At 39.6% G+C, this 144,179-nt stretch overlaps 1 protein-coding gene across 8 annotated transcripts; it reads right to left on the bottom strand.

Annotated features, from left to right (window-relative positions):
- Positions 1 to 25,795: 25,795 nt before the first annotated feature.
- Positions 25,796 to 132,345, bottom strand: USP9X (ubiquitin specific peptidase 9 X-linked). 8 transcript variants are annotated; one of them, XM_075539495.1, is made up of 47 exons: positions 131,559 to 132,344; positions 126,046 to 126,167; positions 121,462 to 121,572; positions 102,082 to 102,335; positions 98,406 to 98,551; positions 95,554 to 95,633; positions 92,853 to 92,965; positions 91,191 to 91,409; positions 88,458 to 88,573; positions 88,032 to 88,283; positions 87,816 to 87,954; positions 86,063 to 86,215; positions 85,084 to 85,188; positions 82,528 to 82,734; positions 80,335 to 80,471; positions 78,546 to 78,694; positions 73,474 to 73,561; positions 71,728 to 72,070; positions 70,503 to 70,598; positions 69,410 to 69,621; positions 68,334 to 68,574; positions 67,897 to 68,046; positions 67,128 to 67,248; positions 64,222 to 64,352; positions 63,747 to 64,025; positions 60,841 to 60,966; positions 59,859 to 59,984; positions 58,771 to 58,937; positions 54,661 to 54,769; positions 54,287 to 54,433; positions 53,656 to 53,802; positions 50,964 to 51,186; positions 48,849 to 49,069; positions 47,892 to 48,082; positions 45,201 to 45,374; positions 42,798 to 42,939; positions 40,341 to 41,094; positions 39,747 to 39,870; positions 38,549 to 38,774; positions 38,118 to 38,247; positions 36,116 to 36,301; positions 35,277 to 35,497; positions 35,108 to 35,196; positions 32,795 to 32,951; positions 31,961 to 32,221; positions 31,478 to 31,573; positions 25,796 to 29,866 (listed from the first exon to the last, which is right to left on the bottom strand). In XM_075539495.1, exons 4-47 carry the CDS (start codon positions 102,175 to 102,177, stop codon positions 29,729 to 29,731), a joined length of 7,728 nt encoding a protein of 2,575 aa, XP_075395610.1. In that variant the 5' UTR covers positions 102,178 to 102,335; positions 121,462 to 121,572; positions 126,046 to 126,167; positions 131,559 to 132,344; the 3' UTR covers positions 25,796 to 29,728. The 8 variants fall into 8 exon arrangements, with proteins under 8 accessions (XP_075395610.1, XP_075395608.1, XP_075395614.1 ...); XM_075539493.1 differs by lacking the exon at positions 126,046 to 126,167; XM_075539499.1 differs by lacking the exon at positions 126,046 to 126,167 and having other exon boundaries at positions 32,009 to 32,221.
- Positions 132,346 to 144,179: the final 11,834 nt, after the last annotated feature.

Below are 144,179 nucleotides of genomic sequence, written 5' to 3'. Positions count from 1 at the left end.
CCGGCCGGGCCGCTGGCCTTCGGTCTCCTTTGGGTCTTTTTCAATGTCACCGTTGGCCCTGACCTCGCGCCCGCCCATCGCACAGCCCGACGTTTGGCACCAGGCGATCGCCGGCCCGCGGCCCTCGCCACCAGCCGCTTCCCTCCTCTCGGCGGCACGCGTTTCTGTCCGTCGGCCGCGGGCAGCCGGGGGCAGCGCAACGCCGCGAAGTCAGGCGCGGCCCCGGCGTCGGTCCCACGCGGCCCGGACGGCGGGCCCCGGGGGAGAGGCCGGCACGCAGGCTGGCGGCGACGGGCCCGGGCCACTCGCTCCCCATCTCCCCCACCCCTGCCCGGCGGCTGGTCGGGCGTCCCGGGGAGGTCGTGCACGGCGGGAGAATTGGTCGCCCGCAGCTCGAACGTCTTAAGGAAACCGGACCGGGGCTGGATCCACGGGGGGGGGGGGTTGTCGAAGCTAGAGTTTTAGGCGGTCAGAGTCGGGGGGCGCGGGGAGAGCCCCGGGCGCCCCGCGGGGGCTCGCTTGGCCCAGGAGACGCCCCCTTTCCGCCAGACGGGGTGGGAGGGCGCTAAAGATCCCGCGCAGCGGCGGGCGGAGTCCCCTCGGGGGCGACCGGAAAGCCGCCGGTCCCGCCGAGGACCCCGCCCCGCCCTGGAGGGCCGGGGTCGCTTCTTCACCCACCGCCCCCCTCGGGGACCCCACCCCCCCTCCTGCCGGCGCGTCGGTGTCCCCACATTCGTTTGCACCGCTCCCCACGGGAACCCCCTTCCGCAGCAGGGCGGGCGGCCTAGGCCGGCCCGCTGGGGGTGCTAGGGCCCCCCTTCCCTCGCTGCTCCCCTGGCGCTGGGGCCTTGGGGCTCGCGGGTCCGAGCAGCCGGGGGTGGGGGGTCGGGGGGGGGAGTCAGACTGCCAGCCAGTTCACCTCCTGGCACATGCACAAAATGGCTCATCTTTTTGCCGCACTGGGGGTGGGGGAAGGAGAGAGGGCGGGGTGTCTGTTGCTGGGCGCGACGGAATCGATGTTTGACTCCCAGCGACCCCAAGTGCCCGGACGCTCTCCCTACAGGTTTCCTGGATTTCATCATCTTTCCGAAAGTCTGCTCTTTCTCCTGGGGAGCGGCTGCTGGTGAAACCGCCCCCATTTCGCTGAATCATTGCCGCAGACAATCGAAAGGGAGCCTGGTGGCGACGGAGAAAAGTGTTTTGTTTTCTGCGTATTACATAACCCAGGGAAAGAAGAATGCTTTACGCGAACGGTTACATGTTAAATATCAAAGACGTACATAATCTTCCCAACGAAATCTTTCCGTGCCCCTCCTTTTTCTTTCCCGATTCCCGATTTTTCGTATGGAAAATGTCAAACATACACACAAGTAGAGCCGAAGTATAATGAATCGCCAGCATCAACATAAGGGCCAGTTTGGAATCAGCTCTGCCCGCACCCACTTCCCCTTCCTATTGTATCTTTTACGTTCTTTAATGATGAATTGCGCTTGTGTTGTAGTAGTTAGCCTTTGCTACGGAGCAAAACCCTCCCAAAATTTAGTGACTTAAAACGGCAGGAGTTCTGCTAGTTTTCCTGCTGGTTGGCTGGCCAGTCCCTCTGGTAGCTTGGACCCAACGCACTCCTGAAGGAGGGCCAGCTGGACTGGAACTTGCAAAAAGGTCTCCTTCTGTGTCTGGCTATCAGCTTGGATCCTTTCGTACCCTCCTCCGTGGCCTCTCAGCCTCTGGTCGAGCAAATGGCGGTCCTTATATGGCAACCCGAACTTTCCGAGAGAATGAAGGCAGAAGCCTCAGCTTCCGACTTCACTGCGCAGCTCACAAGTCGCTTCTCCCCACTTTACTGGCCAAAGCAGCCCAGACTGAAGCCACATCCGGACGGGAGGGAGGGAGGGAGGGAGTCACATTGCAAGCCGTGTGCTTACTGGGAAGGGAAGAATGTGTGGTCCTTTAAGCAATCGACCACTTTGCTTCCGTGAACATAACTTTTTACACGAGGCTTATGCATGTGATGGCCGCCCCAGAGTTCTCGAGCTAGGCTTTGTAATGAAAGCTTTGGATTCTTGATTGCCACCGCCAATGGAAAACTGGCGGCCCAGGTAAGCGATTACCATTTGGTAACCAGTCATTATAAAAGTTGCAAGAAAGGGTGGTCAAGAAATCAGATGGCGCCCAGCTATGAGAAAGAAAAGCATCTCAGATCTAAAAAGCATATCTTAAAACAAGCAGACTTCCAGGTGAGGTGTCAGCTAAATCCATACAGAAGAAGAACACTAGCCTGTGTGATCCAAGGATCGTTAATAATAAAATCCAAGATTGGATAAAGAAACATTAAAGCTTAAATTCTGGGCACCCAATTTGCAGAAGGCTGTCAGTGATAGGGAAAGCTCAGAATCCGCTTGCAGGGTCCCTACATGGATTAAGTGTCCAGTGAGATGCCTCTGACATTGACCAGGGATGTGAATGACCTTGCTAGCAGAGAGCAGAGAGTGCACTGCTAAGTTAATGCAGAGATCGTTAGGAGGAAATTTCACTACTTATCAGTTGTCCTCCCTTTTGACCCATTCAAAATTTGTTCTGGTTTTTATTATTTTCTGCTTCCTTTTCAATTGAGGATTTTCTGTTTTATTTTGTTATTGTCATTGGTTTTTCTTGCTTTTGTTTTTTAATTTTTGTGCATTTTCTTTATCTGAAATACAGGAGAAGGAAACCTACAGACACAGTAACTGGATTAAAAGCTTCTTAGAGTTAGGGCAGGAGAAGGTGAGGGGAAATGGAGAGCTATTAATAATCAGTACAAGAAGGAAGGTGTCCTAGAATGTATTATGGTCATGTTTGCACAATTCTTTTTAATATATTTAAACCATTGTATTTTATGATGTGTGGATTATACATCAATAAAAGAAAACATCTAAACGGTGTCGACAGCCGAAAAGCAAGCTAGCATGATGACATGAATGGATGTAGTGATGACCAGCCCATTTGAACAATTTTTTTTCTCCCAATAAAGAAGCTAGTCCAACAAGGCCTCAAGACGCTATAACAATGTATCATTTGTAAAGCACAGTGAAAGGAATTCAGTACAGCCCACCCATCTTGATTTTTATTACCGGTATTTGCCGTAGAGATAGATAGCTCACTAAAAATTGGTTTTGAACAAAGCAGACCAGAATGACCTTGCAGAATTTAATATTGTAGTGATCAGGAAGGATCAGTCATGTGCAGTAGCGAGTCCAAGAAAAAGAGGAAAACCCTCAACGACATGGTTGACACAGTGACTACAATGGGCTCACCACGGTCAAAGATTGTGAGGATAGTGCATGACTGGACCAGGTTTTATTCTCTTGCACACAGGGTAATTATGTGTTCGAACTGACGATAGTTATAACACGATAGTTTGTCTCTCTAGAGAACCCTGTCCAACACAGCATCTAACAAGTTTCAAGGTTCATTCATGTATCAGGACTTCATTCATCTTCATGGTTGGATAATATCCCATTTGTGTGTGTGTGTGTGTGTGTGTGTGTTAGTCTGGGTTGACTAGAGAAATTCATAAACACTCATATGTATATAAGAAAGAACTTTATATAAAAAAGCTACTGTATATTGAGAAAACATCTCAGCCCAGTTCATAAGTCTTATATTCGCCCATATGTCTGATATTGGTCCATAAATTCCTGTTTAGACTCATGCAGCACATGCAATGATGCCAAATGCAGAAAGACCATTGGGTGGAAAGTCTTGTGGATTCAGTGGCGGGTGGAAGCATCTCAGTGCTGGCTCCATGTGTCTCCTCCAACTCCAGGACTCTGGCTCTATCAGCATAGCTCCATGTGGCTTGTCATCAGGAAGACTAAACAGAGAGAGTGTGTCCTGCCGCCAGGAAGGAAGACAGGAGTTCCCAGAATCCTTAGGAGAAGGCCATGCCCACCCAGAGGCCTCATTGTCTATGACCTGATTGACAGGCTAGACTCCACTCCTTCGCTCAAGTTGACAGGAGATTATGTAACTGCCACAGTGTGGATGCGCCACATTTGTTTATCCACTTATCTGTGATGGACATTTAGGTTGGTGGCTATTGTGAGTGACTAGGGCTGCAATGAACATTGGTGAGTGAGTTTCTCTTTGTGTTCCTGCTTTCAATTGTTGGGAGTATATACCAAGAAGAGGCGTTGCTGAGTAATATGGTACATCTATGTTTACATTTTTAAAGCACACTTATCAATTCTTATACCCTAGAATCCAACATGAAGACGAGGCTGTGCATCTGAGTGTACCAGACTGAAGGACATGCAGGCTGATGGTGGTAGGGGCCTGTGGGAAGGAAGAGGCACAGCAAGCCAGTCCGGTCTTCCCAAACCCAGATCCATGCAATCCCAAGAGCCTGGTGGATTCTGCCTGCAACAACGCCCCATGCCGGCTGCTGGACCACTACCTTGCTCTCCACCTTGTGGGAGTTGCCAGGAGCCAACGTTCATGCTAAATGTGGAAATTCTTACCAGCGCTGGGTTTCACACCTTCTGGCATTCAATATTAGCCTAGTTTTTAAGAAAACAACATGATTTTGGTACAGCAAAGTCTACTTTTCACCATCTGGCAGACCCTTCTTCTGCTTATGTTTCCACTTCTAGCCTGACGGGGAAAAAAATTCACGGTGGGACTAGATCCTCCCTAGCAATGAGGGTATTATTGTACAGTAAATCACGCAAGGTGTAGCTCTCTGGGTTTCATCAGCTTTAACTTAATTTAATTCAAGTGTCTGCAGAACAAAACAAAAGATGTTTAGCTGAGGAAGCCTTGAGATTAAAAAAAAAAGGATTGGAAAAGAAAAAATGTTTTTCTTAACAGATAATGCAAATCTTAAAATACCCAAGTAAAAGGAAGAAACCACCCCTTCTGTTGGAGGGAATGCTGAAATAAGATCCCCCAGCTCTCTTCTCTATTTTCTTTGGCGGCGACACTCAAAGAATGTGAGACATTGGGGAGAACCACCAGGAACTTCGCTTAACGGGTAAAATTAACTTAGCAAAATCAGCTTCATTAGTAAGAAAAATTCTCGTTGAATCAAAGTTTTAATAAATCTGTAGCAATTTTGCGATTCTCTGAATTTTCTAGGGTAGACCTCCGAAGGTGGACGTATGTTGCCCAGGACCCTTTGAACTGAGAAAGAGCTGCTCTGGAGCCTCATTTCACTCATTGAGCTGCCATTCTTCTTGGTGCTTGTCCGAGTGCGTGCAGGTGTCTGATAAGTGACTGCGTGTGTGTGTGTGCGCGCGCACGGGGGCACGCACCCACGCACATGAGGGTACTTGCAGGAGTGTTCCGTGCAGGGAATTAATTAAAGATTACCCTTCTAGTCATAGTCTTCGTAACTTGCACCAAATGACTGGATAGGTCTATGCAAATGAGGTGCTTATGACCCACCAAGGGGATTGGGCACCTTGCTAATAATGTAAATAAGGTGCATGGCACCCTTGTGGGATCTGCACTATCCTAGAGTTGATTCTGATTCATAGTGACCCTCTATGCCAGTGGTTCTCAACCTTCCTAACGCCGTGACCCTTTCATACAGTTCCTCATGTGGTGGTGACACCCCCCCTAACCATAAAATGATTTCCGTTGCTACTTCATAACTGTCATTTTGTTAGTGTTAGGAATTGGACAACTCAAGTGAAAGGGTCGTTCAACCCCCAGGGTGAGACCTGCTGCTGTAGAGGGTTTGTGAGGCTGTAAGTCTTTATGGGAGCAGCTTGCCTCATCTTTCTCCCTCAGAGAAGCTGGTGGGTTTGAACTGCTGATCTTACGGTTAGGTTACCAGTTCAACGTTGCCTGCCCTGTGACTCCAGGGCTCCTTCTTGTGAGGCTGGGACCATGTAAGCAAAGATGTATTCAACTGTAATTGGGGGCTAGTTAGTTTTGCCCTCTTGCTTGGTTTAAAATGAACCATCCCAGAGGTGAGAGGGGGGACTTCACCACCACCAAGAAGAAGAGACAGGAGTAGAGCATGTCTTTTGGACCTGGAATTCCCGCACTGAGCACCGCCTCCAGCCAGGAAGCAGAGAGCGACTGCACAATGGGCTTCCCAGCCTGGAGATTGAGAAAACTTGGCTTGCTGGCCAAGTGGAATGCCTTCAGGCACTTAATAGAACTAGGTGTGCTGATTCATGGAGCGAGCCTTGGCGGCACACCTGGCGGTACACCTGTGGGCACCACTAGGAAGAGGCTGTCCTGGCTGAAGAACCGTATTGTGTTTTGTAACTGCATCTTCCCTGGGAAACCGTATCATGGTGTGTGTAGGAGCTGTGGGTTCTGTGGGACCACTGCAAAGACTTATCAAACCCAGCTGAGTACAGAGTGCCAGGGGTGGGACAGCTGGTTTCGTGATTGGTAGAACGCTTGTGGAGAGGTGGTACGTCTAACCTCTTCCTCACAGGACTCAGCCTTGGGTGGTTGATGCTGATAGTGATCCTCCTTGTGAAGTTTGAGAAGTTCAGACACCTCTTCCTCCACGCCATTTCCACAGAGTGCTTCCGGGTTTTGTGGCACCACAAGATGACACCGTGTGAGGGGGTAGAGCCTGTGTTTTCAAAAGGAACACCAAACTATGAATGAGAAATTAGGCAGGAAAGGAATGTTTCCTTAGACTCAGAAAGAAAACACAATCTGTAACATTGAAAACTCTGAGAATTACCACACATATTCCATAACCCAGAAAAGCTCCGGAAGGTTTTGGGAACTCACTGACATACCTCTGCACTTCTTTTTCCCCCGCTACCCTTTCTGACTACATACTCCTTGATGGACGATGGGCTCAAACACAATTGTGAGATTGCTGCCGGACCAGCCACGCGTTTCCTTCTGCTGTAATTAGGGTAACAATGATCAGGACCAACTTGATGGCAACCTAATAACACTCTTCTATTTTCACATGACAGTGATTTTGTAGTACCATTCTCTTTATTGCTATATATATATATATATCTAGCTTATGTGTCACAAAAGAATTTAAGTCGGTTTCAAGGCACTTTCCTCCTTTATAACCACTCAGACCAGTGTTTAGGTCTGATGGGTAAGGGGCCTGGAGCGTTTTTAAGCCTGTCTCACTCTTTTTTTTTTCTATTTCAATTTTATTATTCTTTTTAAAAAATCATTATATTGGGAGCTCATACAACTCTTATCACCATACACACATCAATTGTGTAAAGCACATTTGTACATTCGTTGCCCTCATCATTCTCAAAACATTTGCTCTCCACTAAAGCCCCTGGCATCAGCTCCTCATTTTTCCCCTCCCTCCCCGCTCCCCCTCCCTCATGAACCCTTGATAACTTATAAGTTATTATTTTGTCATATCTTCCCCTGTCCGACGTCTCCCTTCCCCCACTTTTCTGTTGTCCGTCCCTCAGGGAGGAGGTTATATGTAGATCCTCGTAATCGGTTCCCCCTTTCCACCCCATCCTCCCTTTACCCTCCCAGTATCGCCACTCTCACCACTGGCCCTGAAGGGATCATCCACCTTGGATTCCCTGTGTTTCCAGTTCCTATCTGTACCAGTGTACATCCTCTGGTCTAGCCAGATTTGTGGGATCATGATAGTGGGGGGGGGGGAGGAAGCATTTAGGAACTAGAGGAAAGTTGTATGCTTCATCGCTGCTGCACTGCACCTTGACTGGCTCATCTCCTCCCTTCTGTAAGGGGATGTCCAGTTGCCTACAGATGGGCTTTGGATCCCTACTCTGCACTCCTCCTCATTCACAATGATTTGATTTTTTGTTCTTTGATGCCTGATACCCGATCCCTTCGACACCTCAAGATCACACAGGCTGGTGTGCTTCTTCCATGTGGGCTTTGTTGCTTCTGAGCTGGATGGCTGCTTGTCGACCTTCTTCTTCGTTATTAATATTCTTTTTTCGTTTTATTTGTGGGAATAGCACATGCCAAGAAAAACGTGCTATATATAATGCACAGCCCATCACATCAAAACAGAGACAGAGTCCCAAGAAGCCCCAGCTCATGGAATTCCTTCTCCTCCTCCGTTTTTTCTCACCCACCCTCTTTCCTTACCTCCCCTCCTCCATTCCGGGTTTATCCTAGTCTTCAAAATCTGTTCCTTTGGTGTGAAAACCATTTTTCCCTTTGTAGTAATGCTGGCATGCAACGTTGACTTTCTGAGAGTGGCTAACTTTGCCGAGTTTCCAGTTTCGTCCACGTGGTGAGGTGCTCCACGGACTCGCTTGCTAAAGAGGCGCACCATTCCATTGTGTGTATGTGCCCATCTCTGCACAGTCTCTCCAGCGTTTATTAGCTTCTTTGTTTTGTGCGTTTAAACTTGCTGAGAGGATTGGCGTGAGGTGGTATTTCATCATCGTTCTGATTGGTATTTCTCTCACAGCTAATGGACACGAGTGTTTCTTCATATGACTGTTGGCCACCTGTATGTCATCTTTAGTAAATTGTCTATTAGTGTCTTTTGCCCGTTTTCAAATTGGATTATTTGTGTTTTTCTTATTAAGGTACTGTAGTTTTCTATAGATTTTTGAAATTAGCCCATTATCTGGTATATCATTGCCAAGTACTTTTCCCCAATCTCTGGGTTCTATATTTACACTTTTGATGAAGTCTTTTGATGTACATAAACGTCATGCTTTTAGAAGGTCTCAGTCTTCTATTTTATCTTCTGTAATATCATTTCTTGAGAGCACACAAATAATTTCGGATTGTCATTAGCATGGCTCATGGGACTTTGTTATCATTACAGAAATTGGCAATGTCATGTCTGTTTTTAGAATTGCTGTCAAATTTGGAGAAACCTATCAGATTTCTTTTGTATAACAACTGCATTTTCAGGGGATATCAAATTTCACATGCGGGGACAAATTTCTTTGAATTGCCGATGCAACTTATTTATCAGCTACTGTATGTACTCGTGTATAAGCCGAGTTTTTCAGCACATTTTTAATATAGTTTTTGTGGTAAAATTAGGTGCCTCCGTTGATATTCAGGTTGGCTTATACTCGAGTATATACGGTATCTTGGCATTCGATATCTCACATTTACAACGATACTGGGGGGGGAATATATTTTGTCCATTAAAGACAAATATCTGTCAGTAATGAATGCAAGTGTAATACTGGCTATGGTGGTTAAGGTTGTGTGTCAACTTGGCTGCATTATGCTTCTCACTGGTTTGGCAGTTACATAATGATATCATTTAGTCATCCTCATTTATCATCCATTGTGGTCATCCTCCACGTTCACATAATGAGCTGGTCTTTGGAACCTAACATGTTAATAAGGGAGCTAGTTCAACTCTTCTTTTAACCGGTTTGACCTCACTGCCCTTGTGATAGAGGTCTATTGTGGGATGCATGTTATCTTTGTCAGTGCCAGTGTTTTGGTCAAATCAGCAAGACATTTAAATGTTGCCCCAGTCTGTTTATATACTTCATTTGTTTCCATTAACTGGGTTATTCAAGGATCCAAGAACCCAGATAGGACCTATTTTCAAAATGTACCGCTTCCTCTTTTATGTAATTTAAAAGAATTGTGTTACAATTTACCTCTCAATGTCAGAATAGTTTCCATTGGTCTCACATTGAAATATTTGAAAAGGAATTCCACTGTCGTGTGAGTGGGCAGTTCTAGGAAGGGAACTTCAAACGTATTGCTGCCAGGGTCCCAGCTCCTAATTCCTAACAAAGTGTGCGGCGAGCTGTCTCCGCCATCAGGGAATGGCAGCCGACAAGTTCTTTCAGGAATACACTTGTCTTAGTCTTGTTAGGGTTCCCCCCTCCCCCCAAAAAGGTCCATTCAAAAGAATGGCTTCTCTGCTATAATAGAGAGAGCATTGCAAAATGGATATGTAGGTGTAGTTAGGTTTAAAAACGTAATACCCTGCCATTTGATCTCCCTTTTGACCCATTTTAAAGTTGTTTCCGTTTTAAATATTTCTGCTTTCTCTTTTTGACACGGTTCTATGTTTTGTCGAGTCATTTTTGGGTGTGTTTATTGTTCGGAGCGCTTGGATCCGTGACTCTGATCGAGCCTCAAAACGACTCCTGAACAAAGCCTTGAGCTCGCCGCAATCCACTTCGGTTCGGATCTCGTAATCGGCCATACAACCTCAAGACCGCTAGAGGGCACCACAGCCCCACCCAATGCGCCGGCAGAGTGGAATGGCGGCGAGGGCGGCAGCTGTTCTTGGTTGCCAGAGCGCTTGCAATCTTGTTGCTGGACTCGCGCCCGGGAGTGGGGGTGGGGTGGGGGTTGTGTTTTTACGCAATCGTGCTCTACGGGAAAAGTTTACGCAAGCAGAAAATATGTAGCCCAGACAGGGCCTCCTTTGTTCTGAACAGATGGGGCCGGAGTCTCGGAGAGGCAGCCCCAGCTTTCCGGGTGAGCCGTTTGCAGGGCGGGCTCAGGCGCACACCCTCCCCCAAAGGCCCTCCTGGCTGTGCGTCTGGGTTCCCGAGGGCAGTATAAAATGCCGCTAAGGTCTCAGCCGTGGGCCAGGTGATGTGACCACGGGGTCTTTGACTCCACACAGAATAAACCTTGGGGCCTGAGACCCAGAGAGTCTTGACCTCTCTGGCATCTTTAATGAGGCCCCGCTGAGGTCTCAGGGATCTCCCCTTCTCCCAGGTCTCTCCTGGAAGACTCTGCCACCTTTCAGAGCCCTGAAGAGCACACACCACTGATGAAAATTACTGTTGCAGATCATTTGTTGGAGGCTGGGCGTGTCCTAATTGAAAGTTCAATTTAAATAGCTACTGATCAGCTGTGTTGCAAGGAAAGGTTGGCAAAACAGGTTTTAGAATGTGTGTAGGAACAATGTGGACGGGTGTGTGTGTGTGTGTGTGTGTGTACCAGGTGTGTGTACCAGGATGTATGTGGGTACGGACAGGAGGTGGGGGAGTATATTTTGTGTTTTTTGGAAAACTGCAGTAACATAGAGTCAAACCCATCATTTCAAAAGCAGGCAGCTCAATGACCTTTCGTACATTCATGTACTGTGCAACCATCACCACCGCCTGGTTCCAGAACACTTCCTCTTCCCCGGAGGACCCCTGGGGGCCCTGGTGGAAGGGGTGAACTCATTGTTCTCACCTCCAGGTCACCAGTTGGGAACCACCTGTCACAGGAGAAAGATGAGACCTTTCTACTTCTGTAAAGATTTACAGTCCAAAAAAAAAAAAAAAAAAAGATTTCCGGTCTTGGAAACCCACATGGGACTGTTCCGCTCTGTCCTGTAGGGGTCACTGTGAAGTGGAATTGACTTGATGGCAGTGAGTCTAGTTTGTTTTTTAAAGGAAACCCACGCCTATTAGCAGCCATACTTCCTTCTTTCCTTTTGACAGTGCTTTTCTGTCTCTATGGATTTGTCTATTCTGAGCATTTCATAGATAATGGATCATACAATATATGGCCTTTTGTCAATGTCTTAGCATAAGGTTGTCAGGATTCATCCATGTCATAAGAGGTATCAGGATTCTTTATGGCAGGGATAATATTCGGCTGGTGATCTTCACCACATCGTTTCTCCATTCCTCCACCTTCCGGAGCCTGTGAACAGAGGCATTTGCCTTTTTACGTCCTTGGCTTGTTCTCCTCTGGTGCTCCTGTAGGGGCAGTCATTCTCGAATGCTGGTCTGGGCAGAGCTCTGGCACCTGCTGCCCCATCCCAGGAATTTTCACCAATCATTTTGTAAATAAGAAGCAGCAGAAAGATGGGTCCTATGGAGCGGTGGAGGTCAAGTTTGAGGGGCTTCAAAAAGTTCATGAGAATAACGAATGTACAAATGTACTTTATACAACTGACGTATGTATGGATTGTGATAAGAGTTGTATGAGCCCCCAATAAAATGATTTTTAAAAGAAAGAAAACGATGATGATGGCAACATATGAACAAATGTGATTGATCTAAATTGATGTATGGATTGTTATAAGAGCTTAGATCCCTCAATAAAAATGGTTTTTCGAAGGAAATGGTACTTTTCCTATTTTCTGCATGTCCAGTTTTATGAAAATTCTAGTAGGCTTTGTTTGAATGATGCAATTGAATAAATTGCCAGTCAGAAAGCAGCAGCAAAAATAATCCAGATTTGAAGACGAATTAGAATTCCTTCACCACTATCACCTCTGTGTGCAAACTGTCTTAATCCTCCCAGCTGGCTTTGTTTTCCCTAAGAGGCTGTGACCTGTTTGGGGCCAACACCTTTTCAAGATTCTCTCCTCGGCCGTTACCTTCTGGGGCTCAGAGTGATTGCGCAGAGTAGCCAAACAGCTGTGAAAGGCCAATGACCTCTTCCAAGAAGTCAAAACGCAATTTTTGGGGGTCTCTAGTGCCAAAGAAAAACCTATTGTCATTAGGGAAGCTTTCCATTATTAGACACCGACGAGCTGCCGCCTTGAAAAGGCAGGGCGCAAGATAAGAGCCATTGGTATTGTTCATAAGCGAACAGGACATTTGAAATGCCCGAGCCTCAAGCTCCGCTTTGTTTGACTGAGTCGCTAGCTCAACACAAGGAAACCAGGTGTATATTTTCCTCTCGCAACTTCTCTTTTCATATCAGTGGACAGATGTGGGCTCTTGATGAATTTAGATTGGAATTCAGACCTCCTTACTGCTGAGCCCACGCAGACCCGTAGTCACTTTTGCCTCGGAGCTGCAATTTCTTGATGTCTGAGGGTGTTTGCACCTACTTCACAGGGTTTTGAGGAGCAAAGGGTTGAGGGCTTAGTTGTGAACCAAAAGGTTGGTCGTTTGAAGCCACCCAGCAGTTTGCTGAAGGTGAACCAACAATGGTTACAAGCTCGGGCCTGATTCGGAAGAGGACATAGAACACGGGATATCAATTGCTAATGTCAGATGCATCTTCGCTCAAAGCAGAGACTATCAGAAAGATGTGCTTCATTGACTGTACCAGGCTATTCAACTGTGCAGACCATAACAGACTATGAGAAGGATGGGAAGTGCAGGCCGCTTCATTGTGCTCATGCAGAACCTGTGCAGGCAATCAAGGCCGTTGTGCAGATAGAACAAGGCTTAACATCAGGAAAGGTGTGTCAGGGCTGTGTCCTCTCACGATATCTATTTAATCTGTATTCTGAAGAAATCATCAGAGAAGCTGGATTATATGAAGAGTAATTCTGTATTGGGTTGAAGGAAGGCTTATTAACAACCTATGATATGCAGATGACCCAACCTTGCTTGCTGAAAGCGAGGAGGACTGGAAGCGCTTGCTGATGAAGATCAGGGAATGCAGCCTTCAATGTGAACTACAACTCAAGGGGAAGAAGATTCAACTCCTCACAACTGGACCAAGAGAGAACATCATGAAAAATGGAGAAAAGGTTGACGTTGGTAAAGGTTTTGTCTTGTTTGGATCCAAAATCAATGTTCATGGAAACAGGAATCAAGAGATCAAAAGACACATCGTATTAAGCAAAATGTTGAACAAGAGCCCTTTAGAGTAGTGAAAAGCAAGAATGTAACTTTGAGGACTAGGATGTGCCTGACCCAAGCCATACTATTTTCAAATTGCTTCGCGCACGCCTGTGAGAGTTGCACCTTCAGTAAGGAAGACTGAAGAAGAAGCCATGCATCTGAGTTGCCGGGCTGACTAAGAACATTGACAGTACCATGCACTGCAGGCCAGAGTGCTCCTTAGAGGCCAGGATGGCCAGACGGCGTCTGATGTACTGTGGACATGTTGACAGGAGAGACCAGTCCCTGGAGAAGGACATCTTGCTTGGGAAAGTGGAGGGGCCGCAAAAAAGAGGAAGGCCCTCAACAAGATGGACTGACACCGTGGCTGCAACAAAACGTGGGAACCCTGGTGAGGAGGGCCCAGGAGCAGGCACCTTTTCATTCTGTTGTGCACAGGGTCGCTAGGAGCGGGAACCAACCCCATAGCATCTGACAGCAGCAGCAGCTGCAGCAGCTGCAGCAGCAACGGTTCCTCAGAACAAAGACATGGAGACCTAGAAAGACACAGCTTAGAAAACCCAACGGAGCAGTTCTATTCTGTCACGCGGGCTGGCGGTGACTCGGAATCAATTCGTTAGCACCCAGCACAACACAGGGTCGCGAGGATTCAGTGGGCGATGGGACTGCTTGCTGGGTGGTGTGAATGGTTTGGACTCAACTACTACCCGGAAGCTGGTGGCTTGAACTCCCCCAGCAGTGACGCAGAGGAAGACGCGCGGATCTGCATTCTGCTACCCTAAAGATGGCAGCCAAGACAACTCTATGGGACAGTTCTACTCGGTGACACTCGGGTTTGCCCGGCGTTGGAACGGACTGAACAGTCACAGCTTGGCTTGTTTGTTGTTTGTGGGGTTGGTCTGCTTGTTGAAAATGAAGTAATTCAATATTTTTCTGTATTTCTAGGGCTCTGTTGGGGGTAGTGGTTATGTGTCGGGCTGCCAACCACATGGTGGGCAATTTAAACCCAGCAGCAGCTCCATGGGAGAAAGCGTGGGCTTTCTGTGCCTGTAAACAGTTACAGTCTCGGACACGCACAGGGGGGCGCTATGGGTCAGCACGGACTCCCTGGCAGCAAGCCTGGTTCTCATTCCAGAGGGCAGCCTGGTGTTGTAGGGAGCTGCTCATAAAGTTGTTAACCACAAAGCCGCACTGTTCAAAGTCACCCGCCATTCCTCAGGAGGAAGACGACGGGGCGTTCTACTCCCATGCACAGTTACGGGCTCAGAAACTCACAGGGGCAGTCCTGCCCTGTCCTATCGGAATCAACACGATGGCAGTGCGTGAGAGAGCTTTTACGGAAAACACAGAACAAATAGAAGACGATCTTTCTCTTTTTTTTAATTAATCATTTTATTGGGGGGGGCTCTTACAAAATCTTGTAATAATCCATCATTCAATTGTATTAAGCACTCTTGTACATATGTTGCCATCACCATTTCCAAAATAATTTCTTTCTACTTGAACCCTTGGTATCAGCTCCTCTCCCCCCACCCCCGCCCCGCTCCCTCCCCAACCCTCGTGAATCCTTGATCAATTATATATTATTACTGTTATTTCATGTCTTACACTGTCCACTGTCTCCCTCCACCCACCTATCTGTTATTCATCCCCCTGGGGGGTACTATATATATATATATATATATATATCCAACCTTGTGATGGGTTCCCCCTTTCTCCCTACCCAACCGCCACGACCATCCCCTTTACCCTCATGGTATCACTACTCCCACTACTGTTCCTGAGGGTTTATCTGTCCTGAATTCCATGTGTCAAGAGCTCTTAACTGTACCAATGTATGTACGCTGGTCTAGCCAGATTTGTGAGGTACAGCTGGGTCATGGTAGTGGTGGGGAGGAAGCATTCAGGAACTAGAGGAATGATGTGTGTTTCCTCAGCGCTATACTGCGTCCTGGTTGAATTATCCCATCCTTGTAATCCCTCTGTGGGAGGATGTCCAATCATCTACAGATGGGCTCTGGGTCTCCACTCCAACCCCCCTCTTTCACATCGATATAATTGTTTGCTTTTGGATCTTTTGGTACCTGATACTTGCTCCCGTTGACACCTCGTGATCACACAGGCTGGTGTGCTTCTTCCATGTGGGCTTTGTTGCTTCTGAGCTAGATGGCCACTTGTTTATCTTCAAGCCTTTAAGACCCCAGATGCTATATCTTTTGATAGCCAGGCACCATCAGCTTTCTTCACCACATTTGCTTATGCACCCATTTGTCTTCAGTGATCGTATCGGAGGAGGTGAGCACACAATTATATGATTTTTTTGTTCTTTGATGCCTGATAACTGATCCCTTCAGCACCTCGTAATCACACAGGCTGGTGTGCTTCTCCCATGTGGGCTGTGTTGCTTCTCAGCTAGATGGCCGCTTGTTTACCTTCAAGCCTTTAAGACCCCAGACGCTATATCTGTTGATAGCCGGGCTCCATCAGCTTTCTTCACCACATTTGCTTTGCCTTCAGCAATCGTGTCGGCAAGGTGAGCATCATGGAATGCCAGTTTAATAGAACAAAGTATTCTTGCATTGAGGGAGTACTTGAGTAGAGGCCCAATGTCTACCTGCTACCTTAATACTAAACCTGTAAATATATGCACATAGATCTATTTCCCCATCCTCATATATATATTTACATATGTACATGCCTGTACTTAGACCTCCATAAATGCCATTTGCCTCCTCGCTCTTTCCTCTATTTCTACTTTCCTCTTGTCCCACAATCATGTCCCACTATTATTTGGGTTACAGTAATTCCTCTCGGTTACATTACCCTTGATCATGCCCTACCAGGCCTCCTACACTCTCCTCACCACTAATTTGGGTCACTTGTTGTTTCCTTGTCCCTGGGTTTGTTCACACCACTTCCTTTCTCCCCAACTCCCCCTCTCCCATGTCCCCCCAGAACTGTCGGTCCTGTTGTTTTCTCCTTCAGATTGTTCATCCAGCCTATCTTAGTTACAGACCTGTGGAGATAATAACATGCACAAAAACAAAACAAAAAAACCAAGCAACAAAAGAAAACAAAACAACAAAAAGCCAATGACAAAAAACCCCCAAAAACTAAAGCTTGTAGTTAGTTCGAGGATTGTTTGTTGGCCTTCAGGAGTGTTATCCAGTCAAGTCTGATGGGGTGGCAAGCCCGAGCCCCAAAGTCCATTTTTGGCATTCCCTGGGGATTTTGTTGCTCTGCTCCCCTTGCTGTTCTGTTGCCTGCCCTTAGTGTTTTGCCTCACTGTGGTGGGATCAGATTGAGTGCAATTTCCACACTGTGTCTCCAGTGTTGTCCCCTGTAGGGCTATGGGTCAGTGAGGGATGCCGTGTCTCATAGTGGAGTCTTCTTTGTGGATTGGCTGCAAGAGCTTAAGTTTTTAAGCTTGTCATTGGGCAGGTGCAAATGGTTAAGCATCGCACTAGTGGTCATAAAGGTTGACAGTTTGAATCAACCCAGAGATGCCTCAGAAGGACAGGCCTGGTGTTCTGCTTCCGAAAGTTCACAGCCTTGCAAGCCCTCTGGAGCACTTCTGTTCTGTATACATGGGGTCGCCAGGAGTTAATATCTACTTGATGGCAACTGTTGTTTTACTGACTATAAATCTTGTCTCTGCAGATTGGGCAGGCAGTCATGTCATTTCCCACAACTGTGCACCCCATAATTTATCTTTTTCTTCCCCCATGGTTTCCGACGTTCTTCCCCCTGGAGGGCGGTGTGTGGTTGTGTGTGGATCATTATGATCGGTTTCCCCTTCTTCCCCTCCCTGCCCTTCTCCCTTGCCTTGGCATTCTTTTCTTTTATTATTAAATACTTTTATTGGGGCTCTTACATCTCTTATCACAATCCATACATTCATCCAGTGTGTCAAGAACATTTGCACATATGCTGCCATCATCATTTTCAAAGCATTCTCTTCCCATTTGAGCCCCTGGTATCAGCTCCCCATTTCTTCCCCCTCCCTCCCTCATGAACCCTTGATAAGTTATAGATTATTATTTTCATTTCTTCCATTGTCCTCCATCGCCCCTCACTCACATTTCCATTGTTAGTCCCCATGGGAGGGGGGTATAGGTTGATCTTTCTGATCAATTCCTCCTTTCTCCCCTTCCCTTCTCCTCATCCTCTTGGTGTCTCTACTCTCATTGTTGGCCCTGAGGGATTTATCTATCCTGGATTCCATGTTGCAGGCTCTTATCTGTAGCAGTGTGCATGTTCTGGTCTAATCCGATTTGTAAGGTAGAATTGAGGTCATGATAGTGGGGTAAAGGAAGCACCAAAGAACTAGAGGAAAGTTGTGTTTCATCGGTCCTATATAGCACCCTGACTGGCTCTCTTCCCTGTGACCCCCTCTGTGAGGGGATGGACATTGAGTCTCCACTCCATTTTCCCCCAGCCCCCACCCCATTCACATTGGATATGAGTTTGTTTTGGGTCTTAGATGTCTGATATCTGATCCCACTGACACCACAAGATCACACAGGCTGGTGTGCATCTTCCATGTGGGCTTTGTTGCTTCTCAGCTAGGTGGCTGCTTGTTTGTCTTCAAGCCTTTACGATCCCAGATGGTATATCTTTTGATAGCCGGGCACCATCAGCTTTCTTCACCACATTTGCTTATGCACCCATTTTGTCTTCAGCGATCATGTCAGGAAGGTGAGCATCACAGAATGCCGGATTGTTAGAACAAAGTGTTCTTGTGTTGAGGGAGTACTTGAGTCGAGGCCCGATGTCCATCTGTAACCTTAATTCTTAAGATATAGATATGAGTACATAATTCTATTATGTACATGCCTGTATTTAGACCTCTACAAATGTCCTTTGCCTCCTGGTTCTTTACTCTATTTCCTTTTACTTGCCTCTTGTCCCACCAGCATGTTCAGCCTTCATTCTGGTTCATTGATTCCTCACTGCTACACTGTCCTTGATTAAGCCCCACTAGGCAGCCTATGCCCTTCTCTCCATTGATTTTAGTTCACTTGTTCCCTTGTCCCTGGGTTGGCTTCCTCACTCCCTTCCTTTTTCCCACATACCCCCGGAACCATTGGTCCAGTTCTCTCCGAATTGTTTATCCTGCCTATCTTAGCTAGGTAGACATGCAGATACATTAATAAGCGCAAAAACCAGGCAAAACAAAACAAAACAACAAAGGAAGTCAAGACCAACAAAACAATAGCAACAACAAAAAGAAAGCCACTGTCAAAAATGGAAAAGCCTTTAAATAGTTTAAGGTCTATTTGTTGGCCTTTACGAGTGTTTTCCAGTCAAGTATGATTGGGTGCCACACTCTTGTCTCCAAAGTCTATTTTTGGTATTCCCCAGGGATTTCAACACTTTGCTCCCCTTGCTGCTGTTGCATGCCCTTAGTGTTTCACCCCAGTGTGATGGGGTCTGATTGTGCAGTTCCCGCAGTGTCTCCAGTGTTGTTCCCCACAACACTATGGTTTAGTGAGGGACGTCATGTCTCATGGTGGGGCCGGCCCTATGGTCCTCTCTGTGTGTTGTGTGCTCTAAGCAAGAATATCAATCGTCTGGGATTGGTGGGCCAGGATGTCCTCCCCTCCCTCTCCATCCCTTTTTGTTTCTCCCATTTGATCTTGTACCCCTCTCCCCAAGCTGTAGCTCCAGTGCTGTCCTTTGAAGTGCATTCTTCTGAGGGGGGTGCTGTGATTGGGGTCGGCTCCACCCCACCACTTCTAACCCAGGACCCCATTGTCACTTCTGGTGACTTCCCATCTTTGGACCTTGACACCTTTGCCTTTGTTTATGGTCCTTTGGCTCACACTTAGATTATTAGTGCCCGATGGGAGCACGTTCGATCAAGGACATGGTTGCTTCTGGTATTGGGGAAGGGAATGGAAAGGAGGATGGGGATAAAGAAGGACTTGATGTTAATAGCCAATTTATTTTCATAAAAATAATACTTGAAGTTACTCAGTCAATTCTTGGATGACCCTAAATCTCTAAACTAAGAAAACAACCTCATGAGGTGTTTGGTTGTACATTACAAGCATCAAAAAAGATGACAAATCTTAATGGAAGCTGACAGCCTCATCTTTCTTCCACAGAGCAGCTAGTGGGTTTGAAGTGCTGACCTTGAAGTTAGCAGCCCAACAGGTGAGTCCATCCACTCTGAAACCAAGGCTATAAATAAATCTACATATCACACAAAACATATATATACTCAATGTAGCAAACTGAGTGTCCAATTTATGGATATCAGTTGCATTGATTGTTTTGTGTAACTATCAACCGTAATCGATGCCCAAAATCCGCCATCACCACAAACTGAAACCCATTGCTTCCTTATTCCTATACAGTGTCCCTGCTTTTCATCTGGCTCCAGTCCTTCTTTAAGGTCTGAATCAGCTTCCTACACTCCTGCCATTGCTGGTTCCTTGGCTTTGTAACATTCAAAGAAGAAAAGCAAGTTCAGGAGTGTTCCGCTGTCAGCAACAGTAAGCAGTTCAATTGCTCTTTATGGAAATGCATTCAAACAAATACACACACAAATGACGAAACTTGGACAAATTAATATTTCTTCCAGGTGGATATGAGTATGTATGTTCTACATCGAGATGAGTCAAAGTAAATTCAAGCAAGTAACTGAAAACCCAGTAATACAAACCATCTTAGGCTGTCAACCAATCCAAGAAACATATTCAACAAATAATTTTATTGTCAGGAAATCCTAACTTCCCCATACTTTTCTGTTTTTCTTCTAAGTGAAGAGATTTTGTGGATACTGTTGGCTTTCTTTAGACATGGAAGTGAACTGTTCAGAAAGCCATCCTTTCTTTCAGGATGACACCAAGGATAACTGAAAAATTGCAACGAACCAGATACAAAATAACTTCAAACACAATTAATTGCAGTGCCCCTGGCGATACGTTTCCTCCAAGATCCTATTGAGACATCCTCCCATTCGTCAATAGAGCAAGTTAGTGCCACAGGTGCAACGTAAGGCATTCTAGGAAGAATTAAGGAGCCCTGGTGGCAGGATGGGTTACCCACTGAGCTACTAACTGCCAGGTCAGTAGTTTGAAACCACCAGCTGCTTCATGGAGAAAGATGAGGCTTTCTACTCCAGCAGTTAGTTTCAGAAACTCACAGGGGCAGTTCTACTGTCCCAGACCTAGAGTCATTATGAGTTGGAATTGACTCGATGGCAGTGAGTTTGGTTGAAGGAATAGTCCAAATTTGAGGCTGTGCAGGCTATATATGTAGCACCTGTTACCTGTGATTGGTAGGTTCATTGTGCCAACCTGGCCAATAGGCTCATGTGGGATTACTCAGGTTGCAGTTTCATTGGAGGGCAAAGAGATAAATGGCTCAGCAAGACCCACCCTTCTCATTTTGGTGATTGGACCAGCTTGCTGCTGCTTTAGCTAGTTCTCTGCCTCCACTTGTGAGCTATACCATCTGTGGGACAAGCCAACCAGTGGATCATATTGCTGGAGCTTGAGGTTCCTTCGAGACCTGCTTCACCACATTGTTGGTGTGTACATCACCTGACTTTGAGGCTGGTCCACCCTGTTGTCTTGCATTGCTGGAGTTCGGTATCTTATCCGGACCTGCTCCTGAGCTGCTGACTGTTGGTGACCCATCCTGCTGTTTGCTGCCTGTGGGCAGATTCTATCTGCATTACCTGAGGTAAGACTCAGCCATGAACTTCCTTGACCTTGGACCCAGCAGCCTTCGTAACTTGAAGGACTTCCAGTATATTAACTTACACGTGAGTTGAATTGAACCCCTGTACTGCTGTGTGGGGCTAATTAGCTGTCATATTCCTTTGTGCTATCTAAACCTATCTATCTATCGACACCACACAACCCTCACCTACCTTCCTATTTTCAAAATATTTTGTTTTTGGAGACATGTTTTCATCGCAAGTTAGGTTCTAATTTAGCAATTTCTGTACATAATATTCTATGACATTGGTTACACTAGTTACAATGCATCACCATTATTTCTATTTGCATTGGTCTCTTTCCGTTAACCTAGCTCCCTTGGCTCCACACTTGACCTTCTCACCTTTGGGCTGGGGTAAATACTGACCAGCAGGTATTTTTTCAATGATTGGAGCATGGTGTGCACAAGATGATGTTCTTTTCTGAGCCACTCTGTCTTGGCAGAGGGACTTGCAGCAGCGGTGTGAGTTCCAAGTTTAAAGGGTGTCCCAGGGTGGTGAGTCTTGGGGGTTCCACAGGTCTCTACCAGTTCAGAATTCTAGCCATTTTTTCTTTTTATGAGGAATTTGCGTTTTGTTCTCGTTTTTGCCCTATCTGGGACCATCCACTGTGTTCCTGGTTGCAACAGTTGGTAGTAGTGGCTGGGCACCACCTAGCTCTTCTGAGCTACATGATTCATGGATTCCTCCAGATTTGTTTCTTCTCAGTCTTTGGCTTCCTTCTTTCTCTTTTGTCAAGACACACAGAGATCAAGTTGGCTGTATCTTAAATGGCCACTTGCAAGCTTTAAAGGCCCCAGATGCTACTCACTAAACAGGGATCGATAATTTTCTTTCTGAACTTGTGTGCCAATTGACCAAGTTGCCCTCAAACAATGCAGTAATCCCCTCAAGTTGTCTGAAAAGTATCCATACCTGCACCACCTACTTGCTTTTATATATGCCTACATATGCAGTACCTAAAGAAACAGCTATATGTGCGTACCGATGACAAATGCACACACACACACACAAACCATCCATGTAACCACATATACATCTTCTGATGGCTAATACTGCTGCACATTTTTACATGTTGTGGCTTTTGCTCAAATCACCCTTATTCTTGTGTACTTCTTAGCCTCTTTTTCTACCTTGGTTGATAATGTGCACTTCACCCTTTATTTGGCACTGCCTAGCCCACCCACCCAAACTACTAGGTGTCTACTATCTAGAGTGATCACCCCCCACTCCCTTCCGTACTTGGTTACCACCCAAGAATGTTAACGTTGTGTATATGCCAGTTCATCTATGATGGTGAGATAATAGTGTTTGCCCTGTTGTGACTGATTTAATGGAGCATGGATGCCCTTTAAATTCAGCCATGCTCTATTTCAAAAACTCTTTTGCCCATATGGCTGCATATATTCCATTGTATGTTGCTAGTTTGCCCAGCTGCTGATGAAGCACCCTTGTTTCCATAACATTTGCAGTATTGAGTACTACTTCTGAGTGATTAACATCTGATTTAATTGTTGATGACAAGCAGCTTCATTTGAACTTATTCAAATCTGTATGCGGACTCTCAGTGACCTAACAGGGCTGTGGTGCCATGGAAGAAAGGCCTGGTGGTCCGTAAAATTAGCAATGCATGTAATTAAGAACTCTTTTGTGTGTTACTCTGGTTGGATCACAATTATGAAAGTTTTCCCCATTCAAAAGGAAAAGGCCTGTCTACGCCTATGAAACCCTACCATGGCCATCCTGGTTCAAGGGACACCACCCTTTACAGCCTTCTGAAGAGAGTTGATGCACTTTAAAATAGCACATGGACTGTCAGAGAAACCAACAAATCTGTGCTGGAAGCACAGGCAGAGTGTTCCCTAGAAGTGAGGGTAGGAGACGTTGTCTCATGTACTTGGAAAAGGGCATCATCATGCTCGGCAAACTTGAGGGTCAGCAAAAAAGAGCAGGACCCTCACTGAGATGGAACGACGACCCAGTGGATGCAACGATGGGCTCAAACGGAAGGATGGCGCCGTTTCATCGTGTTGAACGTAAGTAGAGCCGCTGTGAGTTGGAACTCATCGACAGCACCTAACAGCGAATAGCAGCGCGTTCTGGGTCTTAACACCTTCTGCAGGAAGCTATGTTAACATTGCTGTTTGGGAATCTGAATGAGGACCATTCTGCTAGATGCAGATACCAAATGCTTAAGGAAACATTCTGAAGGTAGATAGCTGAAAAACTTACACTAATATTTAATATCAGTATTTCCAATAAAGGAGGGTACTAATGCACCAACCGGATGCAGTCATGATGCAGCGTTCCAATTTTATTTTAATTTTTGTAAGGTTTTCAGTTTTAAACACAGAGCCCGAAAATGTCTCTCTCTCCACCCAACAGAACACACACGTTCACATCAGGAAAAATGTCAGGGTCATAGAACCAAAACGAACGAACAAAAATCCACCACGCTCATGGCCGTGGTCTCACTTTTGGCCCTCAATGACCTCCTAGGGCAGAGTGAAACTGTCCGAGTGGGTGTCTCAGGCTGTAAGTATTGGCCGGAGCAGACAGCTTCACCTTGGGCTTGAATTGCTGACCTTCCGGTTAGCAGCCCTACAAGCAAACCCATTATGCTACGAAACGAAAAGCAAACGCTACCATTGAGTCAGTTTTCACTCACAGCGACCCTATAGGAAAGAGAATTGTCCCTCTTGATTTTTGAGGTTTAAGTCTTCCAGGAGTGGGCAGCCTCACCTTTCTTCTGAGTGGTTGGTGGGTTTGAACTGCTAACATTGCAGTAAGCAGCCCAATATATAACCCACCACACAGCAACTCTTACATGTAGCGACATCGCGAAGAGGGGATTGTGAAGGATGTCCCCTTAAACAGCTGCTCGCTTTAAAGGTCGGCCTTGTTCCTCACTCTGCACAGTGCAGGAGCCCCTTCGCCTTTGCTCACAGGCACCGAGGAAGCAGCAAGGACGTGGATCAGAAGGGAAGGCAGACTCAAATAGAGAATGCACCCATCTCTCATGGTCCCGCCTCAGCATCGGATTAAGATGCAGACAGTATTTGCACTTCTGAATTCCAAAGGTGTACCCACTGTTCTAATGGATGGGGACGAATTCTGAGGGGACACAATAGGTGGGTGGAAAATGATTGAAAAGGCACAGGAACACCCCACGAATAGATTTCTATTCAAGTGAATCTTACCCCCCAGCGCTCTATCTGAAAACGTTCATGGCAAAAGCAGATTGAGTACTTTTCACAGGTCTGCCGGTGAAAACAGAAAATGACTATGACTTTCATCTTGTGGCCGTGGCCCCTACCAGGCAGCTCCAGGAGGGGGGTTAGATGGTGGAAGAGAAGGCAAGGAAGCCAGCTGCTCTGTGTACTGACACAGGGTCTGCTCTGATGAGCAGAGGGGAGTCCAGGGTGGATGGAGGAGCTGGGTAGAGGTAGAAAGGAGGCTGAGTGTTTGGACTACATACACTGTCTGCTGTGAACTGGAGGGCAGGGCGCACAGGGACCTCCAGAGAGCCACTTAGGCGGGCACTTCATGGCTAATTTGAGGACTCCTTGTCGGTTCAGTTCCCACAATCTTTCCCTTTAGTTTGTTTTGTAAACGGGCCAGCTTTGTGGGCGATCACACAATCATTTGCCGTGACACAGACGGATTCCCACCCACACAAGGAAACATGTACAACTGAACAAAATCTTACCACCCACTCAACGAAATGTTGGTGTAGCTCTTGACAGCGCCTGGAGTAAGCGAACCTTCGAGAAGTGTAGAGAGATTTCTATGGATATCCCCTTTTGGGGAAATGGCAAGTCCTTCTCAAATACTCCAATGGAAATCTGCTAGAAGATGTAGTGCAACTGTCAGCTCTCTCACTTCCTTCAAAAGTAATGCAGACTCTACCTCTGGAGGTCTGCCAATAGGATTAACTGTTGAGATGTGAACACCCGGGGCATGAAAACTAAGATTCAATTTGACCGAACACTTCCCTTTGAACATTCCCTCTGCCAGCCAGCGAGGTGGTGGTGGTGACAGGAATCTTACCATCGAGGAGGGGCGGCCTGTTTCCCTCAGCTTACCAGCATGAAGTAAGGAGAAGGGCTGAGACGACACATCTCGCCAACGGGAGAAACTAGAAATAACTCATTTAAAGGCTGGATGGAGAAAGCCAGCACGTTCATACAGCCACACTGACCGAACAGCCTTGGCTTTGGGGTCTGCAGCTAAAGGCACAGCAGGAAGTCTCGGTTGCTGGATGTACAATACCTGTGAGGAGGTGATAAGCCATAGAGGACCAGCCAATAGCAGGAGGCTCATCAGAAAGCCATTAACTGAATCGAAAGTTCAGTTCTACATCTACCAGGCCTTTTAGACTGGTGAAGGACCCTTGGGACTTTCCCAAAATAGGCCCTTCCATCAACATCTTTCTGCTCAGCCCTTTTCTGACTCTGCTCTGAACGCTGTCCCTCACCTGCAATCTTTCTTGTGAGCAGGACAAGAACCGAGGGATACAGATGGGCTGGCAACCTGAGCAGCCTCCAAACAAGTATACCTTTACTCTTGGGTTAGCAGTTTCTAAATCTTAGAAAAAAATCAAAGGGGAAACAAATTTAATTTATAAAGTTTTATTTGGGGATATATGCTAAATCTTAGGAACTGTGGACAATCTGCACGTCATTCTGTTGGCTTGTGAAACGCTGAAAAGCAGGATATGGGAGGGTGAAATTTCCTTCTGGAAGATTTCAAAATAAAAATTTCCCCACTCATTTCTGAGTTTAAAATGCCCTCCCCCACCCCCACCTTCCTTGAACCTACAAATTTGGAGTAAGAGTGCTACACCTATGCAAATGCAAAATAAGTGTATAAATACAATCGGCAGCGGTTTTGTTGTTTGTTTTTACACATTTAGCACTTCCGTAGTGATTTATCACACCCCCAAACCTGTAGGCTGATTGTGGTCAAGCCGACCTCAAAAACAGTACTGGCCCCCACCCCCTCCCCCAATAACACAAAACTGAAGGAAGAGGGACACCACTGTAGGTTCTGGGCAGTATCTCAAACTAGAGACCAAGATTGGGCACTTACAATGAAAAGGCAATTTTCTTACCCAGTTACAATTGTAAATAAGGCAGGGTATATCCACCAAATGAACCATAAAACTCAGCAAAGTAAACCAGCTTATGGGAGAACTCAAAATCTATTTTAAAATTTTTTTGTAGTAGTCATCTGAATGTTCATCAACGTTTGCTTGCATTTACAATTGTTATTTTACATAAAAAAGGCTCCAGCTCCCTCTCACTATTAAATCCCCCAACCTGGCACAATTTATGTGCAACAGGAGAATTGGGTCCCACACGGCTTTTCCCTGGCTAACGTGTTAGAAGTAGCACGCCAAATCTTTCTTCCAAGGTGCCTTGGGGCCGCCTCAAACCACCCACCTTTCAGTTAGTAGCACCACTCGGGGACTCCCCTTTAACCATGATAAGCTTAAATACTTGTCATCATTATTCACTAGTAAAAGTTAACCATGAAAAAAAAATTCGGGTAATTCTAAATATGTATACATGACAGCTGGGAAATGATCCCCGAGAGAAAAATTGACAAGACAGAAACTCCAAACATGATTAAAAGCTCCTGTGTTTGCCTCTCTAATGCTTAACAGGGAAATTCAGTTGGTGGCGGGCTTAGAAACAGCAGCAGGATGGTTTTTATCAACTTGTGCATGGGATACTTAGATCCAATAGAGCAAAACCTTAGCTCACATCGCTCTACAACTAAAACTCACGGTCAGTCTTTACACTCAACAGATTCTACTGTCTCCTACGCAAAGGAACGGGCCATTTGGGGTTCTGGGGCTATTTCTCTCCAAGGAAGATTCGACTAGAGACTCCTCAACGAACATTTCAAGTAGGAAATATATGGCTCAAGAAATCAGTTGAGGGACAATTAAGTGATCTTCAGGCACTTTGAAGACTTGCAATTTTAAGCGTGCCATTTATTTAAAAGAACCTCAAAATCATACTGTATGTTGTTCACAATAGAACACATGCATCTTTTAAAAAGTCCCGGTTGTACATTAATGCTTGTTTAGGAGTTAAAAACAGGAAATGATTTGCAATACATCAGTACCAACTTTCTCCACTAACTTATCCTTGCTACTGCTCATACCAACCATTCATCCTCAGAGGAACAAATGATTTGCAAGCCCTCACCTGGAACAAGGAGGCTTGGAAAGTAACTGGGGTGGGGGATCTCCCACACAGGAGAAAAATTCACAGCCTTTCAAAACGTCTAGGAAATCAGGGGAAATGTTCCAAATTAAGTACTTTTTCTGAGGAGCAAAAAATTTACAAAACTCACCCCTCAGATGGCGAGAGGGCATATTGAATCATAGTGACTTGTCCCAACAAAGGTAACTGATTTTGCTCCTTGAGGAAGCCTGTACTTGGGGTCGTAAATCAAAGCTATCCATTGGAATTGCAAACACTGCACAACTTTTGCTCAAATGGAAAATTTAGATGTGCTGAAAGTAAAAGCTGATTCTATCTTGGTGTCAAAATGCCCTAACATTAGAAAAACCCTAGAAGCATTAGATGGATTATAGAGTATTACTGCAAATAAGATACCCAAAGCTTTTTCTTAAATACCTGCCCCTTTTTAATCACAAAATAATGCAATTCTCAATTTTGTTTCTGCTTTGTTCAGTTCCAACTATAGCCTTTGACAAAACATTTCCCTAGTAACTGAATTGTAAAAAATACAACCAAGCTTGTGCTCATTAAATATACATGTATATAAAAACATACAAAAAGTACAAGATTGATTTATGTTAGGAAACTTTTACAGTGTCAACATCCTAAATCTGGGAGGGAGGGGAGGGTAATCTTTAGTCAACTTTCTGTGCACAAAAGCGTTAAGGTGACTGAACTCAGTGGCATGCCCCCCTGGCATGCTATGCACAGAATCGATTTTAATATGCAGTCCTTAAAAAGAAAAAGACAAAAAACAAAGCAACCAAAAACGAAAGGGGTGGGTGGAAAGGTGGGCCCAAAACATACCACAGGACAAAAAGTTCTTCGTAAATCAAATTCTATTTGTGAATCCAGCAAAATAATTTCTATAAAACAAAACAGCAAAATATTTAAATAGAACAGGGTGGGCTGTATCTGTTTGCAGGGGTATTTGGTATGTAGACAGGTTTGAAAAGAATTACACACATTCAAGTTACCAGTCCTCTTTTAAATACAATATTAACTGGAGCCCCTTAGAATCTTTAATCAACGGTTTACTCTGAAATCGCTGATACTTCAATTATATTGGCTATCCAGTAGTTGTCTTCTTCTTATCTTTGAAATTAACCCCTGCCTCGAACATCAAACATTTTGGAATCATAGAAGAGGAGCTAGGGCGATTCTTGCTTTCAAGTAAAACTGTGACTGAGCAGAAAACGAGCCTGACATCTTGGTGCAGTGGGTCTGATTCTGAGGCCTTCCACTTCACTAGGGTCCAGCAGAAGCCAAGTTTGAGAAGATTTGCCTAATAAGCTCTACCAAATAAAGAAAACAAGCACACCAAATACAATCTTCTATTATGCTCCGAGAATCCTGGCATAGCAAATTTTTGCATATTTGTTTTCAACCTTTTAAAATTCCCATCACGGAAACCGAAGTGTTCTTTCTCCACTCAAGAGGACAGACTGTCAAACATCAGATGTAAGGAACTATGTGCAACTGAAAACTGCCCGCCTCCCCAGTTTCTTCCCTCGTTTTAGGTTTTCTAGTCTAGATGTTTGTAAGGAAAAGCTCTGAGCAATACAGCTGCCACGTGGGGACAACTGCTGTCATAATAGTAATTTTTTTTCCTCATTGGCTACACTAACTCTGTGTGAAGCCATGCTAAATGTTACAGCAGAACTATAGCTTCAAAGTGATTAACCTAGTATCAGAATAAAAAGGCAATGAAAAAGATCTAGAAACAATGTAACATCACCAATTTTCAACATCAACCAAATAATTCAAAGATACCAGCCTTACATTGCTCATAGCAAAACTGACTTCAATGGCAAGAATTAACATGGAATTCTGGTGTGAGTGGCTGACACGGATGGGCTCTTTTGTTGCTGTTGGTTTCGTTTTGCTTTTGTAAAAGAGTTGAAAGAGATCCAACTGCCACGAGGCAGGCAACACTGGTTGCAGAATGCAGTGGGAATAACGAGAAAATTAACTTTTGTAGATCTGTGAGTCATCAAGAAAAAAGTTTCTTGCTTAAGAATTAACAGTCAAACATTAATATACTATATACACCTTTGCCATTTACACATTAGCATCAGGCCATTTATTACAAAACACTATACACTTTCCACTGCAGGCGGGTTATATATTGACAGCAAATTTCTGCAGATAAGACAGTGAATAAATTCTCCACTCCAGGTTGATTAGGAAGTTTTTTTTTTCTAGTTTTAAATATTAGCCAGACACAGAAAAAAGTTGGACTGTAAGGCCTGGGTGCACAGTCTTGATGGAACCAGTTAAGTATGTGCACGTCACTGATCCTTCGTCTGAGGTGGGGGCACTTCTTCACTGCCTTCATAATTCTCCTGTGGTCGTTGGCCAGAGCGCTGGGGGTTGTTCATGTGATGTGCGGCTGGGCCTGTATACGGTTGTCCATGCACATGGTTATTCTGGGGAGGGAGAGGACACCTGAGTGTGAAAACGCTTCACATACAAAGACTTCAAAACCAAAGCTGGAAGCGCACATCAATGCAAACTTTTCTTTGGTTCCTAAGGCGTGTGAAGGTAAAAAAAGCAATGACTTGAAAGAGACACACAGAAGACAAAGGTGTGGGGGGAGCAACCCCCGCCCTCCAAAACACCTCACTGCCACCAAGCCATTTCTGCCTCATAACAACACGGTAGCAAAGCAGAGAACCCCCACTTCGGGTTTCTGAGATTTGAAATCTTCACAGTAATGGACCGCCTCGTCTTTCTGCCAAGGAGTGATTGGTACTTCTGATTAGTAGCTGTCATAGCCCGCTACGCCACACTAGTCTAACACGAACTCCACAGTCCAAACCAAGTGGCATGATGTTGTAGGTGCCAAAAATGTAGGCTCAAGTCTGATCAAGCGGTAAGTCATGGGCCAAAAATCTTCAGAGAAAAGATTGGTGAGCTGAACAACTCATCAATAGACTCATGTAAACACGCTGAACCTTACAGATGACACATGCGATAGGCTGATCGTGATACAAAGTCTGCATAAGCAATAGCAGAGTGCACAGAGCAATGGCAAAGAGGATACCGGTTCATCAGGTGTGATTAATGGAAGAGCTTTCTCAGGTCCAAGGCAAGTCACTTTCATCCTTGTGGATCTGGTTCCTAATCCTTGCCGCCCCTGACCCTGGCACAGTGCTCTCATTTTTCTCTACCCATCCCCACCAGCCGAGATTTTAGGATTAATTCCCATCATTTCTATTATGTTGAATATGCATTTCCTAACTACTCAGCATGCTTCTATTCCAGCCCTGCAATGTAAGACAGTATTGCAAAAAAAAAAAAAGATAGTATCACTGAGCAGAATGCAGCCCAGAGCAGCAGCAGCAGCAGCAGCAGCAGCAGCAGCACTCAGACCCACAAGGCAGACAAATCTGGGGGAGGGGTCCAGTAGGCTGTGTGAATAACCTCCCCCGCCCCTGGGCATTCTGATGCCTGTTCAAGTGTGAGTAGCACCGCCTCAGCAGGGAAGTCACATCTGTGTTAGAAAACCAACAGTTCTCATTTAGGTTGTGTCTGCACATAAATTTCCCCCACTAGTATTATTTTTTTAAAACAGTTAATCACCTATTGAAATTTGTTAAATCCTTGATTTTTCCCCCCCCAATAATTCTTAAGGCCACTCGAACCAGAAACAAACTAATCAGGAACTTCTTACTCCTTGGATATACTGTGATGCTTTTAGAATCCACTTACACATTTACCTTAAAGGGAATAATCAACTTAATCTTCGCATAGAATGTGATTTTACATGGAAACAGGTGATCATACAAGTTTTATTAAGTAGCACCTAAGAGGGCATCTAGGGAACCAGGAAAAGCCTGCAGGAGCCAGTTCACACACTGCTGCAACGAGGACCAATGCCAGCATTCCATCTTCGGGGCACGCCCCTCAGCAGCCCTAAAGTTAGTCTGTGTTCTCCTCCACGTTCCTTTACAGCCACACAGAAAAAGGCAGTCAACCTTTCAATAAAGCAGGAAAAGCTGCCTCTAGGCTCCAACCAGAACAGACCCCTCCTTTACCTGTTGGTACTGAGATCCTGGGGAGTGGGGATACAATGGAGCATCTTCTGGTGGGGGTGACTCATGCTCATCTGGGGCATCTTGGTCATCTGGCTCCTAATTGTATGAGGCAGAAAAAAATTAGGCAAATTCAAATTTCTTTTGGCATTTTTGATTTTAGAAACCCCATTAAAAATTTTTTTTACCCCGTTAAAATTTTTAAATGTTTTCAGAAATCCACAAAGTGACTCATCCATCATCACACAAATTTCCTATTACATGCAAGTAAAGTAATAGGAACCGCCCCCCCCCTCCACCTCCCATTTTGGATTCTTTTAGTAGTACTATTATTCACACAATTTTACAGAAAGTTCCCCCGAAAGGAGGCTCGCTTTAAGTCCCAATTTTAGGACCATTTACAGTAATAAAGCGAACAAAACTGGAACTATATTTTTACACAATCATTACACTACAGAAACACTGGCCTATAAAATAAAGAATTACTTTGCTTTCTTCCATTTCTATCTGCGGCACACTGGTGGCTTTTTTTACCTCCTCTGGACAGAGTTCACAAGCTTTTGCAAGTGTCATCCTAGCACTATGTGATCTCTCCAAGAAATAACCATTTGATGTTTCATTGCTTTGTACTGGAGGAGACCAATTATTATAGGTGTACTGAGGATTGCCAGTGTACGGCCGCCTTTCAAGCTCATCTCCAAGCCATTCCACTGCCCAGGTCCACTTTCTTTTAAGATCGCCATTGCCCTTCAAAAGAAAAGAAAACCATATATGTAAGAGGATTCAGAGTATTAGTCAATGTGCACTGAAAATGACAACCTTCAATTCTCATTCCGTATTTCTTTTCAAACAATCTTGAATTCCAATTCCTACAAAATTATTAAAGGGTAAAACGAAAACATTCAGCGAAACTTAGATATTCAATATCACCATTGGTTTTTTTTTTGTTTTGTTTTGTTTTTTCCGCCGCCATTTTGTGTCCCGGCCCGGGACCGACCATTGTTATAAGGAAATATAAATAAGAAATGTGGTCTATATACCAATAGACATGACTTTGAAAATTATGACGAGGTCAAGGATGAGGGTAGGGACAGGAAAAGAGGAGGGTTGGGGTGGAGGTGAGAAACGGAGGGTGACACACACACACAGAGCTTCATGGAAGGGAGGGGTGGGGGAGAAGGGAACACGCTCCAGATTCCCGAGTTATCAGATTTAAATTCGGTCGGAGTGGCTAAAAAATGAGGAAAAGTAAAACTGAAGTGGATTTGGGAGTTTTAAAAAGAAAAGAAAAACACAAACCGCTACCAACAAACCTCTCACCTGTAGGATTTGGTAAGCAACAGGACAATTGCTAAAGAGAGCCACCATACATTTGATACACTGATAGGCCCTTTTTTGATAGTGATTCTTCGAGCGCTGGATTGTGTCAAATAGTCCGTCACGGTCATCTGGAATTCCTTTAAGTGCATTATGAATTCTGGAGATAGAAAGAAAATGAAAAAGAAGAGTAAAAAAACCTACCAAGTACCGAAAGGTCACTAACATTTACTGAGTGCCTACTAATACATAACATTCATGGAATGTTTTTACTGTCATTTAATCTAACCCTCCATAGTAGGTAGGAACCGCTACCAAGCACTGTAACAGAAGGGAGAAGGAATCTGAATTGGGTGTGCTGCAGGTCTGGTCACCTCCCTAGCAGTCCGACTCAGCAACCCCGAAATGCTATTGTTATGTCGGCAATCTGACTACACTACTGTATTCAGACAGACAGTTTGTAGACATTACTGTATGTAGGACAGTTTATAGTTTGCCAGTAGAGAATTCTGTGAATTCTCATCCTGAGAACGCACGGTAGTCATTTTTACTGATAATAGTACAATCTGGCTCAGTTGCCATATCTCATTTCAGCTTCTGAACTGTGGCAGGACCGTACACACAGTCACTATATTTCCCGTCGCCCACCACTCAATAATCAGGAAAACTAATTTTAGGGGCAAATATATGCCTGGTTTCTTTTGTGCTTAAAAAAAAAAAATCACTTTCCAGCAGTTCTCCTCTTAGGAAGAGAAAGGAAAACAGGTTCAAACAAAAACTTGCACATGAATTATTTGTAGCAGGATTATTGACAATACTAAAATATAGAAAAACAAATATGAATTGATAAATGGATAAAACCAAAATGTAGCAGACTATAAAATGTTGTAGTTACTCAGCCAAAAAAGGAATGAAGTATGGAAACATGCCAGAACATAGATGAAAACACACCAAGGGAAAGAAATCCATCCCCAAAGATCACAGAATACTATTTTACTAACCAGAACATTGCAATTCAACACCCACCCCACCCCACCATGTATCACATACACTGTATTGTTAAGATGCTTTGTTATAAACTGCTTCCTAATGTCATTTTAAAAATCAGTACTTTGCTAGCCTTTCTGGTTACATCTCAGAGGCCTAGCATGTCAATCAATGGCTTCACAAATACTTCAGCAGTATTTGTTGTATGAACTAACACTCCCTATGAGAAAAAGATTTTTAACCTTTGGCCTATGATTCATAACAATTCCATATTAATCTCATTTAATCCAGGACATTTGCCAACTACCATCATCTCTTACTCTAACGAAACGAGGCAGCTAAACGGTAACTAACTGGCTTGAAGCTATAAATGTCTTTATTTCGTTTACAAGAAAACAATGAAGATTCCATTAAAGCCAACCCATCAAACCTCAAATCTTATAAATTATATTGAAAAGGATATAGAGTACCTCTTGAAAGAAATATTTATAATGGTTATAAGTTGAAAAAAATGAAATTTTGCTTAATAACTAATTTGGGGCATAAAAATCTAGCATTTGAAATCTCAACTAAGACACAAGATTGTAATTTCTCTAAGTATGTTGTTGTCTAAGTTTTTGTTTTGATTACTGACAGTGGGGAGATAATCTATTATGCAGATTATTTTATTTTTTTATTATGCAGATTTTAAGCTATTTACAAAACCCAACCATTATGTGATCATCCAGGTTGGGAGGAAATTTATAAAACCTGGCAAGAGTTGGAAACGAATTCTATAATTTATCCTCAACTATGTAATTCTTAGGATTAAACGTAACTTATTAAGCCTCTAATGCAACAAAAACACGAAGCAGAGAGGTTCTGGGGAGTTTAAGGGTCCGTTTACTGATCAGCACCACCTCAGGTAAAAAAGTCAGCACTCATGCTGCATATTTTAATACACAACTAATATCTAGGAGATATTTTTAGAAAACTAAATGCCACAAGTGATTAATTCTAATGACGAATGGAAGCCTGAAAGTATTTGGGCCGTCGTTAAGGAAACTCCAGTTATTTATCAAAAGTGCACATTACTCTTCCTTTTAACTACGGGGAAAAATATGAGTGGAAATTAAAAAATATCCTAGTCTGAAACTTGAGTACTGAAAAGAAAGAAGTGTGAGGGAATAGGGAATTTTTACTCTGTCCCCCTCCCACCCCACCCTTTAAAAACGGCCTTAAAGGTAAAGTAGAACTGGCAAAGGTAAACTACACTCTGATGTAGTAACTGGTCATTTTAGTGATGGCTAGAACCGGGATGGGACTGTAATTACTTAAAAGGCTATTTACCTGTGAGTCTGCCAGGAATCCTCAATCAGCAAGATCTGCAAAAGCAGGTCCAAATAGGGCCGTAGTTCGTAGGTATATGAATATGCAACCTAAAAACGAGTGACATGGTGAATGACTTATCTTTAAAGGAATAGCAAATCAAACTACGAACACGGGAATGTCCTTTCACCTGCCATAGAAGTTCACCGAGGACAGTGGACGAGAACTGAGGATTTTCCCAGCAGCAGAAACGAAGCAACTTGACGGTTTCCTCCGAGTTACTGCAGTCTTCAATGATTTTCTTCACGTAACTTGTTCTCACAAATAGAATATCTGCCACATTCTGCTGAATTGGCATTATGGATTGGGATAAATTGGGATCGCCAAAAGGATTGGGAAGGGGAGGATTACCTAGAATATAAATTTGTCACCAATGAACAACATACAGATAGGCAGAAACGCTACAACCACACACAACTTTTATCAAAGAAAATAACTTAGAAATTTCTGTTCTGGGAAAATAAATTTAAATTGCTACCTAAGCACAGTGTAGAAAGTAGTATTAGACATTACAAAAATCAGCTATAACAAGACAACATTTAAATACAGATACTGGCATTTAATGAGCTAAAAGAATAAAAACTCTTAAAACTACTTCATGAACAAGGTGCGAACCTCAAAAGCAAGTAGATAAAGAGCCCTTTGAACGTGTAGAAAGCAAAAAGACCCAAAATATTACACAGTCCTTCAAACTGGGAACTGTTAAGACTCTTGTTCAGTATTGAAGCATTTCTAGAGTTACCATACAGACTTGTGTATAAGCCGAGTTTTCCAGCACATTTTTAATGCAGTTTTTGTGGTAAATTTAGGTGCCTCGGCTGATATTAAGGTCGGCTTATACTCGAGCACAACTGGTACTTTCAGTCAGATACGACAGGAGGAGGGTCCAAACAGTTCGTGGACAAATGGAATTGAAAGTTATGTTTAAAAGTATTTAAAAACTGTAGAGGTGAAACATGTTATATTTACCATTGATTGAAGACTGCATTCTTGAGGAGACATTGCAACAGCGGATCAGCTGTGACACTACCGAGTATAACTTGCCTAACTCAGCATACTGATATTTGATCGGAGGGCCTGGGCCTTCATCTAAAGATACCAGCATAAAGGTAGCAGGGACACTCAATTTCAGAAGCTGTGTCTTTTCGGCCACACCTACAATAGCGTGAGGAAAAAATTAAGTGGGCATGAAGCTTCACTAATAAAAGTTATCCAAAATATTTGTATATTATTGTCTTCCAAAGTGTTAACAGTTTTGCTTAGTACACAGAGCACTGCTTTACCAAACACGAAGTGGACTGACTTGGTATAATTAGATCTCAGTACTGTTATTCAGTGACTGTGAGCCCGTAATGCTGGATTCGTATGGAAGGATCTGTCCCGTGGTCTGTAGAGCTTAGGGGCTTAGTTAGCATAGCCTACAACAGAGGTTTTAGTAAGATAGGAAGACGAAATCAAGTGAGAAATCATTCATTAACTAGCCAACTTGCTTCAACAGCCAAAACTGGTGCTTAAACTTTTTTTTTTCTTTTTTTCATTTTCCTACTCCCTCAACTTTCTTGGGGCAAAGCTAAGGGCTGAACAGATTTCAAATCCAACCACTTCCTATACCTCCTTTTAAGTTTCTTTCTACCTTTTCTCTTTAGCCTGTCCCCCTAGTTTCAAAGTGAGGCTTCCCAAAGTTTTATGTCAGTCCCCCCCCGCGTCTTTAACCCTCGCAGAACGACTGGGCGGTACTGAGCGAATAGGGCATGTGCAGCACTAATAAGTGGGGATCGGTCAGTTTGCATCAAGACCACCTTGGCTCTGAGGATGAATCCTCTTTGAAGCAGGAGCAGAGAGAGAGCGCGAGCGAGCGAGCGCGAGCCCAGGAATATTAGAAGAGCACCTTGCAGAAGCCTACGTAAAATGGTGAGGCCCAGACCAGAGGCACCAGACTGTGGCATGAAGACTCAGAGGAACAGCACCAAGACTATGGGGTATACCTTCTCCTCAACTGGCTGAGACTATAGACCTGGAGACGAGAGCAACAGGTGGGCTGGTTTCCTGGCTCACAGAGGCAGAAGCCAAGGGATCATACTGTTGAGAAGCTGGGGACTGGAGAGAGAACCTTGGCTGCTGGCTGAGAAGAGGCACTGCTGTGGACAAGACTACCTAATACCTTTACTGTTTATGGTAACGCATTGGCTTCTCTAATAAATCTCCTAATTGTGAGGTGGGGAAGGAAGACCCTATATGCCAAGCTATCTTCTCACATGTTATGCAACCTTACATCAAAGTGAAAATGAAAACAATTAAAAATCTATTCATCCAAGGAAACATTTACCCAGCTTAAATGCTACCGTGAAAACTTCTGATCCTTGAGATCCAGTTGGGAAGCAACACAAAACTCTAAACACTATCCAAACAGAGGAAATCTGGGACAGGGTAACTTCATTTGTATGCTAACATTATAGAACCATCTAAAAGAAATGATCAGGTGATGTTAGAGAGAATAGCCTACTCTGAGGAATGTCGCTGTTAATTCACACACAGCAGATACCAATGAACAGTGTATTCCTTAAAGGAACATGTATATTATCACTAATTTTGATTTCATTTACCCCACCGCAATGGTACAGAGTTGGTATCACAAGCATCTGGGGCATCTTTTGAAAAGATGGGTTCCTCATGTTACCCACCCTTGGGCATTCGGATTCAGCTAGAATCAGTACTTTCAAAAATCAGCCAGAAAACCATGATTAAGACACAAGATTCTGAGTAGTGTAGACATGTATATAAATAACTACTGCTGAAGTACAAGACGAAACTGCCATTGAATAGGTTGAGATAAAACTTACAAGAGGTTTTATGGAATATCACTTCTACTTTAGCCAAATTACATTCAACGTTTAACCTAAATGACTTTACCAAACCACATACAGTAACATCAATATATAAAAAACAAAATTATGGAGAATTGCGTTCTTACCTAAATTGGCATACATCACAAACAGGTTGAAATACTGTTGTAAATGACGCCCATGCTCTGAAACTTCCCTTCTCAGGAGATTTAGTACTGCTCTTAATAAGTGATCACTCAAGCTTAAGTTATCGTAAGCCTATAAAAGACACAATGTTATTTTTCCCCCACCTCAGCAAAAGGTGTAACTTTTTTAATGCTACAAAAATCATACACATTTTTAATAAACTCAAAACCATAGATCTTTATTTGTATTAAAATGAATATGAACATGTAAGTTGAATACAGGTAGACATTTCTGGGAGGATTGTTTATGTAAGAACTAGTAAAAGAGTTGCTTCGTGGACGAGGAAATACTGTTAATTGCAAAGTTCATTGAAACAATTTTTTTTTACTCTACTAAATAAATTTACCCATTGGAAAGCAGGCTGTGTAATTACCTGACTAGAAGGTCCAGGAGACGCAAAAGGTGAAGGACAGGGTCCATCTTGCAAGGAAAAATGTGCAATAAAAACTATCAGTTTTGCAAATGCCCCCCTCACTTCCGCACTGGGGCACTCCAGAAGGTATTCGGAGAAACGATTGGAAACATTAAAAAGAACGTTATGAGCAAACCAAAACCGTACATTCTTGCTGTGACGAAGTAGGATGCACAGTGCGTCATACCTAAAAGAGAGAACAATAAACCAACAGCCATTAATGCTGTAACCTGCACTCTCCAAGTAATAAATGCGTCTCTGGAAACCAAACCCCTTGTTCTCTATTTTCACAGCACATAACGATCTCCTTTTTGTAACAGTTTAGTTCAGGATGGACAGAATCACTAAATCAAGGATGTTATAATGGTGTCTATACCTTTAACACCATTAGAAACTAAAGAAAACCGCTTTAATTTATGTATTTTATGTCTAATAGCAAAATTTAATCTATGAAAGCTAAAACAATTTCTTACCTCGCCCTCCAAAACAACAATTTCATAATTAAAAGGCTCGTATTTTTAAGTCTCATCTTGTGATTTTATGCCTAATTGATTTCAAAGATATGATCCAGGTAACAGAAGCCAGCTTCGAAATAATAAAAGGTCATACTTAAACTAACTAGTTTAATATGATTCCATCCCACTATTGCTCCTAAGAGTATCCTATTCTGTGTTTTAGATTCTCATGGTTTTTGCATGATCCCAATTATATGGTCTTCTGGAAAAGGTAAAACTATAAAGAATGGAAGATCAGTGGTTTCCAGGGACAAAAATGGAGCAGGAACGAATGAATAGGCGGAAGCACAGGGCGTTTTATAATTCTCTATGCTACTGTAGTGACAGAGACACCAACAGTAAACATTTGTCACAACCCACTCAACTGTGAAACCCTAATGTGAACCATGGGCGTTACCAATGGTACATCCATACTGCTCCACCAGTTGTGCCACAGGAAACAAGGTGTTACTAGGAGAAATTGTGCGCACCAGGGAGGGAGAGTATGTGAGACCATGGAATTTGTTGCAAGATTTTTCTTAAAACTAACATTGCTATTAAAAAAAAACTATTAAAAATACATTCACATGGTTTGGAAAAAATAAAGCCACTTCTAAGAGACCAAAGTGTTAGTACATTATGAATAAAAACCCAAAGCTATGTACCAATCACTGGCAGAACCACGGACTATTTTCTTTGTGTGAAATCCTGTGGTAAAGAGGAATCTAGCAGCAAGCTGAATACTAATCATTGTGATTTCTTCTGCTTCAGGCAACAGGTGATCTTGTCCTAGAAATAAAATTCAGATATTAAAAAAACAGAAACAAAACTACTCCAACTACTCCCCCTCCTCCCCCCGGCAAATGTCTATATTCAAGCCCCATTTTCAGACAAGTCTGGATTTGTCCCCAGTTTGTTAAAACTCCCTCTCAGGCTATTACTGTAAGAATTCTTTAAGCAGTTTACTGAACCATGTTGGAAGCAACTGTTAGAATAAAAAATTGTTCAATTACACAAAAAGCTCGTTTCCAGTGAGTGAATAGTGTCAGAAGTAACCCTCCTCCCCGTAAGTGTCACTTTTGTATTAATCCTAAGTAAAAGTTTAGATTCGTTTAAAATCAGAACAAAAATTTTATAAACTTCAGTGTGTGGGGGTGGGGGGGTGGGGGAGGCAGGGAAGTTGATGCCCGCTAAAAAAAAAAACATCTTACACATTAAGAATCACAAATTAAGTGCGAAGCAAAATTCTAGATTCTTACCTGGAGGAGGATTTAAGTAAACACCATTACATGTAAGTAGTTTTTTCATGAATTGGAAATACTCTAAACTATACTGCATTCGATTATGCATGAATTGCACATTCTGTTTCCGTACACTTCTCTCAATGGCCGATGGCATAACAATCTGATGGGGTCTTGTGGTGATAGCAAGCTCTGATATATATCTTATCAACTCATTGTCTTTGTCTATTGTGTCCATTCGTTCATAAAAAAGTATGTAAGCATTCCACCACCTTTTCTGACGTCTGTAAGACATACGCTTCATCATGTGATCAAACACTTCTCCCATGTACTCGCCACCAAAACACTGGTTTTTCATCTCTTCGTCATCATCCATTTTGCACTCGGTTACATCTCCATCATCAAATTTGTACCAGCGATTTCGCTCACCATCTCCACCATTCCTCTGAATGATGTAAGAATAATAATGTCCGCCGCTTGCCTGACCACTATGAACAAGCACACCCACGAGCCTGTATTTCGTGCTTCCTGCTGTCTCACTTTCAGACTGCTCATTCTGTTGTATCAACTGACTCTCTGGGTTTACATTATCTCCTTCCAGCTTTGCAACACCAGCAACAGTGTAAGGTTCCATGTCTAGCTCTCGAGGAAATTCAAAATAGTCATTGAACTTGATTGCACATTCTCTTTCCCAGTCATAGTCAAATCGTTTTAATTGGATAGCAAGAACAGGAGGTAATTTTTTAATTAATAAGCGCTTTACAGTATCAACCTATAACAAAGAGAAAAAGTTACTAGTCTTTTAAAATTACTATACACAATATATACACATTACTTTATATATATTTATCTAAAACAAAACGCCAAACCTTTACATTACATTTATGAGTTCTCTGAAATTATTTATGTGTAAACAAATACATGGCAGAATACAATCAAGGTTGGCTTCAGTAAATATTACAGACAAAACAACCCTATGGGAGAGCTCTCTTTTGACATATAGGGTTGCTTTGAGTTGCAAGTGACTCGATGGCATCCACTAATAAATCTAAAAACAAAGAAATGGTCTATGACATTTCGTACCTATTAAAAAATTAGTGATAGGTATTACTTGTGCCTGGTTTCCACATTGTAATTGCTACTTAACCATTTGTATTTGTTGTTTTCTGTTACTCTAACATACTTAATTCTCAAAATCCAAGAGGTAAGTACTATCTATCTCTATGGACATGCATCAAAATGACATGAATGGAACAGCATTTTCTTAAAACCACAACCAAACTTATTTTATTTAAAAACAATTATACACCAGGAACTGAAAAATCAAACTGTGATACTATATATTTTATAAAGTTTTTAATATTTAACATTATACAACATGTGAGATATTGGGTTTGGCGTACTATAAAGGGTTGTTTGGGTCGATCAGTACGACAATTTCCGATGCATCAATTATCTTTTACATCTGATCTTTATCTTCTAAGAACTTTTGGACTATGTTTATATTTATCACTGAAGTAATGCTTTCATGAATGAAACGGATTCGGGTCACAATGAGGTGTACCCATAAAAGTCGGCATAAATGGTAGGAAGGAAATGTAAACAGTCTCTGGAAATTTCATTGAGGAAATCAAAGTGCAATAAAGTGATGTGTCCCGTAAACCTTGTGTTAAGAATGAGGATTAGTAGTCACAGACATTAAGCATCATAGCTACGGGTGGCAAGACGTATGGCTGTAGTGTCTCTAGACTTTAACACCTCCCAAAGTGATGCCCACCCAGGTGATTGGGGAGTCCAGAAAGACAAGACTATTCGTGTGCACACATGAACATATACAGTGTATATATGGATGTGTGTGAACTGTCTCACCAAAGTTGTCAAGGTCCCACAGATAAAAACCTCCAATGCAACTGAGTTGATTTTGACTCAAATTGACCCAATGTAGGTTTTCCATGGCAATGAATCAATCTTTTGAAGATAAAAAAAAAATTAGGTTTGCTCTAACAACGTGATCCGAGTAGTTACAAACACAAGTGGTAGAAGAAATCTTACGTGGCCAAATAAAGTAATTAACAGTGTGAGAGAACTTCTTGAAGAGTAACCAGGAATGGGAGAGAACGGTTTTCCACTCTCAGCTCTGTAGTTTCAAGGAGGAGGGACTTAATAGCAGTTTGTTTCGGGGCTGGGATGGAAAGTGTGTATCCCTGAGACAAGAGTATGTGAGCTTCAAGTGCTACGGCTTCTAAAACTATTCACTCTTATTCACCCGTTTGCCCTGTCCCTCTGGTACTTTCTTTCTGTGACAAACCTGTCAGAGTCAGTTATCTGTTATGTTGACTATCTTTCTGCTAGCAGAAAAACAAAATAGGTGGCAGGGGATAGTAACAGAAGGTCAATTTTGAGAATGGATGAAAACAAACAGCTTATTCCAAACCCTTTAAATAATGATTTTCAGTAAAATTGGACAATCCATACCTTTTTATTGCATTTTTCACAATGATAGGCATTTGCACCTTCTAGTAAATCTCCTTTGACATACTGCTCCAAAGAATCAAGAAGGTTTTGGTGATTTCTAATGTCTACATTCAGAGTCGTAAAAGATTCCTCACACTCGTACCTAAAGGCATAAGAAATGACCAAAGGGACCGTAGGGTTAACATGCTGAGATTCCCGGACATTTTGTGTAGTTGTGAATGCAATCACAAGTCCACTTGCAATCCGAATTATAAAATACAAGACTCATAGACTTGTCACTTTATTAGTCACCTACAGGATATGTATCGGTCATTTGCTATATGCTGGATCTATTAGGTTGTTTACCCACTATATTGCGTTCTCTTTCCAAAAAACTTGCATGAGAAACACCACTAAATAAAATGGCATTTTAAATTTGTGGTGGTTGGCCTACCACCACCTTTTCGGAGGAAAAAAACATTCAGCGCTGCCTGGTAATGAAAATCTTCTAATCCAGGATTACGTGTATCTGCCTTTACAGACCACCAGGGGGCAGTATCACACTTTGTGAATCACTGCTACAATAACAGCTTAAACTATTTTTGTATTTTTCTATGCTACTTCCATTATCTCTTAGATAGTAAACTGAGCAAGATTCTATCAAATTCTTAAAGTGGATTATTTTAAATACATGAATTTTTAAATCTTCCTCCTTTGAACAGAAACTTAACTAAAGCACAAGTTCGAATACACAAATTAGAAGGGGCTAAGTAACCTAAGCAGAAGCCTGCACAACCCAGGCTAGAATACTTTTCCACCAGAGAGACTTATACAGAGATTTCAAGTACATTGAGAAGTCTTTCAATATGTAAAGAACTGTGGGATAGCCAGTATTTAAGGGGAAAAAGTACAAAGGCATTTATAAATGATAAAAATGGAAAAACAAGTAGTTACTAAGCAAATCGCTACTACAATCAGAAAGCAGTACATTAGGAGGGAGGGAAAAAACCAAACAGTACATTAAAAAAAGAAGTTACATCTTAGACCTCCAGTTCAAAACTAAGACACTGCAAAGGTAGGGGTCAGCAAACATTTCTGTTAAAGGCCAAACAGTGGCTACCCACCTCAGCCAGTAGTGAAAGTAGCTAGCTAGGATCTCAAAGACATAAAAGGAGGTGACATGGCTGTGCTGAAACCAGTGAAAATGTATTTAAAAAAAACCAAAAGATGTGCTAGATTTGGCCTGTGGGCCACGGTTGTTGTTGATACATGTTCTAGGAAAGAATACCCGCCAATACACAGAATTGGGATTCTTCATGTAACCTGACAGCAATATTTATCAAGACTAGTTTAGTTGTTGAGCAGGTTATTTGAATGAACGTCAAGAATCAGACCTTAGGATCAGACCCTACATTTTCACTTAAGAATGCCAGTAATTGCCAAATTATTTTGATACTTGGCTAAAATGAGAAAGATAAACAGAACAGAAAATACAAAGTTAAAATAACAATTGTATTGTCCACTGAAAGTTAAGCTTTTCAAAAGGACCCAAAGTTACCCAAGTGAGTAAGTTATGGCCTCATTCGGAATATAAGGTCAGATATACAACTGGATGGAAATTTCTCACTTAGAATAAAATTACCTCTCCCCTAATCACTTTTCTATGTTCGAAAAGAAACTACCCCACTAAACCATAAACCCTTACAACTCATTATGTCATAGTTTAGACAACTGTAGAAAATAAGATCTTATGTGGCATCTTAAAGTCATTTCTCTAGAAAGTATTAATCCAAACGTATAATTTCCTGAAATTGGAATGTGTTTAAAATATTAGTTCTAGATTAAAAGTCAAGATTTTAAGTAATAACTATAAACTATATTCACTACCATTGAGCCAATTCTGAGTCACAGAGCCCCTGTAGGACAGCGGAAAACTGTCCCTGTGAGTTCTGGAGACAGTAACTCTTTACAGGACTAAAAAGTCCTTTCTCCCAAAGAGCAGTTGGTGTTTTTAAACTACTGTCCTTGCAGTTAAGAGCCCAACACTAAGCCAGCAGGTCTCCTTAATAGCAATAGTTATATGCAAAATGCCATTTTATTTCCCCAGCAATGATGATACCAAAAGCCCATGCAACCCTCGTCTCCCTCTACAATTCAAAGGATGCACAGTACATAATTTATGCAGTCTCAGGTTATTTAGTAATCAGTGGCATAATTCTACTTCTATACTAAAGTACTGGTAACAATTTTATTTTTAAAATCATTTTATTGGGGGTTCATATAATCCTTATCACGACCCATCCATCCATCCATCGAGTCAAGCACATCTGTACATTTGTGGCCATCATCACTCTCAACAATTTTATTTTTGATGGTAAAAAAAAGTACAGTTTATACCTTGAATATATGTTCATTAGCACTTACCTATGTGGACAGCCTTGACAAATCTTCTGATCAGCAAAGGAACCTCCTAAGACTTTACTTAGCATAGCTGGATGTCCCAAGGCTTTTAAAGCTTCATCTAAACTATCCACCAATGAATTAAAAAATTCTAAAGCATCATGTTGTTCCCGTAGATTAACAGGTTCACCCCAAAGCCTAAAAGAGGAAAATTAAATATGTGACTTGTGGCATTCCCAGAAGAGTATATATATTTTCCAGGGAGTGGGGAGTAGCAACCACAAATAAATGACAGTTTTTAAATTGCGATTGTTCTAAATAGGTTTCACTCCAAGTGACAGCACCTGCCTCCTAACACCATGTAACAGGACGTATAGAGCATCCATTATGTAGTTTTCTCTGGCCAAAGAATGTTTCAAAGACTATTTCAGGATGAAATACACAAACTCAGAAATTATTAACATTTTTTAAGATAACTAGCATGAACTAAAAAAAAAAAAAGCAGGCTTCAAATATTCATAGGAAAATTTATTTATCTTTCACTCTACTATTCCATGAAATTTTGGAAGCATTTATGGGTGAAGTGTCACGATTTTGCAACTTACCATCAACTATAAAATGAAAATACCCAAAACCTAATCAACACACGGAAAGAGCAAAGGTGATAAGATGCTTACAATGGATAAATCTGAGTAAAGAGTATGAGAAAAACTATATAGGCGATCATAATACCCCTTTTTTCATATTTTCGGCAGAACTTCAAAGTTCTCTAACTAAAAAAATTAGGTGCATGTGTGGGGAGTGCCCAATGACAAACATTTATCAAGAGTGTATTATACATCTACAGTTTGGTTAATACTAAAATGCCTGTGTAGACAAATTGTGACATCCAAGAACATAAGCAATATCTACTTTGAGAAGTCAAAGATACAAATGCATTACTCAAACAGAATAATAATATTTTGAGATAGGCTAAATAGAAGCCTCATTGCACAAATTGCACGAGACAGGGGAACAAAAGTAGACTAGTCAGAGAGGGAGGCAAGGAGTGTGCCTGGTGATGGTGCAAAAAGAACGGCTGGTATATGCAAGCCATGCCTGTGAAATAAATAGGAGGCCTAGTTAAGGGAATAACAGAACTTCTGTGAGCCTTAAGGAGGTGTCCTAATAATATACAAGTACTGGTTTCAAAAGAAATCTAAATATCCCTACAGATAAGAGGGGAACTGCTCGGATCAAAGCATGGATGATGGGCTCAAATGTCAGGTGACCTTGTCTCCCTGTCAGCTGTCTGAGAATTACCTTGTTGAGAAATCATAAGGAGTCTTATTTTAAAAGCCACTGCCATTGAGGATTATATTCCTTTATACACAGCAGAGAATTATCCTAGTCTATTATGGGATTTTTTGCACAGTGCAATAGACATTGGTTTTTTTTATTAAAAAAAAAAAAAAAAATGGAATAAAAGTCAAAGAAAAAAAGATCAAGATGTAAAGTCCTAAGCCACTTGTAAGAATGTTAGGAAACAATGGATTATTTATAAAGTGAAAATAGGAAGAGGAATAAAAGCGTATGTACTTCCTTTCCTGTAAAACATTATTATTAGGGTGATGAAGTTTTTCTTATAAGGCCTGTTCTAGTTAGTAAGTTCAAGTAATGAAAATATCAGAATGCTGTCATCGTGTAACCTTGCCAAAAGACAGGAGATGGAGGTAATAATGTCCAAAGGTGATTAACACCCTAAGAAGAGCCCCTTAGGAACCTGCAGCACTCATGGCAGCAAACAGCAGCCAACTATGAAGCTGTCTTGCCTATCCATTCCAAACAGAAAAGCAATGCCCACATCTACTCAAGCCTTGAGATCTCAGAACCTATCAACAGGAAATAAGGGAAACTGGCTAAAGAAGTAAACCCTAAAATACCAGTGATGTAAACCACCAAAATGCAGGTGTGTGTATATGAACAGATGGGGAATGTATTTGGGGGTGGTGGTGGTGTGTGTGTAGTAAAGAATTGGGATGGTGATGAATTATAGAACAAAAAAAAAATATCCCCAAACCAAATCCATTGCCATGGAGCTATCCAGACCCTTAGCAACCCTACAGGATAGAAGGAGAACTGCCCCACAGGGTTTCTAAGACTGAAAATCTTCTTTGGTGGAGTGGCTAATGGCTCGAACTATCAACCCTTCAATTTGCTTTTGAGTGCTATACCAACAACTACATCACTAGGGCCTGGTTTTAACAGGGTTGGAGGGATGAAATTAAAGGCGACTCATTTGGATCATGATTTTTTTAAAAGCCGAGTAAAAGAACAATACTGAGACTGTTGGACATTGAGAGGTATACTGAATATCAAGACATTTTTAAGATAGGATAAAGAACATCGGGTAACATTTTATAACACACATGAGATACATAAACTCAAATATTTATGGATGAAATTATGTCTGGAATTTACTTCGAATCAATCTGGCAAGAAGGAGGCGGGAATAAAGACTAAACAAGATTGACCATGAGTGGACAGCTGTGGTACGTTGCGCTATACTCTACTTTTGTATGAGTATGTTTTCCATACTAAAACCTTAGACCAAGAGACCACTACCGCTGCCTCTCCTGACTGTGACAGCTTCCACCTCACCTCTTCCTGTGGGGGTAATGTGAAGGAAAACCCTAACTATTGTTGGAATATCACTATTACTTAAATATAAGTTACCTGAACTGTTTCCAAAATCCTCTGGGGACATAATATTGTAGTCGAGAAGCAGCTAAATGACCAAAGATGACTTGGAGGTGGCGGAGAACGCCAATATTGTACTCCTTCCGATCTTCTGTTTTACTTAATGCTGGTTTGTCTTCAAATTGTTGAGGATATCCAAAGACATCATCTCTGGGATCGACATTACTCTAGGAATAGACAACCAATAAACCCACAACCATCAGTAATGAACTACACTGTGACTTTCCAAATAGCTACCCAAACCAGACTGTTCCATTGCTATGTTGTGCACTGGACACTCTGGTTTGCAGTGCAAAATCTCCTACAAGACCACCTCACAACATTTAGAGTATAAAATTTGTTTCTTAAGCCAAAAATCGTTGAAGTCTTAGTTACTTTAGCAACCTAAAAGCACAGATAATGCAACTGACAAAGTGTATTGGCATAAATGAATAAAATGTGGGGTTGAAATACTAAGTATTAAAGTACTTAATACTTTATTACATGACATTTCAAATGGAGATTAACATTACACAAACCCCAAATTTTACTGAACCCCTTTTTACATAAAACATGATAAATACATTAACTATGTTTTAAAGACAGAAACTGTCAGAAAAATCAACTGCAGTTTAAAGTCTGATAGACAGTAAGCACTATACTATGCCAAGAAGTTAACAAACCCACTGGGAGATTCCAGCCCTACTTTCAAACAGATCACAAGAGGCTTGATAAAAAATATAATACTCTTAAGAATGCACAATATTTGGTATCAGGATGTTTGAAAGGACAGGAAACAGAAATAATTAAAACTTACCTCCGGAGAGCAAATGTTTTGAGAATGATGAGGGCAATGAAAATGTACAAATGCGCTTTACACAATAGATGTATGTATGGATTGAGATAAGACTTGTATGAGCCCCTAATAAACGATTAAAAAAGAAAACAACTTACCTCATTGTCTTGCTTCTCATCTCCAGACATATCATCATCCACATCACTACCTGTGCCTTCAATTGCAAGAATACCATTCCTGATTGAAGGAATCATGTACAGTTGCTGAATCACAGAGTTCATGTAGCAAGTAGCACCAGCATTTTTCAATCCCACAAAACCTTTTGGTGGGCGGGGTCCAACAGGTGGCAGGTATTCCCACTCAGTAAGTGCTTCACAAGCTAAAATGATAAAAGATTGGCGCATGAATGCAATTATTGTGTCCACTTGAAGCTCCACTAGACTGTTAACATTGGCAACAATTCCACCACCATTATAGTCACTTTGAAGTAGGCTCCAAGATTTCATTTCACCTTCAACTCAGGAACCTATGAATGCTCAAATGTGCATGTAGGATGCTTTTACTTAGAAGCTGTCATAAAGGGTAACTGCCAATTTCTATGTGGTAATTTTAGTTGTAGCTTTATTGTTCATACATTCTTTTTATTCTTTATAATTTCTAAAAGTGTTTTTAAAGTGCCTTCAAATTCAAATTAACTTCACATCAACACATCACAATTTACTCCTGGTTACATAACCTTCCTGTCGTGGTTCTCACATTTAAAACGCTAGCTTTCAAGTGAGTGTGTTTCTTTCCCATTATATGCAAAAGTACACGTGCTTTGCCTATACCAATGGTTCTCAACCTGTGGGTCAGGACCCCTTTGGGGGTGGGGGTGGGCTGTCAAACAACCCTTTCACAGGGGTAGCAAAATGGGACTTATAAAGTAGCCACAAAAATAATTTTATGGTTGGGGGGGGGGGTCACTACACCATGAGGAACTGTATTAAAGGGCCCAGGCATTGGAAAGGTTGAGAACCACTGGCCTACACCTACATTTGAGAGCTCTGTGAGAATCACTTTCTAGGCATATAGGTAGTCCCTGACTTATGGAGTCCTTCTGATGATTCCAGTTTGTTTGATGCTAGTTGAATTTGAATGCCCTAAAAATATATAGTCTCTCTTGATTACTGCCTTTTATCATCACTATCAATCTAGTCTTCGGTTGTCTTTGGGGATTGGGATATTACATATGAACATACAAATATATTTCAACATTCTGTGTAGCAGCTTATGATGTAAAAACAAAAACCAACAGTCAAAAAAGCAATTTGCTGTAATGTGATTATGCTGCAAGTCAGGGACTACCTGCATCTCCATGTAGATGTAGTATAGTAATAACAAAAGCTGAGGCTATAAGAGGAAAGGCATCTAAAATGAGCAGCAAAGTCCACTTTTTAGTTTATAAAACCTGTGTTAGCACTTTCAACATGCAAGTATACCACTTGAAAAAAACAAATCACAGGGGGAAAAAAAAACCCCAGTACGTTAAACCAACAGAAAATCACCAACAAAGCTCATTATATGTAGATTTAATAGAATACATAACTAACGATCTAATCTTTTAAGAAGTCAACTTAATTGACAACTCCTAAAATGTCACGGAAATCTTCCTCAAATTGATGTTATCAAAATATAATTTTCTAAATTAAAAAACTATCAATTATATCCTTAAGCTTTTTAGATAGTTATCACTAACAGCAGCCACGGTCGTGCTGATTTTTCTCCCCCTTTAATTATGGCCCCTCCGTCAGTCCCTTAGCTCTAAGATCGGGAAACAACAGCCCGCTTGCTTCATGGATCTGATATATGTGCACCACCTGAAGCATAAATAAACTGCACCAAAATGTCATGCCTGAAACCGAATTTCTTAAAGCCCACATGAAAAGAACATTAGAGAATTTCTCGTGAGGGCTGCAAAGATTTTGCGGTGCATGAAACGCTCTGCAATTTGCATTTCATGTTCGAATACTAGGTTGTTGTATTTTGAGTCCTTCTTATGCTCTCAACTTTGGACTTAATTTCAGCTGTGATGATACCTTGCCAAACATTTGAATAATGTCCCTTAGTTCTCTGTATACAATAGTCTTAATTATACAACCATTTGTTTCAAAATGTATTGCTGCTAAAATAAAAACCTAAGCTAAACATGTTAATAAAAGAAAAAGACTTTGAAACATGAAAATTATTTCCAATCTCTAAAAACACTCTAACTTGTAATTTAAAATACTTACTAGTTATGGCCGTGCCAATGTAATACATTTCCGTTAAAGAGTCTACAATCTGTTTGAGATTCCTCACACAGCCAACAGCTAATGCTACCAGTAACTCAAAACCTGCATTAATGGTAGCTGGCGAACTACACACTGGAATAGCCTGCTCAGCAGGCAATTCTCCATTTCTCATATACTGCAGGTAAACGTTGGATGCAGGAAAGATGAAATCATCAATTAACTCCTAAAGAATTGAAAGAAAGGATAGCATATTGGCAATAATTTTACAATTGTCAAGATCTCAGTATATCTCAGAAAATCTGGAATTCCTTTTTTAAAAAATAAAAACTTACGCCAAAGCAATATTTACAATTAAAAATGAGTCGACTGTACTTAAAAAAAAACTATTCTAAATACATTTACGTCTTCAAATGTATACCCAAATTAACTTATTTTGAATAAAAATAAAACTAAAATATTTTGTTTCCTTGAGTTACCACATATGTGCAGAAATTCATTAAGTAAACATAATATATACAGTCATATCACTACGGGCTTATTCACAATGGTGTGATGAAATAGCTTATTTCATCAACAGATGGGGGGGGAAAAAAATCACACTATGGTGCAAAATGTCTATTATGCATGATGTGGATGAACCTGCAGGAGACATTGTGCTGAATGAAATCAGTGAGACACAAAAGAAAAATACCACCCGGGAGGGTGCTATGGAAAGGGGGATCCCATTACAAGGATCGACATGTGACCACCTCCCTGGGGGACGGACAACAGAAAAGTGGGTGAAGGGAGACATCGGACAGGGTAAGATATTACAAAATAATAAATTATCAAGGGCTCCTAAGGGAGGGGGGAGCAGGGAGGGAGGGGAAAAATGAGGAGCTGATGCCAGGGGCTTAAGTGGAGAGCAAATGTTTTGAGAATGATGAGGGCAATGAATGTACAATTGATGTATGTATGGATTGTGATAAGAGTTATATGAGCCCCTAGTAAAATTTTAAAAGAAGAAAATGATGGTGGCATATGTGCTTGACACACTGGATGAATGTATGGATTGCGATAAGAGATGTAAGAGCCCCAATAAAAGTATTTAAAAAAAATAAAGATTTGTTGAAAAAAAGGGAGAAGGTATTTGAAAAAAAAAAAAGGATAAATACCACACAAGAACACGACTCTAAAAACACAAGAAAACGTTTACAAACAGAAAGAAACCTTTGAAAGTTACCAGGGGCGGAAAAAGGGTGACAGATAGGAAAGCTCTAAGGAGAGGTAGCTGTGCACTAAAATGAGACAGGCAAGTACAAACTAACTCAAGCTAAGATGGACACTGGAAGGACAACAAGTACAGGCAACAGAGATAAATACCATCACACACAGAATCCCGCAGTAACAGTGAGCGCAATGATCTACAACCGGATTCATATGTATAGGCAGCACATGTGGGGGCAAGGGGAAAGGAAATCAAGCAATCTGCGTTAACAGTCTTCAAAGACAAAGTTCTATTTTGATGTGACTGGGTTTTAAAGGTTTGTGAATGGACATTTATGTGTCCTGATCGAGAGAAGAGAAAAATTGATGAAAATTAGACACAAGGTAACAATCAGTTCCACATCCTCAAGCCCGACCAGACAAACCAGATGAAGCCTAATAATTATCAACGATGACTGCCAAGCAAGGGAGAAAACTATGCAACTCAAATCTAAAACTGTAAAATCTGACAGAGCTTGTGGACCCGTGAGACACGCTTCCGTTTCGGACTGGAGCTGAACATTGGCACCCCCCCCCTCCCGGTAGTACATTCTCAGACCAGCCAGCATGCTGGACAGGACATCAAAACGGCCTTCCCCAGGGGCAGAGCTCCCAAAGCAGGGAAAGAGAAGAAATCGGAAAGGAGAAGGTAAACAGAGGGTGCTCTCACACTGTGAGAATGGAACTCAATGCCAAACACAACTGTGTAATCATGGTTGAATAGAAAACAATTTGCCTTAACTTCCATCCAAAGCACACTAAGTTAAATGACAACAATATACACACAATCTTGCAAAAAATAAAGGTATGCTGACATCATTTAGAGTAGTCTGCGGTAGTAAAAAATTCTTATTTTCAAAATAAAAATTAATGCTTAACTTTACAAAATGATTTACACTACAATTTTCATTTACAAAATTTAGAAATTTCTCTTAAAGTCATAGCTATGCTTTAACCTTTATTAAGAGAAAAATTTAAAAACTAAGTAGGAAAAAGATCGAGGTAACATAGTAACCCACTGACAGTGAGTCAATTCAGACGCAATTATTCTATGGTATCCAAGGCTATTCACTTTTATAGGAACGAGATAGCCTCCCTTGTTGGTGTACTACTTATACCTTGGGCTATAGTCTGCATGGTCAGCAGTTCAAAACCACCAGTAGTTCCCTGACGCGTAGACTGGGCTTTTTATAGTTACAGCCCCAGAAAATCCATGGGGGGTACACTTTAAGTCAACACAGATTCCATGGGGCAGTTAGTGAGTTAGAAGACAATCTCATCTTTTCCCACCAAGTGCCTGCTGGGTTTGAACCACTGACATTGTGGTTAGCAGCTCAACACTTAACCGAGCACCACCAGGGAGCCTTAAAGACACTATGGATTACTCAGGCAAAATGAATACTCAGAAGCCAGTTACCTACTTAGGGACCAAGGACATAGAACTTACTTTGATGAGATTAGCACCTCCTTTTTCACAACCAATATGGTATTTTTTCTCAGGAGTTTGAAAGGCCAGTAATTCTTTTGTCACCCCAAGGTGGCCTTCTAAGATGGTTTCTTCAATACCTGTCTCACCTGTTCTTTTAACATCATCCTGCCAAAGGAAAACAAAACAATCAAATGCTAACTTATGAACCAGAGATGAGAAGAAAAAAAAAAAAAAGCTGAAGAGATGTAAAATCTCAAGAGATAATTCCCACAAACATTTTCATAGACGCAAGTTTACTTTTTCTCCAGAATTCTCTAGAAGTAGTATTTAACAACTCTAAGGAGTGCTCATTTGAAGGCTAAATGCTATAAAACTCTTCAAAAATAAATTTTCATACAACTCTAATAATCAAATAGAAGCAGAACATTAGCATTTGAAGTTTAAAGTAAATTAAGAATTACTACAAAGCTAACTACAGACTAATTCTATGAATCCTGAGCTACTTATACCCATCAATGAAAAGTATATTTTTTTGTTTTACCCAAACACCTAAACCTATAAACCCTATATTTATTACATATACTAGTTACACAAAAAACTCTACATTTATTACCAATATACGGAAAACACAGTATTAATAACAACTTACCCTAATTCTTTTAAGCCAATCAATTTCATTGTTGAGAAGAACTTCAGCATTGTGCACATTTATATTACTATTGTAAGCATAATTAAGAAGGTGCCTTAAAAGAGTGAAATAGTCGCCGGAATGTTTAGCTCTCTCTCTGGCTGTGCTCTAAAATCATAAAAGTAAATACATTAATTCATGAGTCTTGTTTAGAATCCATTTCATCAAAAAATTGTGTTTACAAGAACAAATGAAAAAAAGAGTATAGGAAATTACCAATGTTTTATTAAATAGATAGGTTCGGATCTAATTCTAATGCCAGTCCAAACTGTACACTCATGAATGTTGTTTAAAGAATAAATTACACTGTTAATTTATTACAGAATGCATCTCACCCCCAAAACGGTAAACAGCAAAGTAATGAAGAAAAGCAGAGGTCTGTGTCCCATGCAGCATCTAGTGCACGTCAGGAAGAATTGCTCCTGTGCCACCTGCCGGACAGTTCTGAAAGAAAACATCTCACATGTCATTTTCACCGAAGGAGATGGAGATTAAATTGTTAAAATCAATAAATAGGCTTAAATGTGCAGAGCCGCCAATAAATACTAAATGTAAGCTGTATGGTGAGCACCTTCAAATTGCCATGGAAGAGTTGATCCAACAATTTGACTATTTTAACAAGCAATGTGAACAGCACTGAGGCTTGACCTGGACCAGGCTAAACGTAGGAATGGGAAACAGAGCATAATAAGCCTGTAGCGTTTTTGGGGTGTGGGGGGGGGGGGTGGAGTACCCTCTAATATTTCTCTCTTGGAAATCTGGAAATGCTCACGTAGATTCTATTAAACCAACCCTTGCTTGCAATACTCATCATGCTCACACTTGGGTTTTCCTTTGTACAATTTGCCATAAAATCATTAGCAACTTTTATGTATTAATTTATGAAAAATAAATTTAACTAGGAAAATCCATTCTAAAGTTAAAAGCTTGAATGGAGGTAGGGTGTGACTGAGTTAAAGGATCACGTACATCTTTCAGAGACTGGAACATCTTTTTAGTCCTAACCTGAAGAGGTGTCTGCAGTCAGTCTTTTTTAATAGTTCTTAACAAGATTTTGAGATTAATTTGAATAAGTGGTAGGTTAAATAATGAACTCCAAACTTCAATTTATTAGACTCTCTCAGACTCAAGCCCAGAAAACTCTTCTAATGCTAAATGCTCTCTTCTAAAACTAAGCTTCTAACGCTTGATGTATACGACCCCTGGCTGGTTTCCACAAACTGTAACAATATCCACATATTGCCACAGATGTACCTAATATTCGGTGGAGGAGGTACTCAACTAGCAAGGTGTTGGTCATTCCTGCTGCCCTACGGTTGCAGTTATTAGTTGCTATGTAGTTACTCACAAGTCACAGGGAACCTATCTGACAGGGTAGAACCCAAAGGGTTTTCTAGGCCGTCATCTTCATGGTAACAGCGAGCTAGGCTTTGTCACCTACTTAAGCCCTCGTGGGTTCGAACTGCTGTCCATTTGGTTAACAGGCAAGCACATTTACTTAACCATTGAGTCACCAAAGTCCCAGTCCATTAACAGCTGATGGTGCTTTTCAATTCCTGAAAAAACTACCCGCTTGCCCCCATCTTCAACGCATACTCCCCAAATCCACCCACTGTCCACTGCTGCCACACTTACAGCTACAGTCATCTCTTACTTAGATTAGTGAAACCGACTTTCTGTTTCAAAATAGCAAACAGTAAGTTGAAAATGTTAAATCAGAGTACATCATTCCTCAGCTGACAACCCTTCAATGAATTGACATTTTCATCTAATGGAAAGCCAATGTCAATGTTCTTACAATGACCCATAAAATCCTATACCGACATAGTTCCCGTACGTTTCTTTAAAGTCAGTAGCGTCAGGCACATTACTGCCTCTGGCACAGCACCTGCACCTGCAACTGGGCTTCCTTAGCCTGAAAGTTCTCCTTTTCCACATAACCTATTCGGGATCAGTACTTCACTGTCGCAACCTTTGTTTAAAGGTCACTTTAGATAAGCTTAGGAATCTTGCTGGCTCTGAGGATTGAGCGCCGTGTAAAGGTCAGTGGTTTAAACCTATTAGCCACTCAGCTCCAAATGAGAACAATGAGGAAAGCTTATATTGGGAATGACTCAACGGCAGTGGGTTTTGGGTAGGTAAAGCCTTCCCAGATTATCCTGATCCTGCCTGTCTTCCATTTTCACCATCTATCTCATTCCACTTAAATGGTTAAGATTTGTAATTTTGTTGACTGCTATATCCCTCGTAGCCATAATAGTGCCTGGCACACAATAGGTTCTTGAAAAATATTAAACACACAAGACTGCCTATACCGTATTATATTCAGATACTACTTAGATCTTAACATTAAAGACCTTCTGTTATCTGTTAACCTCCTTTACAATATTATGCTTCTGTAAAGATTTATAGTCTCAGAAACCCCAAAGAGCAGTTCTACTCTGTCCTATAGGATTACTATAAATGGGAACTGACTCAATGGCGGCAGCAGGGGATAGGGGGTGTTGTTGGGGGGCTGGGTACAGCAATTACTCAAGTACATATACCCCACCTGAAGCCTCAAGCATACATGTACACAAATTTCTTATCTGAAACCCTTGGGACCAGAGACATTTAGGGATTCAGATTTTAGAAAGTTAATGCCTCGGTTTGAATAAAATTTTGCCAACAAATATGGATTTGCTTGAAAACTAAGGACAAAGGATTTTGAACCTGCAATGAGTGCTGTTGGCACCATAAAAACCAAAACCTAAAGCTCAGTACCCCCTTGCTGGTTGCAGATAAATGACTAGCACCATAATTCGAAGAAGTGCGTGTTGCAGTACTTGAACCCGTTATGTGCAAGGAGATTTCATTTAGGGTAAAGGCAAGAAAACTGATAAAAATCAAGTTCATTGAAAATCTTCTAAGGCAAAGAAATGAACCGAGTTCCCAATTTAGTTCTTCCCAATTTAGTTCAAGACTTAAAACCATCAACAGAAATAATGAACTGTGCTGCCTCCAAGTCTGACACCCTGCTAAATAGAGCTGAATGGGCCAGACCAAATTCAAGAAAATTACCCTAAAGAAAGCCTTAAAATAGTAGCCACTCCTATTCGAGCCCTACACAATGACTGAAGACTCTAAGAGGGCGCAAGGTGATCTATTTCATTCATTACACCATGCCCTCATACATTGCAACTTTAGCTTTAAAGCTTCAATTCAGCAAATTTGTGTTATCGCCTTCATATTAACCTATCAACTCCATCAATAAGCTTTGTCATTGTTGGATAATAGCATGTGATGGAATGGTAAACAAACTAAGTTCAGTGATTTTCACAAAATGTGTATGGCATAAATGGAATGTAACATTTTCGAGAAATCTGACAGATTGGCAGAAGATGTGAAGCCTAGCAGAATTACTATCACTGACTTAGGAACTGTGTCCCCAAATATGTTATAAATCTTCATGCTTGTCATCTGTTTTGGGAATGGAGGGTCATTGTTATGTGAAGGAAGGATTGGTGTAGGTTACCTTGATCCAATCTCTTTTAAGATATAAGCAAACTAGCAGAGAGAGAAAGAGATGAGGGGAGAAAGATGGCACAATTATCTAGGAGAAAAGCTTAGAGAGCCTAATTGATGAGAACTTCAGAGTTCTTCTAGTGTAGCGGTTCTGAACCTGTGGGTCGCAACCCCTTTGGGCATTGCAAGACCCTTCCACAGGGGTCACCTAAAACATCCTGCATACCAAATAGTTATACTACAATTCATAACAGTAACAAAATTAGTTATGAAGTAGCAATGAAAGTCATTTTATGGTTGGGGGTCACAACATGAGGAGCTGGTATTAAAGGGTCACGGCATGAGGGAGGTTGAGAACCACTGCACTAGAGCCTGCTATCTGAATTCTGACTTCTAATCTCCTAAATTGTGAGAAAACAAATTTGCTGAAGCCACCACTTATGTATTTTCTGTTATAGCAGCACAAGATGACTGAACACTCTTGTAATGAAAAGTTTTATAATTAGTCTTTATTCCCAGTGTTAAACTACAAGTTACCAAAAAACTACCCTATAAATTACAGGGATGTAATGAACAGTTTTACATTAAAAACACAAACAAAAAAAAAAACCCCTGGATATCTAGTAAGCCAAGAGAACACTAGAGCTCTATGTAATTGAAACAATTTAAACCACAAACATCAGATGAAGACATATCCCCTTCTTTCAGAAATTGAAAGAAGAAAAAAGATCAGTGTATTGCGAGTTAATGTGGACACTCTGTAGAGACCATAACCAAAGTTACTTAAGTGTGATCAAACACAGTTAGGTAAAAATTTCCGGAAGACCAAGGTGCTATAATGATAAAATTATTTGACTTCTGTTCCACATTTCATCAACATGGATTCGTTTGGAATTCCAGAAATAAAGCAGAAAGTGTGTAGACCGGAAAACGATACTTACTTGCTGTGACAGTGCAACAGTAAGTCAATAATGAACGTTTGCCAAGCCTTTTCTTTACTAAGTGCATCTAAGGCTGTCGGAATCAAGGCGAAGCATAACGTCATCACTTCCATTGCTTCGCAGCAAACTTGTTCATCTTCCAAGTCCAGCTCATTGCCAACGTTGGTCTGTAAAATCACAATCAGGAGCACATCACAATCACTTGCAATCCTTAAGCAGCTTTTAAAACTCTGAAAACAAATTTGGATAGGCAGTGCAGTGGAATTCCTGATTTCTGCTGTCTCCAGAAAGACCGAAGGAAAACACTGAGTTGAAGGAAAACGCTAAGTGCATCACCAGTTTCTTCATCCACCTGGCTTCCTAGAGTCCTTCTGATTTGTGCCCTATGTACCTACAATTCACTCCCTTCCCAAGAAAAGTTAGGTACCATGAACTAGATCTGTTATGTAGCTTAGATCTGTTATGTAGCTTATTTCCAATTATTTTTTATTAAAAACAACAACTATCTTAATTATTTGGGAAGGTTTAAAAAGACAAACTGAAATATGATTTGAATGGGTAGCTGATAAATTCTGACTGTATTCATCAAAAGTAGTAATTACATCACTTGAGAATTAATACTAGCATAAGGGGAAAAGATTGTAACATGGGTAAAGCGGGACACCATTGATAAAACTCATATCCTGGCGAAACAGCCACATGGCAGCCGAAAACCATATACCCTTGCTTGTCGTGCATTCTTTCCACAAATCAGGACATTTTAAAAATGCTGCGGGATGCAGGAAAAATTGTTAAAAAGCGGGACGTCTGGTCACCTTATCCGAGCACTCAAGTTGGGGAAAATGCAGGCTTATGTTGGCCATATGATGACAGAAAAAGGCAATTTCATTAAAAAGGCAGGCTCATGGAAGAATTCTGAAGTACTTAAGCTTCCAAGTAAAATTTCACTAAACATTCATCCTAACTAGAGCTACTGGTTAATTTAAAAAATACAAATGAGTAGCCCTTTCAGTGTAGCAGACATAATAAAAAATGTAGTCAACATGCATAATTAAGCAATGCTTATTCAAAAGAAATATAATTCTTACCTTTTCATAGATTTTTGTAATTTCTTCATTGGGGCTAAATACCAGCTGTAATGCCCCACATCCTGATGCCCAAATAATTTTCTGTATAGCTCTAATCACACAAATATCAGGCATGTACCTTGAAGCCTGCAAAGTAATAAGTAATGTTGTTGACAGGACATTAGAGTGAATTCATCATTAGATTTAAGAAAAATGGTTCTGATAGTCAAACCAAGCACCACTTTGGTTCCCGAGCTGCCTTTGTGCTGTTTTTTGGCATCAACACTTCAGCTGTTCTCCCCAGTGTTATCTGGCCCTGTGCTATTTCCACCCAAATCTTTCAAATGACAACCAAAATGATGTAACCATTCCAACTAGTTTATTTTATCCACGAGAGATGAAAACCTATGTCCACACAAATAGGTGTACAGAACGTTCATGGCAACTTTACATACAGTCAAAAAATATGGCAAGAGGAAGAATCCAAATGTCCACTAAATACGTGGATTAAAGAGGAATATTCATAATGGAATACTACTCTGCAATAAAAAGGAATGTATTGCTGATAAACACAAAAAATAATCTCAAAAGTGGTGCTCTCAGTTGAAGAGGCTGCGTCCGTATCACATTCTAGGAAACAGAAACTCCTCTATTGTGTCAGAAAGATCAGTGGTTGCTTGCAGCCAAGGATGGACCTCAAAGAAGCAGTGGTTTTACAAGTAAACACGTTTGTCAAAAACCCACTGCACACTTTACAAGGATGCTACTTATCGTATATCACATCTTACCTCAATAAAGGAGATTAAAAACAGAATACGAATATTATTTTATACCAATAATACCAGTATTAGCAAGTAAATATTATGTTAATGAAACTTAAGCCAAATGGAGATAGTGATTAAATTGAGCAGGGTCTAGGAAAATTAGGTCTCAAATTGTGAAAAATCCAGAGGGCCAAAGCTGAAAGGAATAATCTCAAGAGCTTTAAAAGTTTAATACTAACCTCATCAGATATCTGCTGAGCAAGACGAATGGACACATTTCTAAGCATGCACTCAGATGATGGATTAGGAATACTCTGAAGGGCACTTTGAAGCACCACTGCTTGATCATGAGTAACTTGGTTGACCTGAAAACAGTTAACCATTTTACTTGGGGTAAATAATTTGTACATAACCAAAACCCAACCATTTGCTCCCCATCCATCACCACTCTCTCAGGATAACCTCCTTGCAACATATAGTATAATTTAAGAATCCCTGGTCACCCATATAAAAAGCCCACTAATGTAGGCTTCCTCTTCTTCCTGTGCATATTGCTCCACACTCCCCCATTCTAGATGAAGTCAATATGTGGGTGTTTCTACACCTGGGCTCAGATTGACTTGCAGGGGATAAATGACACAACACACTGGTTCCACCTTCATCTAGAGAACACTTTCACATGCATGTTCCTGAGCAGACCCTGTTCAAGTCCTACTATTAAGAAATTCTTCTTGGCTGATGGTACCCGGCCACTGAGAGATGTAGTGTCTGGGGACTTGAAAGCAAACAAGCAGCCATCTAGCCCAGAAGCAACAAAGCCCACACGGAAGCAGCACACCAACATAGGTGATCGTGAAGGGCAGAGGAGACCAGGTCTCAAACAACAAAAGTGGTCACCGTGAACGAGGGGGAGTGCGTGATGGGGACCCAGTGCCCATCTGTAGACAGCTGGACATCCCTTCCAGATGGGTAGTGGGGAGGAGATGAGTCACTCAGGGTTCAGTGTACCAACAATGAAACTCAAAACCTTCCTCTAGTTCCTGAACGCCTCCTCCCTCCCAATTATCATGACCCCAATTCTACCTTGCGGACCTGGTTATACCAGAAGATATACAGCGGTGCAGTAGGGGGATCTGGAAACACAGGGAATCTAGGACAGACGAACCCCTCAACACCCGCGGTAGGAGTGGCGACACCAGGATGGAAGGGGGTGTAGAAAGGGAGAACCGATCTTGAAGATCTATGTGTAACCTCCTCTCTGGGAGATGGGCAATAGGGAGGTGGGTGAGGGGAGATGCCGGGGAGTGTAAGATAAGATATAATAATTATTTATAAACTATCAAGGGACCAGGGGGGTAGCAGGGAGGGAGGGGGACGGGGCAAAAAAAAAAAAAAAAAAAAAGGGAAACCGAGCTGATTCCAGGAACCCAAGTGGAAGGTGAATTATGAGAATGACGAGTGCAACGAATGTATAAGGTTACTTTGCTCAATTGATGTATGTATGGATTGTGATAAGAGCTGTATGAGCCCTAATAAAAAGATTTAATTTAAAAAATATTCTTTGTAAATAAAAAAATTGAGGAATAAAAAGTAATAAAAACACTGAAAAATTGCACTATAAATTAAAAATCTAAAAACAGACTAATTTTTATTAATTAGTTACTAGCCAGAAAATTATTTCAAGTTGTTATATTCTTCCTATATACTGTATTTATGAATATTTTAAGTATTTAAGACGTCGATTTTACGGATTGTGCATTTTATTCCTGACAGACTTAATAAAGACACATTTTCTCAATAAATATTAGTGAAAAAGTAAAAAGGGAAACAATTGTTTTGTTCACTTCATTAAGCACTCACATTAGGAATCACAAGTGCCTGGTGGAACAAATGAATTATGCTAAGCTACTGACCCTTAGGTTGATGGTTCAAATCCACCTAGCAGTATCCCAAAAAGGCCTGGTGATTTACGTCCATTGCAATCATTGAAAATCGTATGGAGTATAGTTTTATTCTGATACACATGGGGTTTACCATGAATCAGAATCAACTCAATGGCAATTAAGTTTGACTTTTGTTATGGGATAAGGCATCCTGACAAAAGTTAGTTTTTATCCTAGCAAGCAGCTCTCTTTTTACAACCTAATGAGAACCACTAAACCCTAAGAAACACAGAACAGTACAGGACACTCTAACAAAGCTTACTTGGGGAGCAGAGGTAGAGATTTACAAGGTCTGTTCTGTGTGCGCGTGAAAAAACCACTGGCATGTAAGATTATGCCACTTGTATTGATGACAACCCTTCTGTCCTAATCCTACATATCACATAACTAATTCTGTAACTATTTCAGCAATTATTTATAAAAGACAGGTACTCTTGCCTTTTAAATATAACCATAGTATCAGTCCCACACCTAAAAACAGAAAATTACTCCACATGACATACACAACGAATATTCCAATCTCCCTGATTCAAACCTAAGCCATTTCTAACGAAGAAAAACCATTGCTTATGAACTGAAAGCATAGTTTGTACTCTTATAACAGGCACTGAATAATACTGTCTTGAAAACAATGGGTGATGTGAATCAAGAAAGTGAAACCAACTCGGAAATAAAGACTAAGTCAGTGATCCAGTGGTTATAGGTCGGCAACAGGCAAAAGTGAGCCACCTCCTATGACCACCTGCATCTTTACAGAAGGCGCCCTGGTGCACAGTGGGGTTAAGCATTCAGCTGTGAATCAAAACGTTGGTGGATCAAGCCGATCAGCAGCTCTACAGGAGAGAGGTATAACGGAGAGTCTGCTTCTGTTTTAGACTTCAAAACCCTACTGGGTAAGTTCTATTCTGTCATGCAGGTTTACTATAAGTTGGGATGCAACATGTCAGCAAAATGTTTGGCTTGTTTTGGTGTCTTTATATACCTGTCCAGAAGGAGGTAGGAGGAAATTCATAAGGTTTTTAATTAGAGTTAAGATTAATTCAAAATCAAACAGGACTTAAAAGGTCAGGAAGTAACTACTCTCAAATTAACAAACAGTAAAAGAAAATTCTAAAATCAGGTACTACTGGAAAGGCATTTTAAACATTATGAATTGACCCTGAATATAATAAAGTGTTGCTGAAAAGTTTACTGGTTATTACCGATGTCATGGGATTCACGCCTTCTACACCAGGATGACAAGCTTCTGCCACAGCTCGCACATGGCCATAGCCAATGGCAGTGAGCAACAGTTTGGCAATCTTAAGAGCATTGAGGTAGGCACCCCTTCGAGTTTCCATGTCTGCATTTGGTAGGAAGTTGTTTCTTGTCAGCATACTCAGGACAAGGGGAAGACCACCACTTTTCAAGAAATGAAATTGAAAGTCGGAGGAGTCATCAGCCAGAGGTGCACCAGCAGGCATTAACAAGGCATAGACAACCTGGGGGGAAAAAGAAGAAGGATGTATTTAAAGGAGTTTCAAAGTAAGTCATTAACTTCTACTTCTCATACCATCACTGCTAAAAAAAAACGTGACTCATTCAAAACAGTACATTATAATGGTATCAATGTTCTTCGATTTCCATATGAAGTCATATTTACAAAAATCCTGTACATGCAAAAGGAAAAACACCAACCTCTGTTAAGTATAGCACTTGTGAGGCTGAGGGCCCAAAGAATAGGGAGTCAAGAGATGGGCTAAGGCTGCTCTCTCCAAGTTTTGCATGGTCCAAACAAATAGCTCTTAGTTTTTCTATTGTTGTGCTATCTGTAAGATAAACAAGACAGTTCAAAAAACCCCATAATTCATGGTTTCATTATGCTTCACTTCTATGACATATTGAAGGCTATTCAGTTAAATCATATGCTCAGTCACAAGACAACAACCCTAAACAATTATTATAAAGACAGAAAATAATGAATAGTAACACGTACTCGAACAGTGCAAACCTTGGAGCCCAACTGCCTGCATTTGTATTCTAGAACTGTCAATCAAACTATTTGAGCCTGGTCAAGTAACTTTCTCTTTCTGTTTTTCCATCTTGAAAATAGAAATTCCCTCATAGGGGTATTATTTGGTTGAAATGAGTTAATAAGGTCAAGGGACTTAAAAGAGATTGAATTACCCACAGAGAAGACGGCAATAAGTTCTAAGTTTAACAACAATTCCCAACAGAGGCACTTTTCAGGTAAGAATTGAGAATAATTTAAAATAGGATCACCCAGTAAATACCTCAAATTTACTCCTAGTTACCCAGCCAGAGAAAGAATTGATAGCCACGGCCTTTTCTTAGAATGGCTACTCTAACAGAAGTGAGCACATGTACTTGTCTGTATAAAGAAAGCAACACAGTGAGCTAACATTTGTGTTAACATAGTGACAGAATGGGTTAATCTTTGTTGAATGTTGACCTAAGTGCCAGGTATTAAAGTAGGAATTTCCCACCCATCACTTCATTTAATCCCCACAAATCTACAAAATAGTTATTCCTAGCCCACTGTTAGAGACAAGAAAACTCCAAGATTAAGATAACAAATATCTAAGGCTAACGGTTGGCACCCAGAAGAAGGATCTGAATTTGTGTGTTTGATACCAAATACTATAATTTTTCTACTGTAAAACAATCATCACTGTTTTTTAAAAGTTGTTTTGTTTATTTTTTTAAGCTGTTTTAAATGTAGGTAATATGCTTTGATTAAAAAAAATTTTAAAGGCATCCTCTCACATTTCTTGCTTGAACTGTCTGGTAGTAGTACACTCTCGCCATCTGGTGGCATCATATGATCAGGATTTGAGGTGGATTTTAAAAAAAATTTTAACTCATTTTATTGAGGGTTCTTACAGATATTATAACAATCCATGAATCAATTACATCAAGTAAACGTGTTTATATGTTGCCATTATCATTTTCAAAACATGATCATCTTACTTGAGCTCTTAAGTTCCCCAGATCCATCAATTATGGTCTAATTATGAGGAATGCACCCCTGAAAACCACTAGAATGAGAATATCAAAATACGACCATAATAATAGAACATAAAACAGGGAGAAGAAAACACCAGAGAAATATCAACCAGTTATGATAAGTAGAGTGTACAGAAGGTAGATAAATGGCATGGCAGGATGAAGATATGTTTGGGGGAGGGGGTGAGAGAATAGAGTATCTGATTCTAAAGATTTAGAAACAAATAGATGAACCAAAGGTCTAAAAGCAGTAAATGCTGTTTCCTCTCCTTTCATGAAGGAGCCAGGAAACCAACCCTCCTATAAGCATCAAAAGAAATCTGTGAACTCTCTTCAGAAAGAAAACCTGAGAGGAGGATCTGGATCAAGATGACCAAGTACAGCAAGAGTGGTAGAGACATTCCAGAATGTAATATGGCTAAGAATTACTACTTTATCATTTATATAGGGAAGGTAAATAGTTGATAAGCCCTATCAAACAAAGAGCATTTTAATCTTGAAATTTATAATTGCATTCTTTTTTTAAAATAATTGCATTCTTAAAAATATCTCAATGCAACATAGACAGGAGACTGGTTGAAAAAAACAGGGTGTAATAAACAACAGAATAATATGCAGATAGAAATCACTGCTAAACAACTGAGAGAGCTTCCTCATTCATTTGTACATCTGCATAATATTCTGTTATTCAAATAATACGCAATTGTGTATATGCACGATTAAGTAAAACAAGGGAAGTGCAACACAAAATTTAGAACACTGCATTTTGCGTTGAGTCTACAAAAAGATACTGGAATGATAACAAGAAAATTAATAAACATTTATTACTGAGAGGAAGTACCAAATGTATTCAGAAAAATTTAAGTTAATCTTTTTGAGTTGACTTTTAGAACCTGTACATTTTTTAACACATACAAAAAAAATTAAACAAGTAAGACCAGAAATGAAAAGGAATCCCTAGGTGGCAAGAATGGTTAAGTCATTAATTGAAAAATTGGCATGATAGCAAGCCATGAGCCAATACAGATAAACTGAAATGGCACATCACCTGACAGGTTATTCTGGCTAACAACCTGAATTGAATCATGATGAAAGAGATCATCTAAATCGAAGGGACAGTCTACAAAATAACTGGCCCTTAAACACCCCAGTTGTCAAGGTCATGAAAGTAAAAGACAGGAACTATCCCAGAAGGAAACTAAAAAGTTATGTCTGAGGCAAACAAAATGCAATGTTTTAATTCTATACGACATACTTGTTTTCTTTCAAGGAGACTACTGGATAACCTTGGGTACAATCTGATAATTATAAGGTAGTTAAGTTAATGCATTAATTTTAATTTCCTGACTTTTTGGTTTAAGTAAAAAAAAAAAATCCTTGGGTCCTGGCTGAACAAAAATGAGCAGTGGACTGGATTTGGGCCTGTGGACAACACTACCAATCTCTGGTATGCTACATAGCAGAAAGCATGTTTCATTTAAAAACAGAATTTGCTCATATTTCCCTGTATTATTTAGCGTGTACTTTATCAGATTCTCCAAAACATAACAAAAATAAAAGCAAACTAAAAAACTTACCTGGTGGCATAAGTTTCATAAGTACTCTTGCTCCATCTCTAAGAGGTGGCATATTGAGGCTGCTACCCAAGTCAGCAACTTGCCAAAGGAAAGAGATGTATCTGGGATGCAGTGACATTATCTAGAATAAAAAAAACAGAAAATGTTTTCGTTTGTAAATTAAGCAAGAAAACGTTTCTGAAATTTGTGTTTGTTAATCGCTATCATTTTTCCTTTTGTCATTTCGATCCTCTTTGAAATGGCCTCCCTCCCCCATCTTCTCCTTGTCATAAATCTTCCAGCACGCAGAACAGATCATTCTAAGTAACTGCCAGTAATGTGACAGCTTTTACTATTTTGCTAAACTTTCTATCCCATACAGTACTTAAAACACTGTACATAGTAACTGGCTACCATGACTCCTCCTAGTTAAATCCCTAATTTAATTGCGAAAGGGGGTCACATTCTTCTAAAGAACAAATTTGTACAATCTAAATTCATATATTCAAGCTGTAGAATTGATTACTTTTCTGTTAACACAATGTAACATTTTTTTTAATGTAACACATTTTTGTTTTAACTTTCAACTAAGTTACAATCATCTTTCAGAGGGATCCATTCTGAAGTTCATTGATGACTAATTGCATAATAATTTGTATGTTGCCCCATTAAACAGTAAGATCATGAAGGGGGAAAAAAAGACACCCACTGTTCTACATACTTCTATTTATTCCTAGAGAACCCAAGTGTAATGCTTTGGAAGTAACAGCTTAAGACTGCATCCACGTACCACCCCAGGCAAACAGCTTTCCACTTCGGGATTGGGACCGTCACTGTAATGATTTCCATGGTTTCCAGGTGATCCAGTTGAAGAATCAGAAGAACTATCTGGACTTGAAGGCATATTGGAGCTTATTTGGGTAAGTTTAGCTGTAATTAACTAAAAAAATGACAAAATGTATTAGTATCAAGAATGGGGAAAATACATTCACAAAACAAAACTTAGTGGTATACCAAAATAAAAAAACAAAAGTATTATGTGCTATATTTCAGACATTTTAAAAGTACTGTCTAACGAAGCCAGTAAAATAAATTGTTTTTTAAAAAACTTTCCTCTCTACAGAAGTGCCACAATGCCTGGCTTGCTTAGTGATAGAATCCAAATCTGTAATAGAAAAAATACCTATCCACTTACTTTCTTGAAAAGTGTGATTTTTATACACTTACCGATTTATCTTTTAAATTTAATTGTCCAATCAGCTTTCTATCATCTGCAGAATCTATCAGCTCGCCACCCACGAAAAGCTCAATTTTTGTATGGGCAACATTGGCCTTAATACGATTGAGAATACAACGTCGTACCGAACCAATTGTGTCATTTGTATGAGACCACACATCCAAGTCATCAACCTGTCTGCCTTGGTTTGGAAATCGAACTATAAAAGACAGGTGTTTACCACGAAAAGCTCTAGAAGGGAGGAAAACAAAATATCATCATCAAATTCAGCAGGCTATCAAATACTGGTGGCCCCCAAAAATGTTGGTCATTTAGTGTTAAATATTTTATTAAAAATGTATATATTATAACTCAAAAATAAACGGATTGTTATACCCATGGCTGCAGAACGTTAGATTTGTAGTTATAATAAATTCAAGCAAAGACAAGAGTTAACACTTCACTTCTTTTTGTGGTACAAAAGTCCAATATACTAAGTATTTTTAAATATGGAAGATAAACTTTAGCTTGACAGCATCAATAAAAATGTCGTCAGCCCCCCCCCCCCCGCAAAATAAAAAAAATTCTCAACAACAAAATTTACCCTAGAATGGTACTTCTATTAAGCATGAAGCATTTTGGGGAATAAGATACATGATACAAAAAATAAAAGTCACGATTAACAGACTTACTTTAAACAGTACTGATAACATTCATGCTATAGGTCAGTGATTCTCAACCTTCCTAATGCCACAACCCTTTAATACAGTTAGTTCCTCATGTTGTGGTGACCCCCAACCATAACATTATTTTCATTGCTACTTAACTGTTAAGAAGAGTTGCGCAATAAAGCAGTTTCTCAAGGGGAAAAATGAGTGGATCACTGATTTTAATAAATGAGAATTCAGTGTCAAAAAAGATCCTTAAAAATTAAATCTATTACCAAAATTTTAATTAAGGTGCAAATTGTTTTTCTAATGAGGACATTTCTGAAAATAAAAATTCCTTCACTCTTTTTACTTGCACGTCACTTTTAAATAAAATATACCAAGTAAGTGAGGACTTCAGGAGTACCTCCATGACTAACCTTGACATTGGGAGAATTGTTCTTTCTTCATGATAATCGCTGTCACACTCATTTATGTATTCCCGCAAAACAGTTAATACTCGAACCATTCGAACAGCTTCTTGCCTCGCACAATTAATACTGTCTTTGTCACCATCCAAAACACACAGCGTGTCATAGGAGGCTTTCAAACGATCAAAGCAGGACTGAATGAAGTCTTCATGGATCACCACCTACAAATAATAGGCCAAATTAAAAACAGGTCATGTTACTCTGAAATGTAAAAATTAAAGGCACCCTGATCAGAGCCTATGAAATATGCTTTCTAAAAGGAAGAAATGTGTCTCAGGATAAACTGAGGCAAACCAGATTGAGTAGAGTTTTTTTCCATTTAATAACTATACTCAAAATCCTACCACATCAAATAACATCAAATACCTAAAGAAAATTATCAAGGCAAGATTCATTTAGTCAGCAAGTTTCTACAACACAGGTGAATTAAATGGTTTAGACATAATGTATCAAAGATTTCAACTACAAAATTTCCAGTAATGTTTTAAAAATTGTGAGTTAATACATAAATCATTATCATTCCACAGATCAATCATGGCAAGTAGAATTGTATAATTTGCTACCACATTCAGTTTCCAAACAGTTTTATTCCTAGACTTCTTGACACCATCTCCCTTTTGAATCGGATTTGTTTTTTAATCTTAAAAGCAAAAAAGTTGTTTCAATCAGAAATGTATGCACTTTTTCTTTTAAAAAAATCATTTTATTCATTTAATCGTTCAACTCTTACCACAATCCATTGTGTCAAGCAAATTTGTACATTTGTTGCCATCATCATTCTGAAAACATTTGCCTTCTACTTGAGCCCTTGGCATCAGCTCCTTCTTTTATCCCCTCCCTTCCCACCCACCCACATCCCTCACGAGCCCTTGATAATTTATAAATTATCTTGTCATGTCTTATACTGTCTGACATCTCCCTTCACCCATTTTTCTGTTGTCTGTCCCCCAGGGAGGGGGTTATATGTAGATCCTTGTGATCGGTTCCCCTTTTCTACCCCTCCCGGTGAAATGTGTGCATTTTCATACATCTCAATTCTCACCTGATTGACCTGTAACCTCGGACCAAGGTTTGTGTATATCTCTTTAAGGAGATCTATTGCTCTGCTAGCAATGTCATCATTACTCTGAATCACGACCTAGATTCAAAAAGATTAAAATGTTAGTATCTTTAAAGAAATACTTTTATTGGCATTTAAATTGAAACCATATCCTTAGCTATTTTTAAGAGTAGTGAATAATTTAATAAGTTATCTTTTTGAACTAAATTAAGAAAACAGGGCCAAAAAAAGAGAAAGAAATCTTTGACTAAAACTATTTAGGAATAAAACATACTTTGACCAGTATAATTTAATCCTGCAATTGAACATCTTACTAATAAAGCATTCAAGGACGATCTTAATTTCTCACTGTTACCAAGTCAATGGTGACTCAAAGCAACCATAAGTTTCAAAGACTATACATATCACATTAGTTAAAAGAAAATAAGAGACTAGAGAAATAAAGCAAAGTTTACCATAAAGGATTATCTCTCTCCATTTCTAAGATCGTAATCACTTATCTAAATAAATCAGTGGTTTATTAATAGGAGAGCTTCAAAAAGCTCATGAAAAAATATTCCATTAACTCTGTAAAATTTTGAAACTTTTTGTTGTGAATCGTGTAAAGTTTCACAGAGCAGCAGGGACCCTGAGCTTTCCATTCAACAAATCATACATTAATCTGCTTCCTTTCAATCGCTGCAATCTGTCCAATTCATTACTACTCATCCCACTTTCTCCCTTGTGTTTCTATTTCCACTCTTTTAAATTTCATTTTTCAAATACTTTTTTGAAGCACACTCATAATTTATAAACAAAGTGAAAAGTGTAGTCTTAGTAGAACATAATTATTTTACTTCCCTTGTAATTTAAACCAGTGCTAAAGTGTATGTCCATAATCCTTTCGAAACAAAATCTCTTTTGGTCCCATTTTAAATTTACATTGACAAAGAGGAAAAGGAGACTCAACATGAATGAAAATGGTGTCTCTTTTGGGGGGGGGGGTGGCCATACAACAATGACATTTCAAGACAACAGAAACAGAGGCAGAGGGTAGAAGAAACAGGGAAGGTATGTACAGATTGGCAAATGACAGAAACAGATAATGGACAAGTACTTGTTAGGCTGGAAACCACCATCATCAAATGAAAATGATTCTTTTCCAATTTAAAAAAATGCACACGCACTGAATTTATATACATATATATTCCTCCCCACCCCCGCTTACCCTCCAAAGGTAGTCTAAGCCTATTAACTCCAAATCATCCATCATATAGGCTCTTCTTTTTGCTACAAGTTTTCCTTCCCGACAATTCACAGCTTTGAAGAATCGCTCAAAACATTTCATCCCGTTTTCAGTCAATAGGGAGGGATCTAGCTGAAGCACATTACTTTCAAAGAAGTCCTTGTTAATATCAGGATCTAAGTCTGGTTCATCCCCCATCAACTTGGAATACCACTTAAAGCACGCTTCTCGATCACAAAGGTAAACTGCATTCTCGGCTAAGCATTTCCATATTTGTTTTGCTTGAGGAGCACAGAGCCAGAGCTGGCCATCCTTCAATAAAAATCTTAGAGAAACAAGAACAAGTAACCATTAGGTTGGGCACAGTGGGTTTTTCCCTAATTTTACTAGGTGCTCTTATAACTCTTATATACATTCCATACATCAATTCTATCAAGCATATTTGTACAATGTTGCCATCATCATTTTAAAAACATTTACTTTCTATTCGAGCCCTTGGTATAAGACCTTTTATAAAAATCTTTAATGTGAAATCAGTTGAGAATAACAAGAGCAATCTATTTGGATATGCATAAAACATGTATCTCCCAATGTATTAAGGGTATTTTTTAGAAGTTCTTTCAAAACAACTTATTTCTTAACTTTTATCTGGCACTAAAAAAAAAAATCACGATTCTAATGTACTCCTTTAACATTTATCAGGTACTCAACTCAAAATAAAAACAACTCACTGCCATCTAGTTGATTCCGGCTCACAGGGACCCTACTGAACTGGACAGAACTGCCCCTGTGCATTTATAAGACTGTCACTCTTCAAGGGACTGGAAAGCCTTATCTTTCTGGGGAACAGCTGGTGGTTTCAAACTGCTGACATTGCTATTAGCAGCCCAACATGTAACCGCTAAGTCACCAGAGCTCCTTAGCTACCTAATATGTGCTAGAAATACTGCTAAGTACACTTGGAGCTAAATGTAAATACAAGATTGGGTTTTTGAACCCAACATTTAGTCTTTGAATTTAACCTTACAAAAGGTATTTTAATGGGCCATTTGTGCTAAAAAGTAAAGAATTAGCATGCTGTTTATATGTCATCATTAGAGAATGTAATATATTCACTACTCATGTATCTACAGGCTTAGGTTCTAAAGACCAGATTGCTCTGTGAAAACTTAAGAAAATAGAGAATGACCACATCAAATCAAATGGAGGGTGAGCATATCATTATGTAACTGCCATGTGATGGAATGGAAATAAACGTCTTTTCCTTATTCTTATCAGAAATAATGCTATTGACATAGGACTTTAGATGGCCTTTACCGCCATTATTAGAATAAAGCAGTAGAGGACTCAAATTCCTTTGGTGGAATGCTGGTTTAGCAGCCTACCATCCCCCCTTCCTTAATGTCATGCCAAAAACAATGCCCTCATGGATTTCCAGCTGATTAGGGCCCAATATAAAAAAATTTAATGAACCGTTTTAGTGTAAGTAACTATAAAGAAAATTCTACCTAAGGTTTAATACATGCGCTCCACAAATATTACAAAGTTGAAATCTATCTAATGACAAAAAATTTAATAATGAATACATGGGAAGATGTTTGATTTTTAGACCGTGGCAGAAAACATTCAACTTCAAGGAGACCACCTAATATAGACCTATACAAAATATGAGCTGTGCACTCCTTTATCTGTGTCATAAAGAGAGCAAGAATAATTTTTAAAACATACCTAAGGAAGTTAAGTCGTTCTTGGACTTCTTGAACATGACTGTATCTACTTCCCAGCCTAACAGTTTGCGGGTCATAGTCTTCATGGTCTACAAAAAAGAAAAGAAAAATCACGACTTCTATGGGTGAATACCCTCCATCATTACTGCCTATAAAAAATTAACTTAAGTAACTTATTAAGGAAGCAACTGAAATCTAACCAAAATCTTGGGTGTTTTCAACTCAATTAAATATTAAATTTTCTTTTTCAGAAGTAGCTTTTAAACATCGGACTAAACACTGGATTTCATCTGTCTTTGTTTTCAAAGTTCACTTTACCTGAATTACTTCAAAATTGTGTTATTTCTTGTTGAGGACACACTTGCATATATAACTACAGTAATGTTATCAAACATGGTCAAAATAATATTATCTAGTGCAGGATTTCTCAGCTCACTATTGAAAATTTGAGTCAGATAATTCTTCTGTTGTGGAACTCTCATCTTGTGCATTGAAGTATGTCAAACAATATGCCAGGACTCAGTAACTAGATGCCAACAGAACATCTCCCTCAATCCCTCGAAACCAATCATAATGCCTAACAATATGCGGCGAATTTCTGATTTAGCCCACAGTCTAAATAAACAAGTTAAACCAATTTTTTGATTGTGAACATCTTATACATCCTTTTCTTCACGTCCATGACAAAATCAGTATTACATTTAAGACTTTAGTCATCTTAAATCTGCAGAGCTCGTCTTTTCTTTCCTGACCCTTTTGACAACTCCTGACTAATTCTGTTGAATGACTAATGATCGATTTGATTCAGGTCATGCATTTCGGCAAGATTACTACAAAAGCGAAGACATATTCTACTAAGGGTGTTTCTATCAGGAGGCACCATTACTATCATATTTTGCTATCCATTATATACATTTGAATCCTTTGATTAAGGTCGTTTCCTGCAGGTTCCTCCATTGCCAAATTACTTTTATCTTCTTACTTGTCATTTGTAGGTAAACATGTTCTTTTTATTCCAACCTATTACCACAGATTTTACTATTACCTCTGCCCTAGCCATTTTCTCTGATTTTTTTTCTGACTTTATTGTTGTAGCCTCTGAAATGGTGTCCTGTTCTTTATGCCTGGTTACCTAGGAGTCAGGTCACTGGGTCCAAGGGTGTGCTTAGGGGCCAGTTGGCAACCAAAGATTTGCCCCTCGTGTGCCATTTAAGGTAGAGAGTTGTTTAGAGAGTTGTTTTCACCCAGAGTAACAGCTTTTGCATTTTATGTCCAATCACAAGCAAGAGTTCAGTCTTGGGCATGCAGAGAAGTGTACGGTGTTGTAGAACTAGGGGTTTCCAGGCATCAGGGTTAAACGCATTGTTCGACTTAACTGCTTAAGTCCCGAGGACCCATGAAACCTCTGCCTTTTGTTGTAGAATCTGCATACAACCTGTTCTCATTGCTTCAGAGTTGGATGCACCCTCGCCAATCCATACAGTCTTCCATCACCCCAGGGTTGTGATCCCAGGACTTTTGGCTGCCTCTTTACCCAGAGCTCTAATAAATTCGAGTTGTGGCACGGTTTCAGTTGCTGGTGCTGGTACCCTCTCAGTGTAGAACTGGGAGTGGCTATCGCAGACTGACTCTCAGCATGATAGCCTTTGCTCTGCAAACTGAGGCTGGTAGGGAAGATGACAGTCCATAATTTTGTCAGAATGCCCTTCCTAGCACGGGAGCCTTCACCCTAAGAGCAAGTAGCAGTGAGAGGCAGCTGGAGCTCCGGTGCCAGGTCGTTGCCCTACACCAGGGGATGCGTGAGGTACGGGAATGTTATTCCTTTTAGCTGACAACACCGCAATCGTGGACTAGCAGCTATGATGGGAGGAAGCCTTTCGTGGGTGCACCTGCCCAGAGTACCTTCCGTGGGTGCACCTGCCCAGAGTACTTTCCACTTAACAGGGCTAAGAACCAGAAGAAGGGAGCAAGTTGTGGCTCAAATGCTTAACACTCACTGTTGATTTTCTAAATAAATGTTTCTCCAATAAAGGTTACTAGGTACTTTTGTTTTGTTTTATAACAAATGTGTCCCATTATGATATTTCCAGATACGTGAAGTAACAATGTTTTTAATGATTTTTTTTCCTCTGTTAAGATGACTGGTAGGTAAATGGCTGTTTTGCTGTGGAGAGTTACTTAGTCTACCATTCCCAAAGCTCAAAACTCCCATTCTTTTGGGGCTCAATTCCCATATGCCCCTACATTCCTTCTGAAAGGTTAACATGTTTGGGGCACCTCCATACTTTCAGGAGTCAATTCTCTAAGGTTATCCCTGCTCCAAACTCTAAAGAGCTACAAAGAAACCAAATAAAGTGGATAACAAATCAATGCTTTTTAATCAAAGAACTCACACACAAGAGTGTCAGCACTGCATAAATGATGTGTGGGAAAGAGTCAGAGGTGCTGAGGAAGTCAAGCCCAGTTATCTTCATTCTAACAACACTGCTGCTGAGGGATAATTGTGAAGAAACCATGTTGTTTTTTTTCCAGGGGGAGGGGGGGGAGAAAATTCTACAACATACCAGTGTTGGAATGTTGAATGTTAAGAGACTGGGAAGAGACCATGGAAACTAAGAAATGAGAACTTGATAAAACGGTTTCTGATAAAAACTAATCCACCAAGTGACCTAGGAAGCAGGAATAAGTGAAAACCTTCAGCAAGCACTCTAAATCAGCATCACGTTTACCCTTTCCAATGAACTAAACTGACTGTGAAAACTGGTTTGTTTCATTGTGGGCATGTTAAAAACTTTTTTACAAGCATAAAGCATCAGTGTATGGAGGCGGTACTAGTAGTGAGTGATATACTATGAGAGAAAGTTGGAGGATAAGTTCATTCCTCCACCTGAATTAACTTTAAAGCAAGCAGTGAAATCAGCCAACCATGTTACTATGGAAATATTATCCCCAAATGCTTATGTTGCTAAGTGGAGATGAAATAATGGCAGGAAAATTCTCAATACTGGTGAAATGGCTACAAGAAATTGGTAATATCAGTGAACTGTGGAAGTCTAATGTTATCTCCTGCATAACATTTTTCATTCGTAAAGGGATTCATGAAATACTTTTATTATAAAGAGGCAAAATCCACAAACTGCTTAAGAATTCCAAATTCAGAAAAGGTAAATGTATCTCCAAAGTAATCTAATGCTATGAAAAGCCCAATTCACTAAAAAATTATTTACTAGCTTAAAAAAAATTACTTCTCAAAAAAACTAATAAACAGAAGTAAAAGGCAAAATACAATGATCAGTAGTAATCAAAAGACTATCACTCTATTATTGGAGGACAAACTTATCCAGGCGGTTATGAAAAAAAGAAGGTATTCAAGTCAATTAACTCGGGAATATTCAGTATCTTTTAATGCCATGAACTTTTTGAAGTCTCTCATATTAAAACTAAAATTCTAGTGCTCAACTATTGGCCGGGTCTGTTCAAGCATACAGAACTTCTCTAAGGTCATGTAGCTTGTTTGAGTCAAATTCAAAAGCGAGACAATCTGCTTCTATAGATGCACGTTTTCTACTTTGTGGAGATACAAACAATATAAAGAAGGCAATCTAAGATAGGTGACCATGCAATTCCTATGAAACAGTAATTCAAAGAATCAAGACTGAAGTGGAGAAGAAAGACTTTAGCGTGGGCTGAACTGTTTCGCCCCGTTTGTGCAGCATTCCCAATCTGACATTAACTGGAACATACCACATGCAAATGAAGTAAATGGAGTTAACATTAAACACAGCTAATTGAGAAAGCTCCACGGTGGGGAAAAGGTCTGCACTGACAATCAGGAGTGTGTACCACTGTGTAGAGATGCAATCATCACAAAGAAGCTGAGCCATGCTAAATTAGGCCCAAATGCTTAGAACTAAGCATACTGTAAGCAAGCCTCTTGTTTCTCACTCTGACTTTGGCTATAGTTGATATAAAGCATAAATATATGGTTGTTATGTTTATAAAGCCTCGCCTATTACCATTTAAAACTGAAATGATCATTGCCTGTTACCTGTTAGCACCGAAATGTTTACGTTGCTCTTCTGGTCCTACCGTCTAAGTCACTAGTGTACTCTGGTCTTCAAAAAATATTCAGATTTTAAAAATATACTATTGGCTTCTGTAGGTGCAAACTGTTGAGGACTAAAATCCTACTCACTTAGTTTAACATATTAAATGGGTATAATTTACAGTTAACATTATGGTCAATTCTGTAATGCCAGAAATAGAAACCATTGTTAATCTATAATTTGGAAACAAAGACAACCAAATTTTGGTCTGTGAATTTGCCATGAGACACAGGAAGAATGTGCACTCAAGTAACACGAGTGCTCTAGCACACACAGACCCCCGCGGTAGCGTTGTCAGAGAGCACCAGAGCACTAAGATGACGGGCACCCCCCCATGGTCTGATGAAATCACAGGAACCGCCACCCCTCAAGAGGTCTGAGCAATTTCAAACTGAGAATCAATCAAAGCATCATCAGTCCTACAGTCTCTTCTACTTTTGCAAAATTTTATATTCATAAAGCATTTATAAAAGTGGACTTAAAAATATACCATGTAAAAATCAACTTTAACAACATTTCTCACAGATGATTTCTTAAAACAGTTAATTTTTGAGTCAAGGTTTCTTGAGGGCAGGGGTGGGGACACACACAAACTAAAGGTGGTGGCAGTAAGGAACAGAAAAAGGTTAAAAATGAGTAGAGCACATACCTTTGAAGGTTAACAGCCAATTGCAGATCAGGCAGATGGGAGTTCCCAAGCAGCAGGAGAGAAAGAGAGAAATTAGTTTAACATGGAGAGCGGGGGAAGGCAGGCACTTAAAGAGATTCAAAATGCTGGGCTAGAATCTGTGTTAAGATTGGCAGTAAAAATAAATTATAGGCTCATGAAGAAGTACAATTATTAAAATCAATTACCTTACATCTTTGAAAATGAGTTGTCCTTTCTAAGGTACTTAACACAAACAAAAAATTGCTAGAAAGGGAAGTCCCTTATTGCCCCAAACAATCTCAGCTTTACAATACGTACCTCTAGCATAGAGTCTCATGCTTTCCATGTAAGTTGCAAGGTTTTCTGCTACCAAAGTAACCAGGGCATGATTGTGCTGGAGTTGATTGATTAAGTCATGGCGGTAAAATACATGAGGACTTCGCTGAGTTTGACTGAAACGAGAAGAACTTAACAATATAATTAGGTAATTAAACTTTCTTGCAATCAAAAACTAATAAAATTAGCAAAACTAATAAAATTAGCTACTAAGTTTAAAAACTTTAAATGGTATAACTTGTAATAAAATTATAGTTTTGTACATTTTCTTTTAGAAAACAAAGCAATTCAAAACAATTCCTAAAAAAACTAATCATTTCTCTCCCTTTTATATGAAAATGGATTAATATTTATTTCCCACCCTCATTCATCTTAAGTGCATAATTTCTACTGCTATCCTAGGTTAGTACCAAAGCATTTGCTAAGTGTTCATGATTATGTCAAAAATTTATAAAAATAGAAATACTCACTTTAAGAATAGCATTACAATTGCTTTGCTGTGATTGTATTGAAGAATTTAATCAAAAGAAAATGCTGTATAGTAATATTGTACTTAATAGGCATTCAAGGGATATTTTGAAGCACTGTGTTATTGCTAATCTTGTGCCCAGGTGTCACTAAAAAGACATCTAGTTATTTTCCAACCAATTTTCCCATCATCATGAACGTCAATCAACTATCAAAACCAATACTATTATAGTGGAGAAGAAGCCACTGTTTGGGTGGGAGAATACGTAAAATACTATCTGTGACAGACAAGTGGAGTGATTTGCGAAGGGACTATAGGGAGGTGGGTGTGCACTAACACACACACACACACAGTGAGTCAATAATTTTAAAGCATTTCTCTAATGTCAATGTCATCATGTACGTCTGTACTTTTTCTTTTTCCCCTGGGCAGTTTCCAAAAATTTTTCACTGGAATTGGGAAAATATGTAAAAGGATTTCAAAATATTTGTGGAAAATTTCAATATCCTTTCATCCCATTTTCCACGAACTTCTTGAAATTCCCTCACAGGATGTTTATGTGCATGTAACATAAAACATATACCTATCCCTTGCTTCTGTGTTAGGCATAAACAGAGTTGCGCATGTTACACTTAAACAAAAGAAGTTTCTAAAAGACTAGAAAACTTAAGACAGATCACGACTGCTTAGATATAAGGTTTACCTCTAGGCCTCCTAGCTCCCAGGTGAACATTCTGTGCACTACAACTAGTTCTCTCTGCAGTTCCTTTTCACGTAATTACCAGAAAACACGAGGACAAATTATTCCAATGACCCGAATTTGGCATTTTTAAGATAGTATACTTAGGCAGTTATTTAACAGAAACTTAGCTAAAATAAATCAGGAAAAGAAAAAAAAAACATTTTATAAGAAGTACTTTTATATTGTGGGATAAAGGGTGGATACTGGGGGCAAAGGGAAATAAAGGCAGGAAGGATCAAGGGAAATGAGTAGTGAGATTAATAAACACAACGCATGCCGTGACATTGCCTGGCATACTTGCTGGTAATACGAGAGAATTCCGAACTAAGAACTTTAAGGCAATTTATCATTGCGATTATGATACTTATCAGTGGCTTGCTCCTTCATCAACCAAATAGAGAAGGTGGGTATGATGAAGGGTTCCTTTGTTCCAAACTAAGTCTCCAGTTAACTCACTGAGTTTCTTTGAAATTTGCTCTTCCCAACTGATATGCTTTTTCTTTTCAATATAATACATACATTAAAATATTGAAATTCTCTCTCTATGTTAAAAGCCTTACCTCAAGTTTTGAGGTGCTTCACCAAACAAACTACAAATTTCTCTAATTTGTTTCAGTGCGGGGATTACCCATTTGTCATTTGTGCGAAGTTCTTCTATAAAGCGATCTATCCACTGGATCTTTTGTGTGTCACGGTCCTTAAACAAACAATTTCAATGTTTTATATAGATCAATACTTAGGAAGTCTACCTTCAAATAATTTTGAGAATAAAAAAAACAAAAACTTTTCTTGTAAGATTAGCACCAAATGATTATTTTGTAATTGTAGAAAGTCTAATATAAAAAAGAAATCTAATTATAGTTTTATTTTACATTTACTATCAACTCCAAAGAGTAAAGCACTCTTGTAAAAAAGCTAAGTATTACATGGACTCATATACATCCACACAAAGGTACAGTTCCTTAACTATTATTAATATTGTACATTGACAGAAATTTTGAGTTTTAAAAATGTTTGCGAGAAGGTGGGGATTTAGCTTTATCCCATGTTTAAGGGGTTTCTACCAAACCACAAAGTTTAGCAATAGCATAAGTGTTACGCTGTGAGCTTGCTTTTTGCATATTTTTCTAAGCACGGTGAAGAACACTGACAATTTATATTTCCCCCCCAAAATAACAGTATGACAATTATGCAAGTTAAAAACAAAAGAAAAACCCCACCAAAAAACATCCACATACACAAAAGGAGAGAAAAGGATACAGACGGGCACAATAGGTACAAATTAATGCTGTCACACTAATTTTTAAAAATATTTCGCTCTTTTTTTTTTTTTAATATTTCGCTCTTTATAAATTACTTTTCCCTTTAAATTAGTAACCACCAGCAGGACTGGTTTAAGTATCAAGTACATTTCTAAGTTTGAATTTTTTGTGTGTATGTATTGGGGAAGGAAAGCAATTACGTGTGTGTATATAAATGTATGAGGGACTTCATAAAAGACATGGATAAAATTACTATCCCCTCAAAAAAAGATCAGGGGAAACTGCAACTTTGGAACAAACTTCATGAAACCACTGTGCCACCCCTGTGCACTGACCACATGTGAGAGCGAAACCTATGTGTGTCCTCAATTCCTAAATGTGGGCATAATTTTTGCATTATATTTACATTTGTACTTCTGACAAGATTAAGATTCATACTCCTACGTGTTTTGCATTAAACCCTTTGCATTAAACAGTGCATTTTTCTACATTGAGAGCCATCTCTACAGTGACTGCTTGGTCCATTGGTAATTATTCAAAAGGTTTCTCTTCTACAACTCCATGTGTGCATCCCTTTGTGTCATTTCTATAGTACACATACTTATAAGGGTTTTTAAATATTTATATATGACGAGATATATCATGCTCTTGATTTTTGTTTTGTTTTGAGAGAGGGACTGGATAGTGATGTTTAAAAAATGTTCTTTCCCAGTTAGACCATGATGGCTGAACAAAGCAACAGTGTATTAAGGTTCATTAAATCCAGTAACTACAGATGGATGGACGTGGCCAACACTGCCAGTCTGTGATACTAACTGCAAATTAGAGGAGGAGCTACCAGTTAAACCCTGAAAAGCAAATGTACTACACTTTGATTCATTTTTTCCAGATGGTTTCTCGGGTTAGTAAAATAAATTTAAACTCAAGTTCCATTTATGAGTTGATAAACTGGCAACGAGTGAAACAACCATCACAATCAAGTACAGATTAAAAAAAAAAACCTGTCATCTGAATCAGTGAAACTAACTTATCAGTGTAGTAAATACTTTTATTAGTAAGGAGGAGATTAATTATTCAGGCATGTTCACAAGACAGACTAAAAAGCAACACAATGGCAAGAGTTAGAATGTATGGACATTGTGTGGATTAACCATAGGAAAGGCACACAATATTTTACTGCTTAAGAAATTCTATGCATTTTTCTTAACTGGCTAGTTTTATTTCTCTTGTAAAAATACCTCATGCATTTTAATATTTTATGTTTGAAATGGGCATTTCAGCACCATGTATTTGAAATACTAATACAAAGTAATCTGTTTTGAAGAACTGTATTTGGCAACACACAAAACCTTGCTGTAAAGGCAAGCAGGCTAATTTGAAGAAATATAAGCCAATTCCGGGAGATCACTTCAAACAGAACAATGGTAAAACAAAGCCATCCTAAATGTGGAGAGAGGTTACATAAAAGTGAGCCAAGGAACCTAACCTTACCTGGGAGCAACTATAATCTAGTATTTTTATGTGGGCACTGAGTGCCAGATCCATAATGTCTACAGGCACATCATCACTGTGGGCCAGATTCCACAACAGGTTCAACACTTTATGTGCCATGACACCATCTTTGTCATCTTCTGCCAGGCGACGGATCAGCTCGAGCAGCTTTTCCCGTTGTTTTTTACTTGCATTTGTCCAACTAGCCTAGGGAAAAAGGGTTAAATGGCATGAAACTAATGAGTATTTGGTTGTCATTGGATTAACTACATTTCAGTCACCGAGATAACACAGCTGAGCAAAATATTTTTCAAGTGACAGCTGATAGAAAATAGTACTCAGAAGGCAGATTTCAGTATCCAGAAAATAGAAAATCCTTTATTTACAGTTAAATATCAACAACCATGGCACTGTTGACATTTGGGCTTAGAAAATTCTTTGCTTGGAGAGTTCTGTGCATTGTGAGATCCTTAGCAGTAAGCCTGGCCTCTGTCCACTAGATGTCAGTGCCACACTCCTCAGTAGTGATAACCCAACTGGTCTCCTAACTTGGTCAAATAAAACAACCCTGGATGAAAGTCAGTTTTAGATTCAGTTTGTTACTAGGGACTTCTAAATTGTATTACAAGAACCAAGAATTCACCTCATAAGGTTGCATTTCTCAACTTGAAGATTTAGTGCTTCATGGGACAAATCGATTGTTATAATGTCGTTTATAAAGTGTATGTTCTAAATCTCGAAGTGGTGAATTCTATCTGGGGTCTTTAAAGCTTGTGAGCAGAAAGAACAGGAGGGCAGAGGAAACCAATGATTCAGAATAGTACATAGAACTAGTAATCAACATGAACCATGGCCTGACACACCCTGAGATCAGGTTATTTAGATTGTGCCCACTTGTTTAGGGCCCCACTAGATGGATACTGAAAGAACGAGAGAAAACTGTGACACTGAACTCAAAATCTTAAAATATTCAAACTAATTGGTCTAGTTGAAATGAACGGATTACCAAGGCTATTACTGGTGTAATGTTTAAGGGTTGGGATTTGATCTACATGGTTGGCGGTTCAAAACCACCAGCAACTATGCAGTAGAAAGGACTGGGCTTTTTACTCCTATAAACAGCCTTAGAAAGTCACAGGGGATCTCTCATCACTGACTTGGTGGCAGAGATACATTCTTTTGAGATCAATAACCTTTTAGAGCTAGGTAACAGATTAACTTATAAAACTAAAACAATAAGTGTAATAAATTCCTTTAAAAATTCATCTCTGAGAGTTAATGGTCAGTAATCTATCTACAGAACAGATTCCTAAACTTCTGAGACCTACTGTTACCTTTTCAGAAAAACAATTTCCTCAGTGACCTTTGGCAATTAAAACTTTTGTACTGTAGCCCATAACTCAGGACAAAGTATAGATCTCTGTTTTTACAGTCACTTGGAGCATTCCAGCATCCCCCAAGGGATCAAGCGGGTATCACCCACTTTGGGAAACACAGCAAAGGGGTCAGGGAAATGAAAATACTGGAAAAGGAACATGAACTGAATGAAAACACATGATGGCACATTGTGAAAAACGGAAACTAGTATCCCTGAATAATTTTTGTACTAATTGTTTTAGGGATACCTTATTTGCAATATTAATATTCAATCTCAAAAACTCACTCCATCAAGTCAATTCTGTTTCACAGTGACCGTTCAGGGTATGGTAGAATTGTTACTATGGGTGTCTGAAACTTGGGGAAGCATAAAGTCTCATCTTTCTGTGAAGGAGCAGCTGGTGGTTTCCAGATGCTGATCTTGTGTGGCTGGCAGCCCAACTCATCACCACCACCCTACCATTCACCCCAAGCACCACAAAACAACATTTCTAAAAAATTATTCAATAATTCAGTGTAAACTTTCATAAAAAGCGGAAAGCCCAATAGAGCAATGTGCATTACACACTGAAAGACAAAAGGCACACATACACCAATGCAGAAAAAGTCAGTGATAAGAGTCTGTTAGTGACCAATAAAAATAATGCAACAATATGGTTTTCTATTAAAAGGACATAGGATAATCACTATAAAACACTAAAATGGCACCTTAAATATGACATGGTCCACTTTCAGTGGGTTCTTACACAGTGGTTATAGCAACTTCTGTTCGCACCAGCAGTCAGAATAATTGCTGTTTTAAACAGGAAACCTTGGTGAACTAATGCTAGACTAACAGAAGGCTACCATATGATCCTATGTTCTTGAGAACAGGGGCACTGGTGGTTCAGTGGTAGAATTCTCGCCTCCCCCTATGTTCTTGAGATATAAATTTACCAACCACTGGGCTTTTGCAAGCTCAACTATAGCAACTGGATAGAGTTTATTATATACAACATGAGTTTATAAAGTATAATAAACAACTATGGAGACAGAATTGTATGGGTTGTTGGGAATACGTTACAAATCTTTCACAAAAGTGTTCAATGAGATTGCCATTCATGTGTTAATTAAGAGCCACTTACGGAACTAATTATTTCGATGGAAAATGAAATAGAAAATCTTTTATTAGATGATTACCTTAAAGCAATCAAAAAGATGATCAAGTTGTTCAGGAGAAAAGTCCCATGCCAACTTTGCCAGTAGATCATGTACATTCTTCACAATGGCTTCATGTTTCCCTGCCTGTTGAGAAAATAAAATCTAAGACAGTCAAGGCATACTAGAGTAACAGATTAGTACACTGCCTAATAACTATTAATGAAATATTACCATCTTTTTCATCTGTGTAATGTAAGAAAATATATAACATGTTAAATGCTTTAGAACTGAAGTCTAAAATGGCAACTCAATTTCCATATATAAATTGTAAATGTGTACTTGAGTAATTCATGTTAACTTTTGGACAGTAAAATATTCATTTTAACAAGGTCATTTCAATGCCGCAAAGAGGGGAAAAAGGTCTACTAATGATATTGTTCCAAAAGGTCAAGTCCTTGCATACTCAAATGTGAAACCCAATCTTTTCTTGGTTTCCACAGACTTTGAAAAAACAAACCCAAACAACAATAAAAATTCAGAGCTTTTTTTCCTATTGCTCAAAATATGTAGAATTTTTTTTCTTGCTTTTATTGGAGGCTCTTACATCTCTTACCACAACCCATATGTTCATCCAGTGCGTCAAGCACATTTTCACAGATGCAGCCATCATTTTCAAAGCATTCTCTTCCCACTCAAGCACGATATCAGCTCAAAAATTCAGAACTTTGTAAACTATAATTATTTCCCAAGTTAACCATGGGTAATGAAATCTATCACACAGGTTAGTTTAAGTTATTTGACTTCTGACATTGCAGATTTTTGTTTGCCATCTCATTAAATTAATAACTAAACAAACAGAGAAGTGCTTTAAACCCTTTCAATGGACATAACAAGCATTTAAATTCAGTAAATCTCAAGACGATACAAACCTGCATGCTCTTGCGCAATTACCATTATGAACGTAGCTTTCAGTATCTCTTTTTTTGGAGATTAAAGTCACTACTTTCCAATTTCTTACCTGTGCTGCCCAGATATTATCAAGATCTTGTAAGGTCAGAGCTTTTTCTTTGATAACAAAACGAAGAATCTTCTCAAGCTTTTCTACATACTGTGGTTGATGGAGACTGTCACGCAGGACTATAGATAAAATATTATTCTGCTGTATCCATTCCTAAAAATAATTCAGAAAATCGTTTCAAAACACAAACTGAGAAGGCTGTTGGACAAAAAAATATAAAGTGTCATCACACTTTAAAACAGGTTCTTTGGACCAAAGTCTGGGAAGCAAGCAAAGGGTGAGGATGGGCAGCGGATATGGATGGAGTATCACATACAGTGCTTCAGATCACTGTGCCACCAAGCGCTATCTCATATAAGTAGGTCAGCCAGAATGGGTGTAGGTAGTGTGGATACAGGTGATCTCCTACTGGACACAGGTAAAATTTGGCTATCTCAATCTTCACATCAGTTTTGCCACAAAACTGTTTTCCTCTTGTGTATAAAGGTCTCTCTTATGTATTTTACTATCATTTTGAACTGACAATGTTCATCCAATAGATACTCTTAAACTTCCCCAAAAAAACTCTTCCTGAGAAATGCTATCCTACTATAGGGAAGTAAGCGGTTTTGAACACCTACCAACAACAAATTAAGCTGGTTGGCTGGCATTCACTGAATAAAAGAAAGTTAGTATACATAAATAATAATCATCTACACTGCATGCTTTCAAAATATTTCACTTATTGCGAAAATGTGTTAGACCTGCACACTTCTAAGCTGGTGAAAAATCAGTTTTATTTCTAATCCATTGTGCACACACATTTTTCTAACATACTAGCAAGATGTGGCAAAGCCATTTACTGCAAAAATTCCTAAATCCTTAAATGTCATTTCCAGGATTCGTAACAGGTCACGGACCAACACCAATCCTCAGCACACACTAAAAATAGCTCCTTCCTAGGCTTTCCAAAGGGCATACAAATCAGACACAAATTAGATCTCTACCACCTGACCCCTAACACTGGACGAATAGCCAAGCATCCTCCATATACTTTTGCTTTCATTTTCCTGTGGTAAAACTATACAAAGTCATCTATCTGCCTTTTAACCATCTAGTACAACTATCATCACAAAATATATATTAAAAAAGGATTTTTTTACTCAGTACCCCTCACACAGTAACCTCCCATTCCCTCGTAATCACCAAAAAAATGTGTTTCTACTCATTTGCCTATTTTAGATATTTTGTCTAAATAGAACTACTCAAAATCTATCCTTTTGGGTGTGACTTCTACTTAGTATACTTTAACAAAGTTCACCCATGTTGCAGGAGCATGTATGAGGACATATGGTCTACGGCTGAATACTATGCCATTGTATGTACATAGCACATTTCACTCATCCACCGATCCGCTGATGAACACTTGCGGTTCTTCCCACCTTTTGACTACATGCCACAGCACACCTTCCCAGGCCCTGGTAATTATCTTCATTAAACTAAGGACACACACGGTTCGCCCACAGGTGTTGCCACATAGTACGCTCTCAATGTAAGTGGCACGTTTATTTATAAACTATCCATAAATCACTAACAAATAATTAGTAAAAGTTTATTATTACAAACAAGTCTCAGAAATAAACATTCATAAATTAGCCAAAATGCATTCCTATTAAGGTCTACTTCATTTTAATACTACTAATTTCCACTAGAGCTACTTTGATTTTTACTCTAAGTAGATTCTTATTCTTAAGAGAAAAACCAAAGGACTTACTGCCATTCGCTCAGCTGTGAGCCACTCTTCCTCCTCAGGGTTACCATGCCGATGGGTGTAATACGATACACTAGATATAACCTTATTGACTTCATTCAGTGCATTCATCTTTCCATTGAAAGAAGAAATTTGCAATAATCTATAATGAAAAGCTTGGTGTTAGGTATGATTCCAAAAATTCATGCAAACAATTGTATCAAGAGATAAATTTCTTACCTAAGTATCATTTTTAACCTAAATATTTCTAAATTTTTTACAGTTTCTTCTTGTCCTGGAACCCTTGAAGCTAAATTCTTCAAAGACTTGATAATCATTGAAAGGGCATCGTTTTTGGCTTCATTCTTAGCTTCTTTTTTCAGTTCTTCATCAGTTAAGTTTTCTAGAAACTGTGGAACCATTTCGATGACTGGAAGAAAGAACTTTTTCACTGTATGAAGAGTGAGAAACTCATAGCATTGTCCAAACGGTCTGAAATAAGGAACAAACAAAACATCTGTAACATTCAAACTGTTTCTCTTTCACTTGAACGAAAATACAAGTTACATAAAAGGAAGTCACGGAATAGAAACTCAGTTTTTATCCAGCAATAACATAGTAATTTTTATGGAGCACTCAACATTGGCTTTTAAAAATATGACTTACTTTATAAGGGCTGCAATTATTTGAACATTTAATGCTGATCCATTAATGAAACGATCATGCAAAATCTGGAATCCATTTAAAGTGCCAAATTTGTTGAGAAGATCTACCAACCAACCCTGCAATGGAGTTAATGAAAATGTTAACCTTGTTTTTTAGCTGGGGGAAAATGGTTCTATGTATCAAGCAATTTCTTGATATAAATATACTAGAAACCGAAAGTTCAATAAAACAGATTGTGTCAAATCATCTTTGAAAAGACCATGAAATATTTTGTTTTGTATGCAGTATCTCCGTCAGGAAGAAACAGCTTGTTAAGCAGCATAAGTAGATGTTTATACATAGCTGATGAACAGAAATGAAAAGCTATGCTTCCATTTCAGGAATTCTCCATATGAGAATGCCTTTTGATTATCTGAAAATTTTCAAACAATTTTGCTGAAAAATTCCATTTTCTAATACATTTTCCCTGGAATGTTTATCCATTTTTTGGTTGCAGTTGTAAATAATGTGTTTCTCTAAAACGGAACAATCTCAAAGCCTGACAATTACTGTTAGTTAAAAACAAATCCCTGGAATTGTGAGCTAGACGATACTACTTGATGCCTTTCCTAAGTACTACATCATGCAATATAATTGGATTCCACCTCTTCCCTAAGAGACAAATAGAACTTTAAGTCTATTAAAGTTTCCATTTCTCTCAGGGGCCTGAACACAAACAGGAGTATGGTTTAAAATCCTGCCAAACATATCTTTTAACCAATTTTGAGAAATTCTACAGAAAGACTGATTAGAAATAAAGGATATATTTTCTGATTTCTATAGGAAATAATGAGCCATTAAATAAGCTACTGCTTGACTTACAACCATATTTTTTTCTATGGACAAAGGTTTTGAAAATTGTCTTGTTTCTTAAGTTCAACAGCAAGATGAATTAGGCTTCAAAGAATAAGAAAAACTATCCTCAAGCAAAAGTCAACCCCCAAATTTTGTAGTTAGCTACCTTTCCCATTCTCTGTAAGATGTCTTATTATTGATCTATACAGGGGAAAAATGAACCAATAAAAAAATACAATACAAGAAACATTGAAAATTCCATTTAGATCATACTTTGGTTTACTCACACAGGACTTAGCCATCTAACTCTGAGCAAACAACATGAGCTGGGAAGTATACGAAATTTTCTGGCCTAAATTCAACACATTTCAACAACTTCATCTTGTAACAAGATAAACCAAAGCATTAACAACTTCGGTTTTTCCTGCTTGGCTTTTTTTCTTTTTATAGTTAAACTTGAGAATCGTTTTTATTTTTTAAAAACACTTTTATGTCTCCCCTAAATTCTAAAATTGAAAACCTACAGTTATTTGCTCAAAGTAATCTAGCTTAATCCTACACCTTTAAAAGCATAAATTTGTTTATACTGATACGAAACATTTACACCAGACAACTTGTTACTTTTGTTGGCTGCTATTGAGTTGGTCTGACTCATGGAAACTACACATGCAACAGAATAAAATGCTGCTAATCCAACAACATTCGTATTATTAGACACAATGACTGGTTGTAGAATGGATCTCTTCCTTCATCTATAGGGTTTCCCTTCATTGGCCTATTTCTTGAAACAACTATCAGGCCTTTCCCTTCCATACCTATCTGAGTCTGGAAGTTCTGCTGAACCCTGGTTCACAGAAATACGCAATCCAATGGAGTTGCACAGGCCAGAAAGAGAACCTGTGCCTCCTGTACAGGAGGTAAGAATTCTATCACTTACTCACTAATGTCCTCACATTTATGTATAGAACCTATTATTTTCCATACACTTTTTGAAATACTCTCATATATTCTGTAAGTTTTTTAATTTTTTCTAGTCTGTGTTTAACATGCAGTACCTGAAATATCTGTTATTAAATCAGGAGGTATGTTGCATTTGTAAATATGTCAAAATTAGGTATGATTTTTATCTAAAATCAGCCACATGTTTGCATTACTGTATATTGTATTCATATCTTTCTATGCACAAAAGCAGTACTTTGATAGAGTAAAAGCTCAGTAATGTATTGTAGCAAAGTTTCGATGTGCTTTTGCAAGGTACAGCCTGTATTATTCACCATTCATTGTACATACCTGGAGTTTTTAATATATTACAATCGTTTAAACAGTTGATTTGGAACCATGACAGGCTGTACTTATGTTAGACATTTTATAACCCAGGGACTATTTATTTGTATTTATAATTTCTATAATATTACTTTTATGCTACATTAGACACATATCATCTATTGATCATGCCTTAAAATATTAATGCCTGAGCTCTTAGTCAATGAAACAATCTTCTACTCTCATTTCAAAGGAAAATTATGATGCTCTATATTAATTCTAATGATGGTTTTTTGTTTTTGTAATTTTAGAGACTAGATTTAACAAAGATTGTTACAAGCACTTAATATGCCCTAGCAACAAAAAATACAAAGAAGCATGGAGCTTCTTCACTGTCATTCTCAAAGCCCAAGTAAATTTCAAATGAAAAAAATAATACAGGAAAAGTTAACAATCATAAAAGACAGAACATGGCTCTAGCACAAAATAATGAATTTAAAAAGTGGAAAATGCAAAATCCCCTTTAAAACATATGGGAAATGAATTTTCATGTAAGTGGAACATTCAAATCCATTAGAAATTTTGTGGCAGAGCAAAACAATTGTTAACGTCAATTTTAAAAAACAACCAACATACTTTTGGTGATCGAGGGTCTGGAGAACGAGCGAAGAATTCATCTTCAGGCAACTGAACACTTGAGGAAACAGATTCACACGGACGTGTACCATTATAGATATGGAATTTGCAATGAGGATTTAAGGCCATGGCGAGAAGTTCTAGGAGTGGAAACCAGTCTTGGGATAGCTTGGCCACACATAGCTCCACCAGGCGATGAGTATTGTTAATAATACATCTCTGTGTTATAAAGGGGGCCGGGAGGAGAGATGTGATTTATAAGATGAAAACATTGCCATTTCACTATCTCATGACATAATGGTCTCTCCATTTTCTGTACTAAACATTTGAGTTATGTTTAATTTCCCTTACCCTGTGATCAATAGAAATTAGCAATGAGTTGTTTTGTAATTTATATACCACCTTTGAAACACCATTCTCAACGGCAACAAAACGCGGTCAGCAGCGGAGGCCGTTCTCTTGTTGTTCTACGCCTACAGCAAGTTCTAAATGGCCATCCCTTCACTTTGGAATGTGTACACCAGAGGCAGTCATTATAAAAATCTACAAAAAATGTGTCAACGATCAAAATTAATTTGCTAACTAAACCTCAATACCAAAATTCGACACTACTCTCAAAGTCTCCAGTACCTACAAAGTTAAATGTTGACAAAGAGTATTTATTATTCCGTTATTTTGGGGAAATCATTTTGAATACAAAAACATATCTGCTTCACGGTTATTTCTATATTATGGAGGAAGAGAGACTTAGAATAATAGCTGTATTCATCCATCAAAGATGCACTTTTGAAAAAAAAATCACTGGAATCATAACCAATGGTATCAAGCACTGCTATTTTCCTAGACTGGTGTCCAGAGATCATTTGTATTTGCTTCAGCCTATCACTTGGAGTGGGGCCATGGTGGCGTAGTTGTAGTTATACATTGGGTTGCTAATTTTAAGGCCGGGAGTCCTTTCAAGAGCCTCCAGCATGAGACTGGACTAGGCAGAACTGTGGAACACCACACACATAAGGCAGTGCTACTGCTGCCATTTTTGAACCAGGTGCCCCACCTTTGAAGCCCAGCTTTAATGTTATGCAAATCTTCCCCTACTTTTAATCAACTGAACTCCAAGCTTACCACAAATACATTATCACATTCATCCTCACTTTCTGCACGTGCAGCTTAAAATCATAGAAAAGGCTTATTAAAGCCTTTTCTTGCACTAAAGTAACCTGAATAAAAGCAGTATACACCCATTCCAACTGATTTACAATTTCTTTAAAGGCCAAATTAGGAATGGATCTTGTTCACAACTTGGGGACTGCCCGCATTGTGGATTACATACCCCATCTTAGTAGTAAAAAAAATAATGCATCTTAAAATTGACAGAATGATGTATTCCATGAAAATATGTTGACTTGCCTAGATGACAAGCTGTGGGTCAAGGGACAGATTTAACCAATCTTTTCTAACGCTAAATCTCATGCCAGTTCTAAATGAGCTTGCTTCCCTTTAAGTGAGACTACAATTTCTTGTTCATTGGCTTCTCATTTTTAGAGCCTTTGTATTGGGTCAAACATAATCAAAATATATTTATCGTATAGGTCTGTGTGTGTGCATTACCCATAGGCATCACCATATAAAATCTGAATTTCTAGAGTCAAATGAAAGACTCACATGAATTTCAAACTTCCAGCCACTCACTGCCTCATCTGTAAGGATTTTAGTGAATGATATTGTTAGCCCATCTCGAAAAAAACGCTGACAGGCTTCACTTTTAACATCAAGGCCTAAGAAAAAGGAAGACAATTTAATGTAAACAAAACATTTCTCTGTTTTACAACATTCAATTACATGACAAAGGATGGCAACTGTTCACTGACAGCTTAAGAATGTAGAGTAGTCTTGGAAAAGAGACTCAGCATTCTCTTAATAACTTCTAAGGGAGCTTGATTTCGAATTAGAAAATAGAAAATTCTTCAATAAATAAAAATTAAATATTGTTAAATTACATCAAACCATTTAATCGAAAATGTTTCAAAATAGGACATTAGATCTTAAATACAGAACGGTTACCATCATGAGTACTTCATAATACTGTGTGTACTTCTTACGGGAGGAAAAATTAAAAAGCAATATTTCAATTTCATCTGTTGACATTTATTCTGTGTCATCTGATTTTAGAAAGGCAATAGAGCCACGTGTGTCAAAACACGAAGAAACCTAACTGTTAATGAGAAAATGATAAAAGAATTTGTGTTTGATTTTGACCAGAAAATAAATGGCATTTAAGCCCCAGTACTGTAAATAACAAATAGGCATCCAGCAAATGTTAATACTGTACAATAAAATACCATTAGCTGATTTGTTACTTATCATCATACTGTTGAGATGGAGAGCATACCTAACAAAAAAACAAGTCTTCAACAGATGCCAAAGTGAATAAATGCACAGATAAGAGAAATGAGTAATGTGAAACAACTGCAGTCTGCTAGTGTTATTTTCCGTTTACGAGATCATTTTTACATGATTAATAGGGAGTAAAGAATAGTCTTTAAGGAAAGTGGGTGAAATTGCTACTCTAGCTATTAAGACAGGCATAAGCAAAGTATTGAAGACGATAATTTGAACAAATAAGTGTGTGTGTGTGTGTGTGTGTGTGTGTGTGTGTGTAAGTAAATAAGTAAGCAGGTATGGTGCATAGTTTGGGGTCCTGTGGCACATGGATTAAGTGCTGGGCTGCTAACAAGGCTGAAAGTTCAAACTCACCAACCACTTCACGGGAAAACCAATAAAGCTGGCTTGTCTTGTAAAGATTTACATTCTCAGAAAACTGAGGGAGCCGTTCTACACTGTCTTATAGGTTGCCATGAGTCAGACAACATTATGGCAGTAGGTTTGGTTTTTATTTTGATAGCTGCTATTGATAGTCAAAACAAAGCAAAAGCTACCCTATTTCAAATATAAATTGTTACTACAATCAATGTCTGAAAATGAAAAGGAAAAAAATAAGGAGAATTAACTGCCACTATAGTTAGACCAATGGTATAGGAAAAAAGAAATAAGATTAATTTCAACACGAAGCTAGTATTTCTGGACGACAGTAAAAATTTTGTATCTTTTAACGCACCAGAAAAGAATCATAGAAAAATCAGACATTTTCCATTTATTAAAAATGAAAGTCAAATATTTAAGTAAGACTGCTTATTTTAAAAATCAATATTAATAAAACGGTTCATAGATTCTATTACACACATGCCCTTGGATTAACATTCACCATCATTATCACTACAGCAGTCAAAAGGCAAGTGCAAACAATTGGTAGATTAGCAGTATTTATTTACCTTGAAATTAGAAATGACTTATGCTAAATTAAAGAGTCAAATATATGTGAAATTGAAACCCATTACCTGTAGAGTGTTTACCAATTGAAAATTTATCTTTCATGTCTTATGAGTACACTTAAAAGGCAAGATTCTAGGTTAAATATGTTCAGTCCAAGATGAACCCTTCAGGACCAGTGGTGAGAGTGGCAATACTGGGAGGGTGGGGTAGAAAGAGGGAACCGATTACTGGATGGACAACAGAAAAGTGGGTGAAGGGAGACGTTGGACAGTGTAAGATATGACAAAACAATAATAATGTATAAATTACCATGAGGGAGTGAGGGGTAGTGGAAAAATGAGGAGCTGATACCAAAGGCTCAAGTAGAAACCAAATATTTTGAGAATAATGAAGGCAACAAATGTACAAATGTGCTTGACACAATGGATGTGTGTATGGATTGTGCTAAGAGTTGTACGATCCCCCAATAAAGTGATCAAAAAAATAAAATGCTTAGTCCATAAGTGACCCTTGGGTTCTATATCACCCACATAATTTCTAGTCTCTCAGAATTTTGGGGGAAGCCACCATTCCCAGTTGCCATTTATCCTGCTGCCTAAATCTGAGGAACTGCTCCTTACACCACTACTCTACTTACTAGAAGTGTCCATATCACTATCATACTATGCCCCGCCCCACTTGATTTCAGCACGCTTTCCATAATTGTAAACATAGAGGTATAACAAAAAATTCAAAGCAGAAAATAATTCAGTCATGAAAGAGTTACCCTGAGAGTAATAACCTCTTTGAGAATCTGATTAAATAATGAATATACTCTACAGTAAAATGGACACACAATTTTATTCATAATGACAGGAGGTCCAACCTTGAAAGGTCATATGAGCCTTTGCTCTAGGTATGTATGATAAGCCACATCAAGAAAGTTTGCCTAGATATTCCATCTAGGAATATTTACTGTGGTTATGACAGAGAAAAACGAACGTTCAGGAATAAAGTATATACTATTGAAAAGTATAACAACATTTATACGTACCTTTTTTACTAAGATCAACAGCAGCTTCTAAGAGTACTTCTAATTCCCCTTTAGGCAAAACTGGAACCACCCATCGAGGCCTAAGAATATAAAATAAAAAGATGCTTATTGGTCACACATTGAAAGCTGCACTATAAAGAAGTTACCAATTATAATCACTCACCTCGCTCTAAATATATTAAGCATTATAACAGGTTGGCAAAATACCTGTTTTGTGGCGCTAAAAACCATCTGCTCTCTCTATAAACAAGAATTTTTAATCAACTTTTTAACCAAAGATGTAATGAGAGGATAAAAACTCTATTCAATAACTTATACAGAACGTACTGCTATTACAATAATCAAACATCAATTAATAGGAAACCTATTGCTTAAGTGCACAGGAAATGCTCTTCGGGGATGGAGTTTAGAGGAGAGATGTGACAGTGACCCTTTAAGTTGCCCAAAGCTCCCTTATAAAGAAGAACACACATTTGAGGCAAATAACTGATTGCAAATGTATTACTGCCTTAATACATCTCAGAAAAACAATTTACCATCTTTTCCTAAAGGTTAAGTGAACCATGGGATTCTTAAGTCTCTATGCCTATACAGATGCCATCTTCCCTCTCAAACAAATGTGCAGCATATTCCCAAGTGGTGCTTTCTCTGGGTCCAATGACAACCTATAGCTATCTAGGAGCCCCATTCCTTTCTTACCTCTCCCTCCTTGCTGCCATCACCACTCAACCACTGCTCCCCAGAAGAGAAAACCATCTCCCATTCATGCCTTAATCCCTGTCTTAAAGAGCTGGCAAAATCTCCAAATCCATTGGTAGATAATTTCTCACACACACACACACACACACACACACCCCTTTTTCTTTACACAAAAAACACTTTTTTTCTCTCTGAAAATTTGTGAATGTACAACTTAGTTCTCTAGTCAGTTTAAGAAGTACTTATTAACAATTGCCAACCACAAGACAAAATAGAAAAATATACAACCTTTTGCAACAACATGTCTGCTACAGATAATGCGTTAAGAACCACTGAACATGATCCCAATTCTACCTTGCAAGTCTGGCTAGACCAGAGGATGTACACTGGTACAGATAGGAACTGGAAACACAGGGAATTCAGGACAGATGATCCCTTCAGGACCAGTGGTGTGAGTGGCGATACTGTGTGTAGATGGAGGGTGTGTTGGAAAGGGGGAACCGGTTCCAAGGATCTACATGTGACCTCCTCCCTGGGGGATGGACAACAGAAAAGTGGGTGAAGGGAGACGTCGGACAAGGCAAGATATGACAAAATAATAATTTATAAATTATCAAGGGTTCATGAGGGAAGGGGGAGCGGGGAAGAAGGGGGGGGAAATGAGGAGCTGATGCCAGGGGCTTAAGTGGAGAGCAAATGTTTTGAGAATGATGAGGGCAAAGAATGTACAGATGCGCTTTACACAATTGATGTATGTATGGATTGTGATTAATAGTTGTATGAGCCCCTAATAAAACGATTTTAAAAAAAAACTAATTTGCTTTGCACTTTGGTGCAACCCTCAATAAAAAGTTCAAGGAAAAAAAAGACATGACAAAACAATAATTTATAAATTACCAAGGGTTCATGAGGGAGGGGGAAAATGAGGAGCTGATGCCAAGGGTTTACAGGGAGAGCAAATGTTTTGAGAATGATGAGGGTAACAAATGTACAAATTTGCTGTATACATTTGATGTATATATGGATTGTGATAAGAGTTGTATAAACCCCCAATAAAATGATTAAAAGAAAACAAAGAACCACTGAATAACTTTACAGAAATTCTGTCAGTTTAACTATAATCTATTGTAAACTTCCACAGGCATCTGTCAGACCACCACTTAACTGAATGTTATTAAGTGTCTATAACCTTAAAAGCAATTAATACAATCTGAAAGTATGTGCTCCTAATTTTATTAAAAGTAGTGTTTGGGATGTATGTATTAAGAGGTTATTTCATAGAGGACCTTATAAAACTACTTCTAGATTACTCTCCGAATTTTGTTTTAATGTAAAGGATCCATTTCTTCTACAATTACATATTTGTGGTAGCCTATTTTCAGAAAATTAAAAAAAAAATTTTACTGAGGCCAAGTGCCTGTTAAGTGTGTCGATGCTCTCTTTTAGGAATGGGGCGTGTGTGTAATAACTCCATAGCACTCCCCTGCATGGCCTACAGGCCCCTGTCAGCACAGGGCAGATTCTGGACATGTGGGTTTCCTGGACATGCTCTTTCCCCTAACGGCTTTAAAGCCTTTTCTTTGCCTGCACACATCTTCCTCCAAACAATTAAAGTATTTTAAATATGCTCATATTTAGAAGATGATGTGTGTAGCTCAACTACAAATATGTAAAATTATACTCTATTCTTTAAAAAAAAATCAAGAAAAAACAAACAGCTGAGGTGGTTAAATTCCTCGGGGCTGACCAAAGGTTCACAAGGAATAGCTTTCAAGGAACCTAATCTCATGACCTTTTTTGACTCAAGGGCATCCCAGAATTGTTAAAAAGTCATCCAGCAATCTTAGCAACTAAGATTACCAAGAGGGAAAAGCTTCACAAACACAGAAGGGAAGCCACATACATGTACAGTTCTAGTTCAGTAACACTCAGATCAACATGAATCTGGAATCTTCTTCACCTTTTACATCCAGAGATGACTAGACCCAGAATCAAGGACAACACACTATTTGGCTATTTATGAGGTAGGGAGGGAAGTTATCGTGACACTCCACTTATTACTCTCCTTTTCTCGTGCAGCTATTTGTGATGCTGAGTAACCTGGTGGACTTTCCTGATACTGCAAGTTAAAAAAACAAACCAAAGCAACTCACCTGTTGATCATGTCATCCAACTTTGCCAGATCAGTGTGCGGAAACGCTGGTTCCTCATCTTCAATCTGCGGTGGGGCATCACCTTGACCTTGTTCATCTGGGGGAGTTGCTGGGGAATTCTCATTGGAAGAATCAGGCGATGACGTCTTAATAAAAAATTATATATTCCAAAGTAAATTCCTATATACAACATATGTACAAAAACTAGCAATTCAGATACTAAGTACAGAAGTGAAAATCATGTAAGTCATTTTAAAAGATTTAATAATGAAAAGCTCATAATGGCTCAGACGGTGCTACTGTGCTTAAGAATAATTTTAATAAATGAGAAAACTAGCCCAAGGGGACATAGCTCCAACTCTATAGCTGAAATGTGAATGCAGGTCTAATCTCTAAAGTACATGTTCTTAATCATGAAATCTGCTGCCTCTTCACACATCCCACTGTGAATCCTGTGGAAAGAAATTTGTATTGAAAATCAAAATAAAATTTTTAGATCTAAAAGTTTCTGATTTTAACTTTGTAGTTTCATTTTGTCACTCGAAAGGAAAAAAGGAAACTGCATTCCCTACTCTCCCAACCAACAACTTACAATTTCTTGATTGCGGTTTCTAAACTTCACATCATTTTCCAGTGGCTAGATTTTCATTTCTTTCATCCTTCATATTTACTAGACCTTCCTCTTACTCTTCTACTTATCAACAGGGAGCCCTAATGGCATAGTGGACTATACAGTGAGTTGCTGCTATCCACAAGGTTAATGGTTTGAACTTACCAGTCATTCCTTGGGAAAAAGATGGGACTATCTCCTCCCATAGAGACTTAAAAGCATAGTACAGGTTCCCAAGTTTGTTTGGGATACTGCCCTCTAGCCCCCTTTTCCGGAAAAAAAAAAAATTACTCAGCAGTCCCTTGGCAACTAAAAATGTTAAGTATCTGCTTTGCAGGCCCCCTGGATTGGTCCAGTGCCTCCCAGGGGGCGTTATGACGCAGAAAATATCGATTTAAAGGCCTCTGAAACTCAAAGGAGTGTTTCTACTCTGTCCTACAGTTGCTGAGTTTATCAGTGTTCGTTACCAATAATAATACTTTCGCAGCTAAGTGAATTAAGTTTTGAAACCTGTATTCCCAGTCGCCAGGTGATCCAAATGTTCAAGCATGGGATGCCTTTTTTGCCTGGTCAATCAAGTTTACTGCCTTTGACATGCTGTATCACATATCTATCAGATGTTCTCTTGGAAAATATTTGGCATTTTCCTTCTTTTCTTTATACCATTTCTGGTTTTCACGCATTTTATTGTATACTTATTAAAGTCTAAAGTTCTCTTCTGAGGGAATACACTTTTTAAAAATAGTGGGTGCAAAGTGAAAACAATTGTGACTGATTTTAGACAAATTCCCTTTAATTTGGCTATGTCAAAAGCATATACAAAATGTAAGCCCTAAAGTGATCAATGCTGTAGTTGCTTCTCGATCCAGAAATATAAGATCTTACAAAATAACTAAAATCCTATCATTGAACAGTGGAGAATAGGATTGTTGAAGAGTCTACAAGCAGAGAAGAATGTAATTCATTTGGGTTCTCTCTTGCTTTAAATAACTAGTCATTTTTTTAAAAAAACTGTTAGAAATCATGTATAATATCAAATTGAGTTTCACAAGAGGTTTAAAAAATTATCAGAAAAAACCCGCAAAATTAAAGTAGTCTTTAACATCTAAAAAGCTATACAAGCCACAACATTGCAAAAATGGTTAAGACTCCATGAAACCTGAGTGTAAAATGGAAAGTAAGGCATGAAAGAAATTAAAACTCTACTGGCTCCTGGTTCAAAAATAGAAATCTTTGGTATCCAACACAAACCTTTGACTATCACTTATCTAAAATGGCAGAAAAGAAGCAGCTCCTGTCTATCATACTTATCACACAAACTATAGAAACTTACTCCCAAATGACAAATATACTCTACAATCCCAACACTTTTGCCTAAAAACTTATTTATACATAGAATTCTACATCAACTTGCACCAACTGTTAAAAAGAATGCTTCTTACTTACACTTCTGCATCTCAACTATACATTCACCTCTTAGCTGCACATTTGAGTTTTAAAGTTTATCTACAAGGCAGTTTAATATTTCTTACTATAAAACTGTATATCGTAGAAACACTGAAAAATCAATGGCAGCAAAGCAAAGGGAAGAAAGAGACCAAGAGAAAAAGTAAAGGCATATAAAAATAGGAAAAGAGAAACCAAAGCTGAAAGTTGTTTGATGAAACTGTTCAAATCGATCAGGCAGGAGAACACTAATGTGCAGTATCAGATATTATTAACAGTATTATTCAGATGTGAGCAGACTTTTAAAATAATTGGAACTAAAAAGTTAAAATTACATTGTAAACAACCTTATTTTAATAAATGTGGTAATCTTGACAAAATGGATAAATAACTTGAAAAGCGCAGTTTGCACACACACCCCACTGCCAATTCTTCGAAAAATCCTTTTAAAACCTTTGTACAAATAAAACTCATTAACAAAATTGTCCACAATCCCCTTACAGAAGGGTCATGGGGAAGAGACGAGCCAGTCAGGGTAGAGTGTAGCAACGATGAAACATACAACTTTCCTCTAGTTCTTAAATGCTTACTTCCCCCACTATCATGATCTTAATTCTACCTTACAAATCCGGCTAGACCAGAGGATGTACACCGGTACAGACTGAAATTGGAAACACAGGGAATCCAGGACAGATAAACCCCTCAGGACCAATGATGAGAGTGACGATCGCGGGAAGGTGGAGGGAAGCTGGGGTAGAGAAAGGGGGAACCGATTACAAGGATCTATATATAACACCTCCCTGGGGGACAGACAACAGAAAAGTGGGTGAAGGGAGATGTTGGACAGTGTAAGACATGACAAAATAATAATTTTTAAAGTATCAAGGGTTCATGGGATGAGGAACTGATACCAAGGGAGGGCTCAAGTAGAAAGCAAATGTTTTGAGAACGATGAGGGCAGCAAACGTACAAATGTGCTTGACATACAATGAATGTATGCACGGATTATATTAAGCGTTGTATGGGCTGCTCCCATTAAAATGATTTTAAAATAAATAAAATTTGGCCACATGATTAATTTATAAGTCAAAGGCACTTTACACAAAATCAGCCCGAGACTAGAAAAGAGTCTTACTTCTTTAATTTTGAGGCCAGCAGAAACCTTGACATCAAAATTTGTTACTCATTTTCAAACACTACAGTTTACTTAATTCTCATAATAACCCAACGGCACAGTTTTGTTATTAGTTAACTAGTCAGCTAGTGTGATGTAAAGACCTATGTTCACACCTCTTAAATAAAACTTAAAATTACAATTTTTCTATTGCTATTTCACATTTTATTCAGTATATGCTTTATCATTTAAGACACCAGGGTACACATACAAATATAACTTACCCAGTGGTTCTCAACCTGTGGGCCGCGACCCCTTTGGGGGCGGGGGAGGGGGGTGGGTGTCATATGATCCTTTCACAGGAGTCACCTGATTCTTAACAGTTTCAAAATTAGTTATAAAGTAGCAATGAAAATCATTTTATGGTTGGGGATCACAACATTAAAGGGTCGCAGCATTAAGAAGTTTGAGAACCACTGTTTTAACTAATATCTTCAAGATCCTACCTGATTCTGTTGGAGGGGGGGCTGAGACTGTCCATCAGGAGCCTGGCCCTGGTTGTCATTCCCTCCTACTGGAGAGCCACGGGTCGTGGCTGTCATACTCGACACAGGGCAGATCTTTGCAATTTTGTCTGCTTATGTAGTTGTCTTCAGAAAAGAAATAATAGTCCACTTATAGAAGATGAAGTACCAGCATATGTCAGTCTTAAAAAGTTCCAATTCAAGAATAAACCATCTTGCAGAGACCATTGCATAACCTGTTAGAAGAAAAAAGATGTTTTAGATACTTTAAAAACAAATCAAAGAACTATTCAAATTTTAATTTGTTTAATAGTGGTAACAATGAATAGAGTAAGGACAAAGTGGTTACATAAACAAGAGGGGAGAATGTTAAAAAAAACCCAACAGATCCCATTAATATTCTATTCAATGTAAACCAGGTAGTATATCAAAACATATAAAGCATAGCATCTTATTGTGATATTCGTTTTCTTTTGAAACTAACCCCAAAGACAATATTCAAGGTACTTTATTTTCCATTAAATTATGGAATGACATAACTGTGTTTTTCACTGTAAAATGTAAATGCTTAAGACAAAATAAAATCTCACTAAAATACTTCAGGATTGTAAAACTAACATTTATCACTGGAAGTAGAACATTGTAAGTGTTTTTTAAACATGCTCACAATGGTTTTATGATAAACTTTAAATCACTGGAAGTTTTTCTCTGGAGCTAATTCAAACTACATACTCCTATTCCGATACAATAAAATTTGTCCTATGATCTCAGCTCTTCATTTTTTAGTGAACTTTTGGCCACAGGCATACCCAGAGCCACAACTACCTAATAATGGTAATTCTTTTTTTGCATCCTGATTAGCGAAGGCATATAGAAGAATGTGACCAAACTCTCAATTCTATGTTCACCAGACCAAGTGCTTTCATCTTTAAGGGGCATAAAAATCAGTTGAGGTACTTTAAAACCTCCTGATACCACGCCCCTCTCAAGATGGAATTAGAACATTTGGGAATGGGACCTAGACATCCAGATTTTTCAAATTCTCTCAAAATTGAGTCTAATTTGCTACTAGCCCGAGAACCTTATTGGATTATTAATCAGGTGACCACAACTTCCATGTTACCCCTAACAGTCAACTCATGTAACTCATTGTCATAGAATAGAGCTAAAGGGTACCAATTATCAGTTATGTATCACATGTTTTGCATTTTATAGACACAACTGGTAAACACCTGAAGGAAATCTACCACCTTCTCCAGCCATGTTGTATCTGCTTAGAAGTTTTAAAAAAAAATGTTTGTGAACACTCAAAATATCAGCTACCAATTCAACTTCATTTTTCTGTATATAAAATTAGCTCCAATTTCTTCCTTTTTTCTTCCAGTCCTGGATGCCTGAGTGAGTGTGAAGATTAACTACCACGGGAAAGTTTTGTGCAGATGTGTGCTGGAGGGGAGGGGAAAAGGCTTGATCACTGTTTCTCAATTTTCCATTCTGTTGCCCCTCTTTTCTCTGCATTTTGCACAATTGACTGCGACTTTCCCTATACACTTAAAAAAAGGGTTAAGTGTGAAGCTTTTGTTATATTCTTTAACATAATTTGTGTGTGCGCGGGCGCAGGGGTGTTTTCCAAGCTAAATTACATTGTACTGAATGTTCCCTTGGTTTGCAGGTCTTTAGTATTACCAGTCATTTGAAAGAAGCATTTTAGTACTGTATTCTTATGTTGTTGTTTATGCTCCACCCAGAGACAACCATACACATAGACACAAAACTCCCAATAATTCTCTATCTATAGACATAGGAAAACGATTTGGTAAAAGGAACAAGGGGGATAAGCCATTTAAGAGGTTGGTAACTCACTCAGAGAGCAACAAACTCAACTTTAAACCAACTAAGTTTAACAAAGATAGCCAGGGAGCATGCTAATAAAAGCTCTCCTAAAGTCATAAAAAGCTTCCAAGAATGGCCTCTGGAAAACAGCCAAAGTTTAATTGGGTCAGACCATGGGGCAATTTATGTCTCAGGGCAACATCTGAAACAATAGAGCACTCAAGTGACAATTACTTCAGGAAAACATTTACTCTTAATATCAACTGAGGTAAATAATATAAAAGGACACATAAGGACAGGTCTTGCTGAAACTTTCGTCCATCCTAGAGTGTGCATGTCCAAGGCTGTACCCTCTGAACGCAATTCACAGGTTATGCCATGTGGGGAAAGGGGTGTGGGCATACACAAGGACTGCACTTAAATCAATTCCTAGTGGTGCAAGTAGCTAAATTACTAACTAAATGGTTGGCCAGAATCCTGGTGGCATAGTGGGTTCTGTGTTGGGGCTGCTAATCAGCAGTTTGAAACCACCAGCTGTTCTGTGACAGGAAAAAAAAAAAAAAGATGAAGCTTTCTACTCCCATAAAGAATTACAATTTTGATAGGAAAAACAAAAAAAAAAACCCCAACAATCTTGAAGGGCCATGTGGAAAAACTCTACTCTGTCCTACAGGGTGCTATGAATTGGAATCAACTCTATACAAGTTGAGTTTGGTTTTGATTTCAGAGACACCTTAGAAAAAGTCTTGATGCCTGCTTCCCAAAGGTACACGCATGCAAAACCCTACCTGAGGAGTTCTACTCTGAAACAAATGGAGCAGTCAAGAGTTGGAATCACCTTGACAGCAACTGGTTTTAAATATGTCAATAAACAAAACAAAAACCAAACTCATTGCTTCCAACTTCTAGTAACCTTACATAAAAAGATTTCTGAGGATATATACCCCGCAAGGAGCAAACTGGTGGCTTTGAACCACCAGCCTTGTAGTTATCTCAAAACCACCATCACCCCAGAGGATTGGGGCATAAAGGCACCAGTATTCAGATAGAGGTGCCACATTGTATCTAAAATGTCTGACTTTTCACACACATGAATAATTAAAAGATATGCAAAAAACAGAATTTAAAAAAAACAAACATGGAGGTGGTGGTGGTGGTGGTGGTGGTGTGTGTGTGTGTGTGTGTGTGTGTGTCTCAAAACACCCTTCCTTCGCCAGGACACACATGTCATCAGTTTCAAAGCAGTCTTTAGGAATACAGGGAGCTTGAAAAAGTTCATGGAAAAATTGAATTAAAAAATGATGTGATCATGCCACAAACTTTTAAATTATCCCCAATTTGTTCAAATACTTAAATGAAATCATTCAAAAATAAGATGCAGAAGGCAAAATGGCAATGTATAAATACAATAAAGAACAAAATTTAATTAACAAATAGAAATTCTGTAGTTAAAAATATAGTGATTGACATGAAAATTAAATGATTATAATGATTTAAGAGATTTGAGTTGTCAGAAGAGTTCGTAGATTTGGTAATAGATAAAGAGATTCTAGACTGAAGATAAAGAGAAAAATTAACAGAGTATCAAAGAAGCATGGAATCCCAAACACATGTGCATGGAAGTTCCAGAAGAAGACAGAGGGAGGCCCAAAAAAGATACTCCACGAAATAATGATGGAAAACTCCCAGTATGACAAGTAAGTAATCTATGTACCAAACATCTCAAATAAGGTAACTAACTGCAAAGAGACTCAAAATGAGACAGATCACAGTCAAACTTTTGAAGGACAAGAGAGAATTCTAAAAGCAGTAAGAAGCAATGTGTCATATACAAAAGACCTTCAGTAAGATCAACAACCACTTTCTCATCAGAAAATACGGAGGCCAACAAGGCAGTGGGATGACATATGCAAAGTGCTCAAAGGCACTTTGAAGATTCCTTCAAAACAAACTAAGAGAACAAATTCTAGCACGAGGGTCTGCACGAGGGTCTCCAAGGAACCAATCCTTGGCTATACTGGAGAAAATTAATTTTCTTACAATAACCATTTAGCCTCTAGAAATGGTTCTACAACAAATGGAGAAATGTTTCTTCAAGAAAATCTCGGAAATTCAAATCCACATGAACAATGCTATCTATAATTATTGCTGTGCCTAGAGCATATAGAAATGTACCATTATTTGCTAACACTAGCACAGAGACAGAAGCAAAGCTACTATTCCTAAGGAAAAGACTCCAGATGCACAGGAACAAATGAAACAAATCAAATGGATAACATAAGTATAACAAATGTTTCATAAAAATAGGTAATTATAACCGCTGCTAGATTTATATTATTTATAAATGCTATATAGTAATATCACAAAGAAGGGGGAAATTGAATACCACTTCTATATCTCATGGCAATAGAACATTTATCTCATGGAAATCTATAAATCATTCCACCTAATAATAGCGGAATATACTTTCTTCTCTAAATATGGAACATTCTCAGTAAGACCATATATTAGGCCATAAAAATAATATCCTTGAAATGATTGAAATAATATGTTCTCCAACCACAGTGGAATGAAATTAAGAGTTAATAACAGAAATTTGAGTAATTCATAAATTAAACACACTCGCTTGACACAATGGATGGATGTACGGATTGTGTTAAGAGTTGTATAAGGCTCCAATAAAATGATTTTTTTAAAATTAAACACACTCCTAAAACCAAATTGTTAAAAGATAGTTGGACAGTAATATCCTGAAACATATTCCAGGAAACATCCATAATTACATAAATCTGACAAAATGTACACTAGTGGTTGCCATGGGCTGGGGAAGGGAAGAATGGGAAACGGCTGTAAATTAACATGGGGTTTTCCTTTTGGGTGACACAAGACAGAAGTGATGACTGTACAGCACTGTGAATGTACTAAATAACAAAATTTACACTTTAAAATGACAGTTAATTTTTTTATATAGTTTTACCTCAATTAAAAAAACTTTGGAAAATCAACTATCCTGAGAGCAAATTCTTACCAATTGGTTGATCACCCCACTCTGCTTGTTTTCCCAAAGGCCTACATCAGCTCCTGTTGCCTAGTGATCTTGAGCAAGTGAGTTTTCACTTCCTCACCAGTAAAATCGCAGAATAACACCCACCTGGCAGACCCGAGTGGTACAAATGATCAACACTTGGCTGCTAATAAAAATTGGTGAGGTCTATTCCACCCGGTGTCTTGGAAGAAAGGGCACGTACACCACACAAAAAATTAAGGAAACAAATCAATTTCCGACAACATCAAAAAATAATTAGGAATAAATTTGGCAAAAGGAGTGCAAAACTTGTTTACTGAATACTATAAAACATTGCTGATAAAATGAAAGGATTCCAATCCAGATATCAAGAATACTCAGTGTGACACTCAAGAGTAAGAAACCCAGACTACTAAGAGTAATCTTGGGGTGGGTTGAAGTTGGAAGTCCCCTCACTTCTTAATCTTAAAATTTATTACAAAGCTGTAGTAATCAAGAACTGGGTACTGTTATGTCATAGGATAGATCAATGGAATGCAACTGTAAGTTTAAAGAAAAACACACTATGCTTGGTAAGAAACAAAGAGTGCATAAACATTTCAATGGGAAAAATAATCCTTTCAAATAAGTGGTGCTGGAATAAATGATCATCCACATGTACTAAACAAAGTTTCATATCAGATAGAAATATTAACTCAAAATGTACCATGAAACAAAATATAAAAATTAAATACAAACATTTGGAAGAAAACACCGCAGTAAATCTTAATGACCTTGGATTTGGTGGTGCTTTTCATACATAACACCAAAAACATAAGCAACAAGAAAAAGCTTATCAAAATTAAAAACATTTGTGCTTCAAAGTACAAAATCTAAAGTGAAAAGATAACCCACACAAGAGAAAAAAAGCTTTATAAACAATTTATCTATTCAGACTACACCTAGAACAGCAACTCAACAGTCACTGAAACAAAAATAATTATTTTCTATTCAAATATATGATGAAGTAGCATGATTCAAGAGCTAACTGTGCAGCAGAACGAAGTCTAAGCGGCACTGCAAGTAAATAGGCAAAACACAAAGCTACAGTAATGGACAGAATACCAATTAAGAGGTTTCAAAAAAGAGATGCACCTTGCTATCCAGGCCAAGAAACTGTGAAGAGATCCCTATTTATGTCCATTCCAAAGAAAAGTTATCCAACAGAATGCAGAAGTTAACCAACAATATCACCCAAGTATCACACCCAATACAATTTTGCTTAATTTAAAAATCAATGGAGAAACAAATCAACAGATAACTGCCAGAAATTGAAACGACACTAAGAAGACATGGAAAGAGGAGTATCATCACATAACGATGTCAGCTGGATTCTGGCTGAAAGCAGAAAATATCAGAAAGATGTTTACCCTGTGTTTTACTGACTACATAAAGGCATTCAACTGTGGAGACAGTAACAAATTATGAGTAACATTATGCAGAATGGAAATTCCAGAACACATAAATGGTGTACATAGATCAAGAGGTAGTCTTTCAAACAGAATAAGAGCCGGATCCCTACACTGGTGAAATTAGACTTTTGGAAAGTGGTGTCACAAATCAAAAGATGCAACATTAGTAGTGCAGATGTCAATTCTTCCAAAATTGGGAAGTTTAACTTAATTCTATCACAATCACAGGATTTTCACCTAGACACTTCATTATAAAACTTAAATGGAAAAGCAAAGGAAGTAGAGTATACCTAAAACAAGTTATATAATCATATCTCATTTTTGTGTTAACTATCTACCATAAAGTACTCGTGAACACTGATACTAATCCAGCTTTTATGCGTTGGGTGACTTAAATTTTTCTCCCCTCTGTGTATATGTGTACTTATCTTCAAATGACTCTGAAAGTGCTCCAAGTATTAGTTTTGGAATCGCAAGTATAATTTTGTGAGTAAGCAAATTCTCAGGTATGAAATCTGCAAATAAAGAAGGTCAACGGCAGCTATACCGTAACTAAGAGTGTGGTACTGGCAGAGGGACACACAGCTCAACTGACCAGACTAGAACCCAGAAAATGATCCACACAGGTATGGCCAGAGGATTTTCAACAAAGGTACAGGGTTCAATGGAAGTCTTTTCAACAAACGATGCATCCACAAGCAAAAACATGAATACTGACCTCAATTTTCCACCATATGTATTATGTTTATAAGCGAGTCATATGGCATATAAAGTTAAATGCAAAACTATACAACTTTTAGAAGGAAAAAGCAAAGACAATGCTCTAAGACAAGACTCTAAAGGGCGAGAGTCACAAAAAAGGGGAAAACAAACAGGGTGCTTAAACTTAGTCAAAACGTGAAGTGTTTGCTCTTCAAAGCAGCCCACTGCGCAGATGAAGTGCAATGCCAGACTGGGAGAAAATATTGCAAGGTATATACAAAGAATGTAAACTCTAGAGTAAGAAAACAATCCAATTAGACACACAGACATTTCACCAAAGAAGTTTGAGAAAATGAACACATGAAACCATATTCAACATCATTTAAATAGCAGAGAAAGGTAAAAGGATAATGCGATATCATTGCACATCTATTAATACGGATAAAAAAATTTAAAACATGACAATACCATATGCTTACAAGGATATAAAGCAACTGGCTCTCTCATACATTACTGGTGAAATGCAAAATAGCGCAGCCACTCTAGCCAAGTGTGGAGTTGCTTAAAAGTTCAACAGATACTTAACATACAACTCAGAAACCGCATTCCTTACTATTTATCTTAGAAAAATTGAAATATATGGGCACACATATGGTTTAGCAGCTCTATTTGTACTCACCAGAAACTACACCACCCAAAAGTACTTAGGTGAATGGATCAACACTGTGGTACATCCACTGAAGGAATAGAAATCAGCAATGAGACCCAATTGGTGATACACTAGACAATTTGCCCTGGTATGAAGAGCATCATGCTGAGTGAAAAAAGCTAAACTCAAACACACACTATATGAGTTTATGTTTAATATTCTCAAAACATAAAAGTACAGTGATACATAACCCATCAGTGCTGGCAGAGAGATTAGTAGTCAATAAAAATCAAGATTAACCATTTGCGCAGCACTGCCCAGAAATTCAGATCTTGTCTATTCAAGTAGAATGGCAGTGATTTAAAAGAATGCAGCTACGCACGGTTAGGTATTACAAGTTAGATGTTTAAGAACTGAAAGCTGAAATGTATTCTAGACTAAAAAATAAAATTTAGACACTAATTTAGGAGACGACTTGTTAGACAATTATAAATAGCAAGCTAGTCTAAAACTGGTCATGAAAATCTTTTCTTTTTTTTTAATCTTAAAAGCAGCAGAAAGTTAAGTGAACATTACAGAGGAACAAAGATTAGGATGACAGTATACATCACTAACACATGGCAGACAGTGGAGCATCATCATTAAGAAATTATAAACCTAGAATTCAATACCCAGAAGGAAATTGGAATCAAAGGCAAATTAAATAAAGACACTTTGGACATATGTAATAGCTGGAAGAATACATTAGCAGACGACCTACACATTAAAAAGAAATGTTAAGTCCTCCAGGTAGGAAGGAAATTCCGATCAGTGGAAGAGTTATGAGTTAGAAATGGTTAAGTGAATGAAATATGCCTAACCAGCTATCACCTAAACTAAATCCATATACACGATGCAGTGCGTTTTAAAAGAGAGCTCCATCTTAGTGTCTTCTAAGTTGCTATCTTGAAGTTTGGTGCTCTATTAATCTTACTAGATGAGATAGGAACGTGTAATGAACGTGTCAGACACCAGGAAAACAAAATAAGTATTATAAGCTCAGGTGGCATATTATAATACTCTGGGTTACAGTTGGCCTGCCAACAGCAAGGTCTTAAGTTCAAACCCACCAGCTGCTCCTCAGGAATGAGGTTTTCTAATTCCATGAAAATGTGCATTTTGAGAAAGCCAGATGCAGTTCTGTCTGAAAGAATCACTATGAGTTGAAATCAACTTGATAACATTGAGTTTATCTTTTTAAAAAAGGAACCCCGGTGGTGCTAGGTTCAAGGTTCAAACCCATGATCTCCTCTGAGGGAGACCGATGAGGCTCTCTCATAGCTATTTACAGTCTCAGAAACCCTAAATTTTTAGATACAATAAAATTAGGAAACATTTCAATTCTACTTTCTACCAATCACAGTAGAAAATACAATTCACCAAAATGTGTCTTTCTCAACTCTAAAATGCCCATAAAAACATACACAAGCTTATACACATAGGATATATGTTCTACCATCTGCTGTGTTTCATTTAGGCATTCAGGGAATCTTTCCATCAAGTCTTTTTTATAACTACACAACATTCCACTGCTTGGATATTCCCATACTAGAAGTACTAGAACCACGTAGCCAGTATCATTGTTGGATATTTATTTGATTCCTAGGTTTGCATTATCATAAACAAAACTGTAATGACTACCTTTATACCTACTTTAGTATACCTACTTTTCTGACTAAGTTTATTTCAATGTATTTTACAATATTAGCTTTATTCTGAATGGAATTTTTTTTCCTTCATATACCTGCACTTCTTTTATCAAAGTGGCTATGCAAAAAATGGAGGATGACCACATTAGGTCACAAAATAAAAGGATGACCACAGTCATTACATGACTGACAAACCACTGAGACTAATGATCCTGCTAAACTGAGACATAATCAACCTTACCCATTACAACCATCACTACTCTCTCCTCACGTCTCAATGCTTCTCTGTCAGATATATGCCAGAACAGTTGTAGACTTTTTACCATTGTCAAAAAGTAAACTTTAATAGATTGAAATAATCTACATAGGCGCTCAGTAGACACGCATCACTTACCTTAAAGTCCAGATCCTTTTTTCTTTCAGATTTATCATTTTATTTATTTTAAAAGTCCAGATCTTTAAAAAAAAAACCTTTCTAACTCTCCAAATAATAGGCATCCCATCATACACAACAGAAACCAGTGAATATTTGAGTGTTTAAAAAAAAACCCTATTCAACATGTAGAATCTATATTTAATCCATTGCTAATCAGTGATATGAACAGATGGGAGAGAGAAGGGATACACAGAACAGGAGAAATAAGCGCAAAAAAAGAGATAACCAAAAAGGAAGTTAGAGAACTAACTTTAACGTTTAAATTCCTTTTGACATTGACTGAGCATTTCCATGTGCCAAACAGCATTAAAGCATTAATCCTATCACTATGAAAAGAAATCATTATTTCCATGACAGAGGCTGAGGTATCAAGAGGCAATCTAAGATGGAATAGTGTGATCACGAGGTGTCAAAGGGATCAGGTACGAGGCATCAAAGAACAAAAAATCATATTATGAATGAGGGGGAGTGTGGAGTGAAGACCCAAAGCCCATTTGTAGGCCACTGGCCTTATAGAAGGGTCTCAGGGAGGAGACGAGCCAGTCAGGGTGCAGTGTAGCAATGATGAAACATACAACTTTTCTCTAGTTCCTAAATGCTTCCTCCCCGCCCCACTATCATGATCGCAATTCTACCTTACAAATCTGGCTAGACCAGAGGATGTACACTGGTACAAATAGTAACTGGAAACACAGGGAGTCCAGGACAGATGATCCCTGCAGGACCTGTGGTTAAGAGTGGCAATGCCGGAAGGGTGGGTGAATAGGGGGAACCGATTACAAGGATCTACATATAACCTCCTCCCTGGGGGATGGACAACAGAAAAGTAGGTGAAGGGAGACGTTGGATAGTGTAAGATATGACAAAATAATAATTTATAAATTATCAAGGGTTCATGAAGCAGGGAGGGAGGGAGAAAAATGAGCTGATGCCAGGGTCTTATGTGGAGAGCAAATGTTTTGAGAATGATGCGGGTAACAAATGTACAAATGTGCTTTACATAATTGATGTATGTTTGGATGGTGATAAGAGTTGTATGAGCCCCCAGTAAAATGATTTTTAAAAATAGCGAATAGGGGACAAATCTAGATGAACACACACACACACAGACCCCAACTTTCTGTTCCTCATTATCTTCTTATGCTACTTCACCATTTTTGTCTCTTTCAGGAAAGTTCACAGCTGAGGAAAATACAATGATCTCATCAGTCCTAACAAGTGTTAAGCCTTCCTATTAAAAGTCTCACAAAATGATATGCCAGGAGTAGTGTGGTATACAAAGGCATTTAGCAATCAGACATATGTGAAACTTACAAATTTCTAGTTTCTTCACCTGTAAAATGAGGACACAAGGCTTTTACTACAGTGGTCCAATGAGACCATGCTCTTAAAAACAGCAATAGAGAGAAGTAGCTCTAAAGACAACTATTTGCAAATTAGTACCGAGAATAAGACACATATGGGGAATTTGTAGTCAAAAACATGGACAGTTAAAAAAAACATGGACATTATAAAAAAGGCTTCAATAAATAAATATAATTGGTTCTGCTACATATACTTTGGTGATGGGAATTTAGCTCACTGGCAAACAGCTGCAAGTCACCTGAGTCCATAAGCTATTTTCACCTCAACTCAAAGTTTTGCACCTCCAAGTAACAGAAGTTGATCATACCATTTGGGCAGGGGGAATTCACCTAACATCCTTCTGAAAGTTAGCCACATGTTGTTTAGGAAGCACTTGGGCAATTTTCCTAATCTTTACACATTTTATGGACTTGTCTCCCTCAGTAAACAAACCCTTCTTCTATCATCCCCTCTTATGTCATCAGGTTCTCATCTTTTTAAGCCTTATATTTACTCTAGTTTAAGGATTATTAGCATCTTTTTAAAACTGTACCATTTATTTCAATAGAATTGTTTTTGTTACTGCCCATTTTTTATCTAACGCTTTAAAAAGTGGTTCTTTGAAACAGATAGGCCCACTGTATTGTGTCCTTGATTTCTTGCTTCAAGTCCTCCTTGCTTTAGGCAAGCAAGGTTGTCACCTCTACATTGCAGGTAATAAATCTTCCTCCAATCCTGATATGCGTTCTCCTTCATATAGTCCAGCTTCTCCAATTTGTTAAGCAAACAGATTGAGTAAGTATGGAAGGATATAACCGTAACACACACCTTTCCCTATTTTACACCATGCAGTATCCCCCTTGTTCTGGTCAAACAATTTTCTCTTGATCTATGTAACAGGTTCTGCATAGCACAATTTATGTACCCTCAATTCCCATCCTCCGTATCAGCTAGTTTACTATGCTCCACACCGTCTAATGCCTCGTTGCATTATCAACGGAACACAAGCAGACATCTTTCTCATATTCTCTGCTTTCAGCCAAGTGACTTCAATCAATGACACCCCTCTTCCCACATCGTCTTCTGAATTCACCTGGAATTTCTGGTAGCTCCCCGCTGTTCTTGCTACAATGTTTAAAGTATTAATTTCAGCAAAACCTTATGTATGATTAAAATAATACTCTCCGAGTATTTCCACGTTCTGTTGGGCGATCTTTTTTTGGAAAGGGAACAAATACCGATCTCTTCTAGGTCATAAGCCAGGTCTTCCAAATTTCTTGGCATAAATGAGTCAACATCTCCAGCACCCAGCGCTGCATCCATTTTTTATGAACATTTCAATGGGTATTCTGGTCAATTCCTAGAGCCTTGTTTTCCAACAATGCCTTCAGTGCAACTAGAGACATTTTCCTTCGGTTATATTTATAAGTGGTCTACAAAATATTTGTGAGAAAATGAAATTCAAGAGTAATCTAATTTCCCTACAAACTTAAAAAGCCCTCTCACATATGCCGTCACCTGAAATAGTTAAATGCCAACTATTTTTTGGCACAGAAACTATATATCCCCCACCCCCCAAACAACTTGAGATATGCTGTAAATGCTTTTCGGTTTTCTAACTTCAAGTCTTTGCACTTTTCGTTCTAATACTTTGACTTCTTGGGCTGTCCTTTGAAATTTTCTGTTCAAATCTTTTATCCTGTCCTCCAGTTGCTTTAGTTTCTCCATGTTCAAGTGCACGTTTCAGAGATTTTTGATGTGCCTTTAGTGATCATTCTTTGTGTATGATATCTTTGATGTCACCCCACAACTTGTTCAGTGCATCAAAACTATTCTGGAGATGGTCTCTAAATTCTGGTGGGATACACTTAAGGTCACATTTTGGCTTTCAAGGGGTTTTAAATTTCTTCACCTTTAACTTGAATTGCCATGTGAGCAATTTATAATGTTTCCACAATGACCCTGGTCCTATTCTGGCGGATGATTGTTATGTCTGTTCCCACAGATTACGTCAATTAGATTTCTGTGGACTCAGTGTAGAGATCCACGTGTAAAGTTGTCATTTGTTATTGAAAAGAAGTATTTGCATTGAAGAAGTCATTGATCTCCCAAAGTTTTATCATGCTCTCTAGTATTATTTCTATCACCAAGGCCATATTTTCCAACTACTAATCCTCTTTGATCCCAACTTTCCATTCCAATATCCACCAACTATCAATGAAATTTAGTCTGTTCAATTTCAGACTACAGAAATTACAAAAATCAACAATATTCTCATCTTTGGCATTGGTAGGTGGTGTGTAAATTTGACTACAGATGCATTAACTGATATTCCTTGTAAGCATAGCCCTATCACTGACAGCATTACACTCTAGACAGATCTTGAGTTTTGACACCATTCTTCTTTGTCATTTCCAATATAGTAAACCACATGATTGATTGAAATGGCCAATACTAGTCCATTTCCACTAATGCCTAGGCTTATTGATCTTTATGCATTCCATTTCATTTTTCACAACTTCCAAATTTTCATAAATTCATAACTCATAATGTTGTACTTCCTAATATTAATGGATGTCTGCAGCTGTTTCTTGTTTTGAGTTGTGTCACATTAACTCATGGAGGACTTGGAAGCTTTGCTCCATCCACCATCATTAAAGTAGACTCTATTTTGAAGAGGCAGGGCTTTCCCAATTTTGAGTGCCTTCTGGCATGGAGGGCTCACCTTCTGGCACCCTATCAATGTTCTAATGCTATTCATAAGGTTTTCAGTGGCCAATTTTTTCAGAAGCATCTTCCTTTCTCCTAGTTTGTCTTGGTCTGAAAAATTTGCTGACACCTGTCCACGATGGGTGATCCTTCTGGTATTTGAAACACCAGTAACCTAGATCTCAGCAACACATAAGCCACCACAGTATGACAAACTAACAAGCTGCACTGAAGACATTGCTGAAAAACACTGTTAATGTAGTCCTGCCAAGGTCTTTGTGATTCCCACAGGATGTCTGGGTAGAACAATGCAAGTAAGTTGTATGGAGTGTGCTATGATTGGGGTTTGTTAACTTGGCTATCCCATGATTCTCTGGATAGTCTGGTTGTCCTCAATTTGCAATCTGATATAGTTATCCTTTAAATGTGGATTGTAAATCCTGACCTCTAATGAGGATTAGGCAGTATTTGTTATGCTAACTAGTTAGGATTAGGGTGGGATGCACACAAATTTCCACCCTTGCTTCCACCACACAATCTTACAAGAGACATAAGGAGAAATCACCAAGCAGTGAGAGAGGACCTGGCTACCACCAAGAAGAGATGTGAGACGAGACAAGTACAACCTTGGATCCGATATCCCTGCCCTGGGAACCACAGACCTCGGAAACTGGGAGACATTTCTTGGTGAGGTACTTAGGGGCGCAAGTAACTTATTGTCAGAGCTAAAGAGCTATGTTAACACTTGCCTGAGCAAGGCAGAGGCTGGGTCCGCCCCACAGCCCAAGGAGGCCGGAGATCTGCCAAGGCACAGCTGAGGCATCCTGACCCATGAATGAGTGATTCTTTGCTGATCTTAAATTGTAACATGTCACTTCCCTAATAAATCCCACAATCCTAAATTTTGTCTTTGGATACTGTGTGTTCATTGCAATAAATCATCCAAGCTAGCAGAGTGCCATGGGAGGGACAGCTAGTTTAACAACTGGTTAAAAAGTTGCTGAAGAGAAGACATGTTATCTGATCTCCACCTTATAGAAATCTGGTTTTAGGCTTATGCCTATTTCACACCACACTATTTTTACAGGAGCTGATGAAACCAGTTACAAGAAGATATCAATTTGACCAAGTGCTATGTAGTCGAGAGGAATTATGAAGAAGAATTACCTTCAGAAGAAGGTTGAACATGATGATAGTGGGACAGGAGTAAAAGAAAATATAGGAAAAAATTACCGTAGGAGGCAAAAACATATAAAGAGGCATATAGGCATGTATATATGTAAATATATTAATATATAACAATAGGGATATAGGTCTGTGGACATATTTATATGTTAAGTATTCAAGGTAGCAGATGGATAGACATCGGGCCTCTACTCAAGCCCTCCCTCAATGTAAGAACTCTTTGTTCTGATAACCTGGCATTCTGTGATGCTCACCTTCCCAACATGATTGCTAAAGACAAAAATGGGTGCATAAGCAAATGTGGTGAAGAAAGCTGATGGTGCTCAGATATTAGAAGATACAGCGTTTGGGGTCTTAAAGGTTTGAAATTAAACAAGCAGCCATCTAGCAGGGAAACAACAAAGCCCACATGGAAGAAGCACACCAGCCTGTCTGATCAAAGTGTCAATGGGATCAGGTATCAGGCATCAGAAGAGAAAAAAAAAACAAACAATCATATCAATGTGAACAAGGAGTGGAGACCCAGGGTCCATCTGTAGACAAGTAGACATCCCCTCATAGAAGGGTCACAAGGAAGGAATGAGTCAGCCAAGCAACATTCCTCTAATTCTTTAATGCTTCCCTCTCACCCTCCCACCCCCACTACCATGACCCAGCTCTACCTTACAAATCCAGCTAAACTGGAGCATGTACACTGGTATATTAAGAACTCTCTAACTCATGGAATCCAGGACAGATAAAGCCCTCAGGAACAGTAATGGGGGTAGTGATACCATGAGGGTAGCGGTAAGGTGAGGGAAGAAAGGGGGAACTGCAATGATCAACGTATAACTGGCCCCCAACCCCGGGGAAGGAACAGAAACGTGGGTGAAGGGAGACAGTGGACAGTGTGAGATGAAAATAACAATGACATAATTTATCCAGGGTTCATGATGGTGGGAGGGTGTGAGAGGGAGGGGAAAAAAGAGCTGATACCAAGGACTCAAGTAGAAAGAAAAAGCTTTGAAAATGATGTGCACAAATTTTATTGCTACCACTGATGTATAGATTGCTATACGAGCTGTAAGAGGTCCCAATAAAATAAAAGAAAAAATATTGAAAGTCTGTGGTGTCATATAACTTACTAATGATCTGCTGAGTTAAAGAATGAACAGATGAACTGAAAAGTAGAAATATTAATACATGGTTTATAAAAATTAAGTATTATATAAATTAATATAGTGTTCCATTTCATAAACAGGAAAATAACCTAGTAAATATGTTGTTGGGAGTCCGGCTCCAGTTATACAGATTTCTATTAGCAATGCTAAGCTAGCTCAAGTGCACAAATTCTGTTCTAACTAAACAGAATTTCTAAAAACTAAATTACTTTCTATTTCAAAGCTGGTTCATATATGTAAAAATGAAAATAGGACTAAACTCATGCTTATTGTTTATATAATTGTAAAATCAAAACAAATTGATAAACTGAATACAAATGAAACTATTAGTGTGACAGATGGCAGTATACACAATGGCTAAGAAATGGGTTGCTTTGCATTTTGCATGGCTGTTTTACCACATCACGCATCATGTGGGAGACTGAGTTCTACTTCTACTTCAACCACACCACTGTACACAATGTTCATTATGACATCATTTACCTTTGGGACCAAACATCACCCATGTGTTAATTCAATATCTTTGTTCTCATTAATCAAATGATTTAACTGAGTACCAATGCATTAAAAAAAAAAAAGAGTACTTAAATGGTGTTCTTGATCATGAGGCAATTTATTCAGGTCACCCAAAGTACATGTACTAATATTTAAGAATTGCACAGAAATAAAAAACAGACCCAAATTTGGGAAATATTTGTTTTAACTTGAGCACACTGTGGGCAGTAAAGAGATATTTAGAAATGATACGCTCACATTGAGAAGTGCACAAATAATATTAAGATTTTGAAATTATTTCCTGTTGGAAAGTCTGCCTCTAATTTCAGCTTGAATGTCGTCTGTTACAACATTGTGAAGCCTGCTGCTATAGAGCAAACTATTTTTTATTTTTTCTACTGGGTCAAAAAGCTTATCACTTGTTCTGGTATATAGCCACTATCTTCTACCACTCAAGAGCCCTGGTGGGTTATGCATTGGTCTGCTAACCACAAGGTCAGCAGTTCAAAACCACTTCTGTGGGAGAAAAGATGATCCTTTTCATTCCCATAAAACCCATAGGGGCAAGTTCTATAATGTCTTACAGGTTCACAAAGAGTTAGAATGGACTCAAAGAGAGATCTGTATTATAATCCCTCAAAATTCTGAGGCTGTAAGAGTACATATACCCAGGTTTTCTTCCAAAAAAATTACTTAAATATTCTTTATTAAATCGATCAAAGGATTATGATCCCAATAAATTTTATTCCCTAAACAAATTATAGCAATTGCTGATTTAAATGTTAGATGCAAGTTATATACCAAGTATCACAAAAAGTATGCCTACAGTATCATCTACCCTTTGTGGATGTGGTGGATTAAGACAAGCTACTCAAGTTACTTATTAAAAGCGATCTATCATTTTAGAAGTTACTATTTCAATCCTGAAATGCTGGCAAAACTAAAACCATTGTAAGTTTTGACGATTATTATTAAGCAACACTGTGTATATGTATCCATCCAACAGGTACTATTTGCCTGAATTTTCCATAGCTAAATTGAGCAATTCACAAATGTAGAAAGTAAAGGATATGAAAAGGAAACTCAAGAATTGGGGGGGGGGGGGATTTGAAAATTCTTCCTTTAGTCAATGGGATTATGTCACTATTATTTTTAAGTTTTTATGATAGTCTTAATGAGATATAATTCACATGTCCTACCATCTATTGAAAGTGTACAAGTTTTTGTATATTCAGATATAGATACAATAATAAACACGACTCCAGTTTCTGCCATTACTAGCCAAGCTTCAGATTTTACAGGTAAAGCAGAAGAGTTAAGCAGCTAAATGAACAATAAACATATGAAAAGTCTTAAACATCATTAGATATGGGCAAATGCAAATTTAAACTGCCATAAACCATTCCTAACCCTCCCACTAAAATAGTCAAAATCCGAAGGACTGCCAATACTAGTCAGCATGGGACTGCTAACCATAAGGTCTGTAGTTCCAACCCACTAGCAGTTAGTGGGGGGCAATATGATGGAACCTTCCAGGGAGCTGGAAATATTCTATTATCTTGCTCTGAATGGTGGTTATGCAGATGTCATTTATAAAGCTTTTAGCAAGCTTTACTTGGCCAACAGCCTATGAAGTGAATTCAAGGATCAACACAGTTCTGTGCTGGTACAACTTTTGGCTTGGACATGTTTCAAAGTCTAGGTTAAGCTTTAAGAAGACTGTGCTAAAATGTAACACATATGTACTCTTACAATGTAATTATGTGCAGTAGATACACCATCCAAAACATGTGCCCAACATTTCTTGTGAGCCAGAGACCTTGGATGTCCCTGAAGTCCTTTTCAAAGGTCAGAGTTGCCAAAATCATCTTCACAATAAGACATTTGCCAACTTCACTGTCATTCTCAAAGGTGCACAATGGAGTTCTCTAGAGGCCATGATGCATGACACCACAATAGATTGAAGGCAGAACCAAATACTCGTTATTTTCCATTAAGCCAAATATGAGATTTACAAAATAAAATACCACTTTAATCGTTAATATTTTTTCAGGGAGGAGTTAGTTTTCATAAACATAGTCATCAACACATGCAGTGGGTTGTTACCTTTAAATTTTAAAGTTTCTTAATTTTAACTTATTACCATGAAATATTAATAGATATAACCCTTTATGAGCAAAAGTTCTTTAGGATTAGTAACTTACAAGTAGAAAAAGATCCTAAATAACAAATTTGAGAAGTGCTGGCCTAAGAAGTATATAAAAATGAACTTATTTTGCTAGTGTTCTTTACAGTGATGAAAAATGAGGTGGCAACATTTTGCCTGAAACCATCTGTGCCAGACATTGAAAATCACTACTACATTTATCTGCATATTTTCATCTTCAATTCAGAATGAAAAAAACAAAACTATTTCCCCTGAATATTACTTTCCCTAGCAGACTACATTGCTTTTTAGCAGCATTATTCTTAAAGCTTAACCTAGACTTTGAAACTTACCAAAGCTAAAACCTGCTCAATCACCACATAACCCTTAGCTATGAGTCTGTAGTAGTCCCTGAATTCATGTCGTAGGCTGTTGGCCAGACAATATACCCAAAGAATGCTCCGAGACTGACTTCATTACTCCACTCTCCTATTACTTCTAGATCCAACAGCTCCTAAGCCCATCAACTCATGTTTTACCTTCACTTGAAAATATCTCAGACTCCAGTTTTTCTACATCTCCAGGGATACCAAGAGCAGCTCTGGTAGTGCAGTGGGTTAAATGCGAGCCGTTTGAATCCACCAGCCACTCTGCCAAGAAAAAAAAAAAATTGCTTTATGCACCTATGAAGATTTACAGCTTCAGAAACCCAAAGGGGCAGTTAGTTCTACTCTGACCTTATAATCACAATTTTTTAAAGTGATAAAATAATACTTCCATGGAGCACTTACAATGAACATTCTCTGGATGCAGATTCTAGCCTTTCTGAGTGAGATGTGCTTTCATAATCTCCCCATTAGGTAAGACTTAAGGAGGGAGCCTTGGTGGCACTGTCAGGTACCCATTTGCAAAAGTTTAACATTTACAAGGCTCTGAAAATGGGATCTGCTCATCTCAGGCAAGGAATATACTTCTAGGGTTCTCCTCACAGTCCCACCTCACAAATCTCTCTCACTGATCTACCCTAGCAGGTTCCAAATCAACAACTCTTTTAGTTGTTATTAGAGTTGGAATCAACTTGATGGTAACTTGATAGGAGGGGCCATCAAAAAGTTCTTGGGAAAATGTAATTTAAAAGATAGTGGATTTTCCCCACAAGCTTTTTGAAGCCCCCTCCTATGCTACAAAATCCACTGTCATCAAGTTAATTGTGACTCACAGCAAGAGCACATTAAACATGATTATGTTATCTGGGGTCACCTTATTGAAGACAAGCCAATATTGTATATAGGCAGTACACACCTCATTTCATGGGGAGTCCCTCTGGGACATGGGGGTACAGTGAATGGTATGACTCTTTGCTGGGCATGCCTACACAGTAGGGTATGCTGCCCCCCCCCCCCAGGGTTTCCCGTATGGGCTCCAATAGATTTCTTCCCTTTTGCTTAAAAAAAAAAAAAAAAAAACTCAGTATTAAAAACTTTTACACTGCTGTTCATTGCAGCACTTTTCTCAACGGCCAAAGGTAAAAGAACCAGAAAATGTTCCCAACTGATGAACGGGATAACAGAATGTGCTTTGTATACATATCACGCATTATGCAACCCAAAAGAAAAATGAAGTTCTGATGTAACTCAAAAATATTATTATATTCTCACTTACAAGAAAGCAGCAAATAAATAAACCAAAGACTATTAATGGGCTCCAGGGCTGGGAGTGAAATTGGGAGTTTTTAATGGGAGGCACCGAGCTCTGGTGGCACTGAACTGCTCACCACAAAGCTGGCAGTTTGAGCTCACCTGCTGCTGCACAAGAGAAAGATGAGGCTCTCTACTCCTGTAAAGATTTTAGTTAAGTTTGGAGTTTATTTTTTTATATGGAACTTATGTCACAGAATGTTGCTGTAAATGTGTACGTTGCTGCATCTGATTTGGTGAGTAAGAAAAACAAGAACATTTAATTCAAAAGTGCCAATGACCTTTTAATGCATATAAATCTCAATAGCAAATGAAGAATTTCCTAAAAAGAACAAAGTTACACAAGTGGGAAGGTATAAAACCTATATAAAGAATTGGGATAGTCCAAGTAGGAGGAAAAGGGGTGTGTGCGTGTGTGTGTGTGTGTGTGTGTGTGTGTGTGTGTGTGTGAAATTAAATTGATAATTATATTAAAGGAGTCCTGGCAATGTAATGGTTACTTCTTGGGCTGTGATCCGCATGGTCCAGAGTTCAAAACCACCAGCTCCTCCTGAGAAACACTGGGCTTTCTATTCCTGTAAGAGTTAGTCGTGGAAACCCACGGAGTTGTGGGGGGGTGTTCACTATGAGTCAGCACTGACTCGATGGCAACAAGTTTGGTTTTGGTTTGAGTTATATTAAAATTAACTTCATGATGAGAGTTTTCACATTAAAAAAGAAACAAAAAGGTAGTACCTAAAAAGACAACAGGAGTAGGAGGGCACAAGTAGGGCAGCAGACATGAAAAAGTACTGCTTAGTGAACTAATTGATTAGAACCTTTGATTCAACATCAGAAATTCAAAAAACCATTCACTCAAAAATGCTCATCACCGCCTAAGTGCAAAATTAAAGGTAATTGACAAGACCATCAAGGGAAAATTAAATGATCAATTCAATTAAATGAATTATAGGCCCAGAAAAAAAATTCATGGAAAAATTTTATACGATGGGGAAAAGCTATACCTACTACAGTATTCCCACCCAATTAAAACAAATATGAAATGAGTCAGGATGGAAATATACCTATTCAATAATATGGTTGCTTTCACATGGTGGAAACAAAGGCACGCTGCATTTATTCTCTCAGGTTCCCCTGAACGTTTTCTTTTTTTAACGTTTTCTTATAGAACTCAATTTCATAACCAAATAAAAATCATAGAGCATATAAAATCTTTACTATAATTCACCTATGTACAATTTTTTAAAAATTCATATTCCCCAAGATAGGAGCCCTGATGGCACAGTGGTTAAGTTAGTGAAGTGCTCAGCTGCTAACCAGGTCAGCAGTTTGAATGCGCCAGCCATTTTACAGGATAAAGATCAGGTTGTCTGCTCCCAGAAAGATTTTCTGCCCTTGCAAATCCTATTACGGTAGTCCCCCCTAGGGTTGCTGAGTCAAAATCAACCTGAAGGTGGTGTATTTGGTTTGGATTTTCCAAAGACAGTCCATCAAATGAAGTACTACTGTTATGTTATATTTGCAATGCTTCCAGTGTAGCCTTCCTTTAATATGAAAATCAAAAACACCACTATCGTGCTTTCAAAATTATGTCCTTTGTCTCTCAGATGCTAAGTCCTTAAAGGATTTGCAGAAATTAATTACACAAAACCGTTTATGTTAAGAATTTTGTTCCACTCACCTTGGATCCCTGGTCACCTGAAATGATAACTCCTAACACCAAAATCAACTGCCCTAAAATCGATTCGAACTCTAACTCTACGGACAGAACAGAATGCCCCACTGAGTTTTAAGCTGTCATCTTTATAGAAGCAGATTATTGAACCTTTGTTCCTCAGTGGCTGGTTAGCAAGCACTTTAACCACTGCATTATCAGAGCTCCCACCTGGTGTAAACCTAGGTACAGAACAGGAATGCAGTACATAATTGTTTAACTTAAAAGTACAAAGTGAAAGCTACAAGACAGAATTCCAGAAATTTAAGTGATAATCCTAATTTCTACACCAGAGTAGTTTAAGATTTGCACGGTCTAAGGCTCTGCTGTTCCAGACTTGCTGACTCCAGACTAAGGAGTTCTGAGGGCAGGGCCCCAGCAAGCCATTTTAATCAAGCCTCCGAGTTTGAGTAATCATTGCTCTAAACTAGGGCTGGCACACTCTCCTTGGCCAACCAAGTTCAGCCTTCCTGTTTTTGCTTAGTCCACAAGCTAAGCCAGGTTTTCATACAGGAATATGTGCAAAAAAAATTTGATAACAGAGTACACTTAAGTTTAAAACCCCCCCAGCTAAATAAACTATTTATTCCTCCCCCCCAAGATTTTGTTCCTTACAATAAACCTACCTGAATTACAAAAAATGCATTCAATCATTACATTTTTTTTGTTTTGATAAAAATCTACTTCATTTCCTCAATTTTGCCTCCTTCCCCACAAAACCTAAAATGTAAGGGTGCTTCAAAGGTCATGGCCAAACCCTATTATCTTTTCATTCTTTTTTCCACAAACTTTTTGAAGCAGCCACGTATTTACTATCTGGCCTTTTATAGAAAAAGTTTGTTGATCCTTTTTCTGAACTATGGAGGGGTTATCAGAGAAAGCAGGCCCATTTTTCCATACTACTTTGATAACAGACTAAATTTTTCCACGAGCTTTCTGAAGCCCCCTAGTACTATTCCAACTTAATTGGCTAAAAGAAAAGAGCGAAAACCAGGAACCTTACAACTCTCAATAACCAGAAAAGTGAGCTGGAAGGAAAAGGAGCTCAAAGGATTGGGAAGGAAGTAAACCTACTCCTTTTTTCTTCTCTTCCTAATTCAGTCTCTGGTATAGAGTGGGATCCACTATCTGACTCCCAGCTCAGGATGATCCAAAGAAAACCAATTCCTTTCACAATGGTTGACCAACATGTTCAACCTGTTCAAATTTAATTCAATGGTAATAGAAAGGATAAACTAATGTACAGAGCTTTAAAATGAAATACCAATTCTGTGCAGGCAGTTCTAGATATTGAAAGTCATACTGCTTCCCCACCCTCGATTTTGCCATTCAATCAAAAAATACTTATTGTAAACAATATTATTCTAGGTGCTGTTATACATAAAAATAAAACAGAATGCCTAATTTTGCCAACAAGTTCATCACCAATTGTGAAGAAGAGAACTGAGTGGATATTTGAGTGACTACAAAGGAAAAAATTCAGAGAATTTAGTAAATAATGTGCCACATTATGAGATGAAAGAACTATATGCAAGATTGTCTACTGATTGCATGCTATCTTGGCCCAATTACCTCATTCTCTGAGCCATTTTCCTTAAAAAAACAAGTTTGACTAGCTCTAGATTCCTGCTCAAAAAAGTTTGGGTCAGTTTCAGCCATCCACACAGCAAAGAGAATTTTTAAAGCCAAGAAATAAATCATAGAGAACATACTATGTGGAAGTGACTCTCATTTAATCGCTACTGGGGATGATCTAAATGCCAGGCACCTTCTAGGTGCTAGAGATTTATCAGTGACTTGGGATCTTGAGTCTGATCAGATGGGTGCCACCAACCTACAAAATAGAATTTAGAGGACAAAATTAATCAAAGCAAATGATAAAAGTGAAACAATAAAAAAGAAAAATACAAAGAAGGAATTACAGAAAAGGAACAGGAAGAGGTGATACTGCACTCATGTTTCTAGTCAAAAACTGTTATTAAGTATAACTATTCCTAAAACCAATATGCAACTTACTAAAAAAAAGTATCAGTTTCTACCATACTTGACACTTAGGGCTTATTCGCAAAAGTTCAGAATGTATCTCTTTACTTATTTTCCTGACCTCTAACAGAAAAAATCCATTAGCTTATACTGCATGTTGCTGTTAATTACCCAGAGTCAGTTAGGTGTACTTTTTCTAACAACTTAATTCAGTCTCCTTCCATCAGGAGACCGACTGAGTAAAAGAATCAGAGCATTACAAATAGCACGGCCTTTGGAGATCAGCTAGTCCAACCAATCTCATACCGGACAGTCTCTAAAACAAAACAAAAGGGAGTATCCAGGGACCACTACTTTTTTTTAATGATCAATATCACCTGTTGCAGTTTTTCTCCACCACAAAGCGATTCCTAACTTCCACCCAAAACTTACTCAATTAGTAACTTCAGAAAAAGACTTAGACATCTATAGCTTAAAAGCTACTCAGGTGACTCTCATACACAACTGAAAATACGCTGAGACTGAGAACAGAAATTTGCTCCCACATATGTACATGGTAGATAACCAAAAAACCCATGGTCATTGAGTGGATTCCAACTCCTAGTGAGCCCACAGAGTTTCTGAGTAGTCAGCCCCATGTTTCTTCCAGGGGGGCTGGCGGGTTTGAACTGCTGACATTGTGGTTAGCAGTTCAGCACTTACCTGACAGCAGGCAGGCGGGTGCTTGCACATGCACACATGCCCACAGTTCTACCAAGAGCATATTTGAAGAATAAATCTAGATTAACATCCCCCCTCAAAAATGTTTTTGTTCCACACATTATTCCTTAAAAGTATTTTATACTCATCATCATAACTACACTAAAATGTACAGCAATAAATAAATTCAAACCCCAATGCACATAAGAAGATTCAGAAGTTTCCTATAGTCTCCTGTCCTTTTTTAAGATCGTAGTCCTATTTCCTTTAACAGAAAAATCTCTGGGAAATCTCGTTCATAGATTGAGCTAGGTTTTACCCCTCCCTCTCTCAATATAGAATTAGCCCAACAGACCACATCAACTCACTGTCATCACAAACCTATGTAGCAGGGGCTCTCAACCTGTGGGTCGCAACCCCTTGGGGAGGGGGTGCGGAGGTCAAATGACCCTTTCACAGGGGTCGCCTGGTTTGTAACAGTAGCAAAATTAGTTATGAAGTAACAACGAAAATCATTTTATGGTTGGGGGGATCACCACAACATGAGGAACTGTATTAAAAGGTCACGACATTAGGAAGGTTGAGAACCACTGCTATATAGGGTCTCCGAGACTGTAAATCTTGAGAAAGGAGATAACTTCATCTTTCTCCTAAAGAGTAGTTCATAGGTTTGAACCACTGACCTTGACCTTGTGGTTATCAGCCCAATACTTACCAGACAATGTCCCCAGAGTTCCTTAATAGACCAAAACGATTTTAAAAAGGGAAACACACCAAATACATGTTATTGCTATGTCACTCCATTAAGTTATCAAACAATACCGTAACTGCTACTAACACACTAAATTAAAGCATTCTTTTTGAAAAGCCTTTTATGGAAAGTATGCTGATTGTAAAGTTAAGCCCCAACTCAGAAATCTCTCATACGGATAAAAATTTCACATGCACTAAATGTTCTTTTTGAGATGATTTAAATAAATGACTGGAATACAAATGCCGGAATGCTGCATCTTTTAGGAATGTTGACTAACATTTTAGTCATAAACAAGTCCACCAACTAAAATACCACCCTGAACGTGTTGGGAGACATCTGGAAGGGGAAGAACCTTATTTTGCTGCAAAGCTTTCTAATATTGCCCTTGGCCAATCGATATATTTCCCAAATCGCTACTTTGTTTTAAAAGCAAAGCAAAACAAAACCTAGAGCTACTCTGCAAAGGTTTTTAATGCTTAACTAATACAGTCTTTAGTATCATTTCACTAACGAGGGCCCAGTAGTTGAAGCACCATCACTAGATGCGCCTAAGATCCTTTGTCCTTACAATGAAGATGACATTATCTATATAAAGAAATTAATAAAAACTGGTTAGCACAATGCTGGCACACAGGTTCAAAAACGGATTATACTGATAAACGAATATAAGCAGGAAAACCTATTTTCCTATTTATTCACTTGAAAACTCTATAAAAACATGCTATGATTAATAACTGATTATTATTATTATTACAAACAAACGGATCACCATCTGCCTTTTCTCAACTTTACACTGATTCTTAGCTCTGGCAGTTTTTGAAATATACCTTTGCTCAGTCCTCATTATCTGATCAGTTAACCAGTCTCTGGATTTGAAACCAAAGAACCAGTTTGGTTTGGTTCCGTCTTGAACTCCCCCCATGCTTCTAAAGTGCAGTCAGGTAGAGGTTTACTGCATTAACCCTTTCACGTGTATCAGTGTTATTTGGTAATAATTTTGATGGCTTACAAGGACTAGGGGGGGAGAAAATCCAATAACTGAAAACAAAAAGAAAATTATTTCAAAATTCAGAGAACATATTAACAAAATACTATGTTCTTTAGAAAATAAAAATCAACTTGCTCAATGACTACAGGATACAATTCCCCACCCTCACCCTCACTTTATTGCACAAAAAACTTCCAACCAGAAGGATAAACTCTGTTTCAAATCCTATTTCAAATCGCTTTCTTGAACCTGGCTTCAATAATTACTATTAACATGTTGAAGTAAAAGCCTAAATGTCCATAGTTTTTAAGTCATCATGTGAAAATAAAGATTAGTTAAAGAAAACTTGCATTCGTTTAACTATTCAAGAACAAGATGAATGGACAATTCATGACATTCTTTTTCAACATCAGCAACATTATTAATACCATGACAAAACATGATCTGTAAGAATATATCCAGGAGGGGAAAATTCATCTTTCTTAGGCAGGGAAAATACATTTCGAGATCCTAGTAGAAAAAGGATGCAATGCATTCTCTTGATTAAGGAAACTAACAAATGCACCACGCAATTTCAAAAAAGTGGTGCAAAGTAACATCTACCCTTCAAAGTTACTTCTTGAAGAACTTAAGACTCACACATGTAATGTTCTTACTATTATATAGTCCCCCCTGAAATTTTTTCAGAAACCACCAAGGTCAGCAAAGAAAAAACAGCCCAAGATTATTAAGAATTTGAACAGCTAACTGTCAAAATGAAAAAGACAGTGGAGAAACAGATGCATATAGTCCCCAAGTGGAATATTTAGCAAAAGCAAAATATACGAAGACACATATTTATATTTAACCTTTTCATGAGTTCACCCTTGAAACGCCTATTCCAAATATTTCCAGACCTTCGTTTGGTTCAAATACTGAACAATAAAGCTTAAAGGATGTAGATTATATGTATGTTTAAGCACATTCATGTAAACTGCAACGTTGAGAAAAGGCAGATGGGGATACTTTTTATATTTAATAAATCTTTAAAAACTTGGGAGGCATCTGCTAAAACCAAAATGGCAGCCCACTGCGCATCATTAGACCATGCGATCTAAACGCCAGCTTATCGTCTCGTTAAATTCAAACTCAAGTGGACTAGCTCGACAGCCAGACTAGTCCATAAGCAGTTCTTACCACATAATCACTACTAAGTGGACCTCATGAATTCTAAGAGGTTAAGTACCTGCGGAAGTAAAGTTTCTAAGAAATGTACCCCCAATTTTCCTCCAGCTAAGTGAAGGTTTGCAAACGTTACGTAGATTTAAGAGACTTGAGTTTTTTTTCCGGGCCAAGAGGGCTACGGACATTTCCCTCAAAGGAAAAAAAAAAGACCACGAATAGTTAAATCATCGAAGCCCTCCCAGGTGGAGTAGTTGGGCTGAGATCCCTAAAGTGGCAGTTCGAAACCACCAGCCGCTCTGTGGGAATAAAGACAGGGCTTTTCGACTCCCTACGCAAACAGTTAGTCACGGAAACCCACAGGGGCAATTCAACCCTGCCCTACCTATAGGGTCGCCATGAATCGGTATCGACTCCATGGCAGTGAGAGGTCCCTACATGTCGCTCAGCTAAAATTCAAAGACAAATCAAGAAATAACACACACACCTGTAAAGTAAATGGCACTGGGGGGCAGTCAATTCACGTTGGAACTAGAGGTACGCCCCCACCAGCCTCACCCCATTCCCCCTGGAAATTTTTTTCTTCAGTTATGATGTAAATACTTCACACGCAGAGTCTACGGTACATCCTAAAAACCCCCAGGTTCAGTTCCAGCTGCCACAGAAATCCCTAGAAATAGCACAAAACGCCCATCCACCTGCTCCCTAAATGTCCAACTTCAGGTTTGACAATGAATGAAAACACCCCACTTATGCCAAGCGAAGGCGCGCAGCCAGAGTATCGGAAGCTTTGCACCCCACATCGCGCACCTAGGCCGGGGGTGGGGTTTTTTTTCCGCACTTTTCTTTTGGCAGACAGTTAAAAATAGAAAAGGTGGTCCCCGTCCAAGGGAGCTCGGGGCGCGACGCCTGCAGCCAAAGCTCACTCCCGACCCCGACCCTCGGCCAACTACGAGACGGGGCGAAGGAGGGCGAAGGAGGGCGCCGGGGCGCCCGCACCCGCGGGCCGGGGAGCGGCGGGTTCTCGAAAGCCGGTCGGGGGAGGCGGCGGGCCCGCTAGCCAGGGGTGTAGGTCGGGGCCTTTGCTCCAAATCACTCCACCTCAGTAATGGCGTTCGGTGTCAAGTGGAACGCGACTGGGGCGAGGGGGCGCGGGGTGGCCCGGACGGCGACCCCCCAGCCCCGGTCTCCGCCCGGCGGGAAGAAACGGGGGGCGCTCGCCGCTGCGCCCGGAGCCTCCATCCTCCCCCCCCCGACTCCCCCCTCCCCGCGGCCCCAGACAGGACGGGAAGGGGAAGGGGGAGGAGGAGGAGGAGGAGGAGGAGGAGGAGGAGGAGGGGGAGGAGGAGGAGGAGGAGGAGGAGGGACGAAACCGTCAGCCATTTTCCCTTACAGTCCAAAACACAGCCACGCTCCCGGGACGCCGGCTCGACAAGGAGCCCAGCCCCGCGCCGCGCTCCCGCGCCGCGCGCGTCCACCCGGCCGGGGGCGGAGAAGGGGGAGCGGGAAAGCCCCCCGCGCCGGCCGCGGAACGGGGCCCGGCGCGCACACGCACACCCCCCTCGCCCAGTTCCCCTCACCCCCATCCAGCTGTTAGCCCCGGAAAAGCGCGTCGCCCCGGCGCTCGAGTGGCCACTCACCGCACGACTCGGAGTCTTCCCAGAACCAGGACACGCGGAGGCGGGCGGCGGGCAGCCAGACTCAGTCCCGGGACGAGGCTGACCCGCCGTGCATCCCAGGCCCGGTTGTGACGGGCGACAAACTGTCTGGAGACGGCGGGGACGGGACGAGGGGGCTGCAAACGAGCTCCGGTATTCCCGGCTCGCGGCGCCCGCCCAGCTGCAGCGGTGGCCGCGGTCGCCTCCTCCGCTTCTGCCGGCGGCGGCTCTCTCCCCCCAGGCTGGGGCGCTTGGCTGAGCTCAGCCGGGCTCCGGGCGGTGCGCTCCTCCTGCGTCACCTCCTCCTGCTCCTCCTCCCGCAACGGCGGCTTCACCTTCCCCTGGTCAACGCCGCGGTCCCCTCTCCAGGCCTGCTCCCGCTGCAGCAGCTACTCTGCCGACACAAACACCGGCGCAGACGCGGCCGCCCCCCGTGACGGAGAGGCGGCAGCGGCGGGAGGGCGGGCTCCCGCGAGGCCCGGGAGCGGAGCAAGTTGGGGAGGGGCTCCGCGCGGCAGCGGCCCGGACGGGCCGGGTGCGGAGAGGTTGCGGCTCCGGCGGCAGCACAGACTAGCTTCCGCAGCCGCGGGCTCCTGTCCTCGTCAATATGGCGGATCTGGCAAAACCCGAAAAATAAAAACAAAAACCGCTCGGCCAGCAGCGGCGGAGCCGGCGGCGGCGGCGGCGGCAGCGGCGGCGGCGGGGCCAGAACCGGCACCGGCACCAGCACCAGCACCAGCGACGCGGTGGTGGCAGCAGCGCGGCAGCGCAGACTCCCTCTCACCCCAGCGCCGCCCAAAGCCCTGAAGTTCCCCGCCCCCGCCAAGCCCCGCCTCTTACAAGCCCGCCCCTCGGCCCTCCCTGGGCTCCTGCCCAGCCCCCGCTGGCTCAGCTGCTTCCTTTTCCCTCCCCCCCACCCCCCACCCCCCTCCACCTGGGCCGGTCAAATCGGGGAGCGTGGCGCGCGCCACCAAGTGAGCGGGGCCGAGCTGGAGACGCCCAGAGCCCGCAGGGGTGGGGGAGGGGAAGGTGATGCGGTAATGATTGTTCACGAAGTATCAGCTCACCCCAACCACTGGCCAGGATCCGGCCCCTGCAAAGGGATTGACCCTTCGGGGCGGCAGCAGGGCGAGGGCAGAGGCGGCACGAGGACGGACCGAAACGTGGGAGGGAAAGACTAAAAGGACCCGCCTGGACACTTTTAAGATTTAGGGCCGGGAGGTGGGGACTGACAGGATGTGTGTGGCCAGGACAGGGTTAATCCCAGCAGCCGCAGCCGCGTCGTTCTGAGTTTGACTCGGGCTGCTTGTTTTTGTTCCATTGTGAACCGTGGCTCCGCCGGCAAGTGCCCGGATGATGACGTCACCCGGCCTCCCCTTTTTTCCGGGATTGTCGGGGGAGGGGACAGAAACAGCTATCCCGAGCCCACGCGCCGGGCGGTCGCAGTTCGCTGTGCCTGGGGGTCCCGGCGGATCGGCCTGGCCGTGCGACGTGCCCAGGAGCCGACCCGGCCTGGACGCGGGTCCCTAGAGGCGGCGGCGGCTCTAGATCCCAAGGGCCGGTCCACCTGCTTCTCGCCGATAGGGGGGAAGGTGTGGCTATCTCCTTTGGCCGAGACGTGGGGGCGGTCTCTCCACCCTCCGTGGGAAGTGCTTTTGGGAAACTCATTCACTGGATCCTGAAAGCACTTGGGGTTCTTAAGATGGCCTGACCACCCTTTGGCTGGAGGAACTCTCAAACCTTTTTCTGACTAGCAAAGAAAAAATGTATTAAATTTGTGGAACGGCAAAGCTGCTGAGCAATATTAAATAAAGCAAAATTAGTTTCTTGTCAACTCTAACGCACACTTCATTGTTAAAATTCAGGAGGTCTGTATGGGTCCTTTATTTAAGATGTAATGCGCCTCCATTGTGCCCGGTTTATTTTCTACATGTTCATATTCCAAAGTAAAAGCCCAACAGGAAAACTTTCTCAGGCTAATCTCAAATAAATGGGATGCTTGTGACGATTCTGTAGGGGCTGCCTAACGGTTGGAATAAAAGGTAATAGCTTTGAAATGATAAGCTGTTGTGATCTTACCAGTTAAGTTTCTTCCCACAAACCTATGGTCATTTGTATAGAGCAGGATTGAGTTATAAACTCTTGTTAAGATTACATATGTAACACCAAAAACACACCCATGCTGACACGTAGTTAACTTAGAAGCACAGTGGTAAAAGTGATGGGCTGCTAACCAAAAGGAGTAGAAAGCGACAGCCATGTACATTGCAGGTTTGCTATGTGCATGGATGTTTTTTACTCCTCCAAATCCCATGAGGTAGCAAGAGCACATACTGCTGTCCTTTATTTTTGATAGGAAAACAAAAAAGAGTAGGTGATTTAGACAAGATCACTAGACAAGATTGGTAAATGGAAAACACAAGGGTTTTAACAAAATGCACCTTTAACAAGGATGCCTACTCTCCCCAAATCTGTTCAGCATTGTGCTTGGAGTTCTTGCCATAAATACAAGATGGCAGGGACAGAACAGGGGCTTCTGCCCTGCCTGCAAAGTGAATGAACAAAAGACCCCTTGAGAACTGTGAGAACTGGCTTGGCAAACCCCTAAACCCCTAAACCTTCAAGCCAGGATCCAGTGGAAATCCTGACACGGAAATGTACTTGAAGGTAATACTGACACATACTGACCCAGAGCAGCGGCTTAGATAAACTTGAAAGTAACAATGTATAAATTTAAAAGGAACTCAGAGCCAAAGGACAAGCGGAACAACTCATGACAAAGTTGCTAGTTCATCTGTAGAGCGTAGCTCCCTCGCACTCTACAGTGCAATTCAAAAACTAGAAGTTCCTTCAGACAACATTCCTTCTTAACTCTTCAGGGCTGGGGTGGGGTGGGGGGAACTGCTTGGTTCCTCCAGCAAAATGGTTATTATGCTTAAGGTGTCATCAACTGGAAAGAGGGACCTATTTCATTTAATTTGAAGTGACTGCGTGTGTGTGTGTGTGTGTGTGTCTTATCTCTTGACCCTAACAAACCATATGGTTCTGGAATTTTCTAGTTTCCTGTTGGGCAACAGCCAGGTGCCAAACTTCACACAAGACATCTGGATAAGAAAGAAACCTATAAAAACTACTTAAATTTGCAGACGAAATTATTTTGTATACAGAAAGCCATTTACCCGAGGAATCCATTTAAAAAAACCCCAAGACTATTAGAACGAATTCATTCATTCATTCCACATAAAAGTAAAATATAAGTTCCATAAATACAAAAGCAGCTATATTTCTGCACAGTAGTCAAATATTTCTAAATAAAATATGCAGTTCCTTTTAAAATAGCATCAAAATAATAAAATACTTAGGAGCAGCTTTAATAAGAAATGCAAGATTTGCACACTGGAAACTATAAAACATCATTGAAATTAATTTTAAAACAAAAGAAGTGGGAAAATGTTGAAGGTTCAGGAGACTGAATATTCTTAAGATAGCAATACTCCCCAAATTGTTCAACAGAATCCACACAAGCCTTATTAAATAAAGTCCCAGTAGCTTCTTTGTAGAAATAGACAAGCTAGTCCTAAATTTGATCGAGAAATCCAAGGGACCCAGAGCAGCCAAAGCAATCTTGCAAAGTTTAAGAGCTCCTGATTCCCAGCTGCAACGCTTACTCCATTCCAAAGCTGTAGTAATCAAAGCAGTGCACAAACTGAAAAACCAAAAACCTCACTGCCCTCGAGTCCATTCTGACTCATAGTGACCCTTGGGCTAGGCTAGAAATGCCCCTGTGGGTTTCCAAGACTAACTTATTTTTTAATGGAAAAAATCATTTTATTGAGCCATAAATAGCATATCAGACAAATCAATAGTTCAGTCATAGACTTTACCTGTTTACAGAAGTAGAAAGTCATATCTTTCTCTTGAGGAGTGACATGATTTTGTACTACTGACCTAGGGGTCAGTAACCTAACACATAGCCACTGCGTCACCTCCAAGCCCTGTAGTGCTGGTCTAAAGCCGGGCATTCCAGGGAATTTCGAAAAGTTCATGGAGAAATAGAATGGAAAAATAATGGAATTTTCCCATGAGCTTTTTCAAGTCCTGTCTTATATAGAGATCCATGAGATAGAATTGATAGTCCAAAAACAAATCTTTGCATTTGTGATCAGTTGCTGTTTTTCAATTAAGGTAAAATCCACAGACCCTAAATGAGCTATTGTGCAGTGTACGACGGTTAGCACACTCATGGTGTTGAGCGAGCATCACTTCTATCTAGTTTCAAAACCTTCCCATCACCCCACAGGAAAATCCTGTACCCACTAAGCAGGCAATCTCTAGTCCTTGTTCTCTTCAGCCCTTGCCAACCACCAACCTGCTGTCTGTCTCTGTAGACTTCCCTCATCTAGATATTGCATATAAGTAGACTCATAATATGTGACCTTTTGTGTCTGGCTTCTTTAACTTTGCATGCTTTCCATGGTACATTCCTATTGTCCTATGTACATGCACTTTTGTCCGGTTTCTGGCTGTATGGCTATGCTGCATTTTGCTTGCCTAGTCATCAAGTGGTGGCCCTTTGGGCTCTCGGTTCTTTTTTGACTCTTAGGAATAATGCAATTATCAACATTCCTGGACATGTTGGGTCTGCAGGGTTGTGTGTGTGTGTGTGTGTGTGTGTGTGTGTGTGTGTTTGTTTGAATGCCTGCATCCCAGTCTTTGGGAGAGATGCCTAGAAGTGAAATTGCTGAGTCATAGGCAATTCTATGTGTAACTTTTTTTTTTATGTGTAACTTTTGGAGGAACAAACTTTTCCACTGGTGGTTGAATCACTTTACATTCAGCACAGCAAAGTGTGAACTCTCCAGTTCCTGAATATCCTCCCCAAATACCTGTTAATTTCCCTTTTTAAAAAGGCAGTCTCCTAGTAAGGATATAAGTATTTCATTGTGGTCACTGTTCAAATCTCCCTAAAAACTAATGGTGTTTACCATCATTTGAAGTGATTCATGTCCCCTCGTGATACCATTTTTGGAGATGTTGCTGAGGGTTGGTGTTGGTTCTTCTTTAAATAGTTGGTAGAATTCAGTGGTGAAGTGATTTTGATGCTGGGCTCTTATTTGCAGACTTTTGAGGTTACTGATTTTATATCTCTTTACTTATCATGGGTCTATGGAGATTTTTCTATTGTATATTGAATGAGTTTGGGTAGTTTATGAATTTCTAGGAATTTTCTCATTTCATCTCAGCTATAGTATTCTCTTACAATCCTTTGTATAATAAGTTTGTAGCAGAGTTTCCACTTTCATTTCTAATGTTAGTAATTTTGGGTCCACCTTCTCTGCTGGCTTTGGATTTTTTCCTACTCTCCTTAAAGTGAAAAGTTAGGTTATCAGACTGAGATGTTTTGTTCCCTTTAAAAAAATTTATTGACACATAATCCACATAACATACTATTCAATAGTTTAATCATATCAAGAAGAATTGTGTAGTCATTGGAGAATTTTCTCTTTCTTATACTCATTAACTTCCCATTTACCCTCACCGCCCCTGCCATACCCCCCAAGAAACCATTAAAGGGATGTTTTCTTTTTAATGCATGAATTTACACCTATAAATTTCTTTCTGAGCATTGCTTTTGCTAAATCCCGTAAGTTTAAATATTTCTAGGTTTTGTTTTCATTCGTCTCAAAGTATATTCTAGGTTCCTTTGTGATTTTTTCCTTGATCCATTGGCTGTTTAAAAATGGGTTCTTAAAGTCAAGGTGCAGTATAGCAACGAGGAAACATACAACTTTCCTGTAGTCCTTTAATGCTCCCCCCACTCATTATCATGACCCCAATTCTACCTTACAAATCCGGCTAGACCAGAACATGTACACTGGTACATATAGGAACTGGAAACACAGGGAATCCAGGCCAGATAAACTCCTTAGGACCCATAATGAGAATAGTGATATCAGGAGGGGAAGGGGAAGGTGGGGGGAGAAAGGGGGGATCATTCACAATGATTGACATATAACCCTCTCCCAAGGTGACGAACAACAGAAAAGTGGATGAAGGGAGATAGTGGTCAGTGTAAGACATGAAAAAAAATAATTTATGAATTATCAAGGGTTCAGGAGGAAGGGACGGTGGGGGGGGGGGGGGGAATGAATGATACCAAGGGCTCAAGTAGAAAGAAAACGTTTTGAAATGATGATGATGGCAACATATGTACAAATGTCCTTGACACAATGGATGGATGTGTGGATTGTGATAAGAGCCTCCTGCCCCCCAAAAAGCATGGGTTGTTTATATGAATTAAGCCTTTGATGAATTCCCACTGATCATAGTTGAGGGGCATGAATAGCCCTGTTATGAGACAGAGAGCACTGTAAAGTGGATTATGGCACATGCAGTTAGGTCAAAATATAATATCTTAACATTTGATCTTCCTTTTGACCCATTTTAAAGCTGTTTCAGTTATGTTATGTTTTTTAAGTGAAGGGAAAATGCACATGGATCAAGCCCCCTGGTGAATCCCCTCTGACCAGGGACCAGGGATGTGAATAGTCTGCTGTCATGCAGAAGACATCGGCAAGTGGCTTGCTACAGCTGCAGTTAGGTTAAATGATAGCACTTATTTCATCTCCCTTATGATACATTTCAATCTGCTCTCATTTTTAATATTTTCGGCTTCCATTTTTAGTCAGGTTTTCATCTGTTTTACTTTGTTATTCTTGTTAGTTTTTTTTTTCATGTTTTTCTGTATATGAAATCCAGGGTAAGTAAATCCATAGATTAATGGTTCTTGGGGGTATGGCAAGGGGAGATTGGGGGGAAATGGGGCGCTAATAACGATGAGGACAAGAATGAAGAACAACACTGATTGTGATGATGATTGTACAACTCTTCTGGATGTGATTGAACTATTGGATTGCATATGTGAATTATCTACCAATAAAACTGTTGGCAAAAAAGAGTGAGTTGTTTAAACTGGACAATAAAAAGACAACCCAATAAACCCCCACCCAATTCACAATCAAGTTTTTTTAAAGGCAAACCAATAAAAAAAGTGGGCAAAGGAGTTGAATAGACATTTCACCAACGAAGTACAATTATGACCCATGTCTACGTGCAGACTCAAAAGACGTGAAAGCAGAGCCCCAAATAGAGACTTGGATGTCAGTTCATTGCAGTACTATTCATAATAGCCCGAAGGTGGAAACACCTAAATCACTATCAGATGAATGCAGACATAAAGCATGGTGCATACACACAAGGGCATGCTACTTAGTCATAAAAGAAACAAAATCTTGATACATACTATACAAGGGATGAAGCTTGAAGACATTATGCTCAGGAAAATAAGTAAATTAAAGAAGGACAACTATTGTGTGACTTATAGCAAAAGACCAGGTCAGGCAAGGCAAAGATATACCCACCTAAGTTTATTAGTGGCCACCATGGACAGGAAGGAGTGGAAAGGGGTAGGTTAAAGGTGATGGAAAAGTCACATTGATTTAGTGTAGTGATGCATAGCCCATTATTGTTCATTGTTGTCAATAATCTGTGCACCTATAAATAGGTGAGCTGGCAAAACTTGTATGATTGATATAAATATCACGCAAACACACACACAGTAGCTGCTGAGACTGCTTGCGCACAACCAAAGACCTAGGTATTTCGTTTCTTGGTTTGGAGGCTTAGGGTCATAGTTCAGTGGCACGGCTCAGGTAATTGGCTTAATAACATGTTTATTGCTCCTGTTCTACCTCTTCGATCATGATAATGCTTGGGACCTTAAGAACTTGCAAGGAGCCATGCAAGGCACAACCAGTCTCTATCCATCCATGAACCTCCTTTGCCAAGAGACCCAAAAGAACTGCCAGCCACCATCACTGAGCATTATGATCAAAGATTCTACAGAAGAATCCTGATTTAAAAAGGGAAATCTGAAGAATAATATTTCAAATTCTCATGTAATTCAGACTTTCTGGAGCCAAGGGGGTTGATGGAAACCCCTGAAACTGTTGCCCTGAGATAATCCTTAAACCTTAAACCAAAAATATCCCCTGAAGTCTTCTTAAAAACAAACAAACAAAAGTGGGGCCGAGGGGGAAAGAGGAGTCACAGTCTCAGAAAGCCTTGAGGCTCTCACTTACAGCTGAGGAGCAGCTTTACTCTGCCTTATGGGTCGCTGTGACTTGGAATCGACTGGAAGACCGGGAGAGTTGAGGACCGTATATATTTAGCAAGTCAACTTTGAGCATCATGTTCCTTTAAGAACTATGGAGTCAAAGGGACCACAGTGACTTGAAAGACTGGATAGGAGGCTCAGAGAAGGAGGGTGGGAACGGTTTCACAACTCTCAGAATGTAATCAAGGTTCGTGAATTGTTCCTGTTGAAATGGTGCATGTTTTCTGTGTATGTTCTCAACAACAACAACAATAATAAGTTTAATTTTATGAAATTTTAATAAAATGAAAGTGTAGAAAGAAGTATGACTAGCCACCAAGGAATCCAACGGAAAGGAAAAGATGCTCCACACCACTAGTCGCTAGGGAAATGCAAATCAAAACCACAATGAGCAGACTTTGCACACACTAAGATGGCTAGGATTAAAAAATAGCAAACAACAGGTGTTTCTGCTTAATACAACTGAATGATGGATTGTTATAAGATTTGGGCGAGCCCCCAATAAAATGATTAATAATAATAGCAATATTAAAAGAGAAAACAACAACAGGTGTTTCAAGAATGTGGAGAAACTGGGCTCCTTATCCATTGTTGGTGGGATTATAAAATGGTGCAGCCAGAACACAACACAGTGTGGTAGTTGCTCAAAATGTTTAAGATTAAAAGGGAAAAAAAAAGTTTAAGATTAGAACTACCACAGGGCCTAATGATTCTACTCCAAAGGTATACACCCAAGAGAGCTGAAAAGAACAAAGCCATCCGATGCGTATACTAATGTTTATTACAGTACTATTCGCAGTAGATTTTGGATTTATCACCCGCTGAAGCCCTGTTAGCCAGCAGCGGTTTCCAACCTGTTGCCTGATCTACAGATTCGGCACTTGCCAGCGCCCACAATTGCATGTACCATTTCCTTAAGGTAAATCTCTCTGTATATATTTGTGTGTATGTATATATGTGTGTGTGTGTAAACACACACAAACACATCTCACTGGTTTTGCATCTCTAGAAAACCCAACAGACAACATATCAGCAAAATATAAGACATACATCTATAACTTAACTCAGCCTTGAAAAGAAATGAAATCCTGATGCATGCTATAACATGGGTGAACCTTGAAAAACTTATGCTCAGGGAAATAAGTCCATCATAAAAGGATAATGATTCTATGATCTCTCTTGTTTGAAATAACAAGAAGAGGCAAATGTAAAGACACCAAAATTTATTAGTGGCTACCAGGAATTGGAAAAGGGAAAAGGGGAAGTCCCTATTTAGTAGTGAGTTTTAGTTTATGGTGATGGGAAATTTGGTAGTGGTTGTGAGTGATGTTTGTACAACATGATTAATGTAATCACTGAATTGTATACCCAAAAACATTGAATTTGTTAATGTGTTATACATATATGAATTTTAAACAAATTTTTCTGTTGTACCTTTGGTGAGGGGTTTATATTTCATATCACCAAATTTGTATTCAACAATATAAACTATTCATTACCCTCCACCCCAATAGCCTATGCTGCCTGCCTCATTTGATTTCTCCTCTCCCTCATGTGGATCACTATTTTCTCCTTCACCCAAGTTAATACCTGTCAACCTTCTAGCCTACTGCTTCAGCTTCCCGCCTTCAAATTATTTTTATATAATTTATTTTTTCTAGTTGAGAATAAACACAGCAAAGCATACACCGATTCCTACACGGAAAATTCGGTGACCCTGGTTACATAATCCAAGTTGTGCAATCATTCTCACCCTCCTTTTCAGAATTATTCCTCCCCCATTAACAACAACTCACTGCCTCCTAAGGTTCCTAGCTAACCTTTCACGTTGGCTCGCACCAAAAGATCCCATAGGGATCTCAAAAGAGCACAGTGCTCAAGGCAACCATCTTTGACTAGTTAAGCTCAACTACTTGCTTGCCGAAAGGGAGGACAACTTGAAGCCCTTGCTGATGAATATCAAGAATCGTGACCTTCAGTATAATTATAACTCAATATAAAGAAGACCACAATCCTCACAATTGCGCCAACAGGTAACATCATAACAAATGGAGAAAAAAGTTGAAGTTGTCTTTCTTGGATCCACAGTTGATGCTCTTGGAACGAACAGTGATGCGATCAAAAGAGGTGTATTGGATAAATAAGCTGCACAGGACCTCTATATAGTACTGAAAAGCGAGATGTTACTTTGAAGACTAAGATGTGCCAGACGCAAGCCTTCGTGTTTTCAATTGTCTCATATGCATGTGAAACTTGGACACTGAATAAAGAAGATCGAAGAAGAATTGATGCGTTTGAATTGCGCTGCTGGAGACGACTATTGAAAGTACCATGGACTACTACAAGGACAAACTGACCTGTCTTGGAACAAATACAGCCAAAATTCCCCTGGAGGCAAGGATGGAGAGACTTCGTCTTACATGCTTTGGACATATTGTTAAATCCCCGGAGACCTAGGATATCATGTTTGGTAAGGTGGAAGGGCAACAAAAAAAAAGGCAGGCCCTCCAGGAGATGGAGTGACACAGTGGCTGCAACAATGGGCTCAGGCATAGGAACAATGGTGAGGCTGGCTCAGGACCGGGCAGAATTTCGTTCGGTTGTGCAGAGGGTTGCTATGGGCTGGATCCAGCTTGATGGCACCCAACAACAGCAACGACAACTGTTAGGTTTGGGTTTTATTTTGTTTTTTAACTGTTAGGTTTTAAGAAGACTTCAGGGGCTATTTCTGGCTTCAGGTTTAAGTTGTAAAGATTATCTCAGGTTTCTCTTTACAAGTTGCAAGCTGGTGGGCTGTGTGGTCGCCCTGCGTGGAAATGGCCAGCGCCGGCCCGTGGGTGGTTCCCTGCTGACCAGGACAGGTTCATCTGCATCTACCCTGCTTATCTGAATAACAAGTAGCCCATCGCCGTCAACAAAGCTGTTGAACATCCTACAGCTTCAGAGATTCAAGATGTATGCTTAGCAGTTGGACTTAATGTATCTCTTGAGAAAAATAAAATGTACTCTCGAGAGTAGAATCGTGATGCTCAGTACAGGGGCAGAGTCCGGGTCCGGCTGAAACAAGAGGATAGCAGCCTCTGTTTGGTACAGTTTCCATCGCGTAAGTCGGTAATGTTGTATGCAGCCGAAATGATACCTAAGCTAAAAACAAGGACACAAAAAACAGGTGGGACTGACCAGAGTCTTCAGCAAGGAGAAGGAAGTAAAAAAGGAAAAGTCAAGAAGAAATGATCCGGGACGAGAATCAAGTCTATGGTTCTCCGGTAAGACACATGGATGGAGGCCTCCATTGTCTACCTGAGAGACACCGAAGAAACTTTGCTTGCATCTGGAAGGAACTGTGACTTTTTGTGCCTCCCAGCTACTGCATCCAAGTTGACAATGAAACAAATACACATGAACATTTTCATCTTGCTTTTAAACAATATAAAAGAATTTCCCTTCAGTGCATTTTGTGGATGAAAGAAGAATATTTTTTAAATGGAACAATGAACTGTACCCTAAGTTACCTGAAACCCTGTTTATCCTCTGTGAAAACATGTTTGAGATAAACTTAATAACATTTGAATCATATAATGTGTTCATCTTTTAAGTTAATGAAATAAAGTTTGACACTATTAAAAAAAAAAGATTATCTCAGGGCAACAGGTTCCAAGGTTCATCCTGCCTCCACAACTCCCGAATGTCTAGATTCCATGAGAATTTGAAATTCTGTTCTGCATTTCCCTGCTTTTAATCAAGTTTCCTCTATAGAAATTTTGATCAAATCACACAGTAATGGATCAACAAAAACTAGGGCCTATTAATCTAATTTATGTCGATAACTTGGTGGTGGTGGGTGCTGTGAAGTCAGTCCCAACTATGTACAACAGAATGCAACACTACCCACTCCTGCACCAGCCCCCTCACCGCTCTTCAGTTTCAGCATGTTGTTGCAAGCATTATGTCGATCCATCTCCTCATGAACCTTCCTCTTTCTCCCTGCCTCTCTACCTGTTAATGCACACATAGAAACTCATGATACATAATACAACATGTATCATGAACCTTGAAGACATTATGCTGAAGGAACTAAGTTAATCGCAAAAGGATAAATAGTAAATGTGTTCACTTCTGTGAAATGTCAAGGATAAGTGGGTATTTAAAAAACAATGGTTGCTAGTGGTTACCAGAGGAAGTTGGGAGGAAGATGAGGAATCGCATCTTTTTGAGAAGTACTGAATGTCTGTGCCAGTGGGGAAAATGGCATCAACAAATGGTAATGGATACACAACTTTGTAGCTTATATCACTAAACTGTACACACTGAAAACAAAATAGGTGGGGAAAAATGGCAAATAGAATGTATGTTTTTGCAACAAAAACACCAGCCCCACCCCCCCAAAAAAGAAAGGCTACAGCTATTGGTTCTGGATAAGAACAAAT

Source organism: Tenrec ecaudatus, chromosome X (genome assembly GCF_050624435.1).
Source record: "Tenrec ecaudatus isolate mTenEca1 chromosome X, mTenEca1.hap1, whole genome shotgun sequence".
Taxonomy (NCBI): Eukaryota; Metazoa; Chordata; class Mammalia; order Afrosoricida; family Tenrecidae; genus Tenrec; species Tenrec ecaudatus.
This window is presented reverse-complemented; position numbering and strand designations above follow the sequence as displayed.

Coding starts and splice junctions, on each gene's coding strand:
- USP9X (XM_075539495.1), bottom strand. CDS start 102,177: ATGACAGCCACGACCCGTGGCTCTCCAGTAGGAGGGAATGACAACCAG. Junction 86,216..87,815: donor TCACAGCTGAGCGAATGGCA/GTAAGTCCTTTG, acceptor AATTATTTTTAG/GAATGGATACAGCAGAATAA. Junction 48,083..48,848: donor ATGAGAAGCAAGACAATGAG/GTAAGTTGTTTT, acceptor GTCTATTCCTAG/AGTAATGTCGATCCCAGAGA.